The following is a 144179-nucleotide window of genomic DNA, read 5'->3' on the forward strand; positions in this document are numbered from 1 at the left end:
AAGAGTTGTAAAACCCACCAAACGACCTCGACCCACAAAGAACCCCCCAACTCCTCGTAGCATCTACCCAGGCATCAACCAGCCCCCAATTGCAGGTTATCAAACAAGGCCCCCTATTCCAATAATTTGCCCTGCTGGATGTATTTGCAATCTTCATATCAATGACCTGGGGCTAACGGTAAACTGTAAAGAGAAAAGCTTTCATAACATCTCAGAGCTTCTTCCACGGCCCCTCAATGCCAAGAAATTGTATCTCAGTGGAAACCTAATACAGAAGATCTATCGTTCTGATTTCTGGAACTTCTCAAGTTTGGATTTACTGCATTTAGGTAACAATCGGATATCTTATGTCCAGGAAGGCGCCTTTATCAACCTACCGAACTTGAAAAGTTTATATTTGAATGGGAATGACATTGAGAGACTCACCCCTGGGATGTTTCGGGGGCTTCATATGTTGAGTTATCTTTACTTTGAGTATAATGTCATTCGTGAAATACAGCCTCATTCCTTTTCCCTGATGCCAAATCTCCAGCTGGTTTTTCTCAATGACAACTTGTTGCGTTCCCTCCCCACTGATGCCTTTGCTGGAACCAACCTTGCACGTCTCAACCTCCGCAACAATTACTTCCTTTCCTTGCCCGTGCATGGTGTACTGGAGCATCTGACCTCGATTGTCCAGATTGATCTCCATCAGAACCCCTGGGACTGCTCCTGTGATATCATTCCCCTCAAACAGTGGTTGGAAAAGCTCTCCTCTGTTATTGTAGTTGGAGATGTCATCTGTAAGACACCAGAGTTTGCTTTTGGGAAGGATCTGCGTTCACTTGAGGTTGAAGTCATCTGTCCCGAGCTTAAATATTCTTCAGGCCCATCCCCAGCTCTGCCTGGTGGGAATGACTTCACCACAGGGAGCTCTGACATGGGGGTGGCAGGTGGGAGAGGTGCTGTCCCACTGTCTGTCCTCATCCTTAGCCTATTAATCCTCTTCATATCTGCTGTGTTTGTGGCCGCTGGGCTTTTTGCTTTTGTTCTTCGTCGCCGGAAAAAGTTGCCCTTCCGGAAACGTTCTGAGGTAGATCTGACAGGGATCCAAATGCAATGCAGAATTTTTGAGGACCCACCAAGGCAAAGCAGTTCCGGGAACACTGGCACACCAGAGAAACCTACGCAGAGTATGCACACACACACCCATGCTAGTCACACACATGCTCATGGCCACGTCTATGATTACATCCCTCATCCTGTGACTCAGATGTGTAACAACCCCATTTATAAACCTAGAGAAGGGGAGATAGCAGAGGAGGAGAGAGCACAGTTTTCTGAGAAGAAAGACAATGGGAGCAGTAGCAACAGTAACTACAGAACCTTATTAGAGAAAGAGAGAGAGTGGACCCTGGCTGTCTCCAACTCTCAGCTCAACACCATTGTTACAGCCAACCACACCACGGCTGACATGGCAGGATTTCATGAGAATGGAGGGCTCTGCCCAACAGTGATTGACAGTCAGAGGCCCACACCTACTGTTGGTTTTGTAGACTGTTTGTATGGGACAGTACCCAAATTAAAGGACATGCATGTGGCGCATGCACACCCACCAGGCATGCAGTACCCTGATTTGCAGCAGGATGCACGGCTAAAGGAGACGTTGCTTTTCACAGCGGGAAAAGGTTGCTACCCCGACCCGTCCCAAAGTGATTACCTTGAGTTGAGGGCCAAACTTCAAACCAAGCCGGATTACCTCGAAGTCTTGGAAAAGTCTTATCGGTTTTAACATCTCTAGTCCATGGACAAAAAAAAAAAAGACACAACGTCAACTTATTCACTTTGCCACCCTCAAAACAAACTCACCCAAAATCCATGTTAAAAAAATGAAACAAAACAAGCATAAAAAAACCAACTTGAAAATGCAGCATGATATAAAATAAAATATTATATTACAGTCACAATGTTTCCCCCCCAAATCACTTTGGAGGAGAGGCCATTCTCAGATAATTCAATTAAGTGCCTTTTTTTCAGAGTAGCCAGCAATGTCAACAGCCGTTATTTTTATAATATATAAATATCTCAATAAGTCCACGAGAGAGGAAAAGAGAAACAAGAGGGGCACTGGGGAATAAAACATACAAACCATCCTACATCTGTCACTAAAATCCATTTTTATGGAATTACACGATGCTGTACCAGATTCACTGAAGACGCACGGGAGCTGGACGTCTCCCTGATTTTGGGGTTTTTCTTTCTCTCTTTTTCCCCTGACTAGGATGTACAAACACCCGGAGGCCGTGCACATTAAGTTTGTAGGAAATGATCAAAAGAGAGAAAAAAAGAATATATATACATATATATATTAAAATGAACTGCAGTTTGCTGCATGCACTTGCTTCGGTGCAGGAAGTGAGAGGATTTTCTCAGAACTATCCAATGACATTATGAACAGAGATACTGCAACGCATTTACAGTTCAGTGTTCTATTTAATTTTTATATCTTATTAATATGGTTATTACTATTAATGAGGACTTCTGTCTATATCAGGGTGCTTCTCGTAAAAAGGATGCGCCGACGCACGGATGGCAAAAACATTTGTGAATATTACTATAAGACAATGCCGAAGGTTTTCTGGATATTTCCACACACTTTGTTAAGACCCAACCCTTCTCCCCCTTCTCCCCAACCCCCCACCCCACCCCTCCATTACTTCTGGATTCCCCATCGCCACCCACTAACGGCTTTGTAGGAGGCACTTTTAATGTTTTCTCTCTCACAAAGATTTGAAGAAAAATGTGCATATATTTATTCTGTAATTTCAGTGAAGAATTTAATTGTAAAGGTAATGTTAAATCAGTGTATAGTGATTATGCGTCTGGTATAGCCTTCTTAATAAAAACAAACTCTTCAATCAAATGATGAAAGGCTGAATTGGGCAGGGACGTGTGTGTGGAGCACTACTGACAGGGACTATATTGGGTGTCCTGTTACAAAAAGGCATGATGAAGCTCTGGTCAGCCATCATGAGAAAATGCTGCTAGAGTCAGAATAACAGTGTGCTAGACAAGAATGTAGCGGGAAAAAACATTTAAACTAAGTTCAGCTTAGTGATATTTTTCAGATTAGTACTAAATTTATATACGTTTTAAGTTAAGTGTTGGTAAGATAACCAGATTTATTTATTTTTCCTAAAAATTTTTATGTCTATTCATAGTATTCCCTATGGTCTTTACCTGCTGAATGTCTTAGTGTACCGTTTTTTTCACCTCTACATTGCTGGTCTCAGTTGGATAATACCTGGAGCAAAAATCAAGTGCAATGCCACAACACGTCACGTGAATGCTGCGGGGTTTGAAGTGGATATAGCAGTTGATACCAAATCAGTGAGGCATGCTGCGATTGTCATTATCTAAACGGGTATTGCTGATGTAGGCTAATAAAGAGTAATTGAGAGGGTGAATGAAAACGTGATTGGAAGATGCTCTTTGAATTTGCACATCTAATTTCTGTGACTCCCTCCACAGTAGCAGTGTGGATTTGCTCCACTGGAGGGCGATAAAAAGGTGTTCAGATTCAGTTGGGCATTTATTAGATTTGATGCAGTTATGAGGTGATGCACAAATTGTTCATCCTAAAAGGTCATACAATCTCATATTCAGATGAATGGTCATATGAATTATTTTTAAAGTATATATATATATATATAAAACAAAGAAATGTGAATAAAATGCAGTGACATAAATTTGATTAACTTCAGTTTCATAACCGCTTAATTTTTTTCACATTTGTTGCCCTTTTGCTCCACAAACATGTGCGTGTGTGTGCACATGCACATGCACATATACATATATATTTATTTGTTGTTGACAACTAATAAATGGTTTAAGGTAAATTAACCTCCATTATTCTGCTCCACAGGACTCAACGTTTGATTAATTTAATGTTTTGTAATAATTCAAATGTCCATGTTTAAGCCTCATTCATTTCTGGGCCCATGGCAGACAAAAAAGAAAAATTAAGAAATATATGGTTGAACCTGCTACATTTGGGTGAAGATGCTATAGAACAGATGCTGTCATAGGATCTTGTGAAATTCTAATTATTAAAAGAAGAAGTTCTGTGTTTTTGATACATTTGTGATCATCTATGGAAGGAAGCCGTGTTTACATTGTTTTGAAAATGGGGATGATATGTACTGGGTTTTGTAGGAATGGTGAGAGTTGGTTCATATGTGTCAGCCTACATTAAGTGAAAGAAAAGTAGCACACCTGATATTTTCCTGTTAAATAAGAATGCCCTTAGCTAGTCAAACAGTCATCTCCAATATCAGTGATCTGGTCTATAAACTCGCATAGTATGTAACATTTTACATTGTGTTGTATTCATTGTTTATTTTCAAATAATTATTGCTCAAATGTGTAGAAGCCACACTCACATAAAGCCTGTAGACGCATGGTTGCATAAAGTCAAGGGTCTTTGTTTTCTGCTTCAGAAAGCTTTTCACTGCTCCCTGATGAAATTTGCTCTTGCTTTAAATTGTATCACTTACACACATAAGCAGATACATTTATGCACAAATGCAACTACACACACACACACACACACACACACACACACACACACACACACACACACACGTATATATATATATATATATATATATATATATATATATATATATATATATATATATATCAACACACATAAAAGCTTCCTTTATCTGACTGACCCTAAGGTCAAAATATATGATCAGCATTTTTAGTGTGCACTCAATTTGATTAAAAATATAATGCATTACATTGTCGACTCGCAAGTCACACCATCATTTCTTTTTTAATGATTCATAAAAAAAATGGGATCACTAATAATTTTGCTTTACCCCAGTATCTTGGCTACCTTTTATCCTAACCCACCCACCATAGTATTTCACAAATGAGTGCTGGGCTTTGTCCCATTATCTCATGCTGAGTGGTTTTATCCCAATAAATCCTCTTGTTATCCTGCGCTAATATCTCCAAGTGATTTCATACTTTAGTGGAATGCTAGATAAAGGCGACCAATAGGAGAACAGGATTGATGCATGTTTCTTTTCCATGTGGAAAATTGCTTTTACCTATTGATGTTGAAATTGGCATTTGAGTTAACCTATTCCTTCTCTCAAGGTTTCTACACCAGCAAGGCTAATGTGGGGTTTTTTGGTGCTGTTTTGGTTTGTTCTTTGCTTTCACTGTGTTACCGTATCTCTGTTTTATGGATTCTTTTCTCTACTTATGTTTTACTGCCTGCCTAAATGCTTCATTGTGATTCTGGGCTTTGGCTCCATTGGGTATTGGGATCACTGAAAATTCTGAAGACTTCCATCTAATTATTTAAACAAATTCGAAATCATATTGAAGGAGAAGATCTGTGCTGATATTGCAAGAGCTTTTGTTTGTTTCCACCTTAATTTTATCAGGCTATTGATGAAAACTGATTGGTAGTTTACTGGTAATTTTAGACTGACTGCCTTTTTTCATCATGCAGTTATCACAAAAATGTATGAAGTCAAATCAAATCAAATCAAATCACTTTTTATTGTCACATCACATGTGCAGGCACACTGGCACAGCACATGCGAGTGAAATTCTTGTGTGCGAGCCCCACAAGCAACAGAGATGTGCAAACACAACAACACAAACGAGCAAAATACAAGAATGGCCAACCTGAAACTAATAAATATATGTACAATATATAATAGTGTATGCATTTCTGGATGTGTATACTAAATATTTTCCTACGTGTGTGTGTGTGTGTGTGTGTGTGTGTATACACATTTTTACAAATTAAATAGTAAAAAAATAAAATAAAATAATAATAATAATAATAATAATAATAATAAAATATATAAAATATACAGAGTTGAATATGTGCAAAACAAGTGGCATTTATATACAGTGTGGAGTGCATAATGTTGAAGTTCCAGTAGTGAAGCTGAGGTGTCTATGACGTGTTCAGCAGTCTGATGGCCTGATGGAAGTATAATATAATATAGGCAAATGCAAGCAAACGAACACAAATAACAGATAATTCTATTTTAATTGACTGATTTAATCCTTGACCATGGCCGTGCTGTTTCATATGAACTCATTTAAGCTATACCACAAGTTTATTAGATAAGCTTTTGTGGGCTCTCCAAACTACTGAGTTTATTCCAAGCATTTGATGTAAATGTAAGTGGAAAATCTTTATGTTGTATGGAATCAGTAACCCAAAAGTGACTGTGACATGCAGACTTTTATTTGATCTCAAATGGTGTTAGGTATGGTGTTATAGGTGGTATAGTTTGCCAGAGGAGAAGGCAGAGGACATAATGATAGGATGATGGAAGATAGATAGAAAGACACACAGTCAGCCTTGAAGAGCCTGAAATGAAAGAGTATAAAGTACAGAGACAGCGTGTTAGGAAGCAAGGGTTGTGACCATGTATATTTTGCATTTGTGTGTGTGTGTGTGTGTGTGTGTGTGTGTGTGTGTGTGTAATGCCTGATATGCTTTCTCCATTTGGGAAACAGAGAATTATCTCCAGTTTGCTGAAAAAGCCAATCTGTCTCTGACCATGGTGCTGAAGTTGCAGTCTATTGCAGGTGCTGTATACAAAGGCACGTTCTACTTTTTATGCATATGTGTGTTGGTGTGTGGTGGGAGACTTGGGTAACGCTCTCTCTAGCCTTTCTATATTTATTTTGTTTCTCAGAGCTTATCTAAGTTTTCTGTGATAATGCTGATGACTCAACTAACTTCTGGTTGTCTTTGTGGTGTCATGAAAGTGCTAAATTTAAATCTGCTGTAGGTTTGGCCATAGCACTAGCATCTGTGAACAGAAAGACTTTTCTTTTACATGATATAAGCACATTTCATTCAATAGTGATGAGCTTAAGTGATTTAAAATAAATCTGTTCTGTGTAGGAATAGAACCTTTAAATATTTATGCCCTCATTTAGAGCTTTGATGTCTGTAACGAAGCATGTTCTCTAATATATGAGCCCAAAATCTCCCATAAGCGTTCAAATGGGTGGAGCTCTGGTGATTGCAAAGCAAGTAGCATATCATTTTCATACTCACTGATGACCTCTTGTGCCTTGTGGATGTGGACATTATTGTCCTAGAAGACTACATTTTCATCTGCATAGAAACATTTCATCACAACAACTTTGTGATGATTTCCAGTGCCTCTGCAAATTAATATAAGCATTAATATAATTAATATAAGGTTTAAGATTGTCCTTTTTCATAAAAAGAGAATTTAAAAGCACAATGAAAAGCCCCCCCCCCCAAAAAAAAAAAAAAAAAGCTATAGTTTGCTTACTACTGAGATCATGAAAAACCCTTTAACACATCACTCATCTATGCTGCAGTGCAGGAGCTCAGCTGACCCAGTATGTTGGAGAGAAAGTGAGAGGTGGGGGAGAAAGAGAGAAGAAAGGGGTGCAGAAAATTGTACAGTGAGAGTGAGGGAGAGAAGGTGAATCTCAACCCTCTGCAAGTTCTGCTGCCTTTGCTCTAAAGCTCTGCATTCGTATTGTTTGCTAGTGAATTTCAGGTCCCCTGAGACCATGGCCCACTCTCCTTTCTGAAAATACTGCAAGTTTGGGAAAAGTTGCAGTCATTTGTGCTGCTCAGCAGTGTGCCACAGTTTTAGCTATTGTATGTAAGAAAGATTAACAAATCTGTGTCGTTGTCTCTTTTTTTTCAGAAAAGAGGAGGGGAGGACAAGAGGCATAATTTCATAAAATAAAATATGGAGCATGGTGTCCCTGGCTGGTGTTCTGAACAGTCCATCTCTCTCTCTCTGTTCCGCAGTGTGGGGCCTACTTTGTGCTTTAGCGTGGAGTAAATTTACTATGGACTGCTGCAGTTGCCTTCTCGTTATTCTGCTCCCTCTTTCCCTCCTCCTTCTAATGAGATGACATTTGCACAAAGTCACTCATCTGTTTCCTCCCATGAGTCCTGATTTCACATGGTTTTCATTTTCCTCTGCCTCACTTTCAACCTGTTTGTTTTTCCATCTAATATTCTACCCTTCTGCCCCCTGGTACAGCTACCCATCCATGTATGTGTTATTTAGTACATATCTACACAAACAGCAAACGGTTTACCTACCGACCTTGATGGTTGTCTGTATGTCTTGGATGGGCAATATTTGACCAATATAAAATGAGTTCAGTTGTAGAGTTGCTTTTCTTTGTCTGACATGGTGGAAATACGTTTTCTAGTAATCTCCAGGGATGAGGCTAGATTACTGAGTGTTTCTGTCTATACAGTGCTAGCCAGGTGCATTGCATTTTAGGGGTTTACAAGTGACCCAACAAAATAGGCAACAATGCTTGAAATGAGAGCCTGCTACCTGAGTAGTTTATTTTGGACATCAAATACATGACTCTCTGCTGGGCTGCTGTGTTTCTTGATGTTGCAGACAACAAAAAAAAGGTACATATGATTCCATGATGTTATTGGAACTTTAAATGGAATTCTTTCATCGACTATTTATACTTTTTTTAGAGAGAAATTAAGTTCAATATAAGGGAGACTAGTTTCTCTTGTGCTTCTGTGTAGTGGTTTGACATTCAGCTGCTCCACTCAGATCATGAATAGTTTAGTTGGCCAAGGTCACCCGCTGGTTGCTTGTTTAGCTGATGTGCCTGGTTGTTTAAGTGCATAATGTAAAAGCTGCCTTCAGGGGGTTGATTGCTGATGCAGATTTAGAGATGTTTGGCATTCAGAGATTTAGTGAAAGCAAAATGTAGCTGCTGATTTAAAGATAAAAGCATCAAAGCATGTGTTTAATTTCTGCCAGTACACCCAGCCTTGAATGGTGCAATGCCGACCTCTGTGCCAGCATACCGTGCTTATTTGAGTGACATTGCAATTGTGAATGAGGAGCAAAAGAAGTTAGAGGGAAGCAGAGATGATGACTGAAGAAGAAGCGAGAAATGGGAGAAAAAAGAGGGGAAGTAGAGATGAAGGGAGAGGGTCGGGTCTTTCTCTATCTGCTTTTTCCACAGTACAGATTATGGTGCACTTGCTGGCTGCTCAAGTTGTGTGACTATGGATGGAACATCCCACACTAATGCTTTAAATATGTACTGCAGAGTAAAGCAAATTAGATTTGCATGTGATATAAATGATTTATGTTTTTTCCAGGGTTACCGTCGAGCAAACCTGAATTTACGAGGTCAATTGATGTATACATTCAAATGTAATTATTCTACATGAATATTGCTTTTATACATATGAATAGAATTTATAGCTTATTTGTGTGTGTGTGTGTTTGTGTGTATGTTGTTGGCTTGGACTGTTCAATTGGCTTGCTTACTTCCATTAGTCTGAGGCTATGGCAATTGTACAGAGAGAGGGCAAGTGGTGGAGGAGGAGGCAAGTGAGCAGTAATAGGGGGAAAAGAGTGATGTAGGACATATGGCAGAAGACAGAAAGGGCAGAGGTATGCCTAACAGGCTGGCATAGAGGGAATAAATAACATGTGTGTTTTGATCTTTCACTGGAATATCTGGTATCTGTTATGTTTCCCCCATGAGGCACAGCACGTTGTTCATTTGCGTCTACTGCTAATGTCGTAATGTCTTAAGAAGCCTAATGGTAGTTAAGTTACTGTGTTACAGGTTGTGTTTTAGAGCCCCGGTAGAGCTGCAGATATTTTTATTTTATTTATTAATGTGGGTGTGTGTATGTGTTGATAGGGTGGGCTTGTCAGGGTGGGGGGTTCATTTGACTTACCAGTGAAGAAAACTGGTGTGTTCCCCACTGATCTAATGTTAGTCAAACATTTCTGCTTGGTTAGTGAGCATAATGATACTCATATATTATGTGTGTGTGAGTGTGTGTAATGATGTGGAGCTGTTATGCTTGTTAAAGTGCTCTGTAAAAACTACTACAGCAGAGAGAGAGAGGGGTTTGTGGAGAGTTTTGCCTAATGTGCAGGGATTGCTTGTGTTGTTAGTGTCATCTGAACAATGGAGGAGTTAGCTTAATTAAGGCCTGGCGGTTTGAGAGGATCAGCGCACCCTCACAAACACACTTCGATACACTTCAATAGGTTATAAGAGTAGTGTACCCCCTCCCCACCCCCCGCAATATCATCTTTGGAATTTATGGAGAAGCCTACAAGTGTGAACTCAGGAGAGCTTGTGTTTCGTATGGTCACTGTTAAGTGATTGTATCATTTCTGTGGTGGTGTAAATAGAGTCACACCAACAGGGTGAACTTGAAGGTAAGCGATTTTTTTTTTCATTTAAAGGCATCACAGATGACTCTTGGTGAGGTTTCTGCTGCTGCTGTGTGTTGCTGGTGTGTTGCTGGTGTGTGTGTGTGTGTGTGTGTGTGTGTGTGTGTGTGTGTGTGTGTGTGTGTGTGTGTGTGTGTGTGTGTTTCTTTGAGCAATGTCTAGAGATTGTGTGGGTTGTGGAGAGAATCCATAATGCAGCCCTATAATTCAGGCAGAATGCTGATTCACAGTAACAGGTAGGACAAAGGCAGTATGCTTGCATGGGATGGAGTGGGAGGGGTGCAAATGCCTGCATGGGCTGCATGTTCCTTTGCTTACAAATGTAGAGCGTGCGTTTTTACAGATATTTTTTGTCAGTGTACATTCCTGTGTTTCCCTGCAGGTTTTATGTGAACAGTTGTATATAGGCAGGTGCGCATTCAAGGTATCCATTGTGTGTGCGCATGTCTGTGTGTGTGTGTGTGTGTTAGAGAAGCCGAGGACCCTTAGACATACAGAACTCGACAGAAAAGACCCTTGGATTACGTGTGTGTGTGTGTGTGTGTGTGTGTGTGTGTGTGTGTGTGTGTGTGAGAGAGAAAGAGACAGTTGGATAGTCAGATAAAAAAAAAAAACACACATACACAGGAAAAAAGCCCCCATCCAATTCCCTGTAAGCTGCTGTCACTCTTCTTCCCACTATCTCTTCTTCCACCCTGGTCTGTTTTCCCTCTCCTTTCCTGCCTGGAGATGAGAGGGCAGGGTGTGATAAGAAACCAGGGGAAAAGAGGAAAGAGTGATGAGATGGAAGGAGGAGAGAAGAGAAGAAGGGAGATAAACAATGTAGACACTGCAGACAAGTGAAATTATCGACACCATACTAAAGGATGAAAGGGGAGATGGGGAGGGGGGTACTGTAAAGAGTATACAGTATTTCCCAATGTCCAATGTATATGCATGCTTAACTACTCTGAGTAATTTTTGGAGCTTCTTGGCTTCAAGAATGAGTGAACGGCGAAGAGAAGAGTTGAGCAGATGGACATGTAAATGAAGAGGTTGAACTGTAAAATGTAAGGCTGTATATTTTATCAATGCAATCTGAACTTGCACGGAAGGCAAAAGCTAGGGTAATTTATCACAATTTTCACTGGTCATTACACCAAATTATTTTGTTTTGAAAAAAAAAAACGAGAGAGAGCGAGAGAGACATCACTTGGGATTTGCAGAGAAAGATTGCTGCTTCATTTAATTGGAGCATTTAGCATTTTTGCTTGCATCAGTTTTCTGAAAGTGAAAAGAAATGGAGGCAAATTAGTAGTTAGGCAAAGGGGAACAGGAGGTGCGGTTATACCAAAAATAATGAAAAACAGGGATGGACATATAAACATTTGTCAGTTCCTCAGTGGCCTCAGGCCCCTTCTTTTGGTCAGCCAGTCCATTGTCTTCTTGTATCTCAGAAGTAGCTTTGAAAGTGGACTCCCTCTTTCTGACCAGAGTCTCTTCGTCCTCTCTCACATCCTTATCCTTCCCTCCATCTCTTGGAGCAGCAGAAGCAGCATTTGATGGATCGTTTGGGTCGGTAGGGTTGACAGGCAGGTTGATGTAAGTGACAGAGAGAAGGAAAGACATGGTGTGCATTTGTGTATGTGTGTGCTTCTAAAAGACAGAAAGAAAAAGGTGGTGAGGTGGCCGCCCTCTTTCTCCCCTTCACCTGTTTTTCTTTTTCTTTTCATCTCCCTTTGAGGGCCTCATACTTTATGTCACTTCTATCAGATGCTAATACTTTGACCCCAACAAGCTTCTGCCCCACCCTTCTTTGTCTTTCTGTATCAGATTATTGTTTTATAGGTGAGATGACTGCTGCTAACCTGTGGGAAACATAACTTCTAATATATTTACTCACTGAACAGAACAAAAATAATTACTCACAACAATGGCAGCATTATGATTAAGAAAACAGTGCTGATCATCACTTTACAAATCCAATGTTGTGTTGGGGAATTTTCAATTGTGACGGTCGTGGTGGCCCACCCACCACGACACTGTTGCAAACCAAACACAAGCCAGTGGCAGGATCTTTGGCCGTAAACAAAAAGCCCATGCAATCCTGATACTGCAGAACACCCCCACATAGGTCCTGTTTCTGAGATCCAGTGGTTCAGCCGTGTCCTGGCAGCTGGTTTTAATGTTGTGGCTTATCTGTATTAATCCTATTTTCTCCTAAAATGCGTATAGCTTCAAGCCATTGTATTATCGTTGTATTATATACCACCCATTTGCAATATGAAGTGCCAGCCAGGCGATATCTATCTAGCTTAATTTAAATGTGATTACACTAATCACATTATAGCGCTTTTCCTTAAAGAAATGCTTTTCACCTTTAATTTAATCCAAGAGCACCCTGCCTTGCACAATTAACCCTTTGACACATATAATTTAATGCATGAGATGGAAGTGTAGTAGTCTCAGCAGAGCACACGTTTACATGAAATGGCAGAGAGCTGTTGATAGTGCTTTTATGTTACGCTTATCTATGGTGAGCCAAAACTCAGAGCAGAAAACTATTGATTACAGTCATGGATACCTAAACTGTGCTTTGTGTCTAAGAGATAAAACAGCGCTTTAATGTCATATACTTCCCTTAATGTCTTATACAAGCTCTTACCTTCACTTTACTATCATGACTCTGTCTGTGTTGTAACACAACACCCAGACTGATCACATATTGTTCAATTGTTGAGTTTAGAGAGAAACAAGAGGACATGGATATACCATCTTTATTTTCTGCATTTTGAACTCTTAAATGGGTGAATGAATGCTCAAGTATGCATGAGTACACAGATCCAGGGTCTTTAAGAGCTTGAAGTGGACTGACACCGAGATTGTGGCCAGGAGCTGTTGGTTATCTATGTATGTCAGAGGGAACTATTATGCCTCAGTGGGCCTCAGTGGGTCTCAGTAGGATATAAAGGACTGAGAATGACTTGCAAATGTATTGCACTTGTATCTTCCACGTTAAGACAGAAACACACACACACACACACACACGCACGCACGCGCACACACACACACACACACACGCACGCACACACACACAGACACATATGACATTAGAGTCAGAGCGTATTGTTTTACATTCCTGAGAATGTTGTGTTCATGGGTTTATACTTTGACATCCTCAGCATCTTGTTCCTGTTTTGGTTGTTCAAAATACATGTGAAACACTCATGAAATGCGACTATCTATAGGTAAGCAGGTGAAGCTGTTTGCTGTTTTTTTGTTTTGTTTTGTTTGCCCAGATTTCGCTTAAAAATGTATGTGGGATCTTAAAGGTGACTATCACAGTGTAGGATGAGTTTCACTCATTTGTCTGACAGCACACACTTGAGAGAGCTAAATTTATGATTGAGTTCTCAAAAGACATTTAAAATTGAGAAGGGTGTTTTGTAATCTTTACCTTTACCACTATTGTCCTCTCCTATTTATATTCTGTGCTAACCCTGCTTAATTAGCTTTACTTCACTGTTTTTTTTAATGTCATTGTGAAAGAGTTACATGTCATCTATTCATGTGTTGTCACAATAACTAGCTTTTAAAAGTGTAGCCAAAAGTGAAAAGAAATAGTTCAGTCATTTGAACAAGATTCTTTTTTAAAAAATAGTAACAACAAGAGAAACAGAAAACTAATTTTGAGAAAAAGATGGAAAAAAATGTACTTTCTCATAACTTTGTGTCTGTGTTTGTGTTGATGTCTGTGTTTGTGTGTTTTCCTGTGTGTTCACATTGTAGATCTGAGTTTAGGCTGTTGCTTTGCAGACCTGATTGAATCACTCCCCTGGATTGGTCGACACATCAGTAAAGCCTGACATGGCAAAGGGCTGCTGCTGAGCTCGCACTGCTTTATTTATCACCCCAGTGTGTGTGTGTGTGTTTGCATGTGTGTGTGTGGGTGTGTGTTTGTGTGTGTGTGTGCGTTCTTGAATATCATGGTTTCTCACAAGGATATCTTTGGTATGGATGCATGTGTGTGTGAGAGAGGAGCTGGAGTAAGTTTGTGCGAATGTGAAAACATCCACATATATACACACGGGCATTCAGGACTTTGGACTCAGTTCAGCTTCTGTGTTCTTTGTTGTATATGTGATATTTATACCACAAGGACAATGGTGAAGTCAGGAACAAAATTCCAATGAAGTGTGCGTTTATTTGCATCTATGTGTGTGTCAGAGTGTGTGTGTGTATGTTTTTACAACACAAGGACAGTGATGTGGAGAGGAGCTGCATACTGATTAACTGAAGTCGAAGAGAGGGCCTTTGTGTTGGCAGGCAGATCCACACAGCAACAACAAGTCATTCACCTAATTTAGGACACACACACACACACACGCACACACACTTCTGAATCACAGATCTCACCCCTGAATCTTTCTCAAAATGCTGCAGAAGCTGCATGACGAGACACTTTGAGAGGAACATTTTTTGTCACCAGCTGCTGTGCTGTACTTATGCTGTTTATCTTTCAGTAGTCTAATAGTTTTTTTCAGCTAATTATCGTTACAGCTATATAGATATGCCATAACTCTTCATTGTCTCTGAATCAGCAAAGAGGTCATTAGAAAAGAAGGAGGGGGATAGAGTTGAATGAAGGGAGGATAATGGATAGAGGGAGACATGGGGTGAATGAGAGGGAGGACAGAAAAGATCAATGCAGTCTGTACTTTGAGAGAATCTGCATATCATGGAACAATGCAAGGCGGGAGTGTAGTTACAGAAATACAGGAAAGCACACAGCAAGTTTTCTTGTTTTACTTTCATGGAAGGAAACAGGAAGACACCGGCAGGAGAGGAGTTGAGAGCAGAAGAGGTGATGAGAACGTAAAGTCTCTTTATGTCAACTTCAGGGAGGGTGAAAGCATGTGGCAAGGGTGTATCTGAATGAAAGATAATCGAAGCTACGGAAAGTGTGGCTGAGAAAGAAAGAGAGTCACGCTGCTGGAGGAGTGAGAGTGACAGACCGAAGGGGGATTTGCAGTCTTCTTCAAAGATAAGCACACTGTTTTCTTTCACACATACTCATGGTGACACCATGTGCAAGTGTGCACGTACATTAAGACACACAGACACATGCACACACAACCAACACTTTCTGTTGGAGCAAGCTCTTGGCATCTGACAAAAGTTCACCCTCTCACGTTTCCATAGCAACGAGGACATCGTTGTTGCTGCACATACGGCCCAACAGCCAGCCTGACGAGAGAAAAAGAGTGAGAGAGCAAAAGGTAATTAAGGTTTAAATGAATATCCTAATTTGATTGGAAAAAAGAAATGATTGGAATGTCATGGAGGAAAAAGTGTGTGCTTTTTTAAAAACTGACATTTAACCAACATGTCATTTGGTAACAACAGAGATAGACAATAGAGATAGTGAAGTTAGCTGGGGTAAACCATCCAAAGCAAAGGTGCACAAGAGAAGTGAAGAAGAGAGTTTAGGTCAAAGTGGAGCAGGTGGAGACGAGTGTCACAGGTGATTTATGACAGAAGAATAGAAGCGAGGTTTAAATGGAAGGTTTGCAAGAAGGTGGGGGTTTGGAGACTGTGGCAATGACACAAAGACAGAAGGTGAAGCTGCAGGTGGCAGATTTGAAGATTTTTGTATGGAGTGACCAAGAGGGACAGGATTAGAATGAGTAGAAGCATAGTGGACATATTGGAGAAAACATGTTGAAGATGGAAAAGAAGAAACCCACAGAGAAAATTCATGAATGTAGTGAAGGAGGACATGAAAAGAGTTGGTGTGACAGAAGTGGATGCTGTGGATAGAACACAGTGGAAGCAGATGATGCACTGTGGTAACCTCAATGACTGTATAAAAGATGGACGACGCAACACCGCCTCCTCCCATTGTGCAAAAATGAAGCCAACATATCCCGCTTGTGGAGGCTGCCATCTTGCAAATTTGGAGCCAGAGTCTGTGCAGTAGTGACTTGAGGTGGAGCGACTGTGTAACGCTCCCGCTCACACACCCGCTGGACGTGACCGCAAACACGCCCCACTACACTTTTTACGTAGCCCGGCTCGAGTTTTTTGCTGGTTTACCGCGACTGACGACTCGTTTAATTAAGGTAAATACAACCATGTCACTGTTTTTAAAAAAAGACACACAGCTTATCGTCTTATAGTTCTGAAACATCTAAAATCATTCTGTTGTTAATTTGTTTGCTAGATTAGCCACTAGCATACGCATTGTGTTGGAGGCTTGTTGCTAGCTAGTTAGCGATGCTACACACCTGTTACTCTAATAGTCTGTGTTATTGAATGATTCAGCACTCCTTATGTTTTTTTTATCCATTTTTAGACAGCGATGAGATCAGCTGCACACTCCACAGATGCCCAGAGTTACTGTTAATATCAAAAATATAATGCTGTCCTTTGAGATTTTAACATAAGACTGTGAGTGTAATGGATCTAAAACTGTTTAAATCTTCAGAGCCCTCTACAGCCTGGTAAAAACATCAGCAGAACGTTTCAGTAGTGTAGTCTAATTTGTTTTTTTTTTCATTTAATAATAGAATCCATATTATATCAACAGCTACATTCACTCTGGGGCGAAACTAGTGAGGGAGACCATCAGGACCAAGCTGGGTTTCTAGGTCCAGAGGTTTGGAGAAACTTCTTCCCTTTCTTTCATCACAGCTGTCCTGTGCCATAAGTTCTGTTGACCCACTGTAAGAGGCATCATTTAAGAAACACCAGGACCACTGAAGCTCATCACACTGATTAAGCAGGACTCATGATCTTTACCAGCAGCTCCCTCACAGGGAAATCTTCAGCACTCCTCTGTAGGCCCGCCCCAGGAGATGGATGAACCCAGCATTTCATGAACACTGTGATGGAGACCTTTGGTTTGTGTAATATTATAAATACTCGGATACTCCCCAGAGGCTCCAGTCTTTTACATAAAGATATTATATTCAGTCCTGTAGAAAGTTATATATTTAAAAATATATTATTCTCTCTGGTTACTCTGGTATGAATAACTCTGAATCACTTTATGGTAAATAACACACCATCTGCAAAAAACTGTGAAAGAATTCCAGATGACAAGTTTGTAGTTCAACATACAAGTGACGACCTTTGACCTTCATCAGGTTTTATTTAATTGTGTCAGAGAAACTCAAACGTGCCCTTCATGCAGCTGAGTACATCAAGTGTTTAAAACAGAAGCTTTGCAGGTCTGAGATTAGCAGCTCTGTGAAACACCAAACTGAGGTCCTGTTAATGCTAGTGACACAGTTACATGGATGATTAATCCTTTTATTTTTTTGTCCTTAACTTTATCAATAAAACAGCTGCAGCTTTCACTACAGCACATGTGGTACTTTAACCTTTGTACTGTTTTCATCAGTTCATTTTGCAGTTAACATGTGAACATGTTGGATGATCTGTCTGCTGTCATTGGGTGGTGCTGAGGTCTGAATCTGAGGGCAGCCCTTGTAATCACAAAGAGAACAGAACCATCAAACTTAAATATAAATTTTATCCCTCAAAGTTGAAATAAAGCTGATTCTTCTGTCCTCACACACTCAGGATCTGAAGTTCTTTTACATTTTTTCAGTATTACAGTACACTACAGTACTTTAATCCATAGTTCCTGATTAATGAGTTACTGAAGTACAAGCTTTTAAAAAAATGTTACTGTCTTTACAGATGTGGCAAGAGACTGAAAACATGCCGTTTTTTGCACATCTTTAATATTCAGCTCTGCACAGGAACTGAAGCAGGGTGCAGCCTGTTGCTTTTACAGTATAACACTTGTAATAAAAGTACAGTAACAGTAATTAGTGACTGAGTAGCCCGGAGCGTTTCTCTTGATTTCTTTAGTCAGGGTAAATTCATTCACCTGCACGGGTTAGCTAAACGAACCACCACAGCCGAGTGCTCATTTTAGCTAGCTAGGTCTCAGGACCTAGCTAAGGACGGTAGTTACAGATTAGCTTACAAACACGTTTAACTTACCGAAAAAGTGCAGCGGGGCCTCGGGTCCTTCTGTCGGGTAGTCCAGTTTACTGAAGAACACCTCAGGCTGTCAGGTTAAAACACTCGGTCGTGTTTTCGTAGAGTAAATGCTGGCCCTCCTCTCAGAGCCTACGTTCTATCTGCTATTCCCGAACAGAGATACGCAAGTTTCTCCGTGACTGCAGCTGTCAGTCAAAGCTGTTATGATGACGTTTCACCCCAATTTAACATCACCGCGGTAGGAATTAGAATCAAACTTATGGGAAAGGAGACCCCTTTGGACATCAATCAGCATGATGAGAACTATTGAAAACAAAAGAAAGAATCTTTGGAAAAATATTATCTGAGGAGAATAAATTTATTTTAGTCGGACCCCGACTAACATGGAGGAGGCGGGGTTTATGACCTATACTGCAGCCAGACACCAGGGAGCGATAGAGACGTTTCAGCTTCATTTTTGGGGATATATACCAAGTATCAGACTGTTATAAAAATATTGTAAAATTGGACTGTTAACAAGGGAAACTTGCATTTGATTATTTTTTTTATTTTTATTTTTTACAAAAATCTATACAGGCTGAACTTTTGTAAAGCACATACAGAACCAGAAACACCTTGTCTCAGCAACATGTCAGCTAGTTTCTTGATGTTTAGATTTCCTTTGATCTCTTCTTCTTTGAGTTTGTTTGGCAGGCAGAGAAGATGAGTGAGTGAAGCTGTGGGTGTTTTATAAGGCTGAAGCTGCCAAAAGTAACTGTTCTACAAGTCTCTCTGTACTTGGCAAGATCACACACAAATATAGTATTACATGTATTATTACGTGCCGTATTACATCTTCTGAAGAAAACTGTATGCAAGAAAGCATAATTAGTTTTAACATATAAATATATTAGATAAAAGCAATTTACTGTATATGTAAAATTCCCTTTCTTCAGTTTAATCAAATATGTGTTTGTCCAAACCTACTTTCAAACTCTTTCATTTGCATTCCAACTACACACATGTAAAGTTTTGCTAATCTTTGCTTGTCTACCACATTAGCAAAATCATCCATAAAGGATTTCAAAAGTACTTCTCCCTACATTAGATGTCTTTAAGACCTGCATTTTGGCAGAATGACAGATTTCAGTCATAGAGTGAATACAATACCAGCCTTACAGTTGCAGTTAATGGTTATAACCATCATTCTCTATCACCAATGAAGATATGCTTTCATCTTTTTACAGGCGAGTTGAAGGACAGGATCAACAGCACAGCCACACCTCCAGATGAATGATTTTTACAGGGAGTCATGTATGTTATTCCAGTAAAGGTATCTCAAGTGAATGGTGGTCTTTTGTAACAACCACTATAGGCAATGTGCATTCTTCGTATTACGCTCATTTCAGATGTTTAAGTTTTGATTACACCAAATATTAACTCACACTGATTAACTGATTTCATGATGCATAAAACAAGCTTTATTTAAATTTAGCGTTATTTAATTTTGGGTGCCAAAATAGCGCTCTTTAGATATTATTGAAAACCTCATAGATGAAGAATTTTGATGTGAGATTAAGTATGCTAAGTATGCATGCTCAATTTAGGTTAGTATAACGATTATACTATCTTCTGGTATCTGACAACTAAACTGGGGAAACTGACAGAGCAGTCTAAGCCCTAAAGAGTATTTTATATGCACATACATAGGAGCCATAAATATACACAACACTTTCCTCCTCTCCTGAAGAAAACAGATATGAAATAATGAAACTCTGCTGATACTCCACAGAAGAGCAGTGTATCAGCAGTAAATAAATCTCAGCAGAGAACACAAACTTTTTCTGTATTTTTCAACTTTTCTAGTTTCTGTATAATATCCTTATATTCCACTGAACCTCAGGTCTCCTCAACTTTATAAAGTCACTAGCAGGTTTTATAGGACTGTATAAGACTTACAGGGAGAGGAAGGATATTCACACTTTGACCATTTTCATACTCGATACCAGCATCTGGTGATCTTTCCATCCAACCATCAGTCACACAAACATCCACACCAAGATAGCGGTTAATCATTATGCAGCAGTTAAAATAACTGTCACGCTGCACACTGACAGCTGCTGTCATACTCTTGTTTTATAAGCACGGGTGTCTACACGTGAACAAAACACCCCTGCTGTTTTAGAGAAATGGCACATATTAGCCTAAGATATGATGCAGCAGAAGCTTGGCTTGTGTGTGTGTGCATGTGCGTGTGCACACACTCATATATAGTTAAAGTCACACATATGGGTTGTTCTCCTCATTTACTTTGCTGTTTGTTCCCCCACAGGGGTGTAACATCTGTGCCATGCTTATGGGGGAAAACGGCATAATGGGAGCACTTAGATAGGCCACCTGCATATTACGGCTTGTGCGGCCATTTGTGGAATAACAGCTACAGACATATGCACGCCGACAATCACACAGTGAGAACAACCACAACACCACAGTCTAATTGCTTGATGACTTTGTCTCCCAGGAGGTTGAATAACTATATCAACATGGGCAGTTCTTTGTCATGCCACAATTTAGTGGGCCTGATTTCAGTGAGACAAACAAAACAAAACAATATAAAGATTTCTTTTCGATCACTAAAAACTAGAGATGGACCGATCCGATATTACGTATCGGTATCGGTCCGATACTGACCTAAATTACTGGATCGGATATCGGAGAAAAATAAAAAATGTAATCTGATCCATTAAATATCACGAAAGCACCTCACAAAACTTGCAACACGCCGTAACTCACCTCAGAACGTTAGCACGTCAGAGCAGTATGCATCACGTGATAGAGCAGCTGTGGCATGCAGGACCTGTCGGTGGTCTGGATAGCATTTGGAGCTTCGCTAGCAACCTGGCATTTCATCTCCGACAAAGTTATCCCCGAGAGAAGTAAAGCAAGTGTGTAAGTCCATCTCTGAATGTTTGTAAAGCATTCCCACGTTAAGCTTAACAAGCGACTGCCTCTCGCTCTCCGGTTGCTACTTCAATCGTGAAACTGCTTAAATCAGCTGATCGGCTTTTCTGTAGCGAGTCTGTCTCTCGTTTGTTTTTGGTCCACTTTGCGCCAGAAAGAGCAAACCAGCGGCTGAACAACAGCAGCACGTTTAAGCTTGATAAGCTGTTGTTAGAATTTATTTAATATTAATTTCTACACCAGGATCTTTTTCTACGTAGCTGACGCTGGTAACTGTGCAGGGGCGGATCTAGCAAAGTTTAGCCAGGGGGGCCGATAGGGCATTAACTGGGAAAAGGGGGCACAAAGACATACTTTTCTTTCTTATTCTCATTTAAAATGTCTAGCTTTTAATAAATAATTATCTGACACCCAAAGTTTTAATTTGATGTAAAATGAATAGAAGTCAATTACTGTACATAGTGACTATTAAGTCTAATATACCCTAGTAAGCTATAGTACTTTTTACTTTGGGAAGGTACCATCTGTGCAGTCTGCAATTTTGTTGAAGAAAGATGTTGAATCTATTTAATATTTCTTGAAAAATAATTGATTTCTGTGCATTTTTTTTCACACTGCATCAAATTAAGGTTGATTACGTCGATTAAGCATCATGAGGTGGCGCGTGAGGGGTGGTTACTATTTTTTATTTATTTATTTTTGTTGTTGCTGGGAGTTGGAACCCTATTAGTTAGGTTGCTTAATATTTACGCTAAGTACTCTTTAAAATACCAGAATAGGGAGGATGGTGTAGGTCTAAGTTTATTAGATTGATCAGTATTGCTGAACTATGAAATATTTTTTTTGTATACAGGTATAACAGAATAGCTTTAGTGTAGTTGTTGTTTTAAACTTGAGTATGAACTTGCAGACTTGCAAAATGCAGCAAGATATTTTAAAAAACAGTTTTGTTGATTAAAAAACACTATATCGGATTCATATCGGTATCGGCAGATATCCAAATTTATGATATCAGTATCGGTATCGGACATAAAAAAGTGGTATCGTGCCATCTCTACTAAAAACAAATGCGTTATCCCTTTGGCAAAGGAACACAACATAGTGTGGGTAAGGTAGATGTTTTGGGAAACACGGCACAGATTATCACAGTCAATTGCGTTTATTGTTTATTAGAAAAGTTTAGCTATTTTGACCAGGATTCATAATTTTTTCTATTTAATTAGCCTGTTGTAACTCAGCAGCACATGGGATCTATAAGACTGTTGCCACTATTTAACAAACAAGCTGAGTTGTATTGGAAAATTACATTATTGCTTTGTGCCATAGTTGACTTCAGCACCTTGGAGACATTCTAGTTATGCAACAGTGGGATTACTCAACAATGGAAAAAGACAGAGAAACTGTGGCACCAACAACATTATGAGTCCAATACATATAATTAGCTGTGTTGGTAAACTTTTATCTGCCTGCTATTGACACTTTTTTTCTTAAATGACAGTAGGGATAACATAACTACTGGAGTGAGTGTGACTCAGGAGGTAGCACAGGTCATCTAATAATCTGAAAGGTTGGTGGCTTGATGCCTGTCTGCTGCAGTGTGCATGCCAAATATCAAATGTAGGGCTAAGCAGAATAATAATGCACTATAATAATATTTTATTACAAAAAAGTAAAAATGGTACTTTGAAAGGTTTCTGTTGGGTTTTACCAACACTATCTTCCACCTGACTTAGGTATCACTAAGACTTTCATTTTAAATGCAAAAATCTAGGACAACAGGTTAATTATTGGTGCTGCTGTCTGAGTGCTCAGTACCATGTTTGCATGGACTGTGATTATATCGCACCTTTAAGCTACCAACTGAATGTAGGTACTTGTTAGGGAGGCAGACCCACATTAAAGTAAGCAAAGTGGTAAACTGTGGAGTCCTTAAGAGCTTCTGTGTCACAGGAGTTACGTTGAGTGTGAATGTATAAAGGTACTTGTTGAAAACATTAAAACAATGGTTATATTATAGTAAGCATAATGATGGTAAGTAGCAGGATCATAAAAAGGTGTTCACAAAGACCACTCTGCACTCAGTGGAATATTATTTTTACCACCTGGTATTAATAATACCCAACACTACAACAAGGTATTTTGCCAATTGTACATATGCGTGTAAGAGTATGTTGTAATAGCATATACAAAATGCAACTGGCTATGAAGACTGAGAAAATTCATGACTGTTTAGAAAATCTCTCAATCTAAGAAACTCCACAGAAGGATTTTGACAAATGGAACCCTGCTAAGAAGAATCAACAACCACATCCACTCTCACAACAAAACTTAACAACATTCAACCCATGTGCACATACTACATGACAATATTTGGAGAGAGCTCATTTGGTAGAAGCAGAGATACAGAATTCAGTTAAGCTATTTGGCAGAAAGAAATCCGAATTTGATAAGAATTAGGACATGACTCCCAGGAATCTAGATGTTGGTGGTGGTGAATATGAAGATGGAAGCTAGAATGGAGCTCTGAGTGACTGGGATCAGGCAGAGATGCAGGGGAGGCAGGCAACTTTATAAAGTCACTAGCAGGCTGCCTGAAAGGAAGAATTACAGAAGGGCACTGAGATTTAAACTACGCAGAATGAAGGCTGATTGGCTCAGGAGGTAAGAAAAAGATTAGACTAGAACAGGGGTCGGCAAACCTGGGCACGTGTACCACAGCTGGCACACGAAGGGTTAACTGGCACAACATTAGCTGGACTGGCTATCTGGGCCGATGGTGATTTTTCGTTTTTATGGGCCGAAGATTTTTATTTATTTATTTTAAATTTAGTAACGGTATAAACAATGAAAGGTGGTGGATTGGCCAGATGCTGGCAGATGTGTAAAAATAACTCTGTTGTTTGGTGGTGACTATGGCGGAGCTTCCACAGAGGCCAGCAGGTGGATGAGGGAAAGAGGAGGCAGGAGGCAGAGACCCGAGGCAGCTGTCAGTCCGAGTGTCAGGTGAACTGAACTTCAGGTAAGAAGTTATGACCTGCAGTCTATCTGGGTCAGATATAAACCAAGTTTAGGTGGAGTTTATTTTTGTTGTGCTGACTTTTTACAATCAGTTACAATAACTTGTCCTGCTTACTAGCTAGCATGACAGAGTTTCTATACAGCTGGGTGGGTGCTGTGATGTTACTGATAGTGAACTTTATTTTATTCATAAGCTTAGTTAGTAGAGTTGCCAACCGCCCCTTAAAAAATGGAATGGAATGGTCCCGTATTCAGAGAAAATATGTGTTTTGTTTTGAGCTGAAAAGGAAAGCAGTTTATCCCTTACTTCAGCTAGAATGGAAAAAGACACAAAGCTGGAGATATTGTGCATCTTAAGCTGCACAGCTGTCTCTTCTTCTCTCATTCTCTCCCCCTCCCTCTCCTGTTGCTAGAGGAGATCATAAAACTGATCAATGATCAGCTGATCGGCTTTTCTCTCTTGTTTGTTTATCGCCCACTTTGCGCCAGAAAGAGGAAATGCTAAACAACAGCAGCACGTTTAAGCTTAATTAGCTGTTTGAAAAAACAGCGGCCGACAGCGCTGTAAACAATGGTAGACTTGTGTGTAACAAGCAAGCGAATAATGCAGAAAACAGATTTTTAGACGAGAAACTGTTCTTGAAGTACACAGAGAATGCGAGAGAGAGAGAGAGAGCTGTGCATGAAGTGTGGTGGAAGCAAAACAGCAAAGTAAGAGGGAATTCGTGACGATGTTTTTGTGAAGCGTAGTTTGGATCTTCTTTTGCTGCTGGTTCGGTCAATAATGTTTGGAGAGAGATAAAACTAACAGCTTTAGAATCAGCGCAAAAAGGGCGTAAACACAAAGCGCAGACCGGTGAAACATCGGAATCAGCGAGCTGTCGGCTTTCAGCCCCGACCGTGTCCGTGCCGTCGGGTGAGAAAGGCGACATCTAACTGATTCTGATCCGTCGGTGGGTCTGAGCTTTGTGTTTACATCTTTGTGCAGAATCTGTGTATCTGCTCTCATTTACTGTTTTAGCTGTTTGGTGGTTCTTGAAATTTTCTAAGGTTTAACCTGAGATTCTGGCGTTTCCGGCAAAATAAATTAATATTAAAAAAATCGAGTCAGGATTTTAATGAATCGATATCATGTTATCCAAGCCAGAATCGATTTTAATCGATAAATCGATTATCAAAACCCACCCCTATTTTCGAAGTAGCTGAAAGCTGGTAACTGTGAAGGGGCGGGTCTAGCAAAGTTTTGCCAGGGGGCCAGGTAGGGCATTAACAGGGAAAGGGGGGCACAAAGAAATACCTTTCTTTCTTGTTCTCATTTAAAATGTCTAGCTTTTAATAAATAATTATCTGAAGCTTATAACCAAAGTTTTTATCTGATGTAAAATGTATAGAAATCATGCATATACCAACAAGACTGTACATCACTGTCACAACAGCATTTGTTTTCATTCAAAGGCTTTATGGCTTTTCCTATAATACCTGGTGGGCCGGTCCCTAGTCAAAATGCCCGGGTCGATTTTTTGTCCCAGTCCAGCTCTGGGCACGACACGCAGTGAATTAATCTAAGGAGGTGCATTAAAAAATAAATGGCCGGGCCAGCGGTGCACATCGCAAATTAGCTCGCATAGACACATTAGTTGTGCCGCTTCTTAATAACGGTTCAACTTGTAATTGGCTAAAAATCACTGAGAGGGATGTTGCTAGCTGGCAGTTTTTTCAAGTGATGTTGAAATTTCCACATTCCAACTCTTCAAATGCTTCAGGAGCTCTCCGCTCAGCGCAGCATCAGCACCGCGGAAATACACGGATACATCCATAGACTCGAGACAGAATTCACTATGCGTCTTCGGGACTTTCTGTCACGGTCCGCTGTGACGGACTGAGTGGAGAATGCGTGTAATGGACCCAGGTGCGTACACAAGTGAACAGACGGGAGTGAGCTTTAACAGAAGGCGAGCCTTTAATATAGCTGAAAACAAGGTGTGCAAATACAGCAGGGATGGCGTGGCTAAACAAAAACCTAAACTGGGAACAAACTATGGTGAGGCTATGGCTTGGAAGACACCAGACCAGGCATGGAAACACGGAGGGTGGGAACACAGACGACGCGACACAGACTGTAAGAAACACAGAGACTAAATACACATGAGGGATGATCAGGGGAAGTGGCCACACATGGGAACGCAGCTGACACACATGAACTTAACAACAGGACAGGAGGAGTGAGCTGAACACACTGACAGTGAATGCAGGCCTTCAAAGTAAAACAGGAAACATGAGACATGAACCGGGGAGACGTAGTACAGGGGGAGGTGACATAACTGACAGCATGAACTTGACAGTACAAGACACACAGACATAAACACACGAAGGGCAAGGGAGACGTAATGCAAGGGTAATATAATTACAAAAAGGACTGGACTACCTTAAAGAACCTAAGCAAACAATAAACATCAAAATAGGTTAAGCATAACACACTGGGTCACACGACCCAGGACCATGACACTTTCAGGTGTATGGACCAATGTATTCTTTTCTGATCAAACCAGAAAGCTTTAATGAGCAGCTGGATTTGTCTCGCATTAACTGGCTGGACACAGATGACATCGAAATGCAGCTGATTGAACTGAAAAGCTCGACTCTGTGGGGGTCAAAGTTTGCAGAACTATGAACGCAGCTGGAATCCACAGCTGTGCGTGTTCATGGAGCTTGCATTTTCACCTGCTGGACATCACTACCTGACAAGTTTAACTGCTTTCAGAACATTGCAGAGACCTTATTGACAGTTGGCTCTACATATCTGTGTGAGCAGATTTTCTCTCACACAAAGAGTGTCCTCAGGTAGCCGTCTGAATGCTGGACACTCGGAGACCTGTGTCTCTGAGTGGGAGACCAGAGATCACATTAACGTGTATCTCTGTATTAACAAACATGCCATATTGGCCCAGTTTATTTTTCTTATCATTGCTGTGAGGAGACAATAAATAGCATTTGGATTTTCTGTTGTACAGTTTATTTGCTGTTATGGAGTTCTTGTTATGAATAAAAAAATGTCTTTTTTTGTTTCAAAATAGCTGAAAACTATTCGCTGATAGCTGCCAACATCTGCGAACAAATATAATTCGATAAAGTTGTTCTATATAGTGTGTAACTGTTAATATAGAGCGTTATTAAATTTATTGCTAATGCAATCATATGGCACATTGACTTCTGATGAAATTTTAGATGGCACTCATCATCAGAAAGGTTGCCTACCCCTGGACTAGAGCAATGACATCATCATTGAGTTTGTCAGTGTTGTAAGGAGTAAGCAATGTAAAGAATACACTAATAGGTAATTAAGTAAAGTTACCTCCAAATGTGGTGCCATGATAACTAATAAAAATACACAATAATACACAATAAAATAAAGAGGTGGTTTAAAAAAAAAAATAAAACTATGCCACAGAGTCCACAGAGTCAGTTAAATGTAGTTGTAGTGGTAAACTGTTCCACAGCTTTGGTGCCACAGACCGACAGAGGTTCTGTCCCTCTTAGTCTTTAGTACAAGGAACAACTAACAAAAACAGCTTTCTTGGTGTATAAGAAAGTAAATACAAGAATTTAAAAATGAATCCTAAATCTGTTGGGAGTACCTGTTAAGAGTACAAAATTGAACTGATGAGAACTCACTTGCTAGCAGCCAAACAGCCCGGAAAACAGGCAGATGAGTGATTAAAGATCTTGCTTGATGAACTTGTGCGATCAGTGCATGAAAACTCCATACAGCTCCTCGTCTGCTTTGTACTTTTTATATTGTCAGTACTGCCGTTGTTTCACTGCATAACACAGCAGCATGTGAACACAGCCATGGTTAGCAAGTACAATACAGAAGAAAACATCAAAGGAATACTGAAATAAAAATGTATAAATAAGTTAGATAAGAAATGGCACATTGTGCACATGAAAAAATACAAAACTTTATCCTCATGAAAAAGTAAATTAAAAAAAAAGATGTAACACACCAGTTACAGGAGTTTTTACATTTCAGCAACAGTCCATATGGTGTCATGCAATATATGTAACAGACAGTTTCTGGTATATGAAAGTGTTCCAGTTCTTCTGTTGATCATTATGCTCCTGGGGATGAGTTGAGTCATTGTATTAGAACAGCAAAATCAAATCAAATGAAGACTATAACAGCACACATTAAACAGAGAAAACATATTAGTCTGAGTGGTATATTATTTCGGTCAATTAATTTTAACTGGAATTTATTGTTGGTGAGAATACCTTATTATAGAAACATTATCAGAGAACTGATGCCGTATCTGAAACCGTATTACTGTGTTTATAATATTGAGACCTTGAGTGTTTTATTGTGTCCTGAGAAAACAGGTTGGCTGCGAAATATCAACAGCAAAATGTACAAGCACACACGTTCATATCTACACACGCACACAAGGTCTTGGTCGTCAGATATGCTGTACAGGTTTCCTTTCTAGACCCACAAGCAAACAAAAAGAAACACAGGTATACATGAACCCCATATATAACTTGGTTGGTTGGCAGCTCTCAATGTTGAGTGCCTAGTTTTAAAGTGACTGGATCGATACAGGGGAGTGAATTGCCAATTTCAGTTTGTTCTATTGAAATTGGCTGGCAGTGCATTCTTGAGGGAGAGCACCAGATATTGGCAGTGACAGAGTGGAATTGGATTTGTAAGGAGAGAAAGACCAAGAGGGAGCATAATGATCAACAGAAGAACTTGAACACTTTCATCCCCCAGCATGTACTACATGCAAGCTAAATATGCTCTTATGTATTTGCTGGACAGTTAAATTATGGCGACAGGGATAGAAGCCTCTCCTGCTTGAATGATTACACACAGAATGGCTCATTGCATTGTTTATTACCATCGAGCTCTATGTTGGAAGACTACTGTGCCACTACGTGATAAATACCTCATGTTCTTCCTCACTATTCTGCTTTGCAATGGTATAGAATAAATTTACTACTAAAGTATAACATGAAATGGCATAGATTATGTCTTGGATGTCACGTTTGGGATGAGCTAAATCAAGCAGCACTTGATCATGGAATAACTTTTCTTGGTCTCATGAATACGAGACCAGGGAAACTTCATAGTCATGAAATTATGTGGAAAGGAAGCCCCCTGTCAAAAACGGGACTGCATCTTAACAAGGAAAATCATGAAACTCATCAACAAGGAGTGCATCATACAACTCCTTAGGATAATACTTAGGAAGTGCTTTTATAATGCCAAGATAAAAATGAGCAATGCTGGCAACATGTAGCTCTCTTATTTCAAGTAGAGCTCTGTAGTATGTTGACATAATTCAGAAATTCTCATCCTCGAATGTAAATATCCACTTGCAGCCAGCTGTGGGGGGTTCTCCAAATTGAATTATTGGATTTGTTGACCCTTTATTTGCTAAACTGATATAACCTGAGAGTAATGTCCTCACATTTACACAAACAATTATTTCCCAATAAATTAAAATTTTTTACATAATATTCTATGTTCTAAAAGTTCCTAAAAAGTTTCTTCTTCCTGGTATAAAAATTCAGTTTTCTACTACCAACTGAGTGAATTTGAATCTGTACATGTGTTGACTACTGCGTTGAAGTGCTACAGCAACAACGGTGTAAAGATTGCTCTCTCTAAGTCACATCTTACGTAAACCATTGAAAATGCACAGTAATCTTTAGTTAAACTATAACCATACAAGCATAAACATGCAGACACACCCATACAGACTCCGTGACTGTGGTAAATGAATGATTTTAACACCCAGATGAGGGGATTTTGGGTTTCACTTCTTCTCTCAAACAGTAGAGACACAGCCCTGCACACACACAACCATTCATGGAACAGTAAAGGGGGCTGAGCCTCCTTGTCCATGTGCAACACTTCCACATCCTGTGGATTGAAAAGCTGTTATCTCTCTTGAACGGGGCACACTTTGCTCCAATCTCCAAAGAGAGCCAAGGTAAGATTACAGAGGCAGGCAGTTTCAGTCAAAAACTAATAACAATACCTTACAGTGTATATTACAGTCTTTTGATTGTACTGCACGAATTATGATTTTGCTGAATAATGATATATAAACAGAAAAGACAATTTTACATTCAAAGATCTTTCTTGTTATGACTACATACCTACAAGAAGCTGATGTTCAGTGGGAATTTTCTTCATTTTTTAACATTTTGTAGATTGTAGGCGCTTAAATTATATAATTATACTCACATTAATGTGGACAAAGAAAGACTGCATTAATGATTATGTTGGTTATATGAAGCTCTTTGCCAGTGGCATAAAAGCATAGTGTAAACTATATTGCGGTTCCATTGAACAGATATCTTATGAGGGTTCTTTGATGCTGATTTTCTTTTCTTTTTTTTTGTTGTTGTTGTTACGATGCACATCACATATGCAATTTTTATGCTAGTCTTAAACTTAATTACAGGTAGCTAACTGCCTCCTGGTCTGTCATTGAGTTTAATAAAAGTTCTATTTAAATATAATATTTTAAACTTGCTGTACTCAGGGAACCTCAAAAGTGCAGCTGTAAAACAGTGTTAGTTTCAGGATTTCTGTGTGTTGGAAGATTTAGTGAAACCTACTTTTATGTATTCAGTGGAAGCCAAAAGGAGGAGTAGAGAGCCTAAAGAATTTGTACTTTAAACATACACTATGTTTGTGTATTTTTTTCTCTGTGCCTTACATTGCATGTTTGCAGGTGCTTTTCAGTGTTTCTCTATAATGTGCAGCTGATTGCTAACACACAGGGGCATGCAGACATTTGGCTCTCTGTCTCTCTCTACGCCCTCACCTGCTCTTCACAGCACATTAAACAGGATAGCTATAAGCTTCTCACACACCCAAACAGACACATAGCCACACACACACACACACACACACACACACACACACACACACACACACACATCCAGATATTCACCTTGTTTTTGTCTACAAGAGTAGACTATACTGGAGTGAAGCCTAATTGCTTGAGCTGTATGTTGGGTGCCTTTGCAAAGAGTAGGCTAAGCCTGTTGGACAGCTTTCCTTTCCAGATTCTTTTTCAGTCTCACTCCACTCTCCTTCTCGTTTATAGTTTTATTTTACTGAATTTAATACCTATCCCACCTTTGTAAGACTTGTTGCCAAAAAATCAAGGTTAATGGAAGGAAAATGTATGTGTGTGTTAAATATGTTTTTATTTATTTTTATTTTTTTGCACGTCTGTGAGTGTGCCTCCTGCCAATGGGCATCATTACGCAGCTAAAGGTTTTTGTACCTCTGAGACCTTGCCTGTAGTAAACTTGCTATCATTAACGAGTGTTAATGATGCTGGCCTTTGTAATCACTGTGTACGTATGAATATTTTGTTCTTGTGCATTTTTTCTCTGTTAGATGGCGAAAAAACGCTTCTCTAAGTTGGAGGTGATGTTAATGGTGATGTTTACGATTATGAGTGTTATATCAATCGCATTCATAGTTCTTTTTGCCACGGGACAATCTGGTGTGAAAGAAGGTAGGTGGACCACAGAGAAATACACATCTAAGTTTTAAGCAACATAAAATCACTTCCTCCTTTACTTTTCTTTTGCTCACATGATTATCATTTCTAAACCAGAGAATAATCTGCACACTAATGTCAGTTTGTAAAATTACAAGGTTTACCCTTTATAATTGTGACTTAGTTGTATTGTTCTTTTCTCAGAAATTACAGATACATTTGTGCCAACATGTCCCAGCATGCCTCTGGGTGAGAGAGTAGATTGCTTCCCTGATTCTGGAGCATCACAGGTAAACTAATTTCCTAAAGTGTAAAGTGTATGTATGGGGATTTTGTTTATTTATTAATTTATGAATAATTAAATAAATAAATATTATTTACACAATTTAAGCATTTGCTATTGTGACAAAAATCACTTCTAATAGTAACAGTAATGACACTACAAATAATTATATTGGCAACAATACTCTTAACAGGAGATATGTCAGGAACGTGGCTGTTGTTGGAGTCCACGGGATGAGAGTAATGTTCCCTGGTGTTTCTTCCCAACCAACTATGGATATACTGTGGAATCACAGGAGACACCAAATTCTTATGGTAAAACCTTAAACCCCCTCTGTATTCTTTAATTCAGAGTCATGTGCTCACTAACTGATAAAAATATGCACATAAATAGAAAGAAGTCTGTATGTGCTTGGACTCAGTAGAATATTCAAAAACAGTCATGAATATATATATATAAGCCCAGCCTGAGATTTGTATGTGTTGGGAATTGAACCAACACATAAAAATGAAAGCATTCCTTTTTTTTATCCATATCTAATTTAAAATGTAATACCATTTGGCAAATGTATTGCTTAAGGATACTATGCAAATTAGTACAACAGAGCCAACTAAGTACTCTGTAACCTTTTATCATGGAGGTAAAAGAAGTTGGCAATACATATTGTTTAAATAAAGTCCAGTCTAAGTTCACCTGAAGATTTTAATGTGGTGCTACACCTGAATTGAACGACTGACCCTGACGAATGTTTGCTCACACAGTTTCTCTTTATAATAAAATATAACAAAACTGAATTGTTGTTTTGTTTTCATTTTTTAAACTTATGTTTCTTATGTAACTGATTTCTACATTATGTAAATATATTGTATTATGTGGATGATATATTAAACTTCTTGCCATCTTACTGTCATCTGTTTATTTTTGCAGCTATAAAGGCAAAACTGACAAGAATGGAATCTCCACCTCTATTTGGTCAACACATAAAGGAACTGGCAATTGACGCAGAAATGCAGACAAAGAATCGACTCAGATTTAAGGTGAACATTGACACCATTCTGGGTTTATATTCTTGTATGCATGTTTGCAGGGCCAGATTTTACAGCAAAGTAATAAATTATGAGATACACTATTCATTTCAGAAGCAGTTTAATCAAAGTATCTTTAATATAAAAGATCGTGGCTCAAGAGTTGGCAGTTCATCTTGTAATCGGAAGGTTGCCGTTTCGAGCCCCGGCTCGGACAGTCTCGGTCGTTGTGTCCTTGGGCAAGACACTTCACCCGTTGCCTACTGGTGGTGGTCAGAGGGCCCGGTGGCGCCAGTGTCCGGCAGCCTCGCCTCTGTCAGTGCGCCCCAGGGCAGCCGTGGCTACAATGTAGCTTGCCATGACCAGTGTGTGAATGTGTGTGTGAATGGGTGAATGACTGAATGTAGTGTAAAGCGCTTTGGGGTCCTTAGGGACTAAGTACAGCGCTATACAAATACAGGCCATTTACCATTTACCATAAAAGCTGTTGAGAATGAAGAATAGAAATATACACAACTGAGTATTACTGAGACAGCGAGAGTTCTGTCTAACTGCCTAAAATGACTGTTTCCTTTCCCTCAGATTTATGATCCCAACAATAAGAGGTTTGAAGTCCCCCATGAGCACATCCTTAGCCTCAACCCTACACCATCCAGTCCCATCAACAACACACTGCAGATCACACAGAAACCCTTTGGCCTTACTGTACGCAGAGAGGAGAACCAAAACGTTGTGTAAGTGCTCATTGTGTGTATATACCATGTATATTTGCTGTTTCAGATTGGATATACAAAAGATATCAGACTATTCAAACTGTGTGTATTCATTAAAAAAAACACGATTCACATGAAGGTAATTGTTATTATAATTTCTTATGTACTTTATACATTTTTTTTATATACTATGGTTGCGCTAGTAAAGAGGGATGAGGGCATTTCTGAGTTAAAGCATGTATAGCAGCAGAGGATTGCGTAGTGTGGAGGAGATTTTCCATAATAATGCTAAGATGCCATGGTACTGAAATTTTAATATAAGATAAATTGACTTATTAAATATTTATTTAGAATTACAAGTATTACTTATCAGAACTGTCCCCTTAAACATTTGACACTGGAAATTCGGAACCACAGGTTATGTGCATCACTTGAAGCAGATGTGTAAGGAAGCCACAAAGGTGGTCTCAGCAGCACACCAACTCGCTGTCATGCAAAACTGGCAGGTGACACCATTCCATGTTACAAGACAGTTTCTCAAACAATAAGTCATTATTTTCGTGTTGATTCAGTGCATGCTTTGTTGGCCCTGTGTGACATTGCAGTGACAAACTCCTCCACAGAACACACAAACACAGATAAATAGAGCAAAACAACAATTGCATACATTAGTGCTAATGGTGTTTTGTACATCATTATTGGCTTTTATGGTGCATGACAAATTTCCCTACTAGGTAAATGTGGATTTATTTACAGGAAAAGTGAAAGCCAAAGCAACCTTTGAAAATGTTTAATTTATAGTAGGGGTGCAAATTGTGTGGATGTCATCGATATAGGTATCACTGCGGCTTATCAGTCTTCCTGGATGTAACGATAATGAAATTTACAACCAGGCGCCAGTCAATGCGCCCTTTGTAATAATAATTATTATTATCATTGGTGGGTAAAGGTTAAAAGGAGGTTTTTATCATTTCATTCAATGTAGGAAAATATATTTATTTTTAATAAATTCCATTGGTATAAAAAATAGCTTGTAGACAGAGGTCCACAATTATTTCATGAAAAAAATAGGATGTCCATTTTTCTGATTCAAACTCTCTACAGTGTACGGGGATTTCTTTGGTTGATTGCAAATGTTCAATACTTAGAATAATCTCTGTGCTCTAAAATACTGATAACGATAGTTTACACTCCTGTAGTTGATCTTTGCTCTTGGCAGAAAGTGGTGAAACAAAAGTTACACTGCCAATAGAGAATTCATATTGCTCAGACATGCCAACACATTTCAAAATGACAAAACATGTACAACAGTCATTTTATCTAATCCTTTGCTTTTAGTGTTTTGTCTTTTATTGGCTTTCTTTCATTGTTGAGTTATGTTTCTATAAGAAAAAAAAGAGTCAGTTAATTATTTTCTTCAACACTCTTTACTTACAAAAAACAAATAATGAAAGACAAAGTTAAAGTCACAGTTAAATAAAATGAAAGCTGTTGGTTTGACCTGCTTTTAAAAGTTGCATTTATCTTTCTCAACACTGCACACAACTTTTAGTCACAGGCCTTTAAAATTATTTTCAAGATAAATTTTAAGATAAGCAGATGAAGATTATTTGTGATTTAGCAACCAAACTGATCCTTTTTGGCACTGTGGGTGAAGCATAGCTACAGAGACAACCATTGTGGGATTTTTAAGCACATGAAATGTTTACCAAGATCTAAATTGTTATAATGTAATTATAGTTTGATAAGAATATGAGAATAAGCAGGCCATGAACTGTAAAAAGTCCATAAAATACAGTGATAACAATATTTACATATTTACTTTTAAATCATAAAAATTGCAGGAGGTTACCCCAGGTATTTATTATGGCATTAAATTCCACTGACATCTGTTATTTATTTACTATATAGATAAATGGACAATGTTGCTCATAATTCTATTAAGCCTGTGTACCTGTCATGTGGAAATGATCTTTTTGAACAGAATTAGGGTTAAGATGTTAAATGAAAATAATATCATATATTTACAGCATTTAAAACCTTTACTTGTAATATCTGACAGCTGTTTGAAAGTTCAGCAGGCTTGGTATTTCAGTAACCAGTGTATGTCTTGTTTTGAAGACTACAGAAATGTTACCCAGAGGGCTTATTACAGCTTGATGGGATGGCCTGTCTACTCGCTGTTTTTTTTTTCCTGCAACTCAATTTGTCAAAATGTCTCTGCTCCAGAAGCTAGGTGAGGCTAGACTCTGAGTAGGCAGGACTTGGGAGAGGGTTGGTAGAATTTTAGTTAATGGTTGTCTTGATACAACACATTTTATTTCGCCTGTTTTTGGTTGTGTAGTGAAGGTGTTGTGTGGCCCTTGAGTGGTTAGCTTGTGTTTTGCGGGCCGTTATGAGTTTCATGGCCACTTTTGATATTGCTGGATTTATGGCAAAGCCGTCGCTTGCCCTGCTGGATGTTTGTAGGAAGAGGGATATGCATGAGGTGGCAACATATTACGGGATCAGTGTCTCCACTGGTCTACGCAAAGCGGAGCTGAAGGCCGCTCTGGTGTCTGGGCTGTTGGAGAAGGGGGTGGTTGTAAAGCAAGAACCCCCGAGCACACCCAGTCTGGTTGGACTTAGTACCTACAGCGCCTCATGTTCCAGGCCAGGTCGTAGAACCTCCAGTGTCTACACCTGTGGGCCAATGACACTGCCCCATTTTGATCCGCTCTCCACCCAGTCATCGGAGGGTTCTAAGCAGGATGCTAGGCTCAGAGTCCGTCTGGCTCATCTCCAACTGGGAAAGGAGGAGCGTGAGTTCCAGCTGAAAAAGGAGTTAGAGCTTAGGCGTTTGGAGGCGGAGCTGGGTAGCGCTAGGGAGGTCGAGCTGAAGAAGGTGGAGTTGGAGGCGGAGACTAAGGTCAAGCTGCGACAGCTGGAACTCCAGCAGGCCTCCTCCCCTCCTGTGGCGGCCTTGCTGTCACAGACAGAGGTACAGTTTGATGTAGGCAGTAATAGTCATCTGGTCCCTGTGTTTCGTGACACTGAGGTGGAGGTTTACTTTGAATCATTTGAACGGATAGTGACAGCCTTGCGTTGGCCGCGGGATGCGTGGGCCATCCTGCTGCAGTGCAAGCTGGTGGGCAAGGCACAGGAAGTTTGTTCCTCGTTGTCCGCTGAGTGCAGTTTGGATTACGACAAACTGAAAAGTACTATCCTGTTAGCCTACGAACTAGTCCCCGAGGCTTATAGGCAGCGATTTCGGGGGTTGAAAAAGGTGCAGGGTCAATCCTTCCTGGATTTTGCGAGGGAAAAGAGTGTCCTCTTTGACCGATGGTGTATGGCCTGTAAAGCTGCAGACCTAGTTTCGGTATGGGAGTTAATTCTCATTGAGGAATTTAAAAACTGCATGTCCGAGCGGATGGCAGTACATCTGAACGAACAGAAGGTTTCCACGTTGCAGCAGGGCCGCGACACTGGCTGACGAGTTAAGCATGAGCGACGCGGCACCCTAGCGAAGGCTAGCGGTGCTAGTGGTGAGCAAGACACAAGGGGAGAGGTACCTGTGCCTCGTCCCAGGTAAGACCGGAAATGTTTTTACTGTTTTAAATCTGGCCATTTAATAGAGGACTGCGAGGCCTACAGACAGCCAGCCTCAACACCACGTAAGCCAAAAGGGATGGGGCTGTTTAAAATCGCTTCTCCTGTTAACAGGTGGACCTCAAAGCCAGGGGAGGACTAGAGTGTAGTCCAACAGATAGTGGTCCCGTCTAGTTTGCGTCAGCATGTGCTACAATTAGCCCATGATCATTCATGGTCAGGACATTTGGGGGTAACTAAAACGTATGACCGTATTCTGCAGCACTTCTTCTGGCCAGCAATGAAGGCAGATGTTACAAGGTATTGTAATACCTGTCGCTGGGTTTCGGGCAGGTTCACCCGGTAGAGGCAAAAGTCGAGGCTGTCCTCAGCTACCCAGCCCCAGCCACTAGGCGGGAGCTAAAGCGGTTCCTGGGCATGAGTGGATACTATCGCTGTTTTTGTAAGAACTTTGCGGTAGTTGTGGCCCCTTTGACAAAGCTATGTAGCCCCAAAATCGCTTTTGAGTGGTCAGGGGAATGCCAGCATGCATTTGAGTCTGCAAAATCTCTCCTTTGCAGCGCCCCGGTTCTGGCAGCCCCCAACTTCTCTCAGCCTTTCAAACTGGAAGTTGACGCCAGTGCCACCGGAGCTGGTGTGGTACTGTTACAGGACGACACAGAGGGTGTGTGTCACCCAGTCTGCTGCTATTCTACAAAGTTCAAGCGTCATCAGCTAAACAATTCCACCATAGAAAAAGAAGCTCTAGCGCTGCTGATGGCCTTGCAGCACTTCACTGTGTATGTGGGCTCTAGCTCCTTTCCAGTTACGTTGTATACAGATCACAATCCCCTTACATTCCTCCAACGTATGTACAACCACAACCAGCAACTAATGCGCTGGGCATTGCTGGTGCAGGATTATGATCTGGTTATCCAACACAAGAAAAGGACTGAGAATCTGGTGGCTGATGCACTCTCGCGCAGCGCATAGTGATGGGTTTGCTCTGTGTTTTGTATAGTGTGAATGTAAGGTCTAGGTGTGGAAAAGGCCTGCTGCGTGCGTGCGTGCGTGCAACTGGGCAGTGGTTTTGCTTAAATGACGGCAGCCTCCATTTCTTGGCCTGCCTGGTTATTCCTAATAGCAGCGTTGCTGTCTTATTCTATTGAAGCCTTATAGTTGTTTTCTTAGTTGAAGCGGTCGCCATCTCTTTGGGTTGGCCTGTCAGATTTGTCATTAAAGCAGCGTTGCTGTCTCTTTCTGTTGTTACTGCTTATATGATTATTGGGTTAATTAATTATAATAAAGATTTATTTTGTGTTAAACACCTCTGCCTGGCATCCTTTTCATTTCAACCCGGATCCAACTGTTACTGTCCCCCTCCCTCTTCATCTAGCTTTCATGTGGGGACGTAACAGTCTCTGTCTCATTCCCACTCTCTTCTTGCTCCATCTCATGCTCATTTTCTTTATTTTTGTGTCTCACACAAATTCACTCTTATCTGCTCTCCCTTATTCCACATCCCAGTGCATCAGTGTGTCTCTTCACTTCCTACTTAACTTTACTTTTTTTCTGGTTTGACATTCAGGTTTGACACTAGAATGGCTCCAATTGTGTTTGAAGACCAGTACATACAGCTGTCTGCTAAGCTCCCATCCCATAATATTTATGGCCTGGGGGAGCATGTCCATAGGCAATATCGGCATGACACAAACTGGAGAACCTGGCCAATTTTCACAAGAGATGCTTTTCCTAATGGGGTAAACACAGCACACACACACACACAAAGAGACATATGTGCTTAAAATAAGGCCTGCTCAAATCAGGCCTGCTTAGTTGTGCGTGTGTGGCATGTTTACATGTGTGTCTTACATGTGCATTTGCCTTCGCAAAAGGCTTATAATTGAATGCCTTGTAAGCTGATTATGCCGTGTAGGCACCCCCTCAGTTTCAGTAAGTCTCCCACATGGTGGTCTAACAAGGCACCAATGCCCTATATTCATTTGTCTCCTCCTTTCTTCTCTACAGGGAACACATAACCTCTATGGACACTATCCCTTTTTCCTCTGTCTGGAAGATAATAGTGGGAAGTCATTTGGGGTGTTTCTCCTGAACAGCAATGCTATGGGTAAAGTTACGCTAACACAAATGCAAGAACACTTGTGGGTACTTGGATAAAAGCAAATACACATGGGTTCGAGCACGCAAACAAATGCACACGTACGCATAAAAAAACATTTGAGCAGCACTGTGTTTAAAAACTACAGAATGTATGTGCACAAGCACTCTCATACATACTGCCAAAAAAGTACAAACATATCGTATGTTTACACTGATACATGTAACATCGGGACAAGAAAATCATCTCTAAACGGTTCAAGGGCATACGAACCGCCAGTTAATCCTCATCCCCCAACACAAAAGGAGCTACTGTTGCATCAATCAAAGAATTGTGCTGACAAATCAAAGAGAATATTTCATGACTGCTTTATTCTGAGAAGGAGATGACTGAAAGCATTAGTGATTCCCACTGACATGTTTCTGTCGCTTATGCTTACAGTTGCTTCATGTAAGTTTTTTTAATATATTGATTTCCATAGAAATTGACGGATACGTCCTCCTTATACAATTGTGTTTAGGTCTAAAGTAATAATTCTCTGAAGAATTAAAACAACAAGAAAGTTGGTTTATCAAAACAGAGGACCGGTGGTACACAATGGTTTACAATCAATTTGGGGTTGTAATTTATTTTTAAACATAATACTGATACTTATACGTTTTGTCTCTGTGTTTTCACCAGATGTGACACTGCAGCCCGCCCCAGCTGTGACCTACAGGACAATTGGAGGGGTGCTTGACTTCTACATTTTCTTTGGTGACACACCAGAACAAGTGGTGCATGAATTCCTCGAGGTGATTTTCTAAATTCAGAAATATGTCTGGCAGGTTTTCTGGTTAATACTGTTGGGTGAAGTGGGTTTTGTGTTGCCTTGACGTGGTAATTACATTAAAAGTATTTCCAATCATGCTATTCAGCTCATTGGCAAGCCTGTCATTCCTGCCTACTGGTCACTGGGATTCCAGCTTTCTCGGTGGAACTATGGCAACCTCAGTATAGTCAAGGAAACAGTGGAGAGGAACCGTGCTGTGGATCTTCCATATGTAAGATTCTGTCTGCTTGGTTTTTATTCCTTATTTGTCTTTCATAACATGCATATTTTAGAAAAACATTTTCTTCAGACTATCTAAAATTGCTGTCAGAGCTACTGCCGCCCCCTTAAACATCTGTGATTTTGTCCTTATGATATTTTGATAACATGTTGAACAACTTTGCTTACATATTTTACCTCCATTATATCACAATATCATGCATTGTATGTAATAAATGTAGGTTCCATTTACATACCACTGTTACTGACCATGTGGCCATGATGAACATTCTGGAAATGGAAAACATGTGACTTGGTGTCACTGACATCACCTAGCCTTTTACTTCTTCCTAGTTCTTTGTTTCTTCCTTAGAAAACATGCATTTTAAAACTCGAGTGTGTGAAATGTAGTGGCAATGCATGGTTTTTATAGAGAGGGAATCCTTTGACTACTACCACAATTGTAAAGCTTTCAGAGGTCGGGGAATGTGGGGAATCAATACTTCACCTTGTGCACCCCTTGTTAAATTTGAAGCACTCATGCACCACTGTGTGGTTCCGGAGGCAAGAGCCTTAACCACTACACTATCTGTGGAGACGTGATACGAAGGTGGAAACAGGAATTCGACAGACAGACACAATGATAGGGATGGCCTTTAACTTACACAGGGTAACCCAGCTTTCTGTCAAATAATGGCGAGTCTGCTGGGCTATATAGGTTCAATCCTGGGATCACTATTTTTCATACGTCACTGAATGTTAGTGGTGATCAAAGATCAATCAATCGACTTCCTTTCATTATCTCATTCACGCTGAACTGAATGCTAAAACTACTCCAGTGCCTATTCCTTTCTGAGACATTTGGTAAATATCAATTCTAGTTGGCATTTTCTTTGGAATGAGCCCTACTGCTTATCTTTGTCGAGCCATGAGAGGTAACTGCTAAGAGTCTTTTCGATACCGAGTCTTTTGCAATGCTGTACATTTTTGTCTTTAATTACTAAGGTAGACTCCTATCCATGTTCTTTATGTGTCCCAATAAAACATTTTAACTCTATCACAACTCAGCAGTGATGGCAACAGTCGAGGATGTCATTTGAACTCTGTTTTATCTAACGCTCAAATGCAAACAAATTTCCAACCCATCTCAATATTTCACTCTTATAATCTCCAATCTCTTTTTTCATATCCAAAGACATTAGGATGCAGCTGCTTTCTCTCCGGCTGTACTCAGGGACATGTTTGATAACCATTAGATAGACCACAGAGGGTATTATCACATTCTCCCTAATATGTCTGGAGCTGATTACCATTAGAGGAAGGATCTGGCAGAGCCTTCCAAACCATCTGCTCCATCGATATGAAGTAGATTTTGGCAGGCAACAGACAGAGAGCAAGCATAAAGTCACACCCTGGCAAAAAAGGAAGACTGTGTTAACATTGCTATTGTCCTCCCAAGGTTTAGCAGCACATTACAAAAGTTGTTTGCACTCACATTAGGTCTCCAAAAGTCCATCAGAGGTCTTTCTGTTAGTAAGACTCTATGCAAATGTTCAATATTTCTTTTGCTAGCTATGTTAAGATGAAAATATACAGTGTGAAAGACACATTTAAGTAATGCTGAAAATGATGATTCTTTTTAGCAGATGTGCCAAAATTAAGCACAAAAAGAAAAAAAAACACGAGTGGGTACATTTAGGAGGCATTATGAGACATTTGGAATCTATTACACTGCAATCCAAGATGCAAATTTAATTTTAATAAATAGAAGCCATGCCAAAAGTTTTGTATTTCAAAAGAAGCTTTGAATATCTAATGCCCATTTCTAAAACTCATTTGAAATTAACTCACAAGGGTCAATGCATATATAAAACTTGGTAAATTAACTTCATATGCTATTAGATTTAGAGCTTTTTTTGAAAGACAAAGATTTTGGCTATGCTAGCCTATATAATTTCTGAAGTAAAAAAATGCATGCACATCACATACCAATGCAGCATTTTTCTTTACCCTATGCAGGACATTCAATATACTGACATAGACTACATGGAGGATAAAAAGGATTTCACCTATGACAAGGTGAAGTTTGCAGAACTTCCACAGTTTGCTGAATTCCTCCATGAGAAGGGGCAGAAATATATCCTTATCCTGGTAAGAAATACTTTGCTGTTCACAAAATAATTTGTGTAATGGACATGTTAACAAATATTACTACATGAACTTATTCTTGTATTACAAGCAATTTTGTGATATGAGTTCTGTATATAATGTGTGATGATACAATAATACAGTACACAGTAACATCTTTGTAACATCAGATACAACAAATAACAATTGAAACTCATGCCAATGGTGCTGTGTAATTTTTATGTATTTACTGATTTGTTTTCAACTTATATTATTATGACAGGATCCAGCAATAGCCACCAGTAAGAGGGTTGGGGATGCTCTGTATGAGTCCTATGACCGTGGAACTGCGAAAAATGCTTGGGTCACTGAATCAGATGGAGTGACTCCTCTAATAGGAGAGGTGAGCCACATTTGTGCACAAACCTAATTTAAATAATTACATGCACACAACAAACAAGAGGAAACTCACTTAAAAAGAAAATTACTTAATTAACTTTGAAACTTCAGCTGTGCTTTCAATCAAACTTAAACACAGGAATGAATGGGAACTATTTTCAAACAGTTTAGAGTCCGCTACTTTTAAGGCTTATGAAATTAGAGGTTATATATTAGCATATTCTTTCAGTTATCAAATTTGGCTTTTTAAGATAAAGCCTTTCAAACCTTTTAGCTGCTTAACCCAAAACATAAAAAAGCATAACAGATTTTGATCAAATCAGACAGTCAAACAGTTTGACTGGCATCCAAATGACTCATCATGGTCTGTTATTTATTTAACCTTGGGGGACTCATAAAGGGTTAACTAATAATAAAATTAACAAAACTATGTGAACTATAACTATATAAACTTTTATTTTACTATATAAACTTTTATGAACAATTTAAAACAGTTGTAAAAAATAAAGGACTTTATGCAGCCATGTGAAAAACTAAATATAAGCATCAGTAGATATACCAGTAGGGTTGTGTGTGGTATGGTTCCCACTATATAGATTCAGTCTGGTTTAATTCCTGAAAGGCACGCAATGATGCAAAATAATCGATACCCCCCCTAGAGGTAATGAATCTTTTTTGAAAATGTAAGCAGTACAAATATCTTTACTTCATCTACAGTTTGTAGCTCTGTTGACTAGTAGCTCCTTCCTGCTACTTATCCTCTTAATTTCTATTGAAGCAATAATAGCACACATAGCTCTTTACAGGACTGCTTATATTACTGACACAATCAGCTGATATTTGATGCAAGGTCACAGGTTTGTTCTCATGGAAAATAATTTTCCATAGAACAATCATAGAACATAAATATATTCATTGAGAGATCTTTTTCCCCGTTGAGAACATTTTTTAAAAAAGAGAGTGGAAGTGCAGAGTAAAATGTCTTGCTCAATACTTTCTTTAGTGTTGCTTTTGATTATGCACACAGCGAGACCCTGCCCCACTGTTAATAGTTTTTCCATCCTGTTTATAACAGGTCAAACATATGCATTGATTCTGCATTAGTGCTTAATCTTAAAAAGTTCTGCATCACCACATCACACATTAGCCATGGGTCTGTGCGTGTGTGTGTGTGTGTAGGCCTGTGTGTGAATGTGTAATGGCGAGAAATACAGAGAAAGGTAGAAAGAAAAGACCCATAGTCCCCGCGTTCATTTATATGCATCCAGCTGTGTGGGTTAAAAAAAACTTTTTTGTAATTTGTGGTTTGTTTCTGCACACAAGTGTGGCCATACTTGTGTGCAGTTTATTTACATATGCAGTTCTATGTATTCTCATTGTGAACATTCAAGTGTCTCTGCCAACAACCTCTGCTGTTGCTGCCTCTGTAATCAGGTAGGCACTGAAACAGACCTGGTATATATTCTGCTTTTAAAATAGATAATAATTGCTGAGAAATATGTAGATAAAAGCTTTTCCTGGCACCCATGTTGGAGTGCCTGAGTAAAATCATAGCAGGACCTCATTCAAACAGGTGGACATTTCTGTTCATACCACAAAAGTAAAGCTAGATGAGAGTTAAAATAAAGGGCAGTGGGGAGAGCTAAAAGAAACCTATGTGGATTTAAAGGAAGGTTTAACTGTTGACAGAAACATGCACAGAGAAAGGGGTATGTGCAGACAGTCAGAGAAACACAAATAATGGATTAGATGAAAATGTAAAGGGAAACAGACTGGCTGTCTTACTGTGGCATGGTGACAGAGACATGCACAAGAAGCAAAGAGACAGAAGAGACAAAATAGATAGGTTATCAGATACAGACAAAAAAGGAGGGGGTAGACGATATGCGAGGTAGAAAGAGACTTTGGAAAGAAGGTAGGCAGAGGGACTGATACCGGTAGAAGAGAAGAGAGACAGGTGGATAACAACTTCGAGAGACAGACTGGCAGACAAAAGACCATAAAAACAGTAAAAGAAACAGTGAGATATGCAGCTACAAATGACAGCACATTCCATATCCTGTTGTCAGAATTACTACGCAGCTGGAGATGACAAAATCTGGCCTTGAAGGAAGGAAGGGCTCAAAAAAAGATGCAAGGGAAAGCATCTGCAAGGGACTATCAATGAGCTTTGACCTTGGATTTCTGACCATCTGCCAAAAACATCTGCCTATAAATCTTTGTGTTTGTGTGTGTGTGTGTGGGGGGGGGGTGTCTGTGTGCGTGTCTGCAAGCACATGAGCGTACATAAGTATGATTCATGTCTTTGCTGAAAACGAGGTTGTAATGTTATTGCCCATGGAAGTAAAGGTAAAAGATAGCTAGAGTGGAGCAACCTTGAGATTTAATATCTAGTGTGCTCTTCAAGAGTGTTCACATACAGAAATACAGCCACATACACACACACAAACATACACACACAAACGCACAAAAACTCTGTCTTTCTCAGTGGATTAATCATTTTTCTCAATACATGTCATTAAGGATGACTTCTAACACACAGTCACGTCTGGAGATTTCTATTGCATTATCGATTTCTCCTCTCCTTTCTACTCTTCCTCAACTCATTTGTCTCTTTATCCCTTTTCTCCTTAGCCATCTCTCTCTCATCAATCCCTCTTCTCCTGTATTTCATCTGTCCTCTATTTTCTGTCATTGCCACTTCCCTAAACTGGTCCTGCAACATCTACATAGGAACATTTATATTTTTCCTGCAGAGCTCATAATTTTGACTGATCGTGCCCTGTTATGTTGATTGGTGATGTTGTGTTATGTTGATATAGATTATTTTGCAGACTAAATTGCTGCTTTGTTTCAGACATGTTTCACATCCATATATGTTAAGTGCATAAAAAATGAGCACATAAATTAAAAAATTTGTACTTACACCTACACAGAACCAGAATTGTAAACTGTGAGTGATGATAACTAATGTAGACTAGTCAAGGTTTTTTTTCTCACATTCTCTCCCTCAAAGGTGTGGCCAGGAGAGGCTGTATTTCCAGATTACACCAGCCAAGCCTGCATAGATTGGTGGGTGGATGAGTATGAGCGATTCTACAGGGAGGTCAAACATGATGCACTGTGGATTGTAAGTCAGTTTTGAATACAGAAAACGGAGGTATGAATAGTTGTGGCCTGACCGAAAATTGTCAAAATGGCCAAGGGCCAAGAAAGAGCATTAATAATAAGAATTGTGTTAACTTAACAAACATGGAAAAAAATTTACTTCATAACCGTCTTTAAACAAAACAAGAGTCCTCTCACTGAAATCTACTGTATGTCCTTGCAGGACATGAATGAGGTCTCTAATTTCAAGCAAGGATCAGCAAAGGGCTGTGCTTCAAACAACCTCAACTACCCTCCATTCATTCCAAGTAAGAGGTTGTTTTTTATCTTCTGAGCCATGATCATGCTAATCATTTGACGTACATGGCTGTTCTTATAGCTGTAAATTGTGGCTTTTAGAAGAAAAAAAAGAAAAAAAGAAATCCAGAAAAAGCTGGGCAGTCATTTAAAATGCAAACTGAATATTATGCTACTAAAATACCAAAGAAGAGGCCCTGAACTATAGAAATTATATTTCAATAAAGAGTAGAAAATGATTTACTATGGCAACTACAGGGAGAACAGAATTATTAGGCAAGTTGTATTTTTGAGGAATAATTTTATTATTGAACAACAACCATGTTCTCAATGAACCCAAAAAACTCATTAATATCAAAGCTGAATGTTTCTGGAAGTAGTTTTTAGTTTGTTTTTAGTTTTAGCCATTTTAGGGGGATATCTGTGTGTGCAGGTGACTATTACTGTGCATAATTATTAGGCAACTTAACAAAAAACAAATATATACCCATTTCAATTATTTATTTTTACCAGTGACACCAATATAACATCTCCACATTCACAAATATACATTTCTGACATTCAAAAACAAAACAAAAACAAATCAGCGACCAATATAGCCACCTTTCTTTGCAAGGACACTCAAAAGCCTGCCATCCATGGATTCTGTCAGTGTTTTGATCTGTTCACCATCAACATTGCGTGCAGCAGCAACCACAGCCTCCCAGACACTGTTCAGAGAGGTGTACTGTTTTCCCTCCTTGTAAATCTCACATTTGATGATGGACCACAGGTTCTCAATGGGGTTCAGATCAGGTGAACAAGGTGGCCATGTCATTAGTTTTTCTTCTTTTATACCCTTTCTTGCCAGCCACGCTGTGGAGTACTTGGACGCGTGTCATGGAGCATTGTCCTGCATGAAAATCATGTTTTTCTTGAAGGATGCAGACTTTTTCCTGTACCACTGCTTGAAGAAGGTGTCTTCCAGAAACTGGCAGTAGGACTGGGAGTTGAGCTTGACTCCATCCTCAACCCGAAAAGGCCCCACAAGCTCATCTTTGATGATACCAGCCCAAACCAGTACTCCACCTCCACCTTGCTGGTGTCTGAGTCGGACTGGAGCTCTCTGCCCTTTACCAATCCAGCCACGGGCCCATCCATCTGGCCCATCAAGACTCACTCTCATTTCATCAGTCCATAAAACCTTAGAAAAACCAGTCTTGAGATATTTCTTGGCCCAGTCTTGACGTTTCAGCTTGTGTGTCTTGTTCAGTGGTGGTCGTCTTTCAGCCTTTCTTACCTTGGCCATGTCTCTGAGTATTGCACACCTTGTGCTTTTGGGCACTCCAGTGATGTTGCAGCTCTGAAATATGGCCAAACTGGTGGCAAGTGGCATCTTGGCAGCTGCACGCTTGACTTTTCTCAGTTCATGGGCAGTTATTTTGCGCCTTGGTTTTTCCACACGCTTCTTGCGACCCTGTTGACTATTTTGAATGAAACGCTTGATTGTTCGATGATCACGCTTCAGAAGCTTTGCAATTTTGAGACTGCTGCATCCCTCTGCAAGATATCTCACTATTTTTGACTTTTCTGAGCCTGTCAAGTCCTTCTTTTGACCCATTTTGCCAAAGGAAAGGAAGTTGCCTACTAATTATGCACACCTGATATAGGGTGTTGATGTCATTAGACCACACCCCTTCTCATTACAGAGATGCACATCACCTAATATGCTTAATTGGTAGTAGGCTTTCGAGCTTATACAGCTTGGAGTAAGACAACATGCATGAAGAGGATGATGTGGACAAAATACTCATTTGTCTAATAATTCTGCACTCCCTATAAACTCTGCAGTTATAATTAATTATAATAATTTTTAATTAGTAATCTATTAAATATTATTATTATTATTAATTAAGTTAATTATTTATTTATTTTGTGGCTACCTAATTCAAAATGGGCACCTGTCAGTAAAAGATGCAAGTTTTAATGATTTTCATTTTTTCCCCATTTTCTGCCTTTTCTGTGAAAACTAGTCATACTGGTATGCATTTAATACAAAGAAACAAAGGATACCATAGAAATGCAGGTCATCGCCCAAATATTGTACACAACTTGATAAATTAGCTACACTAGCACACATAATAATAGAAAAGCCCTTTATTGTCATCGTACATGCACAGTGTATCCTAGATGGTTTTCTAGAAAACTCATCTAGAATCATAGATCCCTTAAGAAGAATTTTGAAAATGACTCTTCTGCCATGTCTTTTATTCTGACTGTGTCCCAGATAGGATGATCATAACTGGAAAAGGCACGCTCCCCTGATGCCATCCTTGTTATTGCCCTCCTCCTTAGTCATCTTCCTGCATTGCTCTCTTTTCTGTCATTTCCTCATTGCTCTGACATCCTATAGGAGTATACATCAATGTCTATCTCATTCTTTCTGTCCTTTTACTTCATCGCAACACCATCACTGTTTTTTCGTATTCTCTTCATGCCTCCTCACCCCTTGTTCCAGCTCTTCACTCCTTTATCTTTTCTCTCCCTCAGACATTCTTGACAACTTGATGTACAGTAAGACTCTGTGTATGGATGCCAAGCAGTCTTGGGGAAACCATTATGATGTCCACAGTCTGTACGGGTACTCTATGGTGCTGGCTAGTGAAAAGTGAGTACATCAATAATCAATGACAGGAAGAGTTCAGGTTGTGCTACGAAGGCCAACTTTCTGCCACCCATTCAGTATATTGAGACTCTGGGAAACTCAAAATACACAATGTAATATACATACTGGTGGTGGTCAGAGGGCCCGGTGGCACCTGTGTCCGGCAGCCTCGCCTCTGTCAGTGCGCCCCAGGGTGGCTGTGGCTACAATGTAGCTTGCTATCGCCAGTGTGTGAATGTGTGTGTGAATGGGTGAATGACTGAATGTAGTGTAAAGCGCTTTGGGGTCCTTAAGGACTAGAAAAGCACTATACAAATGCAGGCCATTTACCATTTACATAATTTTCTAAATGAATAGTTGTAGAATCAGATGTTACTGACCCATTGTGCTAAAGTCCAGAGCAGTTGACTTGACTTCAATGTGTTAAATCCGAAAACTTGTTTTAATGAGTCTAGCTTCCAGTGTGTTTGAATGAATTTCTCATTGGAGTCTGGCGCTGAAACAGTTTAGTGACCCATTATATGCACAAACTTAGAAAGGAGTATTAAATATATTGTCGGTGCCAGCAATCTGTTGAGGAGGGATAAAAAAGTGCTTCACCATACTCAGGTTTATTATTATTAATGTTTTATACTTGCTAACCAGTTAGCATTGGTTCATCTTATTTCCTTATCTGAATGCTGTTGAAGGGCTCCAATTCCATTGTCTTGAACTACAGTAGTCCTTGTTCTCAGCAACCTTGCTGAATTTGGCATAGATGTGTATGAGCCATTTTTTGGCCTACTGCAATTTCTTATTACAGTGGCCTCTGAGCCCATTGCTGATCCTCCAGAGAGCATAACAAGGCCTACCATCACTACCTGCAGTCCAACGCAATGCAGTGGGAGTTCTTCTTAGAGACAACATACTCAGCAGACAGAAAAACACTGGGGAAAATAAAATAAAGTTCCCTAGCCAGCCAGCATTTAAAGAACCAAGAGACTAGGGATGGGTACCGGTTCTGACATAAACGGTAGTAACCAGACCGAAAAGCAGCGCACATTTCGGTGCTTACTTTCCTGAGATGTCATACACTTTGGATTCCAGCCAATCATTTTACCTTTGCAAGCGTAGTAGGCGGGCCCAAGTACGTACGTTCTTTTAGAGCAGAGCTACAGATTAAAAATGCCCAAGGCGAAGAGGTCGAAAGTCTGGCTGTACTTCACAGCAAAAGATGCAAACTCAGCAGCCTGCAACAAGTGCTTTAAGATGAACTTTTTAAAAGCCGAGAACTGCACCGTATTTGATAGCTTGCTGCGAGACCTCACATCGAGCACATCTACTGCTGGTGTGGTGCCTGTTATCGGTCCCGGAGTTAGCAACATCCCCCAAAAACCCGAAGAGGAGAGTCCTGGCTCCTAGCCCTGCCAGTGTAGCAGAAATGATGACGGATGATGATGGCAGCAGCAGCCGTTCTTCTCTGGGTCACTAGCTTAATGTTGTTCGTGTGTAATTTACGTTGAGTAGGCTAACCATGTTATTACATTAATGCATGTAAGGTGAACTAGCAAACACCATCGTAGTTACATGCGGCTGTCTTCTTGTTTGATGGCAGATACTCCCTTCACCCTGGCCAAAAAGGCTAAAATGACCAAAGAAAAAGTGGGAAACAGTTAAACATGAGAGGTTTTTGGACAAAGTTGGTGTCTCCCCCCCCCCTATTGATTAAGCACTTTTTCCAGCCAAGAGTGATAACATAAATCCCCTATAGCTGCAGAAAAGGCTAACATTGTTATCTTTTTACAAAAAAACAGCTGAACATGAGAGGTTTTTGGACAAAGTTTGTGTTCTTCATTCTTTAATCACCGGTTCGAGCACAGTTTAAGCACCGGCACCGTTTCAAAAGTACCGGTTTGGTACCGGTATCGGATAAAACCTAAACGATACCCATCCCTACAAGAGACATGATTCAAAGTTACAGTTTGACAGGTTGGTTTAATACAATTTGTAGACCTAAGACAGCACTGTGGATCCAGAATAATGGTGAAGAAAACTGTTGCTGCTGATCTGTATCAGAAACCTAGATGTCAAATTTTCCTAACAATGCAGCCAGTAATATAAAGTAATATAAAACTGTAATATTCTTCTGCTAGTGTATCCTGACTCATCAGTGCATAAGCTTTAAGAGCTAACTTGAATGCCAATAAAAATCATTAACAAAAAAATCTCATAAAACCATTTCGCAGCCTTGCATTTTCCTCAGTGTGGCAAATGTTTTATAACTTTTATTTAACCCTTTACAGCCGATCGGAGCGGGCACGCTCTGTTTTGCGTAACTATTTTTAAATCCCGGTAGCTCTGCAACCAAGTAAGCTAGCGCAATAATTTTTTTTGCATATGAAACTGGAGGAGTTGTACTTACATCTTATGCCATCAGCTTGTCCTAGGTCACAGTTTCCTTCCACATATAGCTTTGCAAAAACTGCATAAAAATCACTTGCAGCAACAAAAACATGATATTCCAGAAACACGCTTCGCCGATCCATCAGCTGTTTGTAACACTTCCTACGTCCATCAGCGCGAACTATCACATGACCGCATGACCTGCCCGAAACCGGAAGTGACGTCATTTTGCGGAAATGTAGTTTTTTACGATCGGGGCCTTATGAGCTTGTGTTTTACTTGTTATGTGTTTTAAAAAGTTATGTTTGACTTTATGACTTTCTGTGTCGTTTCTGGGATGCTTAAGACTCATATTGCACTGCTGGAAATAGTTTATTTTGATGCATATGCTGTTATTTTGCAAATTTGCACTATAATATTTATTTTCGTTTTTCCTGCAGTATATAAAAATTGGTGTATTTCAAAAATAAAACTATGAAGACACTCAAAATAAATTTCCTGTGGTGGGAAACTAGTTTGTGTAACTTTTTTGTATTTACAGTTTTGAGGGATAAGCCTCTTAAATTTCTCTAACTAGAAATATATGTTAAAAAAACAAAAACGATTTTCAATTTTTTTGTAGTTTATTGCACTTTTTTGCAATTTATGTAATTACTATGCACCTAATGCAGACATATTATTAAAGTTTGGGCTATAATGGTTGTATTGATGTATAGCAACTTGAAATGCTCCCAAAAATGGCTCCACAGCATGTAAAAATATAATATAAGCTCTGGCGAACTTGGTTCTATGGTAGGTCTTAAAGGGTTAATGTTTAAACTCTGCTCATGTCAATTCTCCGAAGTTACATCACTACCCTCGTAACCACATTTACACTCGAAAGAAACAATCTGCCTATATATGGTAACACACACATACACAGACACAGCCCACTCAAGACCATGAAATACAAGCTCCCTGAAGTGAGCTTGCTGACGCACTGTTTTGGTATTAAAGCTAGCTCATCATTCTTTTGTCAGCTTTCCTACTCATTTCTTTTCTTCTTTCTTAGTCTACTAATCAAAATGTATTACTGGCAGGAGACACATTTTGTAAACATCATCAGGGCTTTATATTGTCGTGGAGATTGATAATGCTTCGATTTTGTTTGAATAAAATATTAATGTGTAGTGGTAAATCAATTCAATCTTTCTCTCTGATCATTTGTGTTTGTGCATATGCATGCGATATCTGTTTCTCCCTTGTGCTCTCTCTGGCTCTCTTTTTTGTCCCATTGTCCTTTTATCTTAATGACCCTGTATCATCTGCTTGTCTTCTTGTTGAATTCTCTGCCACAGAGCTCTGCAGCGTGTTTTTGGAGCAAACCGTACCCTGTTGCTGACCCGCTCCTCCTTTCCAGGTGTGGGAAAATATTCAGGTCACTGGCTGGGGGACAATGGTGCCAACTGGAATGACATAAAATGGGCTATCCCTGGCATGCTAGAGTTTGGCCTCTTTGGAATACCCTATGTGAGTAGCAAACATTCAGAGAAGGTCATGTAATGGTCATATAATTTTTAGAGATGGCACGATACCACTTTTTTATGTCCGATACCGATACCGATATCATAAATTTGGATATCTGCCGATACCGATATGAATCCAATATAGTGTTTTTTAATCAATAAAACTGTTTTTTTAAATATCTTGCTGCATTTTGCAAGTCTGCAAGTTCATACTCAAGTTTAAAACAACAACTACACTAAAGCTATTCTGTTATACCTGTATGCAAAAAAAAATATTTCATAGTTCAGCAATACTGATCAATCTAATAAACTTAAACCTACACCATCCTCCCTATTCTGGTATTTTAAAGAGTACTTAGCATAAATATTAAGCAACCTAACTAATAGGGTTCCAACTCCCAGCAACAACAAAAATAAATAAATAAAAAATAGGGAACCACCCCTCACGCTCCACCTCATGATGCTTAATCGACGTAATCAACCTTAATTTGATGCAGTGTGAAAAAAAATGCACAGAAATCAATTATTTTTTTCAATATATTAAAATATTAAATAGATTCAACATCTTTCTTCAACAAAATTGCAGACTGCACAGATGGTACCTTCCCAAAGGAAAAAGTACTATAGCTTACTAGGGTATATTAGACTTAATAGTCACTATATACAGTAATTGACTTCTATTCATTTTACATCAAATTAAAACTTTGGGTGTCAGATAATTATTTATTAAAAGCTAGACATTTTAAATGAGAATAAGAAAGAAAAGTATGTCTTTGTGCCCCCTTTTCCCTGTTCATGCCCTATCGGCCCCCCTGGCTAAACTTTGCTAGATCCGCCCCTGCACAGTTACCAGCGTCAGCTACGTAGAAAAAGATCCTCGAGTAGAAAGTAATATTAAATAAATTCTAACAGCAGCTGATCAAGCTTAAACGTGCTGCTGTTGTTCAACCGCTGGTTTGCTCTTTCTGGTGCAAAGTGGGCCAAAAACAAACAAGAGACACGGACTCGCGACAGAAAAGCCGATCAGCCGATCGTTAAGCAGTTTCATGATTGAAGTAGCAGCAAGAGGAGGAAGTCGCTCCATATATCGCTTGTTAAGCTTAACGCAGGAATGCTTTACAAACATTCAGAGATGGACTTACACACTTGCTTTACTTCTCTCGGGGATAACTTTGTCAGAGATGAAATGCCGGGTTGCTAGCGAAGCTCCAAATGCTATCCAGACCACTGACAGGTCCCGCACGCCACAGCCGCTCTATCACGTGATGCATACTGCTCCGACGTGCTAACGTTCTGAGGTGAGTTACGGTGTGTTGCAAGTTTTGTGAGGTGCTTTCGTGATATTTAATGGATCGGATTACATTTTTTATTTTTCTCCGATATCCGATCCAGTAATTTAGGTCAGTATCGGACCGATACGATACGTAATATCGGATCGGTCCATCTCTAATAATTTTTAAAATAGCTAAAATCATTTGATAAGACAAATAAATATGACCATTCAAGTTTTTATTTTCACTTCAGCAAAGCATTGAAGAATGAAAACATATATATCTATATCTATATATATCTATATATAGATATATATATATATATATATATATATATATCATTTGTACTCTACAGAAAGCTCCAGAACCAGGCATAGAACTTAATCTGTTTGTTAGCGTGTGTTTCTGGCACTTGGATGGTTCTCTCTTTTGCTTTTTTTAAAGAAGATTTAGTTGTCATTGGGATGTATGCTCCGTCATAATTTCAAACAGCAGACAAGAAGAAGTGTGTCTTGAATAAGATCCATTAAAATGTCTGCACCAACAGCAGTTTTCTTTCCTGGAACAACACCACGTTCAGAAAACACACTCCTAGCCAGTAACCGAGTGGACCTTGTACTTGCTTGTGTGTATCGCTAGTTTGCAGATTTCAAACAGCAGTAAGAAAACGACAGGGAGTCCAGTGCACATGCAAACACACACATGCACACTCCTCCAGCTGTGCACAGCAGGTAGTCATATATACATGCCAACTTCTCCTGCTGGGACTGTGTCAAGCAGATTTTGGGTTCCTCAGTAGACACACGCTCACACGAACGCAGAGAGAAAGACGGAAAGAAAGCAGGAGAAATAGGATTTGGATCGATTCCCTCCCATTGAGGCTGTTGTAAAATGTGGCCGGTAGTAAACAATAGAAAGCAAACAGTCTCTGCAGACTGGCCTTTGACTGAAGTCTCTTTCTTGGACTCCATGAAAGCAATTAATGTAAATAAAGATTACAACCCACATCTACTGTTTGCCAGTAAATCCTCACTAAATGGAGCCAGCATGAAGAGAGGCATTTTAGAAGATAAATATAAAGGCAGTTATCACACTGGTGCTACAAGAGATTTGTTGACCTTACAGTTGGACCATTTTTTAACCAGGCCATAATGAAACATTAGTAATCTAGAGATCTTTTGTTTTCAAGTTCAAGTTTTCTCAGAGTTTGTCAAATGTTATTCCAGTTTGATTTTTCCGATATAACAATATTAGGATGTTGTTAGAATTGAACCTGTAGGTTTTGGCTAAATGTCATTGTAAATGTTTTTCAGATTGGAGCTGACATCTGCGGTTTCTTTGATGACTCCACTGAGGAGTTGTGTCGTCGCTGGATGCAGGTCGGGGCTTTCTACCCCTTCAGTCGGAACCACAACGCTGAGGGGTACAAGGTACTCCCAGATTTATTATATTAGATTGTCAATCTATATATTACAACTTTGCTGTTTGGTGCAAAGTACTGCAGGGTATACACATTATTCTATAACATTGTATAGGTGCTATGAAATCCGAGCAGTTAAAAACTTTTTGTAGCCGTGGAGATTATCACCTCACTGGTGCAAGTACAGCTGAATCTGTGTTTAACACTGAGGATGCAAGCTGCTGAAAAACACAACATTTGAGTCTGAAATAAAATATTACTCACAATCTCAATGGTGCAATGAAATTTAAAGGAATTGATATTAATATACATAAAGTTATTGCAATATGGTGGATTCTCCACATCAGCTGCAGTATTGCACTGACTGCCTTTCTTAACTTTCTGACTGGACAATCGCTCTTCAAGAAGAGAGTCAGTATTCATTTTCAGTGACAATGATTTTCAACAGGTGGTAATATTAACAGAGTAAAAATTATGTTTATATTTAACAAGCAGGCTAAAACGTTAAATGTCACAGGTCAGATCAGTGGCTTAATGTCACTGAGAAACACAGGGAAGGCGCCTGCTGAGCCTAGAAGAGTGCTTATATTGCCACTGAGCTATTTATACAGATGAACACAAATGGCTTATGCGAAAAATCATTCTACACTATTGAATCGCATGAAAACTGATGCTCCCACAACATTTTCCGTTTGGGGTGGGGGTTGGTGATAGTACTTGCTTGAAGACAGGGACACGATGATGATGAATCTGATGTACAATTTCCACTAAACAAGACAGCTAAAGTGTGACCTTTGCTTTGCCCTAATCATGGCGCTCATCACATCCCATACAGATAGTCCAAACACACACACAGACACAAATGAGTTTTCATCAGACTGTCAGAGTTGCTGGAGGCATAAATGATTAGCCAGATGAGAGGACCACGGCCTGTAAGCAGCTAATCACCCTCACACTTACCACACTTACCACTGTCATCAAATTAACATCATACCTCTGTTTCTTTCTCTCACTTTTTCATTTATTTTTTTCTTTTGCTCTTTGTCTTTATAAACTGTACTTTTAGATTGCTCCAATGTAAAGGTAATTTTGTGGTTATTCATTATGATTAAGGTTAATGTGTATTTGCTCATGGTAATTTTCCACTTTCTCATCCCTCCTCTTTACTGCTTTATCGTCACTCACTTCCTTTAATTTCAGCGATTTTCTTTCCTTCTCTTGCTCAAACATATTCCCTCGTTCCCATTGTTTTTCAGTAACTAATGGACAAATATGTGTTTTATTTTCTCTATTATTTCTTGTTCATTAACACCATTCCCTTACTCCATCTTTCTGTCTCCAGCCTCAGGATCCAGCTGTATATGGTGCTGACTCAGCACTGGTCCGGAGTTCCAAACATTACCTGAACATACGTTATACACTTCTGCCTTACCTCTACACGCTATTCTACAAAGCCCACACTGCAGGAGAGACTGTTGTACGTCCTGTTCTGCATGAGTAAGTCCCATCTACTATTGAGTTAAGTCATTATGCTACCAATTCAAACAGCGACACAAATAAACTGCAGTTGCTTCGATTCACCTGTGGACATAACTCACAAATATCTATTCCTAACCACCAAAACCTTAAATCTTCCAAAAGTATTTCTCATGTACTTCATACTGTGTATTGCTGGAGACCTCAGTAAGTGCAGTACTAAACCGGGGCGTTCTGAGGAGTGGATGTCTTTTCATCTCAGCTAGGTCACTTTGGCATCATCTGACAGATCACAGATGATATTACACTGCTGTGACCTCCTAATGACCAGATCACACAACATAGTTGATAAATCAACCTCCAACGATGGTGACATCCATATTTGTTGATGTCCTTGTGATTCCTGTGACAGTGGGCACTGTGCTAGTTGCATACAAGCAAAGTAATTTATTCAATAATAGGGCATTTGTCTTGGTCACTACCATCATTCTGATGCCACAGAAGAGTGTGACATTATCATCTGCAAGGTCATAGGTGATGTCACAGTACCTCTGAAGGTGTATCTAGGAGCAAAGAGAAGACTAGCATCATGTTGTTTGGATAACTCCCTGGTTATCCAAACAACCTGATGCTACTATACCATAACTCTGTCCACAAATACTCCCACCAAGACGGAAATAGACAGTATAAACAACTGTCAAGGCAGGCAAAAACAAAAATTCCTTGATTTCCTTTTTTTCCTAAAGAAAGAAAATGAGCAATTTTACATAGTGAAAAGCTCTGTTCCAAGTGCCTGAAAGCTAGTAGCTGAAACCTGGCAACCCTGGCCTATAAACTAAAAAGTGATGTCACTGGCAATGAATGAAAGGTCAACATGCCAACAGAAACTAAGACCTTGGCAAGACAGCAATTCCAAATCGAGTGAATACACTCCTGTTTGAGTGGTTTTATTTTTAAAAAGCACAAGAAAAATTAAATGTTTTGGCAATCAGACAACTAGCAAACCACATGATAAACAGATAGCGAGAAGCACAAGGACCGTGTTGCAGTACAACTGTTCATCCCTTTCACCATTCAAAAAGACACCAAGGGCATTAACAAAACATAATGGCATCCAAGTGACAAGTTGTAAAGTATATGCATGACTCTACGAAAGAAAGAAACGGATTGGAGATTAGTAGCCACACAGCTTAAATGAGCCAACCAGGGTAAAACATGGAAAATGTGATCTAGTAAGACATGAACTAATAAATTGGAAAAATCAAAGGGTGAACATTAATTTAATGTTAAGATAAAGTTTAGAATTGTAACAAAGCATAGACATCCTAAAGCTTTTCTAAACCATAAACTGGAAAATAAAATGTACGGTCTGTAGTTTAATTACATTTTGGCTGGACACAACATAATGACAAAGATGCCTAATTTAATATATATTCTTCCTTGCCCAAGGTTCTATTCTGACAGCGCAACCTGGACAGTAGATCGCCAGTTCCTCTGGGGAAAATACCTGCTCATCACACCTGTATTGGATCCAGTAAGTTAAAACACAGAGAGAGAGACATATCAGAAACAGAATACATATACATATGAAGATACTTTGGTCAAAATGACATCATACACATTACTTAAAGAAATGTACATAGAAAATGGAGAAACATGTCTTGCAGCTGAACAGCTACTCACTCACACAGTCACACACACGCACACAGCGTGACCTCCACTGGGAAAACATGACATGGGATTTTCTTTGTTGCCCTCCCCTACTCTCATCCCTCTTTCTTCTCTCTTCCATACCCTCCCTCTTTTCTCTGAGCTCTAATGAGAGCACTGACCTCATTACGAGCAGATTAGAAGTGTAGATAGAGTGTGTACTCTTGTGTTTGTTTCAGTGTGTGTGTGTGTGTGTGTGTGTGCGCTTGGGTTTTGGTGTGTGCGTGTGTGTGTGTGTGTGCATGCGTGCAGCTGCCTGCATATGTAAATGTGTGTGCCTGTAGGCACATATGTATGTGTGCATATGCAGTGATTGCGGTCATGTCAAAGTGGCCTGAATAATAAGCAATTTAGTGCGGCCTCTCGTGAATTACAGAATAGTGGAAAGCGAATTGGATTCATTGTCGGGCTGAGGATGAAGTAACTTCAATCAGTGTAATTGTGAAAAAAGTTTCTAATACAAGAACTGTGTGTGCGTGGGGGGGGGGGGGGGAGGGGGGGGCTTTGTGATGCTTTAGAGTTTACGTCTTACAGAGTATAGGGAAAGGAAAGGAAGAAGCATGAGGCAACTGTGCTGGATGTTATTTTTGTGAACCAAGACAAATGCACCTATTTGGGATGCCTTCACAGCCAGAGACACAATTCAACTGCTGTTGTGCAGTTGGAAACAGGATAGGATAAAAAGACATCCATTATCAGTGGGTGTGTTGGGGCATCAATTATGACTCACTGCTCATTTCCCTTCTCTTTAAAAGCAATGTGCTTTCCATCAAAGTGCCCTGATAATTGAACAGAGAGAAATGTTTAGAAGTCCTCCAAGGAGGGGAAAATATGACCTTCCTTGTGATGGTGAAGACATGCCCTTGAATAAATTTACAGTAGGTAAAGTTATTCAGGAGTTGGATTAAACATTTGCTTTACAATGTTGTCTTTGTCTGTAGGTGGCATTGGGAAGAACTGCAGGGTTACTTTGGGTAAATAGGGTCATCTTCCAGAGCCTGACCTATAGAGGTCATGCGTTTAAACGTACACGCTATACCAGCGGTCCCCAACCTTTTTTGCGCCACGGACCGGTTTATGCCCGACAATATTTTCATGGACCGGCCTTTAAGGTGTCGCGGATTAATACAAAAAAAAAACTATTACCGGTACCGAAAAAAAGAAAATTTATTCATAACATGCGTGAAAAGACCCAGGAAAACCGAGTAAACAATAAAAACGGCAACAAAATAACGCTGAAAACCGATAAAAACCCTGAAAACTATACATTTCACACCTGAGCCTCAACTGTGAGCCCGGTACCAAACGACTCACGGACCGGCACCGGTCCGAGGCCCGGGGGTTGGGGGCCACTGCTCTATACCCAAACGTATTTGCTTATCTGGCTTCATATGTATATGTATTTGAGTGATGTCGCATCTTAATCCATAGGGTTTAATATGATGTCGGCCCACCCTTTGCAGTTATAACAGCTTCAACTCTTCTGGGGGGGCTTTCCACAAGGTTTGAGAGCTTACCATTATTCCAGGAGAGCATTTGGGAGGTCAGACACTGATGTTGGAGGCCTGGTTCACAGTCTGTGCTCTAATTCATCCCAAAGGTGTTCTATTAGGTTGAGGTCAGGACTCTGTGGAGACCAGTCAAGATCTTCAACACCAAACCTGCTCATCTATGTCTTTATGGACCTTGCTTTGTGCAATGGTGAGCAATCATGTTGGCACAATGCAGTTAGACAAGTATTGGTCTCTGACAACCACCAAATCCAGACTCAGAAGTGTGACTCGTTACTCCAAAGAACACTTCTCAATGCGCCCTAGTCCAGTGGCAGCATGCTTTACACCACAGCATCTGATATGTTGCATGGCGCTTGGTGATATAAGGCTTGGCTGTAGCTGCTCAGCCATGGAAATCCATTCCACTGTTCTTTAGATCAGCGGTCCCCAACCTTTTTTGCGCCACGGACCGGTTTATGCCCGACAATATTTTCACAGACCGGCCTTTAAGGCGTTGCGGAAAAATACAACAAAATAAAACCAGTACCGGTAACGAAAAAAAGATTTATTCATAACACATGTGAAAAGACCCATGAAGACCGAGTTAAAGATAAAAACGATAACAAAATAACGCTGAAAACCGATAAACACCCTGAAAACCATACATTTCACACCTGAGCCTCAACTCTCGCGGCCCGGTACCAAATGACTCACGGACCGGTACCGGTCCGAGGCCCGGGAGTTGGGGACCGCTGCTTTAGATAATCTGAAGGCCACATGAAGTCTGGAGGTCGGTAGCGATTTACTCTACAGAAAGTTGGTGACCTCTGCACACTGTGCACCTCAGCATCTGTGATTCTACATGGCCTACCGCTTCATGGTTGAATTGCTGTAGTTCCCATTTGGTTCCACTTTGTTTTAAATCCATTAACAGTTGACTGTGTAATATTTTATAGTGAGTGAAATTTCACTACAGGACTTGCTGTACAGGTGGCATCCTTTCACAGTACGCTGGAATTTACTGAGCTTCTTAGAGCAACCCATCCTTTCACAAATATTTGTAGAGTTAGTCAGCATGCATAGGTGGCCACTTGTGGCCATGGAGGGGATTGGAGCACCTGAATTCAGTCATTTGGATGTGTAAGTGAAAACATTTGGCAATATAGTGTATGATCCTGACCAGTCTGCATAGTTATTTATGCATACATGGACATTAAAACTTTTGTACTATCATTTATGTAAGGTTATGACTTTTACAAAAGGGTCTAAATTTTCGTTTCACCATTTTGGAAAACAATGCCATGCAAATAATGTTCAGGTACAGAGCCCGGCGCCTTAATGGATGCCCCTGTTTCTGTCTGTTTAGACAAAAACAGTAAATTTTCTTTTACCATGAAAATTGTTTTCATGTGATTAATCAGCTTAAGAAGGGTTATATTGCAGTGTCGTCGAAGTGTTTTTGTCCTCTTGTATGCAATTTCAAAAGGATTCGGGTGGCAAGAGTATGCTCACTATATGTGACGGCTGTGTCATGCTCTGAAGGGCAATATAAAGAGATATCATCAAGGGTCAAAGGATGATCTTTAACAACCCTTGATATTCTACACTCACCTTTTTAACTATTCTCTACTATACTCTATCTGTTCTTTATTTATTCCTTTGTCTACTTGCCTATCCATTTCTCTAATGATGCTTTCTCCATCATGCAGATCAATCAATGCTTTAACCTTGATCTCTGTGATAAACTGAAGAGATCTCCTGCACTCTATCTCTGTCATCCCCTCTGGTCTTCATCCATACTTCTACTCTCATGCCCGTTTCTCCCTTTTTCTTTTCAGCTCATCCTTTCATCAAACGTTGGCTCCCTCGTCTCATCTGCATTCTCTTAATCAGCTGCTGTCTACTCACCCTTGTGATCCCATTTCATTTCATCCCACTTCTCTTTCACTCTGTGTGTCATACTCTCCCTCTCTTTCTCTCTCTCTCTCTGCTGCTCTCATTTAATTCAGCTGCCATCTGATCATTCTGCCAGCATGAATCTTTGGCTCACCTGATCAAATCTTACCTTATAGCTAACTGAGATTCAGTGCTCCAAATAAGGATACAGGCTTCGTGCTGTTTCCCTATCAAACGCAGTTAGCAACCATGCTAAGTCCTGCAGTCCCTTCCCGTTAGTCAGTGGTGTGAGTGATAGGAGCCGCGAGCAAATCCGACACCAGAAAACGAGGTATAGGGGGAGCATCCATTTCCCCAGGCTGTCATCCTACAGGCTGTGCAGCAGTTGTGGCTGGTGATTTACGTCAAAGTGTGAATCTGTGGCCCTTAAGGGGGTGTTAAGTCATTTAATTTGGTTAGCAGGCCATTATTTTTATATATTTGATCATATTTTAGTCTTTCTTCTTTTACTATGTCCTGTTTTTTTCTTTTACTTCTCAAATTTAATAATTTGGTGTTATTTGTCATTGTTTAAATATGCCTCGCCACTATTCTTCTTGTCCTCCTGAATCCCCTATTTCATGTTCCTAATGACAGACCTTAACAGTCCACAAAAAGGACAGCGTGAGAGAGACAGAGAGAGAGAGAGAGGAGGTGAGAGAGTAATTGGAAGGGAGATGCTTTTGCCATCAGTGCCTGTGACAGGCCTTGGCCTGTGCAGTTGTCACACTGTATTTCACAATATAGAATTTTTTTGAGAAGGACCTGTAGTTTGCGCTTTCTTTAGCTGTGCCCCCTGTGAATGTCTCTCTCTCTCTCCCTCTGTTCTGCACTGTCACAAAGAACAGGGAAGTGACAATGCTATCAAAGGCTTGGTGCTCGTCTATTGATTGCCCCCGTCTGTCCACCACCTTAAGCCATCAAAGGCTGTCACCTATCAGTTGTTGCTTGATGCCGTCTTTCCCATCGTCTCTTACATCATAGTATTGTAGACTGAAATGTCACAAGGCCTGTGTGGAAACTTTGTATTGGATGATAGGCAATTTAAGAACATGTTTACTTGATGGGGACATTTTATCTTCATTTTTACAATTAAGTTGCAGTTATATATAGCAGAAAGGGCTATCCTCACTTTATCCTCACTTTATTCGAGGCACTTTCTCTGGAGATGCAAATAGATAGTCATGCAAGTGTTGTGTTCTTGTGTTTTTTGTAGGGTGTGGATAAGGTGTCGGCATATCTACCTGATGCTCGGTGGTACGACTACGAGACGGTAAGGATATTTTTTCCTCATTGGAAATGTTTCCTCTAAAGTAGCACAACTATCTGTTAGATGTATGGGTCTGTAACTGTATTTGTAAAGTAGCACAACTACTGCCTTTAATGGAGTTGTATACATTAATTTACACACTTGTAGAAACCACAATTCTTTAAATTCTTGCTGAAATGTTCACTTTACTTAATAGCAAAGGTAACTACCAGAGGCTTACTGGAGGTTGTCCAAGTTAAGTGCAAATTCATAAATTGCACTCTTTTTATGGTTTGATGGTCATAAAACTGTGTATAACCCACAATGCAGGAAAGCTGGGTTTTAACTTCAGACATCACAGTATAGGCAGTTTTTAAATCCCATTTAGGGAAGCAAAATAATAGAGTATCTTCAATATAATACACTCTCAATCAAAAACAGCTTCCTTAAAAATCTCATTGAGCTGAATTAACATAATAAGCCTTGTAATCAAAATAAATCAGATAGATTTTGGGGGGGGGGGGGGGGGGCTTATCACTATCATGTTATATTTGTCACAAAAACATGTAAAGCACAACCTGTCACATGAAAGTTGATGCCTCAAGTTGTTGTTTGAGACTGAGAGACTAAAGTGATAAGACAGAGTAGGAATGAGGACAAAGAGTGAGAGAGGGGACAAGGAAGAAAAGAGAGAGACTATCTCCCTGACAGAGAGATAAAAGAGGTGTTAAGTTCCTTTGGGACCTTATTTAGCCGTCACAGTGGCGATGTAAAGCGCCCACTGATCAGATGAACGATTAGATTGGCTGTCTTACTGCCGGCCCCTTGTCCTGGTTGGTCCCCTGTGATTATCTGGGTAGGAGGATAGAAGGGTGGGGGAGCAATGATGTAGTGAAAATGACCATGAAAAACAAGTTACAGAGCAAAGAAATACTGGAGAAGCACTCGGATGAGAACAAAACAGATGGGATGGGAGTTGAATGAAAAGAAAGGGGAAAGGATGGCTAGCGCAATTACACAGAGATAGAGGAAAGCATAAACAATAGAGAGGATGAGAAAGAGGCAACAGAAATGAAAATTACAGTATGCAGAAAAGAGGAAGATTGCAAGACTAAGAGGAGAAAGAGAAGAGAGGGCTAGAGAAGACCTCCTTAAGGCAGACAGTGAGGGGGAGATAAGATCTGAAATTGCTTATAGATGCTCCACTAACTCTAGCCCACACACACGCCCATATTGTACTGCATAAAATGACACACACGCACACACAGAAACTGACACATGCACACCCGGACACACCCTCACATAGAGCTCAGTGGGAATGGAGGAAACAGGATAAAAAAAAAAGAATTAGAGCATCACAAGAGAAAAAACAGGACACGGTGAAGGAAGGAAGTAAAAAGGAGAAAAGGAAGAGATTTTTGTTGTTAAATAGTTTTAGGCTGCTCTGAGGATTTAGTCCTCAGGGGATCAAACAGCTGAGCTCTAACTGGACCAGAGATGAATGGAGGGACACGTTTAAAAAGAGAGAGACAGAGAGAAATGTGAAGTTTATCATTATAATATTTTGAAAGCCAGTTTAACATCCAGATTTCATAAGGCCTGTTGTCAAGGGTGAGACAGGAGAACACCCTCACAAAAGGCCCAGTGTTAGTTTGTTTCCAAATCAGTTGTCTTTTATAAATTACAGGGTGGTCACCTCATAATTGTTGCATGTGTTTACATACTCATTTGTGAATACCCCCCCCCCGCGCTCTGCTTATAGTATGAGACTAGAGTTTGATTAACAATTACTGATGATGACTAACTGATTTAAAAGATCGGTGAACTCTGATTAAATACGATGAAGTAAAAAGTGATTAAAATTACATACCCTACATATGTATGGTATAAAAATAATTATATTTTTTCAGTAAAAAGGAAAAACAGTCTGCATCGCATAGATTCTTTTGCCCACAAGAGGGAATTCAGTTAAATTAATATTTTATTCTGCTATCCTTCTGATCAGATGGAACAAGTGGGAGACCGCAAAAGGCATGTTGAAATGTACCTACCAGCAGAGAAGCTTGGATTACACATCAGGGGTGGAGCAATCCTCCCAACACAGAAGCCTAATGTCACCACAACATACAGGTACACACACACACACACACACACACACACACACACACACACACACAGAGATTATCACAAACATGTACATAATGGCAAACGTTGTATTCTTACATTTGGTGCATTTGTTTTATTCATGTGAACGCTATTTGTAATTTTATGTGTGTTTATGTATATTTAACTAGTCGGCGTAATCCCATGGGTTTGATCATTGCTCTTGATGACCATGACAGCGCAGCTGGAGAGCTATTTTGGGATGACGGTGATTCCCGAGGTATTGTCTCCTTTTTTCTTTTTTTCTTTTTTTTTTGTCTGTTTGCTAGTATGTTGTGTATTGCTATTACCACTGACTGGATTCTGGATACGTTTTTTTTTCATCAAATGAAAGTTATTATCTTTTTGAGTACAAAAAAAGGATATTAGCCAATCACTTTCAGTTAGCTCATACGTATCAACAAGCTGAAGCTGTTACACTTTGCTGTGTAACTATGCATCATTTGTGTTCAAGTGCTGTGACAAAGATAAAGCTCTGTGTGTGCTTCTCTTTACAGACACAGTTAAGAATAGCAACTACATCCACTACAAGTTCACTGTTACCCAGGTAACTTTCCCACACAAGTTCATACATCCTTTCTTTCAAATTGAGCCAAAATATTTCTTTCAATCTGAGCTTAAGTCTAAAGTTCAAAACCACCCAAGAATTTTGACTTTTTCATTCCACTTTACCACTCATGGTTGACCAATGTTGGGATGCTAAAGTATTGCTGGATCAAACGTTTTTTATGCTTTAAACTGCACTGAGGACTAAATTGGATGTTTAATGTATACATTACGTTACATTACATTACTCTGGGGTGCATGGCACTAAACTTAGTGTGTGTTTTCAATTTGCAAATCTGGGATCATTTTTAGAAGGTCAAATTATGTGACTGTGTCATAATCATAGTCTGCTGTCTTGTAGGGAACACTGACGATGCAGGTGACCAACAATGGTTACAATGACCCAAACAACCTTAAGTTTGACAACATTATTATCCTTGGGGTACCTACTGTCCCCGCATCCGTCTCTGTGACTGATGTTGATGCTACAAACACTACTACAATATTAGATAACAACAATATAGACTACGATGGAGCCAAGAAGGTAAATACAAGCATGTTTCTAGACATAATTATGCAAAAAAAGAAGCAACCTTTATTGTTTTTTTTCTTGTTTGTGTTTGTCACACAGTCTTTATTTATAACACACGTGAATGTAGATTTTGTCAGACTATAGGTGATCTGCAGCAGCAGAAACCATTTTTTGAGTAAAAAAATCAAATATAGGAATAATAAAAAGAAAATCTCTAATCTAATATCGACAAACAAGCAACATATATGACAGATATATTTAGTGAGTAGTTAATGGAAACAATCAATATCAATATTATCAATCAATGAATTAATATAATAATAATAAGAAGAAAGCACAGACTCTAGTATTGCATGACTGATGCAGAATGGATGACTTCTACAGCAGCCACACTTCTGTCATTTGTTTCAGTTTGACCAGGAATGAAACCATTATTGTTCACTTCAAGGTTAGCCTCTAAGTGTAACAAATGTTAACAATTTACATTGGGTGAAAATCATAAAAAAAAAAAAACATCTGTGAGAGTGTGTGGGGGCATGTCATTACGAGAAAGAGAAAAAAAGAGTGAAAATGAACAACTAAGAGCAATGATTCTACAATAAGTGCCCAGGATTAGGAGCAAAAAGGCAAGAGTCTGTAAAGTGTCGAGAGACGCTTTAAGCAGTACTTTTTAGATTTGTTGTGTGTGTGTGTGTGTGTGTGTGTGTGTGTGTGTGTGTGTGTGTGTGTGTGTGTGTGTGTGTGTGTGTGTGTGTAAGTAACTGCATGTACATACACTATGTTACGTTCCCCTGGGGGGGGGGTCTAGGCGTTAAGGGGGAAGCAACAAAAGTGACCGGGTCAGAAAAAGGAGTCAGGGAGGCAAAACAGTTAAATAAAACAGTTTTATTGAAGTTATTCAACTAAAAGAGACGGACAAGCCGTTATCACCATAAAACACCAACAAAACACAAACAAAACTCAGGCGTTGGTCAAATAAAGCAAAAAGTCAAAAGGAAAGCGCAGCTCACTAGCTGGAAACCACACTACACAGCTCACTAGCTGGACAACACACTACACAGCTCACTAGCTGGACAACACACTACACAGCTCACTAGCTGGACAACACACTACACAGCTCACTAGCTGGAAACTACCGCAGAAACACTCAGCTCACTAGCTGTACCCACACAAAATGGCACTATGGCCCAGAGCTCACCCTGCTCTGGGCTTAAATACCTTTAATTGCTGATGGGAGTCAGCTGTACAGGAGGGAAAGGTGGCATCTCAGGTAGGAGGTAGTGGGACACGCCCACACAGGCACCTTCAGGAGGAGGCCCTGCTAGGGCCGTAACAACTATCAAGTATATGTAGCTGTGGCAGTGTTTGTGTAAATCCTTGAGGTCTCCTTGGTCACGGGCACAACCTTACATTTATCACAAGACACTGAGTTGTAATAATTTTCTGCGTGTTAAAGGCATCTGTGCTGTTAAACCTAAATTCTGGTTTGTCATGTTCATCAGTCTCCTTTTGCCTAGTCTGACCAATGAACATAGCTCACAGCTGCTAAAGATCATTAGTTTCATACACACTAAAATATAAATCAATATTAAACAAGTCAGCCTGGAAGCTAAAATGTGTTTTATTTGATTACTTTATTTGATTTTTAAACAATTCATTCTTACTGTATGTTAGGGATGTTCTTGGTGACTAACTTGTTAGTGATGTAAAGAAGAGAAAAAAATAGACATAATAGACAAAAAATAGAAAAAAAAAAGTGTGGACACTTTGGCTAACCTTAGCAATGCTAGCAGCGGTGATGCTGTCCACATCCCGATGTGTCATAAAGATGACACAGTCACATCGCCAGGCAGATCTGGGCTTTGTTCTCAATGGCTTCTGTAATCCCTGCACAAACACTTTCCTTCCTTAAAATGTATCCAATCCACAGGTGCTGACCCTGCAGAACCTTGACTTGATCTTGGGGGAGACGTATGTGGTAGAGTGGAAAGTACTACGTATTAACTGTCATCCAGAGGACAATGCAGATCAGGCTAAGTGCGAGGCCAGAGGCTGTATCTGGGATGTAAGTAGCCTACTGAATTTCTCATGTCGTAGGCTAACATACACATATCATTTAATTTTTCTATCAAATAGTTGGAATTCTGTGTTAAAGGTAAATGATGAAAAGTGCAAATGCTTTCATTATATGGCAAATACTACTATGCAGACCAGCAGAAATCCAAATGAAGCATATTTGGATAAACATTTTGCTTTCAAAACTGCAGTAAATGAGCATCATCAATGCCCAAACACTTACACTTACCCAGCTTCTTTGAAACCTGTTGCTGGCATCAAATTCAAAGTTAGCACATATTAGAAATGCAATGACAATATCTCAGTTTGAACATTTGATTTGTTGCCTTCCTAACAATTGACACTTAAACATAGCCTTTTGGTGATTTGATGGTGTCAGTCTTGAAACTTTATTTCATAGTGCTCCGTTATGTTTTCTTTTTTCCCTACATAGCCAATTGCCATTGAAGGTGCCCCAAATTGCATCTATCCAGAAAACTATGGTTACAATGTCACATCATTAAGGGAAAGTAATGAGGGGATGACAATTGATATCATTCGGAACACAAAGTACAGGAGCAGTGGCCGTCCACAGTCCCGTGATATTGACACACTCCGTGTTGACATTAAATATCACAGCAGTGACATGCTGCAATTCAAGGTGTGTGCCTATTTTTTTGTTTTGTTCACGTAGTGGGGCAATAATTGATTCATGATTGATGTGCATAAATTGATGCAATAACAATTCCTCCACATGCAGATCTATGACCCAAATGATGATCGCTATGAGGTACCAGTGGAGTTGTCGGTTCCTACAACTCCTGAGACTGAAGAGAGCAATAGGCTTTACAGGGTCGCTATTGTCAAGTACCCATTCGGCATCCAGATTATTAGGAATAGCACCGGGACTATAATGTGAGTATCCAAAAGTTTTAGGTATGTTGAGGCTTTTCTTTAATGGAATTTTTTTTTCATGTGTTAAAATGGGTTTTCAACACTTGTATTTATTTGTTAAATAAAGCATAAATAGATAAAGCATAGATAGATAGATCGATATTCTCAGTTTTTCTTAAATAATACTAAATTGTCCCACCAAGTAATAAAGTCAAAAATAGGTTAAAATTTCCATTTCAACTATTTCAACTAGAAACTCTTTTATCCTAAAAGATTAAAGTAACAATGCTGAGTCAAACCCTCTGGTGCAGTTACGCAGTCACATGAGATATGCTCAGGAAAGTTTCTCAGTCCATCAGTGCCTGAAGTTGTTTCCGCTTGTTCAGCATTCATGATGATGTCACATGAAGCAGCACAGGTTTGGAGTCTATTCAAAGAATATTTCAAAGCAAGGGTGACATTATTTTGTAGTTAAACCTCCAATGGTTTTTTTTGGAACCGTCAGCTGAAATTTTACTAATTAAAATTTATGTTGAAGGGGTGCCTGCAGTTGCCCATGGGTCTTTATGCCTATTTATTTAAACATAATGTGAATTACTACCTTTGACTACTCCTTACCTCAACCACCACACGCCTTCTCTTTTCTTTCTCTCGTCTCTCATTGGTTTAATTCCCTGTCTTTTCTCCTAGTTGGGATTCATCTGTGCCAGGTTTTACCTTCTCAGACATGTTCATCCAAGTGACAACTAGACTGCCATCTCATTATGTTTATGGTTTTGGGGAAACAGAGCATAAAACTTTTAAGCACGATCTAAACTATCATACCTGGGGTATGTTCTCCAAGGACCAGCCTCCTGGTGTAAGTATACCATAAACACGTAATGTTTGTTTCATTGTTTCATTGAAACCATTTTTATGCTTGCTATGACATATGTAAAAGTTATGCAGTGAGTCTCTTTAACCTCCTAAGACCCCAAATCTTCCACGGCATGCATTTTTAATTTCTCTTTGATATTTGGGCACATTGGGGAGCGATGAATGTAAAAACAAAGAATTACCAGATTTTTTTTTACCTTATTTTTGTTTTTAAAAAAATAAGAGCCACATATGAGGATATTCGTTCAAAATTTTGATAGAACAGTAGCAGTATAATGTCCTCGTAAGTGGATATCAGGCCCTTGTAGAGCAAAATTGAGTATTTTGGTCTAAATAACCCAAAATGTGATGTCCACATATGTGGACGCCAGGTCCTAGGGGGTTATATGACTTGTAGAAATTGTGAAGAGTAAACCACTTTCTAGACTATGTAAAGTTCTCTCTTTTTCTTATTAATGATATTTGTGTTTCTATTGACATGACCATTTGTCATCAGGTTTGTCATCACAATTTCAAGGTCAGTTAGGATATAGTTCACATCACCATTATCAAGGGTAATTTTTTTTTTTTTTTTTGTTTTTTTGCCTGTCCCGTTTGGCTCTTTTGCCATCAGAATTGTTGTCTAAAGGCAAAGAAAGATGCCCAACGGATTTACTTTACCAAACTGACCATCCCAGCCTTGCCGTAATGGTCCATTTGATTCACCTTTTATTGTTTATTTTAGTTTCACTTACTGAATACGGGACAGACTTGACTGGGGGAAAGAAGGGGAGAAAGAAAGAGGGAAAGAGAAACAGCTGAGAAGAGGGACGGGGGAGAAGGGCAAAAGACAAAAACCAACAGAACAGGCAGAGAAAAAAAAAGCATATATCAATCACCTGGGTCACCTGCTGAGAAAGAAAAAAGAAAGCAAGCAGAAGAGAACAAGAGTAATAGAATAAACAACATCACAATGATATATGGGAATATGACAGTAAATACTAAATATTAAACATTATTGTGCAGCACATAAGATCAACAGAACACAGTGTGCTTTGAGGTAGGAGCCAAAAAGGGTGTAGTTTGTGGGTGTGATCACCCGTGTGTACACCTGTGAGCATGGACGCGCTTGTTTTTTGTTTTTTAAAAGGTTCCTTCATGTAATAATCTGCTAGAGGGTGTGGGGGGGGGGGGGGCACAGCCCCGTCCTCCAGGGCATGAAGCAGGTGTGGAGGAGATCAAAACTCCAGACATCCAGAGGCCCCCAGAACACAAGAGACCAAGGAAGACCAACAGAGGGGCAGCTGCGCCACTGTCCCGGAAAGAGCTGAGGAGAGTCCCAGATGAGGGCTCACTCAGCAGCCGCGGAGCAGAAGCCAGGGGGAGTTGCAGTGACGCGCCCGTGAGCTCCGCCGGCAGCCAGCTGCGCCTGAGTGACCGAGCCCCAGGCCGAGAGGCCGGGGGCACCCCACCTCCGAAGTGGCCCGAGCGAGCCCCAGGCTCCAGGCCCCGATAAGCGGCCGCCAAGGAGTGAGCCGGTGTGTACCTGGATGCCCATCCCCGGACACAAAGAACCACCAACGCACCGATGTCTGAGGGGGTCCGCCACTGGCAGGGGAAGTGGTGGTGGGGGGAGATAGAGATGTCCCCAGAGAGGTGGCGCCTGACACCCAACCTGACATATAGACACAGACATACAGGCACACACAGATACAAACATCCATTCCCACCCTCATGCTCTCATATGCACTTACTCCACACTCAACCAACGTGGAGACAGACATAAAGAGACGTTGTACACACGATCACACTCCCCAAGCGTACTCTACAAACCGGGTCTAGGTGCCCCCGCCCCTGGAGGGGGGAACTGCACCCAGACCCAGGTGGTGTTTCCCTTTTCCCTGCGGTGGGGGGAGGCAGACCGCCCCGACTCCGCAGCAGCAGGAAGGCTCCACACTCCAGACCGCAGTCGGACGGCCAACTCCTCCTCCTAGCCCCCCTGCTCCAGCAGGTCGCAGAGAATGGGGGTGAGAGAAGACTCCAAACCTCCCTCCACCCGCTCATTGTAGTGTTGATGCATGTGTGTTTTAAGGTGCATTTTAAAACAAACAACCATTATCAAGGGTAATTGCTGAGCTTTTAAGATTACACCACAGGGTTCAGATAACTGTTATGGGACTTCTTGGAGAGGAAGAAAATTTAAGTTGGGGAGGAGGCCAAATAATTTAAAGATGGATAATGAAACACTCAAAAAATAATAGCTGAATCCTTGGTATATCAGAGCTAAAATATACTGTGGAGAGGGCATCTTCAGTCATTAAGCATGTAGAAATCCAGAGTATTTGAAGGAAAGGTTTTGTAAGGCACCTGAAAAACTGGTTAACCCAAATTTTGCTTTATTTTGAAGAGTGTCCATGGTTGAACTATTAGAGTCCATGTAAATGTTTCCAGAATGAAAATCCGTGTCTGCACATTTGTTATGACAGAGTAGTCGAGAGAGACCACAAGGCTTCAACTCTGTTGTTAGTGAATTATCTAATGACCTTTCTCCCTCTTAAGCCACAGCCATCACACTATGTACCAGGGCCATAAGGACACACTCACACTTATCAAGAAGAGGCACACATCTAAACACAAGTGACACAAAGGCAGAGCAGGTCCTCAGCGACACTGTATTACAATTCAACAACTTCTTATGTACCAGAAGTGCAAGAGGCTGATAGAGTGTAACGTGCCCATGAGTCTCAGGATAGTGACATCTGAAAGTGGCAGATTCCCTGTCCCCCACCACCTTTCTGTCTGTCTTTGCCATGTCTGTTTGCCAAGCTACAGTCTTCTCATAATTAACTGGCTCCTTTACTTAGCATTCAAACTTTATATTTAAAACTTTTATTATGTGCACGTTAATTTACATAGAAGATAGCTGTAGGAATATGTTTCTCTTACTCACTCTGGGGAAAACTTCAGAATACAGAGAGTGCTGGGAGCAAGCCCATTATAGCTGGGTTGCTGTCATATCCATAAATAAAATTAGAAATGTACTGTCAGGTGAAAAGAAATGTGCTAAAAAAAACAAAGCTGTGCAGAACTCAACATTAGCACAAACCACACAGGGAAATTCCTTAACCAGCATTCACCCATTTCACACTGTGAACTTGATACTTACTTTTTTTGTCTCTCTCCTACAGTACAAGATGAATTGCTATGGAGTCCATCCCTTCTATATGGGTCTTGAGAATACAGCTGATGCTCACGGTGTGCTGCTGCTAAACAGCAATGCTATGGGTGAGAGAAGCACACACACACACAGAGTCCCACGGAACTTGCGCATGAACACTATTGCCAGGTCATGCGTATACACAGATTTAAGTGCATCCATTCACTTTCACATGTACACACAGTCATGCTCAATTATGTATGCAAGTAAGCATTTAATAATTAATGATGAATTGCATCTTATAAGGTTTGAGAACAATTGCTTTGATATTTGCATAATGTAGTAAGCGCATCGCTGCCTCTGTATATTGTATTCATCCCATGAAACACAAATGGACATGCATCACACAAACTGTCCTCACATTTCTCATGAGGATAGTTATGCCTTCTGTGACATCGTGCTTGTAACCTATTGGATTATTAGACTGAATATTGTAGTCTAAATGTCTTCACTAAAAGTTTTTGTCGGCATTACTGTACACTGCTATTTATGCTAGTACACACTGTACCAAAATGAAATAAAATGTTTCGTTTGTTACTTTTGCATCTTCTCCCTCCTTTCTTGAATGCATGCTTTAAACACTAAAATATATAGTGGAAACACACACACACATACACACACACACCTAGGCTTCATGTAAATTTCTAAGTAACATATAAATTTTTAAGTAACAAAAATCTCTTTTATGCTTTGTTTGCAGATGTGACTTTACTGCCTAGTCCAGCTTTAACCTACCGAACTCTGGGAGGCATCCTGGATTTCTACGTGTTCATGGGTCCGACGCCTGAGATGGTGGTGCAGGAGTACACTCAAGTAAGTCTTCTTGGACTTGTGGTTTGTTTGTGCCTGTGTGCGCCTGTGTGTTTTGTGTCTGGCCCTGGGCCGCTGTTGATGGACTGCAGCAGCTGTGACTTCTTCGCTTCATTGCGCTCTCTCATTTAGCCAATCTAAACACACATATGCACACACACACACAGTGATACACACACACAGACACAAATAGTCAAACAAACACTTTATGGACACTGTCCCGTTTTCCTGCAAAACAACTTTTGCCTGTGCTTAACTGTTTTGGTTTCCTTGTTTGCTTTCTTCTGAACAGTTGATTGGACGACCTGTTCTACCTGCCTATTGGTCCCTTGGGTTCCAGCTCTGTCGCTATGGTTACGCGAATGACAAGGAAATAGAAACGCTATACACAGAAATGAAGACAGCTGGTATCCCCTATGTAAGTTCCTGGTGAAAGATTTTTTTTTTTTCGAGATGTCTGAAATCACCATAAGAACAGCACCAAACCAGCAAACTAAATGCAGTTCAGAAAATATCATTCAAAGAAAGTTCGCACATGTATAGTTTTATATTTGTTTATATTAAACACTTTTTTTTATTTATTTAACATAACATGTGAGAAACAGAAAAAGTATGTTTGTAAGATCCTTCCAAAGGAACCAAGATAGGTTGACACGTAGAATTTTCCTCAGGAAATAAATTATGAAAATAATCTTATTATACACCAAAAAACACATACAAAATAATAACAAAAAAGCAGAAGAAGGAGAATAAATTAAGAAAGCTATTTAAAAAACTGATCTGTTCCAGATGTCCACTAAACAGTAGGCAAAATACCTACATCACTTGAATACTGCTAGCACTGTGGGTTTGCTACACCATAGTATCATTTTACCTCATTTTGGTCCCCTTACATACACTGATGTGGTTCTGTAATTTGGATTTATTGGTAAATATAACTTCTTTCCAATTACACAGTGCAACTTCAGTATGATTTAGTCCATCTTGAGTGTTTGACCTTTTTTCTCTCTTGAGAAATGGTTGGAGATTATTGCTACTTATCCTCTGAGACCATTACTAGACCGCGTTCGTTTGACAGTAGCGCTGCTGATTGAAGTTCTGCCTTCTTTATCTAGCAAATCCTTTATCTGTGGTGAAGATGCTTTTTTTGTTTCTTATAGAACAAACCTGCCTAATGCTTTGGATCCAAGTGATCCTGTTTCTTCAAAGAGTGCTTTGCCCCTTTCTCTACAGTCAAACTATTATGTTCTGACAATATTTGACATTATATTTTGAAATCTAAGACAATCCCATATTTATTTATTTAGATTGGTGAACAATAATTGTACGTTTCTTAACTTCTTTCTCTGATAAATTAAAAAATTCACCTGCCAACCAAACACCTCCTTCTGAGCAAGTGAAACAACTTAAGGAACTCTGTCTGCAGGACACAATGCTTATACTCTCTATAAAACATGTGGCTCAATTACATAGCAGTATATTTGTCTGCTTTTGTCTGATTTCATTCAGTCAGTGCAACTGCACAAGGAATTATTTCATTGGCTTCATCTGGACAAATGCAACCTGAAAGCTTATCCATTGTAGGTTGTATAGTGCAGAGCCATACACTCAGTGGAACAGACAGAACTAAACCCAACACAGTATCTATGTTTTTGCAGTATAATGATTGTATGTGGCCTGTAACTGAATTACATGAAATTGGGTTTTCGGGAGAAGAAAAATGGAGACGTGGACTTTGTGGATTACACTGGGTACATCCAGTTTAACCTAATCAAATGTGACCTATAATTTTATTTGAAATTCAATCAATTGTATGTTTCACAGCCTCTAGACATTTCCAGTTTGTACTACACATTTCCTCACAGTGAAAACTGAAGTGCATATTAGGGTAACATTTTGGCCAAAGATGTCCTATGAGGAAACAGGCCAGAACCGAATCCTCTTCATTATGCAGAACAGAACACAAGACTTTCCATCAATAATCAAGTGATCCCCAGAATATGCTTTCACAAAGCCCTAACCTGCAAGAAGCTGACACCAACCAAAAAGATTCCTGCATCATTAGGTGGAATGAAGGATTGCAGAAAATTCAGATACTTAAAAATGCTACACATCAGCTAGCTTTATACACGAGCCAGCTTTAATCTTCCACAGACATTTTAGGCAACCAAAGCAGATCAAGTGTTATTTTCATTGGAAGAAATGAGACCCAGAAACAAATAAACTCTCACGTCTCCTACATCCCATGTGTAGCATGCATTATAAGAATAGAGCAGCCGATTTGACATATTTATCCGCTACAGCCCAGCATATGACACCTGTGTATGAAAAGTTATCAGTTGTTATTATCATTATTTATTAATTAATTATACTTGAAATGTGCAATCCACTTGTATTTTAATTTTTATTCCTATTTTTTATTCTATTTATCCCCTTCGTATATTTTATTTTATTTATATATGTCTCTGCATTTGTGTGTGTGTGTGTATATATATATATATATATATATATATATATATATATATAATATTCTGTAACTCTGTAACTTCTGTCGGTGCTGTGCTTTTGGAGACCGAATTACCCAGAGGAACCCACCCGAGGGATTATCTTATCTTATCTTAATTATTATTATTATCATTTGTATCCAAAGTGTTTTAGCTGTTTAGAGGTTTAGTAAGAAATGTGTTTTTAAAAACAGCTTTAATTTAAACGTAATTGTATCTACTAACTCTGTACACAAAAATGAACTTGCAACAAAATGTTAGTTTAAATTTTCTTTTAAGCTTCAATTGGCATCTTTTGCAGGATGTGCAGTATGCAGACATTGACTACATGGAGCGTCAGCTTAACTTTGTCCTGGACAAAGACTTTCAAGGACTGCCTGCCCTGGTTGATCGCATGAGAGACGAGGGCATGAGGTTCATCTTCATTCTGGTAATAAGATATTGAGATCTTTACATTGAAGTAAAGCTTAATCATTAGCAAACACAAGGCAGATGTAAATATAATAAAATAAAATTGATTGACTCTAATGTCAAATGTAGTGTAATTTCCATTTTATAAAGGATACATCTTACTGAAAATCTGCATTCTCTCATGTACTGAATACACAACACTTGTGCATTTCCAATTCCAGGATCCCGCCATCTCAGGTAATGAGACTCAGCCCTATCCAGCTTTTGAGAGAGGGATAGCAGCAGATGTTTTCATCAAATGGCCCCAAACCATCAGTGATGGCATTGTGTGGGGGAAGGTAAGAAGGAATGAATGTTCACAAAAAGTTAAACAATATATACTTCAGGATTTGCTGTGTTGAAAAAGAGAGATTGTGCATGTTGTGTAGCAATCATTTGTGCTATCATTATTTTTATTATATTTATATTATAACTGTTACAGGTGTGGCCTGATTATCCCAATGTCACTGTAGATGAAAGTCTGGACTGGGATACTCAAGTAGAGGTACAATATTTTCTGTATTCCATATATATGTGTGTGTATATATTTGTGTGTATGTGTAGAGAGACAGAGAGAGAGACATTAATCATTACTGGGCTCTTTCAGTTTTCATAATTTCATTTTCTTCTAATCTCCAGCTCTATAGGTCATACACCGCATTTCCAGACTTTTTCCGGAACCAAACGGCAGATTGGTGGCACACAGAAATTAAAGATTTCTATGAGAATACCATGAAGTTTGATGGTATTTGGATCGTGAGTGTCCTGAAATAGAAAATCCAATAAAGGCACCTTGTTTCTGTTTACCACTGATTCTACCTGATTTTCTTTTCAGTTCCATCATCTATACTTTATGTTTTTTTGAAGGACATGAATGAGCCTGCAAGTTTTGTCCATGGCACAGTTGGAGGAAAGTGTCTTGGTGATCCAGTTCTGGAAAATCCGCCATATATGCCACGTAAGACAGACTACAGTATTCGTTTACCATGAGAAATAATTAGGTTATTTAACAATATCAACATAAGCTGTGTGTGTGTGTGTGTGTGTGTGTGTGTGTGTGTGTGTGTGTGTGTGTGTGTGTGTGTGCATTTTGCAGCCTTGGAGTCAAAACATCTTGGTTTAAACCATAAGACTCTGTGTATGAACAGTGAACAGATACTCAGTGATGGAAGAAGAGTCAGACACTATGATGTCCATAGCCTCTACGGCTGGTCCCACTCCAAGCCTACCTATGAGTAAGTATATATGCATTTGTATGTGTGCCGTATGTGCCTGTTTGTGTGTGTGGTTTTATGTGTATTTTATATATGTGCTTTTGTGTATTGCTGTTTTCTTTCCTGCCAGCTTCAGAAGCTGCTATACGGTATTGTTTTATATATAACAAGTGCATTTTTCGCCTACAAAAACACAGTTCTTTTCATTTTATTTTAACATGAAAGCATAAGCTATCCATGTAACTCAACAAATATGAGAGCTGCTCAAGTTTTATGACATAATAATCACAACATCCAGGCCATTTCACCCGAGAAATGTAAATCATCCCAAAGAAATGCTGATGTTGATGATGAATCTAAATCAGAAACCCAGACATGGAAGGTAAAACACTGATATCTTAAAGCTAGAAAAGTATTTAAAAAGACACTACTAATTTACATGTAAATACATATTAGTCACCCAGCTTAATCATTTCCAGCGATTAAGAACCCCGGAATATACTTTCTATGTGTTTGGTTCACGAGCGACTTTTTGTCTTTAAATATATTATCACCCCCTGCTGGTAATGCAGCTTCTGCAGAGGCAAAGTGTGAAATCGACATGCAGAATTGGTGTTTCTATGACACGTTTTGTGATATTGGGTTGTTTATTTCCATATCCATTTATTTCCAAATTTCTGTGTCCTTCTTCTTTCCACAGTGCCCTTCTGGATGTGACAGGTAAAAGAGGCATAGTGGTCACCAGGTCCACCTACCCCTCTAGTGGAAAATGGGTTGGACATTGGCTTGGAGACAACAATTCTGGTTGGGATCAGCTTTACAAATCCATTATAGGTACATACAGATATAATTGTTTTCTTTAAGATAAAACTTGTTATTCATAATTAATGGTATTCAACAATAATTATTTGGGTCTTTTTTACTTAGAGAAAAAAGTGACAAAAAACCCAAAACAAAAGAAAAAATACAAATCCACAACTTTCCATATTCCTTTCTTCTACAGGTATGATGGAGTTCAGTCTGTTTGGCATCTCTTACGTAAGTATCATCATCTGTCCGGCTTTTGACAAGATGTAATCTTATTGAGCGATCTTGCCCTCGCTAAATAGATTACAGTAGCTTGAATTATGTTATTTTGTTTGCTTGACCCATTTGATCAGAGGACATTGTGAAATACAACGCGAAGCATGCGACTAGAAGCCCCACCTCACTAAAATTCCCATGTATTACTCCGTCAGGACATGTTATTAAATTAGCAGTCCTGAATGAATCGTACATTTTATATTCTTGTCCTGGCTCTCTCTGTCTTTACTTGTTTGCTTTTTTCTCTTTGCGCCTCCTCTCCCCTCGCATATTGTCTTTCTGTCTTTTCTCCCTTCTGTCCGTCCAATAATAGTTATAAACTGACACCTTATTGATTCTTAATTGAAGACTCATTTGCATGTGTCCAGCCCAGCTGCAAGGTTATACGATGGAAAGACATCTCAGAAACACGATGATTGCAAAATAAATAAACTAAAATACCATGACCCCAGTTCCTGTAGATCAGAAGTTCTTTGTAGATACACCTGCTCTTTGATACACATGTTTCTTCTTTCTGTCTATCTCCATCTCCTCACACACACATTGATAAACTCAGACTCTTTGTCTCTTTCAGACCGGGGCAGACATATGCGGGTTCTTTAATCCAGCTGAATATGAGATGTGTCTTCGTTGGTCACAGCTGGGTGCCTTCTATCCATACTCACGCAACCACAATGGCAAGGGTAACCCGGTGAGTGAATTAAAAATAAACTTTTGTAGACTCAAGAGAATATATAAAAAATGTTTATATATGGACTTGGTGTCTTTCTTACGGAAGAGGATTAGGGTCACAGAAAAAAAAGTGTGTATGTTTTTTTTCCTTCTTTTCCAGAATTCTGAGGAAAAAAGTCAGAATTCTGACTTTAATCTCTGAATTTGGACTTTTTTTCTCAGAATTCTGGAAAAGAAGAAAAAGAAAGCCGTACCCACTGTTTTTTTTTTGGAAGGCGCCCTAATCCTCTTCCGTACTTTCTTCCTCACGGTCTTTGTTTTTTTTTTTTAATCATACTTTTCGTTTCGTAAAGTGAAGTTATGCCCAGGAGTCCAGGAACAATTTTTTTTAAACCACTGAATAAAAGCACATAAAATGTCCTTAAACACACTTCAGAAGATACAGCATCGGCTACTTACATGAGTATATAAGAGCAAAAACAAGATTAAATGTCACCAGTGCAGTGTATATGTAAAATATAATGTTGTTGTAATGATTTAAATATACATTAATACATTTTTGTTCAACTTTTAAATTGCATTTGTAAAAATTAAATATCAATCATCTGGGGGAAAAAATATCAGCAATTCCACGAAAACTATGACATTGTATATCCAAAAGTAGTCATGTTTTTATATTCATGAAATCTTGTAACTTGCATTTGCCTAAGATTAAACTTCACAACATTCAGCTCCGAATGTTGGATGAAGGGTATATGAGCTGCTTCTTCTGGCCTTAAATGACACAAATCAAGGTGCTCACTACATCTGAATTCTCCTATAGCCAGCATGTGTTTGTGTTCTGAAAATATGGGGTCAAATTCTACTGATATATTACGAACACATACCAGCTTTTGTGCAAACTAAGTTACTTCCTATTTCCTTTGCCATCTCTTTCTTAATCTCTGTTTGACATACGTGCACACCCACACAAACACACAGAAGGATAGACCTGTTCGGCGGTGTTGTGTTGGTGGCATTCATTCAAGCGCTGACCTTTAAAAGCGTTGGAACACATCTGAGAAATCCAATAACGCCCGTCCGGAGATCGATCCCACCAGGCGAAATTTCTCTGCTCTACAGTCTGCAATACTAGACAGGACACAGTTGTGTATGTATATGTGGGCGTGTGTTTGTGTGTGTGGGTCAGTGCCTGTGCTTTTTAACAACATGGAGTGGGGATATAATTGAATTCTCAAGGTGATCTGGGCACCACTGCACACCACCTAACCTCCACACACACATGCACGCCATGATACCAATTGTTTAATAATGGGTTGCAAATGGATGTTTAAACATGGGTAAAACTGGCAGAAAAAAAGTACTCACACGGCAGGAGAGGGTAGCTCAAAATGACAATTTCAGAGGAAGCTGTGAAGTCAGAGAGAGAAAAAGTCAGAGGTATTAGGAGAGAACTGATGAGCATGCACACTGTGTATTTATAGCAACCTGGAGAAAAAAAACACACAAAAAAACAGAAGACCTGTCAGGGAAAATACTGACATGCAAAAAAAAAGAGAAGGAAGAGCTGAGGAAGTCATATGCTTTGAGAGAAAGCAAGACAAACTACAGATAAATCAGTGGCGATGTACACAAGATGACAATTGAGTAAGTTAAATGGCCTTGACACAGGCTAGTAATAATGATGTGAGAGGTGGGAAAAGATAAAAAAAAGAAAAGAAACTATTTACCACTTTTGAAGCACAAATCTGAAAAGGAATGTATTGAATGAGAGTAAAATGTGGCTTTTATCTAGCACAGCCAGATAAAAGCTATGCAATCATCAGGCAGTTAGTGACTGCAACATCTAGTCTGCTTAACAAGCCATTTGACAACGAAGTATGTAACAGCACAAACCAGACTGGAGGGTATCCAAGGTCAGAAACAGGGGAGACGGAAAGAGAGAGGAGAGTTTTTGCAGAGTCATTCCCAGAGCTCCGTCACGCCTAGTGTCTCTTTGCCCTCAGACAACTTTCAGTGTTGACCTCTAGATAATTTTCACCGCACTAGCAATATACTGCCGTGTCCACAGTGATATCAGAACAAAATTAATTAAACAAGAGACCTTCTCGACCAAGCCTTGCTTCAGCAGGGCAGTTATATTGGAGTCATGTATATTGTTATTCACCCAAAGGGACATATTACTCTTCATCTAAATATATTTTCTTTTTCTGATATGAGCTATGCAAAACAGAAACTCAGATGTTTATTAGATAAGGTGAGGGGGTAGATTCGAGACAGATAAAATGAAAAGAATGACCATATACTGAGGAGGATATAAGAATGGGTAATGCAGCCAAACAGATGGCATCTTTATTTTCTTTGAAGGAGCGAATGTCTTGCCTTTTTCCTTTTGCATTTTGCCACTATAAATTATATGAATTCATAGCATATGGACCCCACTTTTCTTGCACATCTCCATCAATCCCATCTCTCGCTTTCTATGAATGAAAATTCTACCTTGAAGGTTTTGCAGAAAGTGGTATAACTGTCAGGCCATGCAATATATGTGTGGTGTTTTAGATTGTATGAAACAAGTTTGGGGATATTTTATGTTGGTTATTGTAATTCTTATGTGCTTTTGTTTAAAATTGTTTGGCCTTTTTTTTTTTTTTTTTTTTTTACGAATTGTGTTTCAATATTGGCATCCCCTAAATTCATTATCAGAGAGTTTGGGTGGCTTTAGGTACAAGTGTAAGAGCTTTAGAAAAAGATGACTGAACCATGTTTTTGAAATTGTTTCACCTTGCATCCTAGAGCCTTCTCCAGTTCTACAACCAAAAGGTGGAGAGTCCCAGGTATTTAAACCCAAACTAGGGTTTAAATATCTAGGACTGCTATTTGGTAACTGTTAACCTGAATATATTGTGATGATGTTTAGACAGATTAACACATGCTGATAAGCTTCTAAAGTACTTAGAGTAATATAATGTATACACATACATACACAGCACACTGTAACAGAGAGCAGGAAAACAGCATAAGAATCACCAACCAAACTAAGTTTCTTTATCTTTTTGAGTCTTCCAGTGCACGACCCAGACACACAGCCATATAAGCTTCTAGATAATCCAGACAGCAAAAATTCACACAACTGTGAAACACTGTAGCCAGTGATTGATGGGGTGCTGTGTCTCTTTGTCAATGTTTGCCAGTGGTTAACAACTCATTGCTGTACTAGATCAATAGGCTAATTCAACACTGCATTTGTGTTTTTAATTTCTTTCAAAAGGCGACGCATATCGACTTGCTAAGCGCAAAAACAATATATTTGTCTGTTTGCCGTAGACAAACATAGACACAGACAGTTACATTTAAGAAAATGAAAAAAAAAAATCAGATCAGATCCAACTTGATCCTAAAAGTTTATTAAAAAAGGGAAAAAAATCCCTTGAAAATTTGGTAAATGGTGATTGGTGTATTCATTCATGTGCTGTTAGGTTCTGTATTTAGTTACCACTGTCCAACAGTTTTTTTTAAAAAATACAAATTTTGTTAATATCATGTTTAATGGTTTGTTTGTTTTTCTTTTAGAGGCAAGATCCTGTTTCTTGGGATGCGGCATTCGCCACTGCAACCCGGGATGTTCTGAACATCCGTTACACCCTCCTGCCCTATCTATACACTCTGATGTTTGAGGCACATACGAAAGGAAGCACAGTGATCAGACCACTTTTACACGAGTAAGTGTAAACCGACAAAACACAAGGCTCTTATCTTTGATGATAATTTTTGGGGCGATTTAGCATTACATTTAGTCACTTTATCAAATAATTGAGCTATTACCAGCATGGATCTTTCATCCTGATCACTGGCAAGATGACCTGATTTTATACTACACTGCTTCTCATTAGAGAGCAGTGTGCAACGTAACATGAAGAAGTTTCTGAATTTAAAAAAAGGAAACTTTCTCTTTAGTGTACAACATGTTTTCAACCCCAGTATCTTTTAATGACTGATAACACAAGTTATATCATGTTTCTAAAAGAAGGCTTTCACAATTGGCTACAAATGCTAAGTTAAATGGGAGATAAAACTGACTTTAACTGAGTGTCCATGAATTTTGTAGTGAGGTAAGGTTGCTTTGAGAAATGGGCTCTTGAAAATAACTTGAACTGGTAAGAAAATTAGAGTTGTATTCCTTGCCACAACAGCTGCCTTTAAAAAACCCTCTGCACAAGGCAATGTGACTGTGTAGTGTAGAGGCCAAGCATAGATGACTGTGGCTGCAGAAGAAGAAGACATATTTATTCATTTTAAGAGACTCTTATAAAGTCACAGATGGTATTTAAGGAGCTGGCACGGTGAGTCTGCAGGGTTAATTGGCTTGCATCTGCAAACCGTTGAATTCTGAATGAGTACTTGAATAGTCATCTGGGTTGAGGATGCATAAGAGAGCAGTGGTAACATTTCTTTCAGTCATGTTTAATGGCCTCTGTGGTTGTATGTTGTAGGTTTGTGGATGATAAAACTACATGGGAAATCTACAGACAGTTCCTGTGGGGACCTGCCCTGCTCATCAGCCCTGCACTGGACCCAGTATGGTGCAACATGTGCACACGTTTTGTATTGTTTTTATTTTTTTTATAGCTTTAAGGTTGGCTCTGATTTTCTTTAACTGATTTTTTTGACAGGGAGTCACAACTGTAAGAGGATATATTCCTAAAGACCGCTGGTATGACTTTCACACTGTAAGTACTTGTTCGTAACAACAGTAAAGTATTTAGTGTCAAAGTTCTTGCAGAATGCTGAGAACTAAAAGGTGCCTCTGTTTTACTGACTTAACAATTTTAACAGGCTAAAATAAAAACTACAACAAACATTCACCTGACAGTAAATACAGTATGACAACACCATCACGGAGCTAGAGCTTAGCCACTACAGAGAGCACCTTAATAACAAAAACCTACTCTGTGGGGCTAAGGGAGTCCCATCTGTTAAACAGCATTACAACCCCTTGTCACTATGCACACATACTAACACATTTCCACATATGCTAGTCTGTGCTTTTAGTCTCTACCCTACCGATGCAAAGGACCTGTTGAATTAAATTAATCAAAGATAATAACCTGTAGTATTTCTAGTACTTTAATAGTATGTAATTATTTCTTTCATCAGGCCAAACCTGTTGGAGTGTATGGCACAATGGTTGACATGCCAACACCCTTGAATCATATTAACCTTCACGTCAGAGGAGGATATATCTTACCCTGGCAGAAACCAGAGAACACTACATATTACAGGTAAGTGAGCATACATTATGACTGATACATCTTGAGAGTTTGCAGCTACAGGTCAGCATCCTGTGTGTTGTATGACTTGTGTGTGCACGCGCGCGTGTGTGTATGTGGGGCTTAGTGCCTGTGCAGAAATGCAGAACGGAGCATATATCACTTGTGTGTTTGAATGAGAATGAAAGAGAGAGAGACAGTCAGAGGGCGATGACTGTTCCAGCAGGAAAGAGGTCAGATGGATCCCCTCAGCAGGAATATATTTGTTCTCAGCAGCAGGTATAAATAGACATTGTCCTCTATTACAACAAATCTATTACAACCCTTTCTGCCCCTTTTGTTTTAGTCGGAAGAATCCTTTAGGACTGATCGTTGCCCTGAGTGATGCTGGAACTGCCAAGGGATCATTCTTCTGGGACGATGGTGAAGGAATAGGTAAGCAAAAGGTTACTTTTGAACACGTACAGCCACCAAAACAGCAAATACTGTATGTGTTCATGGAGTCATTATTCCTGAATAGTAAAATGACTCACTAATTTCGTTGTTCTCATGACAATGACAATAAAGTTTCTGATTCTGACTAGAACTACATTTTTTTTCTCTCTCTTGTTTCCTTTTGTTTTTTGTGGAGTGGCCATTAATAATAGCCATAAATAAGAGTTAGCGTAAGAAATGCAATCACCAGACAGTTTTTTTCTAGGCATTAATAGCTTCACTGTCTAGTGAGGCTGTGCCAGGCCTGAAGTGGACCCAAATGCAGAAACTCGTGCACGAAAAAAGAAACTTTATTAGCAGCTTTTTCTAGCAAATAAAGCTGCTAAACTTTATTTAGTATAACTTACAGAAAACAAATTAAAAATCTAGAACATAAAACTATGAACAAAATTCTGGGACACTAGAAGCACGGAAAAACCAAAACCAGAAACACAGGGAGACTTACAACACATGAGGGGGTATGATACGACAAAGGAAAACACAGGGCTTAAATATACAAGGGACTAATGCAGGGATGAGAAACAGGAGGGAAATACAGCTAGGACTAATAAGACATAAGGAGACAACAGGGTGCAAAGGTAGATACACTGACATAGGACATGGGACTGTCAAAATAAAACAGGAAATGACATGAACATTGAACCAGGACACAAAACACAACACCAGGAACACAAGGCAGGCACAGAGACTAAAAATCACAGAGGTGCTAAAGAATAACTAAGGAACACGAAATACAAACGACTAAACCACAAAAAAGCCCACAAAATCCCAGAACATAGAATAAACAAAACCTGACTCCAGACCATGACATTCACATGAATATCATGGTACAGGAAGAGCAGTAGAACATTTTAGGTATTTGTATCACAGTTTCTAATCTTACTTACAACCCTGTAACCAGATACGTTTTCAAACAGGAAAATCCTTTTTTCATTCTTATCTTGAAATTTACATTTTCTGTTTTTTTTTATTTATGGGTTTAAATCACCTATTTCAAAAACTGATATCATTACCACAAAAGACAGAAGTGGATCAATGGCCAGAACTTGATGCTTTTTAGTGGACGAAAGCTGCTAAGTTGGTGTGCAAACAAAAGAGATCAAGCTTGTTGACGTTGTATGATAAGAATAACAGGCTTGCTGTTTAAATTACAAGATGTGCACTGATTAATGAAAGATACAGAACATTTTGGAAAATTAGAAAATCAGAATCCACTAATGGCTTTTCATCCCAGTGTGTGTTAAGCTCCTGCGCAGTTAGTTATTCAGTGAAAGTAATTCTGCTACTTTCACTGAATATGAAATTCAGTATGGATTTTATCAGAAAGACACAGTGAGCTACAACACGTCTATCTCTACTTCCTCGCTTATTCTCAGACATGCATATTTACACATACACGAACAGAATCAGTCTCAGAAGTGCTTCTGTGAGAAGATGCACTCGTCTGTGGACGGTCTGTTTGTGTTGGGACAAAGGAGAGAAAGGCAGATAGTAAGCAAGTGAGGAATGCATAGAAGGGGAGTGACAGAAACCATTACAGTAATTCCCTGTGTCACAGCCTAGAGATATGCTCTCCATCACTCCTCTTTTATCTGGTCCCTTGCTTCTCTCTTCTGCGTCTCCCTGTCTGTCTGCCATGTAGCCTTCCTATGTCTTGCTTGCTTGCTTTGCCTCTCAGCGTATCGCTTTCTTACCTGTACTATCTACTTTTCTGCTTGTTTCGGCTTCCGCATTTTTAAGTTTTACCTCAGAGGTTTTGCTATTCTCTCCGCTGTCTGTCAGGTCGGTCCAGCTGCAGCACTCATTGTGCTACTCTGTCATTCACTGGTGTTCTCTCGTGCATTCAACTGGTTTTACTTTCAAGCATTAATACCACCTATGTATATTTAAGTGGCATAGCCAACTGTTTATTTTACTTAATTGGGTTTTCTAAGGTGATTATTTACTTGCTCTTTAGGTAATATTAATATGAACTTAAACCTTGATCAACACAAATTTTTATGCATCCCTTATTTGTCGCTGCGTCGCTCATTGCATAGTCACATACTCCTTTGCATACCCTCCATGCCTCTGCTCTGAATGTAATTCACTCCTGTTTCTCTCCTCAGACACAGTGGAGAACAAAAAATATCTTCATGTCACATTTTCAGTGACGTCGGTGAGTTCAATGGCCAAATACAAGCCATACTTCTCCCCCCCCCCCCCCCCCCCCCCCCCATTATCATCATTATTACTATTAATGCAGCAAGACAAGCGGATCAGCTGATACCTTATCATTTAAAAAGGCTGTGGTGGTGTGTGTGGCTGTGGTCAACATAATTTTGATCAGGTGCAAAGCTTTTGTTGTGCATGAACCCTAATCAGAATTCTGTGGCCTAAAATTAACATGCTTAGACAGAAGAGCCTGAAGTTGAGTGGATATGTTAATGCAGATTTCGGTGTGTTTCTGGCATTACAAATGATTTAATAATCCTGCCTTTTTAAGGCAACCTCTAATGTAGAACAAAACATTTTTTAGGGATTTATGTGGAAAGAAACTAACTAACTAACAGAAACAAACAAAAAAAATCCCAAATAATCAGACAAATAGTTCCCAAAGGTATTATGACAAACCTATTATCTACCTTGTATAAAACCTCTAACCAGTAAGTACATTGTCTCCAGGCTCACAAATCAGAATTATGTTGAAATGCAAACCTTGTGACTCACCACTCAATCCAGTTTTGAAGTGCATTTTAAACAGGTTTTCTGACTCTCTATTAGCTCTCATGTTTCTTGAGACTTTCTGTTTTAAAGTCTATATGCTGATGAACATGAACAGCTATATGCTTTCTGTTTGATTTCCTCTTGCTGGTTTGGGGAAATCAGAAAGGAACATGCAATACTCCAGAAAGGTCACATACAGTCCTTTAGTTTATACACTTTAAATACTTTGTCTACCTAAAGTCCAGGATCAACCAGGATCATGAAGGATAACAGAGTAAAGTCATGCAGGTGCAGGAAGAGCGTGTAAGGACTTATTCCTTGAATTTTGGTCTGAGACAACAGTGCCAACCCTGGCAACACCATGCCACCATGCATAAACAACTATCAAGCTTATTGAGTGAAGTGGATGAACGAGTTTTGTCCACTGACATGAAGACATTCTTAAATCAAAACATAACCCTAAAGGATGTGTTATCTATAAGGAACAAGATAGTAAAGGATTCACTTGTGATTCTAATGAAGTTTTACAAAATTGAATTCAAATTTGGCACCAGCAACAGAGTTGCCTCATTGGTGTCTTTTGGGGTAAATTTTAAAATATTGCTACTACGTAAGGATCATATCCTTCTGCAAAAGGTATTTAAGTTCGTTGAAAAAAAGAAAGAAAGGTGGCCTATGTGTTATGGCAAAGTTTGTTTGGTAACAACTTGATAGTAGTTCAGGTCGGACATGTTAAAAACTCCCGAATAGCTAGGACCAGTGGGAATAACCCAGCCACATTTGCCTCTTTGCCAGGCAAAAACCCAAAGGCACACATTAATACACACATCTAAACCCAAACACACACATATATGCAAACCCCTACAACATACACTTAAAGCTACCGTGGCCAAACATCTGTGGCTGTCCTCTGCCTACAATCAGGCTCAATTCAAAGCAATTTCACACAGCGATAAAACAGGCACTGCCTGACAGCCAAAGAGGGAGAGAGAGGAAGTGTGTGTGTGTGTGTGTGTGTGTGTGTGTGTGTGTGTGTGTGTGTGTGTGTGTGTGTGTGCACGTATTTTGTGTGTGCACGCATGCGTATGTAAGTGACTGTGGGGATGTATGTATGTGCGAACAGGCAGATGTGAGAAGATGAGGATAAGTTGAGCAGAAGCAGCCTGGCAGATTAGCAGATCGTATGCCACTTTGGATGTCTATCTGAATGTAGGTGCGTATGTGTGTGTATTCGTATATGTGTGTTCTCTTAGCTCTGTATGAGTGTTGGACCTCAGTACAGCTAAAAGGAATCAGAGTAAACAACATTACCTGTTGGATATAAAACTATAGGACTAAAAATAGAACTATATAAGGAAGAGATTCAAATAGTAAATCTCACTCACTGAAAAGATGAACCAAAAAATAAACAATAATGCATGACTGGGTAAATTTCATGACTCAGCTTAAACATTTTTCCAGCAAAGTGAATATGAAGTTCATGATTGTTGTTATCTGTCCTGTCATGCAATTCCTATAACAATACATATATTCCCATAACACAACAAAATGACATTGTGTTTTGTACATATACATATATATGATTCCCCTTAACGCCTTCTCTTTGTCTTCATCACTTTCAATTTTAGAACACTTTGACCAATGATGTGGGAACATCTGGCCTGGATGCTGTAGATTATTTGAAGCTGGGTGTGGTGAGGATTTGGGGCGTGGGAACTGAGATCACAGAGGTTACCATAACTTTAAATGAAGGCCCTCAGCCACTAACCCCACAGCACAACCTTGAATCACAGGTCAGTACATTTCTGGAACACTTAATTCAATTATGGTTAATGCCAATGTCTAAATATTGTGTATATCCACATTAAAATAAAATTAATCAAGTATTATTCATTAAACTACAGATGACCGTATAAAACCTAAACTGCATATAGGAAATGGTCTATCACCACAAAAGCTCCTAACATAAATTAAATGTTGAAATGAATGTTGTGATGTTCAAAAATGAGCGTTGGTGCTCTGTAGGCAAGCCAGAGGTTCATGGTCAATAAAGTTCAGCCGCAGAAGGAGGGTGTGTACCAAAACATGACATGAAACACAGATTTTCTAAAGCCTTAAGATACTCAAAATAAAAGTATAAATAATAGCAATAAAATTCTCAGAATCCAAATACCCAAATTGTAAATAAGAAAGAAGAGTTTGGGTCATGTGTAAAGATCTAAAGCTGTTTTGCAGTGCTACATTGGTTTGAGGTGGGAAATGAAAAAAAGGAATTAACAGTCCAAGAGGATAGCATGTATTCCCTCTCCTCATTTGGCTTATGATAAAATATTCCTGTCAAGGTTGTGTACTGTACTCAGTGCACTTATCAGAAGCATGAAAATGATAGCAGCTCCATAAATAATGGTAGATGAAAAAGCTGTACATTTATACTGTTCTTGAGAAGATGGACAGGGAGAAGCCAGACGAGAGGGCAAGAATTGCAGATGAAGAAAGTCAGAATGACAGAGGACTCAGTGTTTGTGTGTGTTGGGGATGCAAGGATGGGTTACGAATACTGAAAAGACAGAAAGATGGTTCATCTGTAGAAAGAAGGGAAGGACAGGCAGTACTGGTGGAGAGAGGGAGAATGCATCACTGTAACTAGATGGAGGGAAAAAATAGAGGTGAAAGAGATAAACGTGAAGAATGAAGGATGTGTGGGGGTGGGGGAGAAAAAGGGCAGTGAGGAACAAGAGAAACGGAATAAGGATGACACAGTATGTGCATGGTAAGAAGTAGTTTTTCAGCATGAGACAATCCATTTATCTTCTTAAGTATTGTCTGATGGGGTAACAACTTGAAAGAAATAGTAAGCAGCTGGTGCTGTGTCAGTTAAATACAGTGAGGTGGGAGAGCTATTTCTGTCTGGCACAGGACGAGATGTTTCATCCTGAAGACGTATAGGCCTGCTCTTACTGTCATGCACAAAACACGTCTCAGCGTCAGCTTGTTTAACTTTACTGGAAAGATGTACTGTGTATATATTAGAAAAACTGAATTATTAGCCTTTAGATCAGATCCAATTTATAGAACAGAACAGAAGGCAAGTGCTGTACATTCAACTCTTAAGTCCTGGATGATGTTTATTTAAAAAATAGTAAACGTGAGCCACCAATGAAGAAGTAAAACTGATGTTTCCTCTTGCTTTTACAGGAGCTGACCATAGATATTACTGATCTGAATGTGAATGTGCAACAGACTTTTCAGTTAACATGGAAGACCAAGGCTTGAGTGCAGTATTTGTGTTCACTTGTAAAAAAAAAAAAAAGATATCTTAAAATAAGGGTTCATTAATTTAAACAAAGATGTGAAGAATACATTTTGTTTTTGAACATGAAATGTGAAACCTCAGTGCCTCCCATCAACCTATAAAACCGAATAATGTTTTCCTTTTTACCGTTAGACTGTGCCTTTAAAACAAATGTTTGATTTACTCTAAATAACTTCAGAACTTTATTGTCATTCAATATCCCAAAATGTGTGATACCGTAGACAAAATAATGACTGCCAATCATGTCTATGGTAGGAATATTTTTTCTTGCAATCATGTATACATGCTGATTACTTTTAAGAAAATGAGAATAAGGTAATGTTAGGATCCAACTGCAATGAACTCTGTGCATCATATGCATGTCGTTCCTGCAAATAAGATATGAATAAATCAGTGAACTAAAAACTGTGTTTGGTCTTCTTCTCCAGTTGGTGTGGCTGTAGCTCAGGTGGCATTGAGGTTTTGTAGGTACTAAGAATTTAGTAATAGTAAATTAAGTTTCATTAACTCCAGTTTGTACTTTGCGCTTGTGTTATTGTCATTTAGTGCTGTGCTTTTGCCACTTGTATTTTTCACAGTAGATATGCGCAGACTTGTGCATGTATGGGTGTTTGTGTGGGTGTGCCAGCATCTATTTATAGCTCTCACCTGCAGCAAGCTGTCTACCTGTGCTTTGTCTCATCCCATTATTTTCCCATATAATGATACAGCCATCCATTATTCAGCCTGCAGTAAACCTAATGATGTCAATTTAGCCATGGGCACCTCAAATTGATTTCCACTCTAATCGCCACTCCACGGGAAGCAATGTGTTTGGGGGTTGCTGTAGAACGTTGTGTTTATGCGCTCATGTCCAAAAAGTTTAGAACTGTGATGAATCATTCTAAGCCCTGTGTTCAGGTTAGCTATTGTTTTGAAAAGAGAATTTTTACACTTTGACTGTGAAAACATCCTTACCTTCAGTGCCTCTGGGACTAATTGAGCTGATGATCTGAAGAGGCATTCTTCCTGGATTCATACTGAAGTCATTACTGGTGTAAGAAAGAGATAAAGACTGTAGACTGTGAATGAATTCGAAGTTTTGTATTCTTCACATTCCTGGTGGTTACTGGTTCCTTTTTTTACACATATATATTTTCTCTCTCATTTTGTCAAAGAAAGAAAGTTAATAATGAATTACCCCTGACACTACCATGTTTTGAATTTGTTGTGAATGAGACTTAAATGCTTTCTTTCTGTCAAACATTTGTAAAAATTGTCAACAGCATTGGCTCAGATTTTTCTTTTCATCATTTCTGCTTTCCTGTAATTTCCAGCTCAATTTTGTTCTCATCATTCTGGTCAAATCTCTTGCCTGTCTTCTGTGAATCAATTAACCTCACTCCAGTTCCACATGGATGTAGCCCAAACTACATGTTTTGGAAGGGTGACTGGTTTGCAATTAGTTGGCCACCAAAGTTTTCTGCTCTGTACCACACAGAGGCTTGTCGAATCAGTGTAGGTTAGAAAGATTTGGGGTTTTTTGCTCAATGTTAAAATTTCTAATGCTCAGAAAAAATCACTGCTCTCGCTTTTCTTTTGTTTTAATATAATCCCCGTAGTCAACCCATGTCAAATACGGGTCTACTCAGTACTTTAAAGAAGTGTTCCTTAGGCTTGAACGTCTCTCTCTGGGCCTGACCCACTAGATAAACACGGCAGGTTTCCTGTTCTCAAATATGTCATCATGCCTCTGGCCCAGTCATTTTTACCCATCTTCTGTCTGCCAATCAGCCTCTGTTCTGTGCTCTTTAAATCTCAGTGCTTAGTGCTGTATTTATGCAAGATACAATATACTCCAATAAAATCCTATTAGAATGTTCCAGATTCCTGAAATTTGAAAAAAAAGGGGGAAATCTGATATAAATTCAAAATACCTAAATTTATCTTTAAAAAAAGCTATTGAAAGAGAGCTGTAACATAAGAAAATGTGCATAATCATGTTCATTTATTCCTCATTGTTGGAGATAGTCGATACAGCTAACCACGAGCCTGCTATAAGAGCAGTTAGTTATCAAGGTAACTGCCAGCCAAGATTAGGCTTAAGGGTCCTAAAAATTATAGTTTGCCTGTGATAAATAGTTGGATTACATTCACATTCAGACTCAAGTCAGTAAGTCTGACAATATTAGATGCCCTTCAGAGAAAGTTTAGGTAACACTGCCAAAACAGCGGTGCTTACACTGCCAACAGAAAACTTCAGGATATCTTTGACAACTCACCTGAATATCACTGCCATCAGTCATAAGTGAGCTTCACTGACTTATCGACCCGTATTGGAGCCCTTTCACAAATTTCTACATCTTCCTCTGGAGTAAATAGACAACGAATACTTCAGACACCCACCATTTTGAGAGCTGAGGTAAACAGTGGACTGACAAGCTACACTTACTACAGATGAAAAGTTGGAAGTGACTCAGATAAAAACACTAAATATTTATTTGACACATATCTGGGATTTTTGTTGTTGTTGTTTTTTTTTTTAATCCCTGAGTTATTTCTATATAAATATGGTGTGTAAAAAGTGTTTTCTTATTTTATACACAAACAGTAAAAGAAACTTGCTGGCTGTCTATGGGTGTATAGCAGGGCTCTCCAACTCCAGGCCTCGAGGGCCCGTGTCCTGCAGTTTTTAGATGTGTTCTTGATCCAACACAGCTGATTCAAAGGGCTAAATTACCTCCTCAGCATGTCTTGAAGTTCTGCAGAGGCCTGGTAATGAACTAATCTTTTGTGACCCAGGGCAAGATCTAAAACCTGCAGGACACCAGCCCTCGAGGCCTGGAGTTGGAGACCCCTGGTGTATAGGGTACAGAGGGCTAAATGTCAAGCAGATATTAGGTAAACAAAAAACTAGAGCTTATAGTATTTAATGAACCACGAGGATTTAAATTTAAGGATTTAGAAATTTAAAAAAAATCTACATACAAATAAATAAAATAATTAAAACGCACTGCAATAAAAATTAATCTTTAAAATGTATACAAAAAATATATACATAATATATATTTAGGATATTTTTAACAAAAAAAACATAAATAGCATTCTCCATCAGTGTTCAAATAATTCAATTCTAGTTCCAGATTGTCAAAACATGATTTTCGCATGATTTTTCTAAATTAATGAGGTCCAACGCTTCTTATGGATAGTTGTCTTTTTCTCTGACTTTCTAAAAGAGAAGCCATCTTAGCAGAAAGCATGCCTTCAAGTAAGTTGCAGTAACAGTAATGTGTCTTTGTTCCCGGGGTGAATGACAGATACAACAGAGGCACAGATGGGTGATGGGGGTGGGGAAATGAAACAACATAAAAGACAGAGAGAAAACACTGTGGCAAAATCAAAGTCTGTCAAATGTGACAGGCGCGTGGGTGCGTACACGTGTGCTATTAACATGTGAGCAAATGGTGTGAATTATATATTTCATATCTTTATGCATATGCCATATTTGAACTATTAAGAGCTCGGCAAAATCACCTGTGAGGTGTTACAAAACCAGTAATAATGAAAGTCAAATCCATGAGCACATTTCTGTGACAGTCACATCAGAAAAACAGCAAGGTACGTAAAATGTCACCTGTCACAATAAATTCATATGCTAATTTTTCAGGACAAGCTGAATCTTGAAAATATGCATCATTTTAAAATTAGAAATAGTTCATCTCTCATGGATTCGCAACGCCTTCCCCCCACAATCATATACACAGGCCTTAAAATGCAAATATAGAATATAGACTTGACCTCGTCTCCCTTTCTTTCTTTCTTTCTTTCTTTTTTTTTCTCCCACACGGTTTTTTCTGTCATATTTTCATCTGATGAAGACAAATAGTTTAGAGACAATGAAGCAGAACCCTACTGAACCAGGTCCTTACAGCCAGGCTCACCATTTGACACACACAAGCACTCTCACTTACACACAAACACATAAAAATGTCACCTGTTTGACATGAGTAGTTTCACCCCTCACATTTGCTGATCTGTTGCTCATTTAGGGAAGTCATCTGCCCAGTGAGAGCTAACAGTGCAACTTTTATAGACGCATGAATGGTTCCTGACCCTGTCTGAAACACACAAGAAAACGCTTTCACAAAACCTTCTGTTGTAAATAAATAAATAAATAAGAGGGGGAAAATCAAAAAAGCAACTCTGGATAACAAAAACTGAAAGGGAATGGGGAGGTGGGTTTTAAGGTTGGGATGCAGGGGGTTGTGAAAACATTAAAAACTAATAAACATAATGAAAAAATTAAGTAATTTATGGTATTTGTTAGTGTAACATAGCTTGATTTTTATGCATGTTCTTCTAATAATCTATTATTGAGAAATATCTGGCTAAAATGCCATTTTTGTCTGTGATAAAAACTTTTAAGCTGGCAGTTTTAAAACTGAATGAAGAACCTGCATCACTTTTTTCCCACTTTTTCCACTTCGCTGATCATTTGAATGTAGGTACAAGTCACATTGAGAATATTGATATTTCACATGGACAGCCTGCTAGCAAGTTGTTGTAGCACTTCTAACACGATTGTCTGTATAAACCAAGTGCAACCAAATACGAAACAAGCAGAAGAGCTGCGTATTAAATATAGCTAATGCTTCCTTTGATGTTGTGCAGACACAAAGTAAACATGTTTGTTTTCTTGCTAGAACTGATTTGATTCCATTCACTGATTCTGATTGGCTTGTCAGGGCAAAAATGAACTGTCCCATTTTATGGCACTGAAAGAGATTATGTTGAAGACAGACAAAAAAACAAGACCGAATGTGGAAACCTGTTTATATTTGCTGAAAAACCTGGTAGAAAATGTAATTCAGAGGCATTAGCGTTTCTTTTGTACTGGAATGTAAATTGTTTCGTTTTAGACCTACGAACAACATGGCCTGTCAGTCGCACTGTGCTGCAGACTGAAAAATCTGCTACAAAGCTACAACTGTTGAATTGGTTGTGACATTCATGGTATCCATAATGCTCTTCTGACATGTTTTTCCTCTGTTGAATCAGCATGTCAAACTTTGTATTTATTGTGAAACCATCTCCGACATGGATAGCCATAGAATTCCAGACAATGAATCCTTATGACTTTAAGCCTTTCTTAGATTCTGTCTTAGATTTTTTACATTCTTAGCCATAGAATTTAGCAACTAATGACATGCCTATCATTTCAGTAAACATGGAGGAAACACTATAGCATCAGCCAGCATCTCAAAATAATATTAATTCTGTAGCTGAATATTGTACATTGTACACGAGGAAAAATTATGTTGATTTAAACATATGTGTGACTAACTTTAATCAGTAAAGATAAAAATTTGATCCATAACATTGTTTGTTTTTTCCAACATAAAAACGAGGATTAATTTAAAAACATGACTGAAGGGACCTTTTCCTTCAAAAGGGACATTTAAAGATGAAGGATACAAACTGTGGAGAGCACTAGACAGCCATTTTGTTTAATATAAATAATAAATGTCATTAAAGCACATCTGTCCACACTTGTTCGCTTCCCCTTCAGGTATCATGGCAATCATAATTGCACCATTACCATCATCATCTTGATCACTATTGTCATTATTCTTAACATGTCTCATTCAAGAGAAAAAGCCCATTCCACTACCAAAAGACAAAGGACACTTTTCTTTAATTGTGGAATTTAATTAGGCATGAAACTAAGTATTAATATTATGTTGAATAAAATATGTGCATTATATAGTACTGTGCCACACCATTGCTATAAAAACATGTTGGGAAATATTGAATAATTTCTAGACAATGTTTTTTTTTTTTTTTACTCTCCTTGTGTGTCTGTTTGCTTAGAAAGAACCTACTGATCAGTGGTGCACAAAGATCACTTTAAACCTAAGGTGGACACAAGAGTTCACTGTGTTAAGCTGAGAGAAACTAGAAGGTTAATTATGAGTCAGTGCAAACTGGAACAAAAATATTTCTCTCTTTTACTGGATAGAGCACTGAGAAGAAAAAAAATATTTATTTCTGCAGATAGTGGATTAAGCACCAAAGGATGGCCACATGCATGCAAATTTATAAATCACATCAAATGGCACAACCGCACACCCACACACTTACACACTCATATAAACATCCCTTACAAATCAAATCAAAACAAGGCAAACACAGAGGGGGAACCATTTTTGAACTAGCCAAACCATCCATGCAGAAAAGGATTTAAATATCCTCGTGATTGCATCACTTCCGGTTCAACAGAGCTAGTCAAATGCCTCTGGTGGCCAAGTAATTCAGTGCAGTAAAGTGTGCACAAAAGCCTGCAAATTATCCAACTTGCATGATCACCAACAAACTCAAAGTGCAAGTTAAGATCACATGGTAGGGTATTCAAAGAAACAAAAGAAAAAAAAAACTCAATTGCCCTCAACACATGGGTATCATTCTATTTATCTATTTAGCAGCGCTTACGTAGCCATCGGCTAATAAAATAAGGACACCACAAAAGACGACCAATGAATGAATAAATAATCCATGTTCAAAATATACACTGTCAAGGCAGTGAAGTCTCCTCTAAGCTTATTCAGTTTATTCTGGGCGCTGCCATAGAGACGCAAGGACTGAAGAATCTAACTCTAGCTTCATTGTGGATTGCAATCACCAGCTTAAGGACACATACGTGAGTTACCTGCATACTTCACACACTTGTGTTGGCTCAATTAATGAATGTTTGTGGGAGAGACATGTTACATTCTCAGCACAAGAAGATGAATATAGCAAAAGATGGCAGTCATGCATGGTAGTAATTGCAAAGCTAAAAACAGGGATGTGTTTTTTTTAGATAGTTTACGAGTAAATGTTGCCATGACAACACGCATTGCCTGATTGACATTTAGAAAGGACATACTGGGATTACGCTCATCTTTGTGTGTGTGTGTGTGTGTGTGTGTGTGTTTGCATTTCAAAGCATCTGATTCTTTCAAATTTCAAGAAATCCAGAGCATTTCCATTTCTTAAAAAGCATACTTTTTTTGTAAATGTGATGCTTTTTGCATACAACTGATGACAGCAAACTTGAGAGTTCCTGAGAAAAAGAGATTACCATCACAGAACAATACAGCGGTTGATGACAAATTGAGAGTGATCACTAAAAGTGGATAGGGGAAGATGAAAAAGGAGAGTAGAACACAAGAGAGGGATGATGAGCGATGGAGAGCACTGGCATGGTGAGGGATCAGGTCAGGAAGAATAAAGGATGGTGGATGATAGTCATGGAAATACAGAGTAGAAGGGATAGATGGTAGGAAACAGAGAGGGGGGGTGTCCTCTTGGTAGAATAGTTCTGATTGAGGTCAGTTTTCCTACCAGATGAGATACCACTTTAATCACCCTCTGCCTGTCTCATCACCATTGAGGGGATGGCCTCATCAGGGAAAGAAGAAAGACACGGCTTAGAGACAGAAAGAGAGACAGACAGAGAGAACAAGACATATCAAGAGAAAGAGAAAATACAAACGGAGAAAAACATACAAAACATGAGTGAGATATGGAGAATAAGAGACTAGGGGCTGATTTCCAGAGAGAGAAGGGAAGTGAGAGAAAGAAAACATATACTGCATGAGTTACAATGCGAAAGTCGTTTCCAAAAGTTGAACTTACATTTAGTAGCTATTCACTAAATCGCTCAACATGAGGTTCAAAGAGATGTCGATGCAAGTGAACGAGGCCATTATTAAGCTGAAAAACCAAACAGGAGCAGTCTGGTACATAAAAGGCCCTGCACAGATCCAGAAAAAAGAAGGAAAAAAACACTCTTTGGACAGATAAAACTTGCTCTAGAAGGATGGGAAAATAAACACTGGAGAATGACAGGAACATGAGCTCTTCTTTTCATTTTCATACCACATGATCTGAGGCATGATGGAGTATATTTTATGACATTGGCATGTACTGGTATCATTGGTGTTTACTGATGATGTGTTTGCTGATAGAAGCAGTGGGATGAATTTTGAAGTGTACAGGGCTGTACTCTCTGCTCAGATTTAGCCAAAAATCTGTAAATCAGATTGAAAAGCACATCTCAGTGCACATGGACACTGATCTAAAGCATATTGCCTGAATTATACCAGAGTCAAACCTCTCTTTATTGCTTTAATTTAGATAGCTGGTCTGCAGTGTTGGCACATGGCATTTAATTTAGCACTTTCAGATAGATATCTACAGTAAGAACTTTTCCCTAGTGCTGTGTAGACCATTATGCTAAAATGGTCAAGCTAAAGAGAATTTTCAGGAAATATTGGTAAATGTTCAGTTTCTATGCCATATGTCAAGACAAGGTTGAGGGTGCCTTAACCGTTTTGGGTTTTTTTTCTCTTTTCCCCTGTCTCGGCCAAGTTTTGAGGATTGATTAGAAACATGAATGGGTTGGTGGTGTGTTGAGGGCTGCTTTGGATTATTATCCCCACAGTCACCCAGCTAGCTTGGCTTCCAGGCTGCTTGGGGATTTTTGCTGAGTTTTGAGACCCACGAGCTATGTCTATGTTTTAATAGTTTAGATCATGCCTATTCAACTACGAAGTTAGTTGGGCCAGATTTTCAAACCGAGGAATTTATCTGGGCCAGATATTTTTTTTGAAGCCAGTAAGCAGCAGATCATGATCAATTTCAAACCCACACAACTGTACTGAAAAACAAGTATTTTTTTTATTCCTATTCCCCTGTAAATCTGGTGACCTCTCACAAATGCACACCAAAAGGTCCATTTAAAAAAAAGGGAGCTATAACTAAACTATTTTTTGCACATTTGAAATAATAATAATAATAATAATAACAAAAAACATTTTGATAATTCCCTTTCAAATTAAAATAAATATTTCGCTGACCACTCACTTTTCCTGCCATGGATGGAGCCCCATCGTTCACAAGTATACAGACACGCTTCATATCCAGACCATTTTCCTCAAAAAGAGCTTAAATCTTCTCAAACATCATTTCGCCAGCTGTGTGTCCCTCTAACGGTAGTAAACCGAGCAATTTCCCATCCAAAAAACGGACATATACGCATAACTGTGCATTATCAGTTCTGTCTGTGATCTCCTGCTATAGACATTACATCAGTTTTCTTCAGGTCATCTAACAGCATTTCAAACTCGTCTGACGCCAGAACTTCAATTCTACAAATATTTGAACTGTCCTACAGGGGTAAGTTTTTAATAGCAGATGTCACACTCACTTTTCACCGCATCCACCACGGCCAGCATGCAGTATTTCATTGTTTCAGAATCTGTGAAAGGCCTTTTCTTCTTCGACAAGAAGCAAACACGAAGGGAAGATGCTGCAGCTCTCTCTTGGGCTGTACAGGACCCTCACCATGGTAGTACAACTCCGGTTGTAAGATTATTAAACTCGGTAAAATGAATAAGTATTTGTCAGTCCAGGCAGGGTTAAACCGACAGTTTTCATTGTCAATTTTGCGCTTTTGGAGTGAGAAAGACATGCTGTTGTCGCATCATATATTACGATGATTGTTTAATATGTTTACATCACGGTGCATTGTGGGTTAAATATTGCTAGGCTACTAGGAGTGTTGCATTCACAGTCTACACTACGCTGTAGGAATTTTAAATTTTTTTTAAATTAATTAATGAATTCATTTTTTGCGTTTTTCTGTGTTTCTGCCAGGACCACAGGCAGGGCCACTCGCAGGTTGCTTCTGGGCCGCATTTGGCCCGCGGGCCGCCATTTGAATAGGCTTGGTTTAGATAGAACTTAAATCAAGCTAGCAGACCTGAAAAGTTTGATGAATGAAAGCTATACCTACAATTTGCAAGTGATTAAACAGAATCAGTGCTTTGATAAGGCATGCATAGTTTATAATATAAAATTGATTGCTATGTAAGAGACTGCAAGTTATCAAGCTAGAGAGATCAGCTAGCAGAACACGACTCTTTGTTACAACAGACAGAACAGGAACAGGAAGTGACACAATAGCACATCAGAGCCAGCACCAAGTGGGAGAACCACCAAGTCTTACAGCCAGGCAGAATAATCAGCCTGTATGGAGACAAAGATAAAAATAAAGAAACAGGCAAACAGAGAGAGATCAGAGAAAAAGATGAATAGATAGGATTCTGGTTTCAGCATGAGGTTTCCCATCTGTCTGTAGCCAGAGTGACACCTGCTCAGCTTTGATTCAAAACTGCACACTGAGCTTTAACAGGAGGCACACATCATGAACAAAAAGAGCAGCGTGCACATATGTTTGTTCTCACATATGCCAACAAAAAAACTGAAAATCAGAGTTCACAAGGCCCTCAAAGATACAAAATTCTGAGAAAGCATAAAATATATGGAAACTATAAGAGAACAACACGTTTTCTTGGTGAGGATCTAATCCTATGGAAAGTAGAAACTTTAGAAACTATTGGGTAACTAGTAGTCTATGAATTATTTCCTTCCTTACTTAAAACGATGTAATGATTCCACCCAGCCTGTGGAAAGGGTTCGGAAGAAGGACAAAACATGTTTACAATCACAGGAGTCTTTCTTACACAATCACCCTCAAGGCGGAGAAATATATCACATTTGTTGAATAAATGAGGACTGATGGAAAACCTCTTTGCAATTCTCTTCATTTACAGCTTGTTTGGAATCAGCTTTCCTTTGGTATTAAGGGGATGATTATCTTGGGTGGGGAAAAAAAACCATCAGGAAAAGAGATCATCATGCCTGCTTATACACAAAAGACATGCATCCCTTAGTTTAGACATCATAAAGAAGTACTTGTCAAACAGAGGACTGTTCTACTTACTTGTTACACACATTTGCTTGGTCTGATCATCTCTTAGTTTCAATTGCTCTTCAGTAAGATTTATGCAATAAAACATGGATTCGAATAATCTGCACCATGCAGCTTCATTTTGTTATGATTCTGGCAATCATGTCAAAAAGACAGTTTTAAATGGACTCTGCACCTTTAAGAACACCCTTACTGCTTCCACAAGAATTAAGAGTCCAACAGCTAAAAGCTGACTGAAATTGGCTCATGGAACAGTAATTTTTTTGATACTAAGCACACCAAAAGATCTATAACACAATGGCTGATAAAGAACATGATGGCTGATAAAGAAAAGAAGTTGTTGCAATGACCCAGGTCCAGACCGCAACCCAATTCAATTTCTCTGGCAAGACCTTAAGAGAGCTACGCCTGTAAGGCGAGAGACTGATTTCTGAAAACACTTACCTACCTACGCTCCCATTCACATTCCTTGGCAAGTTTATTGGATATTGCTACAATATCCTACCTCATTATATATACCTCTGGTTGTTTGTAATAAATATTCTAAACGTATCATCTGTCTCTGGGTTTGCATCTGAGTCCATAAAACAGCAAATGGTGATTTTCTTTTTTCTCTTTTCTTTTTTTTTACACACAGGCAAGTTTTGTGTCAGTGACAGGGCCAGCAGAAAACATTTGGCTAGGGACCTACGGTGCCTTTTTAAGCAACCGAGGGACTCCTAGTGAAGTCTGGCAAGCTACCCTGCATGTTAAAAAATTATGCTAAAGGGTTACCTGGTGTGTTATAATGTGACGGTAATAGGTCCTGACCAAGTGTCTTTGGAAATGAGACAGCTCTCCTTTAAAAAAAAGACCAAAACCAACAATGTGTTAACCTCTCTCTCTGTGGCTCTTACCCCCAAGCCTATGAATTCTCACTGAAAAACATGCTTTAACTTTCAGTAAAGGCTAAGTTATTACTAAAGTTAAGTCCCGTATCCGTTAAAAATAATAGATTTGAATGTTTCCAGTCATGTGTTTCGTGCATTAGTGAGTAAATGTTAAATGGAATGGTACTAGAAAACTAGTTCATGCATTTATTACTTCTAGGCTGGAATACTGTAATTTGTTATTATCAGGATGTCCTAAAAACTCCCTGAAAAACCTTCAGTTAATCCAAAATGCAGCACCAAGAGTACTGACAGGGACTAGAAAGAGGGAGCATATTTATCCTAAATTTGCTTCGCTCTCAGACTGCAGGCCTACTTGTTGTTCCTACAGTATTTAAAAGTAGAATGGGAGGCAGAGCCTTCAGTTTTCAAGCCCCTCTTCTGTGGAACCAGCTTCCAGTTTGAATTCGGGAAACAGACACTATCTCTACTTTTTTTTGCTAAAGCATATAGTTAGGGCTGGATCAGGTGACCCTGAATCTTCCCTTAGTTATGCTGCGATAGGTGTAGGCTGGTGGGGGATGATTCGTTGAGCATTTCTTCCTCAGTCACCTTTCTCACTCACTATGTGTTGTACAAGTTTCAATCACACATTAATACAGTGCTTAAGCACTTTCTAACCTATCCGAACACATGGATAAACTAGGTAGAACTTGCCTGATATGTAGGAACATAGACTGGGTTTGTCAGAGTTCGATCCACTGCGTTTCCAACTAGGAGAAAGCCCACTCTGCTACTGGAGTCACAGTCACCCTATAGTGAGTATAAAGTCAGTTTATGAAGAATTGTGGCCAAATGTTTTGACAGAGTTTGTTTTTTCATGCATTTTGATGCTTCAGTTTTCATTTTGATTAATTTTTACACAATTCTATGATATAGTAAAAACAATGACAAAGATTCAAACACACACAAACAAAGAAAAAATGGGGCACAACTGCAAGGAACAAATCCACATGATGTTTTGACAGCTCATATTTGTTAGAATAATCCTTACTGTACTTAAGGTATCGCTAGTAGAACTTTGCTTTTACTCGGTTGGCTTTAAGACAAAGGATATCTCCATAAGTTAATGGATGACCACATGCATATCAATAACTTGATGAGTATGGAAAATGCTGTGTTTCTCTATATGACCGTTCATTCTGATTTAGAGTTTTTTCTTAGAGTATAAAACTTCATAAACCACTGAATGTCAAATATTTGTTTTAGTTTGATCCTAAAATCTCAAGGAAATATGTGTACCATTAAGTGAAATCAGTGCTATCAAAGAACTGGGAATACATGTGCACAGGTGTGTGCAGTGTGTGTAGTGTGAGCACTCTCAAGCTGTATACATGTACTGTATACAGCTTGAGTGTGACCCTGGTTTAATGCTTGTGTCTGATGTCATCCCAGAGATATATTGGTTTGGGAGTAATCTAAGCCTCAACACATTAAGGGAGTGTAGCTTCACTGAAGGATTACTCTGCACAGCAGGAGCCTGCCTTTAAATGTGTTAGCATAATGCTGGAGACAGCTAGGAGTAGAGGAAGGAGGCAGACAAAGGATATATAGAGCGAGAGAGTTTGTGAAAAGGAATAGAAAATCAGACAGGAACCCTACTGAACTGAAATGTTCAGTTCAGTAGGGTTCCTGTGTACTCACAAAATGTACTAAAGTCAGTTGTAATCTTGTCCATATAAAGAACAAGATTGTCATTGTAATACAGTGTAATATACAAAGTAGACATTTTGGGTGATTATTGCATTAGCCTTCTTGAGAAATACTGTCCAGCTTTAGCCTATAATTGTCTCACAATTAACCTAAGTAGAAAATTACATGGTGTGTCGTAATCTTGCTCTCTTTTAACTCTTCTGCACCTTCATTACTAAATTTTTGCAGTCATTATTTTTTGACTGGTGAGTACAAGTATTCATTCAGTTTATTGTGCTTGAAAAATTATTGTATTGGGAAAAATCTGAATGTTTTAAGATGTTTTTAACTGAAGCTGAATAACCATTGATAAGCATTTTGGAAACTTATTTCACCACTATCTACAGTATAAATAGCATTTATAAAATATCACAGCATTATGACACTGTGGTGTTTGAATCACCACAGTGTCATAATGTGTATTTTGTGTCTTTGGCTGACAATTTAGCATATCTGTTATATTTACATTAAAGCCTATTTTGCTTTATTTATGTGTCTGGCATTCATATGACTCATCATGCTTTCACCATCTGCCCAACATTTTTGATGTCTGCTTGCACAAATTAAGCTGGAAAATCTGGTGAACCCAGTTAGTGCTTTAGACTCGAGGAATGTCTATTGCTATATAAAGAATTAATTCGTTTTAGGGTAAAAAACGAACAAAAAAAATTATGACAAAGGGTTTTATATAATTGCGGATATCAAAGAAATTTTGAACATATATTACTGCACATTAAGATGGACAGGCTTCTGAATGTATGAATATGTCTTATTTGGATGAACCAGATAGGGTAAAATTCACTGGCAACAAGGTGGCAAATGTTCGTGTACATTAAGCATGAAGAATCACAGTGGATGTGACATATGTAATCTTATTTGAAATTTGGCCATGCATGCACCCGTGGTATATGCGAGAGAAAGCCTTATGTGTGAATGTTGCTGTGTGTGGGATGAAGGGTAAACAGCTAAAGCAAATGCCAGTTTAGATTATGCATGAATAAGAGATGAAAATATAAAGCTGCATGTGATGGAATCTGTGCTTAACATGCATGTTTAGATGGATACATGTAATACGAAGAGCATCCATGTTTATTGGTTGCAAAAAGCAAAATCAGTTCTGGGTTCACCATTTTTGATTTTGTGGTTAAGAAGACGCCAGAAAGTGAGGGTGGCGTATTTGGACTCGTGTTGCTTTTGGTTTACACATTTTTTGACCTTTGAAAGTCATTTGAAAAATGTGCTACTTTGTTGAAAATACAGCATAGATATAAACAGGGTATGTGGACAGTGATGTTGACAATAAAGACGTCAGTCAAATATCTATCTATTCATATATGTGTGTGTGTATAAAAAAAAAACACCCAGCACGCCCCTGCGGGCGGTTTTTTATCCTTCAAGCTCGGGTCCTCTACCAGAGGCCTGGGAGCTTGAGGGTCCTGCGCAGTATCTTAGCTGTTCCCAGGACTGCGCTCTTCTGGACAGAGATCTCTGATGTTGTTCCCGGGATCTGCTGGAGCCACTCGCCTAGCTTGGGAGTCACCGCACCTAGTGCTCCGATTACCACGGGGACCACTGTTACCTTCACCCTCCACATCCTCTCGAGCTCTTCTCTGAGCCCTTGGTATTTCTCCAGCTTCTCGTGTTCCTTCTTCCTGATGTTGCTGTCATTTGGAACCGCTACATCGATCACTACGGCCGTCTTCTTCTGTTTGTCTACCACCACTATGTCCGGTTGGTTAGCCACCACCATTTTGTCCGTCTGTATCTGGAAGTCCCACAGGATCTTAGCTCGGTCATTCTCCACCACCCTTGGGGGCATCTCCCATTTTGACCTCGGGACTTCCAGGTTATACTCGGCACAGATGTTCCTGTACACTATGCCGGCCACTTGGTTATGGCGTTCCATGTATGCCTTGCCTGTTAGCATCTTGCACCCTGCTGTTATGTGCTGGATTGTCTCTGGGGCATCTTTACACAGCCTGCACCTGGGGTCTTGCCTGGTGTGATAGACCCCAGCCTCTATGGATCTTGTACTCAGAGCTTGTTCTTGTGCTGCCATGATTAGTGCCTCTGTGCTGTCTTTCAGTCCAGCTTTGTCCAGCCACTGGTAGGATTTCTGGATATCAGCCACCCCCTCTATCTGCTGGTGGTACATACCGTGCAGGGGCCTGTCCTTCCATGATGGTTCCTCGTCTCCCTCCTCTTTCTTGGGTTTCTGCTGCCTGAGGTATTCACTGAGCACTCTGTCAGTTGGGGCCATCTTCCCAATGTATTCTTGGATGTTCGTTGTCTCATCCTGGACTGTGGTTCTGACACTCACCAGTCCCCGGCCCCCTTCCTTGCACTTAGCGTACAGCCTCAGGGTGCTGGACTTGGGGTGAAACCCTCCATGCATGGTAAGGAGCTTTCTTGTCTTTATGTCAGTGGCTTCTATCTCCTCCTTTGGCCAGCCTATTACCCCAGCAGGGTACCTGATCACGGGCAGGGCGTACGTGTTGATGGCCCGGATCTTGTTCTTACCATTCAGCTGACTCCTCAGGACTTGCATGACCCTCTGCAGGTACTTGGTGGTTGCAGCTTTTCTAGCGGCCTCTTCATGGTTCCCATTCGCCTGCGGGATCCCCAGGTACTTGTAACTGTCCTCTACGTCTGCAATGTTGCCTTCTGGTAGTTCAATCCCCTCAGTTCTGACTACCTTCCCTCTCTTTGTTACCATCCGACTACACTTCTCCAGTCCAAACTACATTCCAATGTCATTGCTGTATAGCCTGGTAGTGTGGATCAGTGAATCGATGTCTCGTTCATTCTTGGCATACAGCTTGATGTCATCCATGTACAGGAGGTGGCTGACAACTGCTCCGTTCTGTAGTCGGTATCCGTAGCCAGTCTTGTTAATGATCTCACTGAGGGGGTTCAGGCCTATGCAGAACAGCAGTGGGGACAGAGCATCTCCTTGGTAGATCCCGCACTTGATGGTGACTTGTGCTATGGGCTTGGAGTTGGCCTCTAGATTTGTGCGCCACATCCCCATTGAGTTCCTGATGAAGGCTCTTAGGGTCCCATTGATCTTGTACAATTCTAGGCATTCCAGTATCCAGCTGTGGGGCATTGAGTCATAGGCCTTCTTGTAATCAATCCAGGCAGTGCACAGGTTGGTCAGTCTGGTCTTGCAGTCTCGGCTGACTGTTCTGTCTACCAGTAGCTGGTGTTTTGCGCCTCTGGTATTCTTGCCAATTCCTTTCTGTGTCCCGCTCATGTATTGACCCATGTGCCTGTTCATCTTAGCCGATATGATGCCTGACAGGAGCTTCCATGTAGTACTGAGGCAGGTTATTGGTCGGTAGTTGGAGGGGACCGGTCCCTTCTTGGGGTCCTTGGGGATCAGGACCGTCCGACCTTCGGTTAGCCATTCCGGGTGTCTCTCGTTAACTAGCAGCTGGTTCATTTGTGCTGCCAGACGCTCGTGGAGTGCAGTCAGCTTCTTTAGCCAGTAGGCGTGAACCATGTCGGGCCCTGGTGCTGTCCAACTCTTCATACTGGAGACCCTTTCTTGGATATCTGCCACTGTGATGGTTACTGGACCCTGTTCAGGGAGGTCGCTGTGGTCTGCCCTCAGATCCTGTCAGAGATTTACAGTTAACAAACAGTCAGGTGAATAAACAACAATGAGACACTTGTGTAGGTTAACGTGCTGCACGGGTGAAAAGCTCAGAGCAAATCACACCGAACTGCAGTATTCGTTTATTTTTATAGGTTACATCGTCAATATGCAAATATAATCACATTTCCTGTCACGCAGGTCCTGATGTCTGTCTGCATGCAAGCTGTGTGTGTGTGTGTCACAGAGTATGTGTGTTGCAGGTCAATTTCTAAGAATAATATAATGCAAGTCAACTTCTGCGGATATGTATTTCTGTGCTGGTCTCTTGTCAGTGTCACAGGGTCAGCTTCCTGTTTCAACAGAAAACTGTCTGGTGAAATATGTATGACATAACTTTTGAAGCATAAGCAAATAAAACAATAAAAACTCCCTAACAGATCCACTAGCCACTGAGCATTGCCGTTATGGGTTGCGTCCTTCTCCCATATGCTCTTCCAGTATTGCTCCGTCTCCAGCCTTGGTGGTGCTGTTCTCTTATTATTATTGTTCCCTTGCCACTGAGAGTACACCTTTGCTGGTTCTGTGGAGAACAGCTGGTTTATTCTCCTGCCTTCGATCTCTCTGGTGTATCGAAGTGCTATATATATATATATATATATATATATATATATATATATATATATATATATATATATATATATATTAGGGGTGCAACGATATTCGTATCGATATTGAACCGTTCGATACAGTGCTTTCGGTTCGGTACGCATATGTATCGAACAATACAACATTTGTAATTTATTTGATCAATTTTCCTTCTGACGATGCTGTCTGTGTTGAGCGTTCAGTGAATCTGTGTTCGACTACTCCGCCTAGGCTGCACTGTCGAGCGCAGATCCACTGAGCGCTCAACACAGACAGCATAGTCAGAAGGAAGAGCGCAGGGCAAGCTAGCGAGACAGAAGTTAAGCTCTCCTTGCAACAGGCAAATTGAACGTCATTCAGATCTGGCGTTTGGAATTATTTTGGTTTTCATGTGACGTATGACCCTGAAGGTAAGCGAGTCATGGACTAAAGTAAAACAGTATGTTGAATGTGCCATGCAATGCTCAATTACATTGGTGTGAACTAGTGTGTTAGCGCAGTTAGCTCGTTAACGTGTTGGCCGTCTAGCCCCATGCACGGAGTGATCGGCGGTAGCTCGTTAACGGAGATTTGCCGTGTTGTGGCGTTAAGGTCATTTCAACGAGATTAACCTGAAAGCACTAGTGGGAACACAACGAATATGACTGCACATTTACGCCGACATCATCGTAGTGCAAAGACAAGTGGAAGTGGAAGTGGAAGACAAAAAAAAGCAAGCATGCTACTAACTTTAGCCGAGTCATTTAGACAGCTGTTAGCACATGATTCTCCCTATGCTGCTGAGAATATAGCCCAGAAGAAGCGGATAGTATAGCTTTTATTTTGGAAAGAGACATTTCTCTGTAATAAACTCTCTTTTCCAAAGATGAGTGATTCCTCAATCAGATACAGGGCTTGCAATATCGCTAGCCCGACGTCCCGGAGCTAGCGATTTTTTCAGTCGGGCTACCAAAATCTATTTCTTCCCTGCCCGTCGGGCTATTGTAGGAAAAATATATGTCAATGCTTTTGCATTCTTTCAGAAATGTAGCTGGGTAATTATGTCATTGGCATCGGTGAGCCACTGTCAATATGTGACATATTGAAGTCGCGTTTGAATTTGCGCTTGTTTTTTTGCTTTCACTTTGCAATCGTGCGAACTGTGTATAGAGAGCGACAGCACTGATCTGTGAGTGATGATAATTTGTGCACCAATTCCTCTGACATCGTCTTATTAATCGTTAGCTTACTATGCAAACATGACAAGTGAAATCTCCCGCAGCTTAAACATGTGAGAGGTTGATCGCGCAGAGAATCGCTGAGCTTATGTGAGTGCGTGTGTAAAAGCATTTCAGTTCTGCTGAGCCAAATAAGACAGGTCAGGGTGAAGAAGTGACAGCCAAAGAAAAGCTTACCACAAAACGGAGAAGTTATGACAAATCAGACTATGAGGCAAAAAGAAAGTGCAGCTTTATGGTTTCATGGACAAAATAATTTCTGTGGCTGCAATATGATGAGCTAAATAACCAGGGCTGCACATAAGTGGTCCGCAGGTGCGCATTCACTGTCAAAATAAAAAACACGCACAAGGGTTAGGGTTAAATTTAAAAACTGTACTTTTGAGTTAAAATATATATTTATAATTTTAATAAATGACAAATTAAAAATGCATGAACATTTTTTTGTATCGAAAAAATATCGAACCGTGACACCAAAGTATCGAACCGAACCGAACCGTGAATTTTGTGTATCGTTGCACCCCTAATATATATATATATATATACATACATATACTAGGGGTGCAACAATACTCGTGTTAATATTGAACCGTTCGATACAGTGCTTTTGGTTCAGTATGCATATGTATCGAACAATACAAAATTTTTAATTTATTTCATCAACTTTTCTTCTGACGATGCTGTCTGTGTTGAGAGCTCAGTGGATCTGCGCTCGACAGTGCCGCCTAGGCTGCACTGTCCAGCGCAGATCCACTGAGCGCAGCACAAGCTAGCAAGACAGAAGCTAAGCTCGTTGCAACATGGCAAATTGAACCTCCCCCACCCTCATTCAGATCTGGCATTTGGAACTATTTTGGTTTTCATGTGACGTATGACCCCGAAGGTAAGCGCGTCATGGACAAAAGTAAAACAGTATGTCGAATGTGCCACGCAAAGCTCAATTACATGGGTGGGAACTACTGAGTTAGCGCAGTTAGCTCGTTAACATGTTGGCCATCCAGCCCCACGCATGGGGCGATCCGCGGTAGCTCGTTAACGGAGATTTGCCGTGTTGTGGCTTTAACGTCATTTCAGATTAACGCTGACAGCACTAGTGGGAACAAAATGAATATGACTGCACATTTACGCCGACATCATCCTAGTGCAAAGACAAGTGGAAGCAGACAAAAACAACAAGCACGCATGCTACAAACTTTACCCGAGTCATTTAGACAGCCGTTAGCACATGATTCTCCTCATGGGGACCTGATATGTTTAATATGCTGCTGAGAATATAGCCCAGAAGAAGCGTATAGTATAGCTTTTATTTTGGAAAGAGCCATTTCTGTCATAAACTCTCTTTTCCAAAGATGAGTGTTTTCTCAATCAGATTAATTTTTTTATCCCCTTGTTGTTTCAGCAACGTTAAATTTAAAAACTGTACGTTTGAGTTAAAATATATATTTATAATTTTAATAAATGACAAATTAAAAAAGCCTGAACATTTTTTTGTATCGAAAAAATATCGAACCGTGACACCAAAGTATTGAACCGAACCGAACCGTGAATTTTGTAATGCATACTAATAGAGAATCACAGACATATTATTTTTAAATGGGAAGGGAAAAACAATACTAAGAAGTGCTTCATAGTTTGAAAAATGTGCCATAAAGCAGGGGACATCTGAATAGAAGTGTTTTCAAATAATTCAGCTCTGTCGAAAGTTTGAAGGGCATGATTCATAGAGAAGGCTGCTTTATTACAGAGTCTGTTATATTAACTAGAAATGTGTGCGTAACAGCTGACCTGTGGGATGTAGGATGCAGCTCTTTCTAATAACAGATTCAGTGTGTCATGTGCATTATATGTTTGTTACTGGCTTCCAAATAAGTCATCACTCATAGTGACAACTATGCATGCTTATGTTTGCTGTTACCTTATCCATGATGCTCTCAAAATGTTGCTCCTACAGTTATATGAATGTGCCCATGCTTTCAGTCGCAAAACTGACAACGTTCTACTTTGGTAAATACTGACAGTAGTCATTTTTTTGGCAAAAACAGCTCATGCTGAAAGACAGAACACTCTGTCAGAATAAGTGTCTCTTAAAATAAACCAAAAGTTACTTCTTATCATTAGCATTTCAGTGGGTGTTTTTGTCCGCACTTAATGGGAGACCATTCAAACAGCTCTCTCGGTTCCCATAGTCGGACCATGATTTTCAAACATCAGCACAAATATGTGTGTCATGGTAAATAAACTGAATGTTTTCTCTTGAAAAAAGTTCTGCGTTTGGGTCCACTTCATACCCACCCGCCTTGACAGTATGGTGTCATTTTTCACATGTCTGGTCCTCTTTGAAGTAATCATGGACAGAAAACTTTTTAGCATAATCAAAATGATTGTTTAAAATAATTTATTTTCCTGAACTGTAGGACAGTTACAGTGAGCGATTGTTGCTTTTTTACTCACAAATTTTACAATTCATTTTAAGATTATTAACAACACAGAAAGAAAGTGAAAGTGTCTTTTCAATTTTGTTTTCTTTATTGTTTTGTGAATGAAAATGTAATCATATCTTTTGCAAACTGAAGGTGGAGAAAAAAAAACTTTACGGCATCATGCTGACTTAAAATTAATTCCTGGATTATTTTACAAAAATCAATGGAATGATTGAAGAATGTCAAGTTAGACTATAGTTAGACAATCAGTTAAAGCAGACCAAGCCATGAGAGCATTTATGTTACCACTTACTGACAGGAATACTTGAGCCTCTGACACAAGATCCAGGTAATGGTTACAGTAAAGAGGTAGCAGATTGTCTAAAGCATTTAGAATGCGACAACAGCATTGACAAGTACAGATTATACTTCGTGAAGGCTTCATCAAATATATATTGTTGACCTAAGCTCTTTAAATAGGAAATACTTTGAATTATATATATATATCTCAATATTATCAGTTCTGTTATGTACAACATCTCCAGGTTTCTGGCTTTGGTCCACAACCCAATGGCAGAGGTAGCAAAAGTACAGGCATTCTGTACTTCAGTAGATGTACAGATACTTGTGTTAAAAACTCTTTCAAGGACATTTCTATCATTTATTTTTATGCACACGCCACTGAACATTTTGTTATATTAATATAGTACAAAAAATAATATTAGGATGTGAGAATACAAATGTTATTTGAATCTAAATTCTAATCCTAATACTTCAGATTCAATACGTGATAACTTAGACCACTGACAATGTCATTATCAATTTGTAAGACTTTAAGAAAACATGGTAGAATATTTAAATATGTTATTTACAGTTTTGGGTAAGTTACTTAGTACTTAAATTAGTAACTTAGTTACATTACTAGTTACTTCTATCAAAAGTAACTCAGTTACTTCAAGTTACTCGTTATTTTCAGAGTAACTAGTTACTAGGGAAAGTAACTTTGGTTTTACTCAGAATTCTCTTGTTAATGTGTTTCTTCCGTAACTGGATACCCAGCAAGATTGGCAGTCTTCTAGCTTGCTTACTTGCCACAAGTGCACTGTGCCACCTACCAATAGAAAGGAAAAAATAATGTGCACATTTCCACGAGAGAAATCCCACGCCTGATTCTATTCTAGCCTGCTTTTTACATCCAACACAAAAACTGCAGTCGTGGTGCTTTCGATTGTCCTCAGAACTCGGAAATTCTGCCTTCTGAATAGGAAGATGTAGGTAACACCAGACTGCAGCTGAGCTGCATACAGGGCTGGACTGGGACAAAAAAATCATCTCGGGCATTTTGACTAGAGACCGGCCCACCATTATAGGAAAAATCATAAAGCCTTTGAATGAAAATAAACACTGTTGTGACAGTGATGTACACTATTCTGATGGTATATATGTATCAATCTATCAATCGTTTGTTGCAAGACTCAGATAATTATTTTTTTTTAAAGTGAGACATTTTAAATGAGAATAAGAAAGTATTTCCTTGTGCCCCCCTTTCCCTTTTAATGCCCTACATGGACCCCTGGCAACACTTTCCTAGATCCACCCCTGCACAGTTACCAGCTGTCAGCTACTTAAAAAAGGATCCTGGTGTTATTTGTCTCTCAGAAACAGTTCATAACTTCCCTTCAACTCATTCATGTTAACTAAAAGGTAAACCTTTTTCTCCATCACAGCTCTGATGATTCAGTAAGGACATCTCCTGGTTTCATCTTCATGTTTCCCTCTCACCAGATAACCAAACCGATATCATGACCAGCAGGTTTACAGCTGTGGCTCCAGCGAACATCAGCTGATACTAGAAATTAATATTAAATAAATTCTAACAACAGCTGATCAAGCTTAAACGTGCTGCTGTTGTTTACCGCAACATCCGCTGGTTTCCTCTTTCTGGCGCCAAGTGGGCGATAAATAAACAAGAGAGAAAAGCCGATCAGCTGATCATTGATCAGTTTCATGATTGAAGTAGAAACAGGAGAGCGATGGTGAGAGAATGAGAGGAGAAGAGGCAGCTGTGCAGCGTAAACACAGAATAAATCCAGCTTTGTGTCTTTTTCATTGTAGCTGAAGTACGAGACAAACTGTGTTCCTTTTTACCTCAATACGAAACGCGCAGTATTTTCTCTGAATACGAGACGATTCTGTTTTTTACGGGACGGTTGGCAACTCTAATAATTAACCTTATGAACAAAATAAAGTTCAACATCAGTAACATAGCACCACCCAGCTGTATAGAAACTCCGTCATGCTAGCTAGCACGCAGTACGAAAAAGTCAGCATAACAAAAATAAACTCCACCTAAACTTGGTTCATATCTGACCCAGATAGACTGCAGGTTATAACTTCTTACCTGAAGTTCAGTTCACCTGACACTCTCGGACCAGTGGCTGCTTCGGGTCTCTCCTCTTGCCTCCCTTTTCCTTCATCCACCTGCTGGCTTCCACCACTTGCTAATGTTATTGAATCTGTGGAAGCTCCGCGATAGCCACCACACGAAGTAACGAATAACGAGCCTATCTAAATCCCAGTAACGAGTAACGCGTTCCCGGTTTTGGCATAATAACTAGTTACCGTGCTCGTTACCACAATAATAACGTAGTTACTGTAACGCGTTACTTAATAACGCGTTAGTCCCAACACTGGTTATTTATGACACAAGCACTACAAGCGTTTAAAAAAGCATAGGGAAAATACTAACAACTCACAAAAACTTCTAATGTGAGCTCCAGTAGACTTTCTTAGTGGACAAGCTGTGATCAGTTGGCCTGTTACTATTTGTGGATTTACACATAAAACAAGATGTAAGTAGCTGTTTCACAGCTATTTCAGTTGAGTTCAATTTCCTACACTAATATTATACTGTGCATAATACAGTATACTATTAGTAATACTATTATAGCATAATGATTGAATTAAATGAATGAATGAATCTAAGTCTCATCAACTTAAATGTAAATTAATCTCTGCTACACTTGATGTAACCTAAGACTGACCACAACAGCCATTGTGTAGAAGTCCAACGCAGTGCTTTACTGCTAATTCACCACATTAATGGAGCTGACCTGTTTATCCTGCACAAAGTTACCCAGAAATTTAATCTGAATAACACAAAATTGGTATACCTAGCTTGTTTTCCAAAATGAAAATGCATGATTTGTCAAAAAACATCATATACTAATCCAATATGTGATTACAAATTATGACATTGCGTGTAATTTTAAATCTGCAGTTTATCAAGCTTCACTGAGTAGTCTTACCTTTAAATATAATCTCTCTTCTTCCTTCCTTCTCCTGTCTTTTCTTACACATTTCTCCATCTCTCAGTGAAGTTAGCTCTCTTTCTTTCCTCTCAGCAGCTGGACCTTTTGCTAGTAACATACCAACTGCACATTAACAATTTGTGTGTTTGCTGATGTTTGTTGAGCTGAATGGCACCTATTTGTTGAGTAAAAATGTTACTCCTTTTTCGCTCATTCCTTTTCTGTAGAGCTAGCATGTCCGTATGCTATACGGACATCTGCAGAACAAGTATACTGGCCTATGTTTACCGCGTGTACAAATGCCATAAATGATACCACTGAACCTAAAGTCTGTTTTAAAATGTAGAAGAGTAATAAGATTAGAAAGTACATTTGTGTTAAAATGTAGCGAGTAAAATGTAATGCAGCACGGTGACACGGTGGTTAGCACTGTTGCCGCACAGCAAGAAGGTCCTGAGTTCAATTCCAACATCAGTCTGGAGTCTTTCTGTGTGGAGTTTGCATGTTCTCCCCGTGTTTGTGTGGGTTCCCTCCGGGTACTCCGGCTTCCTCCCACCGTCCAAAGGCATGCACCGACATGTGAGGATAGTTTAATTGGAAAATCCAAATTGCCATTAGGTGTGAATGTGCGAGTGAATGTGAGTGCGAATGGTTGTCTGTCCCTGTGTGTTGGCCCTGCGACAGACTGACCTGTCCAGGGTGTACCCCGCCTCTCGCCCTATGACAGCTGGGATAGGCTCCAGCGCCCCCCGCGACCCTGAAAAGGAGAAGCGGAAGCGAGTGGATGGATGTAGCGAGTAAAAGTCAAAAGATGTCAGAAGAAAAATAACTCAAGTAAACTATGGATACCTAAGAATTCTACTTAAGTACAGTAACAACTTATTTGTACTTAGTTATTTCCCGCCTCTTCCCGTTGGTAGTTAGCACAAAACATCACATGCATAACACTGGATTTTGTGGAAAAGGTGAGGGACGATGTCACACAGAAACAACATTACCAGTGAATTCGTGGCTGTCACATAATTATGTTACATCTCTCTTCAAGTGTTCCACGTACTGAAGCACTGGAAGTAATTACAAAAAATTACAGGATGACCCCACCCTTAACAACAGCAAGTGTTACTGACCAAGTGTGTCCTTTCACTCTAAATATTTCACATCTAAGGGGCAGTACTAGAGACAGAAACATGGATACACAATATTTTTCCCTGTCGCCCATTCTAACTTGTACATAGAGAAAGTGGAAAACAGGGTTGTCATATTCTATGCTAAAACACCACTGATCGATTGGTTCAGGTATGTGGATGTGTAGGGTTTTTTATGAGAGAGAAGACAAATATGCTTAAATTATGAGTTTTCACAATCTATTATTAAACGGTTAGAATTTAAAAGTTGTTTCACATTGCACCATGGACCTCCTCTCTGTGGCTCAGAGACAAAAGGCTGCTGCACCCAGGCAGTAAACACTTTTTTATTGCATGTCTCAAAAACACACTGTTAACACGGTGGGTTGAAACTGCTTAGGGTGGCCTTAGGTCTGATGTTGGCTCACATTTCTTCTGCAACTTTCTGGGCATCTCCTTATTTGGAGACGCCACTTCACCCATCACCATAGCAACCACCTCTTGCCCACCGACTTGCATAAAGAGGTTGGAGAAAGAGAGCTTCTCCAACCTCAGAAATTTACGACCATGTTTACCTTCTGGTGACTTCAATAGTGAGACAGACCCTTCCCCTCAAATTCCTTAGAGAAGGGGGCTCATCTCTGTTTATGTCTGTTAGTATTTGAGTACAGGAATCTACTTCTAATACTACTCTACAATGCTTAACTTTGTGCAGTAAAGTATAAAACACAAATATGTGTGCTAATTATGAGATATTAGCCTTAAAGATAAAAATTAATCCCAACAGATGATACCTGGGTGATTATCAAACCTCAGGATGTACCATAATTCATCAATTACATTAATTCAGTACACAAACACACTGGGAGGGAATATATGAAAAATGACATGCTAAGATTCTGAGACAGTGAAAGTATCATCAGGAATGAGGGGCATTTGAAAGTTGATGTATACTGTGATATATAAACTAACGAAGGTCAGATCAGTGTTTAAGGTTTGGCTTTCATCATCCAGTGGAGCCCAAATTAGCTGTCATAAGGATACTGCAACACAGAGCAAACACCATCCCTACAGACACAACGGCCAACAAAGCAGGGGAACATTATATCAAAGAGGCCCTGAGTAAATGCAGTTATCCCACCTGACAATTTCTCAAGCAGAGAAGATACCTGAGGAATGCTTCAGGTTATCCAAAAAAGAAGTAGGACAATTCATGTTTAAGCAAAAACCACTAGTGATTCCATATTTGTCAAGAATACTGGAACAGCTGATATGCATATTTTCATTATTTTCATCAAACATAGCTTTCAAACCCTAAAACACAAAATTGGTCCACCCGAAGGATCGTTGGGTGTTCACAGTTAAGTGCTAGGAAGATTGCCATGAATTATACATCGGGGTAATCAAAAAACAATTGGCTGAGTTGATGGCACAGAACAAAAAAGAGCAACTTCAGAGGCCAGGGCTCTGCAGTCTATTTGTACCTACAGGCCAGTGGCCACTCTCAGTGATACCAATGTACACATCCTGGACAGGGAGCATCTCACAATGCCGTGATTGCAGCCATTTCCCAATTCTGTGCGAATAGTGCTCATGGCCATCGACTAATGGTATGACAATTTGTATATCAATGACCATGAAACTAATCTTGTGGCTCATTGTTATGTGCTGGTACTGGGTGTGATCGTCATGCAACTGTACTGTTAATAAGGTTGGGGAAATCTGCAGTCAGTTGAGACTGAATGAGTCACTAGGATTTAAAGCTTCCCCACAAATAGTGCTGGGATCGAACAGAAGTTAGCAGATTTAATCGGCTACACCTACCTGTGTTAGCACACTTGTCAATCAAATTAGCCATCTAAATTTAAGGCTTACTAGTATTACCCCATTAATGTGCTCTCACACACACACACACACACACACACACACACACACACACACACACACACACACACACACACACATACATACATACATACATACATACATACATACATACATACATACATATATATATACTACTGTAAGATTGGGTGTTTTAATTTGGGAGTCACTAAGGGCTAATTTTCTTTTGGAAGCAGCCATCAGAAAAATGGAGTTTTTAACAGTTCACTGTGGCTGTCATTTATTTAAAGTCATTTTGAGATTCTTATTTTTTTAATCCCTTGCCTGACTTAAAGGGAATGACAGTTTATTATCTATTGTAGGATAAAGTTCTCACACAAGGATGCACCTGCCCACAAGCTGAGTGAGAGCTGTCCAAGGTCCTGAAAGTTAAGCTCCTTTCTTGGCATTGGCTGCATAATGAAGCTGCCGCTGGCCATGGTGCTAAAGTGGCTAGGTGCTCTGGTGATCTTGTGTTTGTTTAGTGTGTGTACTTTGCAGCTTTTGTAACAGGTATGTGGCATTCCAGTGAATCAGGTCCCAACTACATTGGATTCAGCACTGCCAATCCCAAACAGCTTATCTCTCAAAGAGACTAAGAATAGAAAAAGAATAATCTCTCTCAAAGTAGGACTTTCCAGACATTTTCAAGCAGCAAACTGTGGATCTAAAACATACACAAAAATCCCCCATCTTCTTCTTTATACACACTTTGTCAGTGGCCCTTGATGAATTGGAGTTCACCCTTTGCCTGGTTAAAAGCCGCGTAAGCCTAATGATGACAGGCATCTGGGGAAGAGAGATAAAGACAAGATGTCCTCAGACTTCATGACCCTAAGAATTTCTTTCCTTTCATATGCCCCCTCTAATCACTACAGTTCCACTCAATCACCTTGTATAGGCATCACTCAGATCTTTGACAATAAATCTGGATAAATGGCAGGCTTGGCCTGTCCATTCATTTTCCTTTGGTATCCTATAGACATCTTCAGCTAGTGGAGAGAGGAAAACAAAATAAAAGATTTGCATCTGAATAATGCAATAGCCTAGTGGGAGTTAGGAAGAAACAGTGTGGAGAGAAGTGGGAGGCAGATAGAGAGATGATTGACAGAGGGAGGAGAAAGATAAAAACAAAGAAAGAAGAGTAAGAGTTGAAAACAGGGTTGCAGGAAAGGGGGGTGGAAATAGATATAAGAGGGAATGTAGAAGAGGAATGAGGGGATATATAGGAGACAGTCGAAAACCAGGATCACAGAATTGAAAATGCTGCGTAAAGATGCAAGACAAATCAAAGAAATAAGAGCAGAATGAGAAAGCAAGACCAATAGTGGAAGTGGGAAACAGAAAGAATTTGGTAGACAACAACTCTGTGCCACTTTTGGAAACAAGAACTGCAGAGCAGAGAAAGAACAGAGTGCAGTGCTATTCTCTTCTCCGACTATGTTGTCTTCTTTCATCATCGTAGCGTATTGTCATTCTTGATGTGCCTTCTTTTTTTGTGGTTGTTCAATTGTTTGTGGCTTTTCAATCACACCTGTTTCAATACCTTGCTCTCCTGTAACATTCCTTACCTCTTGGGATGTCTTTGACCTTTCTCACTCCACATTTCTCCTCTGTTTCTATGACCCTCTTCTTATCCTGCATTCCTGTATTGCTAATCATTTGTTGCACTGTTTTGTTTGCCAACTACTGCAGTGGCACCTAATATGACAAACCTATCAATGATGTATGTTGTCGGATCAGGGTTTGATTAATGCATTTCTGTGTCAGATAGTTTCTTATTATCTGTGCCTTTCTATTTTTTGTGACTCCTACTATATTGCCTGTTGTGTTTCATATGTCATATATGAATAATAATAGCAAACTCATTGTCTGATAATTCATATGGCCTACTGAAGCCTACTTTAAAAAAAAAAGGAAAGAAATTAAAAAATTGTAACCTTACCTTGAGGAAGCTTTAAAAAAAAATGATTTCAGTGGCATTTCCACATTTACCATATATAAGACACAGAAGACATCTGCCTTCTATGGAGGCATCCTTAATGCTAAATCATATCTACAACCTTTGGAGCAACATGTGCTGCCATCCCCATGACGGATTCTTTAAAGGAAAAATCCTGCTCATTTCAACAACACAAAGTTAATCAAATCAGCTGTTCTACTTTCTATGACACTACATATGACAGGACGACACTGTACTACAAAAGTCCAGGTGCTACAATAGTCTCATTGCAGTCAAATATGCCATTATGTCAGTTTGCATTGGCTGATTTAAGTTATTCTCTGTAAGGTTGCAATTGTTAAATGTTGTCATTGTTTTACTTAAATTTGTAAACTGTGCCTTAAACTGCATGGTTAGATATTCTTCTGTTCCTCCCCTACACATCTATAATGCTGGAGGAGGTAAGTAGGTGTAGCTGTTTAACTGCAGACACATTCCATGTGAGATTCTGGTTTCCTTATCTTGTGAAGGATGTCCACTCCCAGCCATTTCGGGGCTCGCCTATGCTTGCATATGGTGAACCATTAAAGTTAAGCCATATACGGGTAATACAGGAAATGTGGTTAAACAGTTGTAAGCATATATTGTGTGGCAGGAAGTCATGTACACACACACATGACATGGCTGGTTCCGACCAGCCTCCCTTGCTAGTAAGTAAAACCCGGTTACGTTGTTGTCTTGCTTTCCTCATGGGTGATAAGGCTCTGAACTAGCGGGCCTACTGAAGTGCAGACCCAACATTCTCTCTAGGTGTGCGGGACTCCATTAACTTTAAACTTCATTTATTTATTTTTTAAAATTTACGGGATACCACTGAACAATTTTGAAAAGTCTGACAGTCTCTTTTTCTTTCAGTCCTGTTTTGTGTTATCATTCACTAAATTAAGAGTTTAAAATGTTTGAAGTGTTGATTTCTATGCTAAAATATGATAAAAAGAAAGATGGGAAACAACCGGGGGGATGTAGAGTGAGGGGACATCTCACTGAATAATGCAATAATAGACACCATGGGCTTCTCGTTATCATTACCTATTTATTTATTTTCTCAGAAGAACAGTACATCCACTCCTCCTCTCAAGCAATTACTTTTAATTGGATAACCTTTTCGTTTGCTGAAGAGCACTATTTTTAACTTAGAAAGCACAAGGTGTTGAAGCGCCATGCTTTCCCTTAGGAATAGTGACTACATAGAAGGGTAGAATGAAGTGGAGAAAGTCTGTTAATATGGAAAGGAGATGCAAAATTGGGAGGGAGACAGGAAGAAGCACACACATCAAAAAGATTGAGATGCCTTGTTTAGGACGATTTCACATAGAAGGAAAAGTAAAATAGACTTTTGAAGGAAAGCAATAACAAATAGATCTTACCTCTTAATACATATGGACATGCTGAATTAATTATATATGAAGTATATATTGTATAGGGGACTTTGTTTCCTTGACAAAAAAGGAACCAAATGGGAATCTGGAGTCTGATAGAGTATTTATTAGTAGTAAGTCTTAATTAGGATTTGTCACAGTACAAGCAGTTCTGGGTTTTCTTACCTTTTATTTTCTCTCTCTTTTCTATCTGTCTCCTCTCTTGCTTTCTTTTTCTCAGATGGAGATTGGCTCCGTGGTTGCCCTAACTGTGGGCGGAGCCTTTCAGTTCCCTGGCTCCAGCAGTCACAACTGTTGCCAATTTCCTCATTAACCACGTTGTTTAAGGACTAGACTGAGCAACTTTGCTCCATGCATTTATTGTTGCTCTATTGGTGGTAATCAGGGCTTCTTGCTTTTTGAGCCTGTACTTACCTTTTCTAATCCTGTTTTCCTGCCTACTCCCAGTGAAACTTTCTATTTAGAGATAGCTGGATTTCTCCAAAAAAACATGCAAAATTACCAAGACTTTCACACATGTAACTACTTACTTGACTTCTAACCTGGACTCCTTCCTCAAAAGGGAAAAACTGTAAAACTAAAAATATCAATCTATCTAAAATACAGGTAAAGTTCAAAATCTATATGCATTCTTCACATTTGTCTGGTGGGCTGCATTTGAGTCTTTGCCAGGCCGATTCTGGCCCCTGGGCCTTATGTTTGGCACCCCTACACTTACCTGCATTCCCCTTTCTGGATATTTCCATCACCAATCCAGGCTCACTAGCCTGTTGTTTGAACCCACAACTGAGATTCCACTCAAAAATTCTTTTACATATTTTAAAAATCAGTAAGTTGTCATCTGTCTCCAGATCTGCTATTTGAAGCTTGTCAGTATCTGATGTTTAGTAGTTATCACTGCTGTCAATGTAATATTTATAGAGTAATTTTGAGCTTCAACGAACTTTGTACTGTCACATGTAAGGTTCAGTTTAATTCGCTTTTATATTAACTGTATGTAAATCAGAGCAGCAGTCACCTCAAGGAGCTTTATCTAGTAAGACAAAGACCCTACAATAATACTGAGAAAATGCCAAGAATCAGATGACCCTCTTTGAGCACGTACTTTCGTTAAACTCCCTTTTAGTGCAAAAAAGCCTCTTGCAGAACTAAACTCATGGAGGGGTGGTCATCTGCCATGACTAGTTTAGTGTGAGGGGAGTAAGACAAGACAACAGACGAGATGTGGCTAAGAGCCAGAGATTACTAATAATTAATGATTAAATGCAGTGAAAACAGAAAAACAAATTTGCTATAGTAGATTCTACATGTCAGACTAAAAAATGATTCTCATTTGATAAGGGACTTCCTGTGGAGAGGTCATCTGTGGTTCAGCTCTCCTCTTTTACTGAGACTTGCAAGAGAATTGCAAGACAGTGGAGGAAGCAATCCTTTTCCATTTCTCTGAGTTGAACACTAGATCAGGTGACTGACTTGACCATTAAAGAATATCCTTGAGAAACACTCCAGTTGCTTTTGCAGTTTGTTTTATGTTATTATCCATTTGTGCCTGAATCTGAGCAGAGCGTACAGCCCTGTACATTTTAGAATTAATTCAGCTGCTTTGATCGGTAGTCACAACATCAATAAACCCTAAAGACCTAAATATCTATTGGCAGCCTTACCAGAACATTAGCTCTGTTTAACAGATTGCGTGGTATCCTTCGGATTATAAACCATTCCTGGCCTTCTCTATATTTTGATTAAATATTGGAATGATGAGAATCTTAGTTTCAAGACACTAAAGATTTTCTTTTTTCTTGATTGTAGGCCCTGACAATGACAAGCTTTATCACTTGACAATGGATCTGCTTTTCAGGATGTCAGTTTTACTTTTTGGTCCCTGAATGATTTTAACTGAATTAAAGGTGGAAATGTGATGGTAAATCACATCTTAATTGTTTGGTTGAAAATCCATATTGGTCCTGTACAGAAGCAACATAAATTTTATCATAATGGAATATTTTTAATTTGACAATCACATAGACTTTTTTTCTTTCTCATGTCACTACATGAGAGTCATGATATTATTGTTAAACCAAAACAAATCTCAAATAAATAAATACATACATAAATAATAAATACATCTCTCCCAGTTAAGATTACAAATCGCTTCCTACATTATGTAGATGTACATCTACAGTGGTATGAAAAAATCTTTGCCCCCTGCTTGATTTGCTATTTTTTTTGTGGTTTTGTTACACAAATGCAGTTTTTTAAATGCAGGTGTTTATTATTAAGGGGGGGGAATAATCCAAACCTACCTGGCCCTGTGTGAAAAAGGGCGATCTTGATGATCCCCAAGACTTTTGGGAGAATACTCTGTGAGCTGATGAGACAAAAACTGAACGTTTTGGAAGGTGTCTGTCCCATTACATCTGACATAAAACTAACACAGCGCTTCAGATAAGGAACATCATACCAACAATAAAATATGATAAAAGTGTTTTTCACACCAGTGCATGTTTGTTTAGCATGAAATGTCATGTTGCCTTTCATAATGTTTGATTAAAGATAACAGCATCATTATAGACTTCCCTGATTTCTATTGTGCTCATCAAGCCACTCACTCAGGTTCACAGAAAGACAATGAAAGAGAGTCTTCAGGTACGCAATTAAATGTCAGCATCACTTCTTAATTTAAACAATAAAATTGTGTATACTTGGAAGGTTACACACAATAAACAGGGAACGGGGATGTATATGGCAATGGTAAAAAATATGTTTGTTCAGATGTGGCTCATCATCACTGGGTGTTTGTTTGTTTGTTTGATTGTTTGTTTGTTTGTTTGTTTGGTGGGTTGGTGGGTGTTTTGTATTGTTTTGTTTCATTTTTGTTTGTTTTTTTATCGTGGCTTTTGGCCCCAATTTCAAAACTGTCCCAACTTTTTTAGACAAGTTACTTTCATCAAATTCAAAATGAGCTAATATTTTTCATGAAACAATAAAATGTAGCATTTGAAAACCAATTTTTGTTCTCTGGGTTTCAAATCAGAATGAATTCAGAGTACTTTAATTTGTTGTTTTTACTCAGGTTTTCTCATTTTATGTATTCCTTTCTTCAACTCTGGCATTTTATCCTATTTTTGTTAATTGATTATTTTAGAAATACAGCACTTGGCTTCACTAGCATGTCTCTATGTTCTACTGTGAATGAAATATGGGTTTGTCAGATTTGCAAATCATTGCAGTCTATTGTTATTTGCATTTTACACTGTCTCCTGACTATCTTAGCATTGAATTTGTAAAATCAAACAAAAATAAAATACACTGCCTTCTCAGTTAATTGCCCATAATGTAACAAATCTGTATGTTACAAAGCATCTTTTTCATGTGAGATCACTTTTTTATCTATTTATTTTTTGACTGTATGCCATGCTGTATGTGGATTAAAGACTTCCTGTCTGATCACTCCCAGTGGGTGAGAGTAAGCTGCTAGATCTCCTCAGTCCTCAGTCTCAGCACTGGCTCCCCACAGAGCTGTGTGCTGAGCCCCCTACTCTTCACCCTCTACACCCACAACTGCACCACCACTCACTCCAGCAACAACGTCATCTAATTTGCCAATAACACCACCATAGTGGGGCTCACCTTAGGGGGCGATGAGTCTGCTTATCAGGATGAGGTGGAGCAGTTTTTCTGGGCGATGCAGGGATAACAACTTGATCCTTAAGATCCCCAATACCAAGGAGCTGATTATTAACTACAGGAGGAAGAAAACAGACATTCACCTTTTCATCAGTGGTGACTGTGTGGAGAGGGAACTTCTGGGTCCTGAACACACATGAGGACCTGGCCTTGGATTTAAAAACAGCAGCACTGGTAAAGAACGCACAGCAGCATCTTTGTTTCCTGAGGGTTCTCGGGGAGAACTACCTCACCCAAAAGCTTCTTGTGTCCTTCTATCACTGCTCCTTAGAGAGCACATTGACATACTGCATCTGTGTCTGGTTTGCCAGCTGCACAGGAGCAGAGAGGAAAGCACTCCAGAGCATTGCTACCACCACCCAGAAGATCACTGGATGCCCTCTTCCACCCCTGGAAGATCTTTACATTTCCCGCTGCCTCAAAAAAGCCCAGAGCATCCCGAAAGATCCATCTCACCACGGACACTTTCTGTTTCAACTGCTGCCCTCAGGCAGATGTTTCAGGACATTAAAAACAAGGACAAACAGATAAAAAAAAATAGCTTTCATCCAAAAACAAAAACTGTACTAAATGCTGTTAGAACTGTGGAGTTTTGTTCAGGGAATGAATCATGGAGTGAATGCCTATTAACCTATTGCCTGTTGCTTCATTTATTTTATTGTATACCTGTACATATCATGATGGTTTTTAATAAGCACACATTTTCATGAACAGTTTTTCTAACAATCTTTGATTTGATTTGATCATGTTCATATCACAGTTATTTTAGTAAAAACACTGATACCTAGCTAGGGCTGCCACAAACGATTATTTTGATAGTCAACTAGTCACCGATTATTTTTGCGATTAGTCGATTAATCAGATCATCATCCATCGGACGTAAAACGTACAGCTTATTGCACCAGCAGCATCTGCTCTTATATAACTATCATTAGCTTACAGCTTTAAGTGTTTAAGGTCTGTGCTAACTAAAAATAAAGACAAGATGATAGTTTATTAAATTTTAATGAAATTTGCAGATTGTTTCGGTGGAGTTGAGTAAACAGATTTACTAAGGAACAAATAAAATACTTAAAAAAGCCAAACAATAACATTTTGAAGTTATCTAAGTGACTTATGTATCATGTTTAACCTGAGTAGCGAAAGACGGCGGTGGGTTTGAAAACGATTAGCCGGGAGTCCGGTGTTCTCACGGCTTTAGTGAGCCTAGCCCCCGGCTAGCTATCGAGCTAGTGGGTAACGGACGTCTCCGAAAACGTCGGAGCGCTTTTGAAAATATGTGGTGTCTTGATAAACTGAGCAGATATTTGAGGTTTACACAGCTACATTCTCGCCTGAAAATATGTTAAACGTTTATTTTGTGACCCAGAAAGAATAATAAGAGTAATATTAAAACTAACTAGCTGCCGCCATTGTTGGAAACTGAGCTGGGCTGCGCTATGAATTCTGGGACACAGCTTCTTCTTCGTCGGGGTTTAACGGCAGCTGGCATCCTTGTAAATGCAGTGCTGCCATCTTCTGTTTCAGTCGGTTATTACACTCTTAAATCCTGCGTCTTTTGTGATCTTACAAAGCTTCAAACGACGCGTCGACTATTAAATCAGTCGTCGACGTTTTTAACAGTCGACGTAATCGTGACTAGTCGACTAATCGTGGCAGCTCTATACCTAGCCTTAAGGCAGGCTGGTGAAGCAGTATGTTGAAATTCCAGTGGATGTGGTTGTATGATGTGGGACCCCATCTGTATGTTTTACCTGTTTCCAGGTAAAACATACATACATAACACTTTTATCATAATCAGAACACTACTACCATGATCATGTTTTAAAATGCACTGCATTTGTGCATTTTGAGCTCTTCCCATTGCTGTGTCTTTGGCACACTGTTGTACCTACATATTATTGTGCATGAAGTGTTTATATAGTTGGTAAATTATAATCTGGAGCTACAACAAGATGTATGATATATGCATTTAATTTGAAGAGTATTAAAATACTGTCATAATTTTCTTTCTACTAAACACTAAACGCTCACATAGCAATAAGTATCATGACCACTACATAATGGTTTCTTTAGACCTCTGTGTTCTTTCTCCCAAACAGGTTCAGATAACAAAACTTTTCCATAGCTAATATAACATAATGGGGTCATTGGTCTTCTCCTGTTGAGTTTCAGCAAGGCTAGATCGCATAAGAGGACTTGACCTCTCTTTAGATAACAACTTATGTTGTAATCAACCAAATATGAACTTATCTCTCGTCAGTTTTCTTCATTAAAAGCACACGAGTACAAAGCTGAAAATGAGTTTGTCTGGTGTGTGTATAAAGATTCTTTTATGTGCCTCAGTTCTTGACAGGCTGGCTTCCTAGGTTTAGCCAAGCTGTACTTTTTTGGCCTTTTTTCCAGTAATCTTCTCAAACTGCAAAACTGCATGCCATTGAATCAGACATACTACTTACTTTTCTGGACTGTGATGGTGAATTATGATATGAAAATTACCCCATCGCCATTTCCACTGTTTCCAAAAAGTCTGGCTTAAGCAATAAAAAAAAACTTTGCTGAAAACCTGGCAACATCTCTAAACAGGCACATTTCTGAGAGTTCATCTCATACCCTTGACTCTAGGGAATGATTTTAGGATGCTGCAGGGATCTAAAATTAGGCTCTCAGCCTAGTCAAATCAATCCTACTTTTTTTAAAAGCAAAACTCATCTTAACTGAGCCTAACATATGCCACCTGTCAGTAATACAAATACTGTGCTAATGATGCTAAATGGCCTGAAGCCAAAAAAGTAAACAAATATTAGCAGATCCATGTGTTCATAGACCTAGAATTTTCATACTAAAACACTATCAAAAACTTAAATTATTCCTTTTTACAGCAAGACATCACAAACCAACTCTACTAAACCAAAAGAAAAGAGGGTTTTTTGTTTGTTTGTTTTCTAAATGAAGTACTGTTCTCTTTACTTGCAAAGTACTCAAGTACTTTCAGTGATACTACCCGAGTCATACTTATGACATAAACTGTTGATAAAAATATAAATAAAATGTATTCAGACCTGTGACTTTAGTTTTGGCATCTGAAATATTTGAATGTTTAACACTGTTGCTTTTTAAAATATGTTTGAGATAGGATGTTAACGTAAGGTTATTGCAACTGATATAATCTACATAAATTTGTTCACACTAAATTTATCGAAAGATTTTTGGAATTCTTTTAAGCGATAGGGGAATATAGGTATATTATTTAAAAACAAGCAAGAAAAGGAAGGGAAAGGAGAGAAAAACTTAGCATTTTTGTAATAAATCACTGGCACACCATTCATCAATGAACAGATAAAATTAAGACATAACTTATCATGCATGCATAAATAGTGTTGATATATTTATCAGATGAATGTGTGTGAAAGTAGATGTGTGTTTAATTCGATTCTTTAAGACAGTTGTGTTTTATAAAGGTTGTGCACCTGACTTCTTAAATGCATTATCTTCAACTAAGTCAGCAAAGCAGGTCACAGTGACATACTGCATGGTTGCATCCCCCCCCATTTTTTTCAAAATAATGTTCAATTTCAATATGAAAGGTCAGGGTAAACACTTACAAAAAGCATTGCTAATTAATGTGAACTGAAAATGTAGTGCATTAGAAAGATTAAGCTGAATAGAGATTAGATGTGTGCGAAACACTGTGCTTGTGTTTGTGCGTGCATGGATGTATGTATGTAGGTGTGCTTTTAGTGGGAGAGGGATTTTATTTCTGTAGTAAGTGATTGCTTAGATGTGCAACTCTATAAGTGTCAGTGTGTTTATCCATTTGGGTGTCCATGCCTGTGTGTTTGCATGTCAGTGTGTGTAATTGGCCAAATTTGGTTTGCGCATTTCAACTCAGGGGAGGTAAGTTATTGGACTGACCTCTGTAGTGTGACAACAGTAGAGTCTGAGGCAGTCCAAAGGCCTGAACATCGGTAGCCACTGATGATCAAAGCACATTAAAGATTAAAGCAGTCGCTCATAACAAAGTCATTGGTATGTGGTTTGTGCATTGCTAGTTCCATTGAGGTTTATGGGGGTGCTGAATTGTTTGCTTATGGTCATGTTTGAGTGTGTGTGTCTTACTATTGTGTGATGTGTTATGTGTATGGAAATATGTAAGTGTAGCTGAATTCATAGTACCCACATTGAAAACCTCTTATGAAATTACTGTCATGTGTGAGTCTGTCTGTGCATGTTTTTAATATTTTTATTTTAACTTTGATTTTGCAGGACATTTGTGTACTAGGTATTGTTGTATGCTTTCAAAATAAGCTCTTAATATTTGTCAAAGTTTGGTGAGAGTGTTTGTTTTGTTCTTTTTCTTTCATTTTTATGATGAAAGTTTGAAGGCTGTGTCTGTATGATTGTGGATCATGAAGATGAGAATTTTGACAAACAGCACCCCTTTGTTAACTTAGAATTTGTCCCCTTGTCAACTTGTCAACCGCATCTTCACAGTTACTCGCGGCCTTTGTTAAAATTGAATCCAAAAGCTAATTTTGTGTATGAATGTGTGTTTTGTTAGCCAAGATGTGTGAGGTTTTATCCAAGTTTCTGTATTGTAAGCAAAATCTCTATGTGAGCAAGATATCTTAAGCAAATAACTAGAAAAGACCAAGTTTGCTGTGAGTAAAATATGAAAAGAAGGTAAAAGTCAAGATAAAATCTTTTTTTTTAAAAACCTACTTGACAATACATAAACAGTCATGGCCACTTTATTAGGGATACTTATTTGGCTCTGCATTAATACAAATGTCAAACCAGTCAATCACCTGACAGCATGTCAATACGTCTATGTATGCAAATGTGGTCAAGATGAAGTTCAAACCAAGCATGTGAATGGGGAAGGAAGGTGATTTAAGTGAGTATGGCATTGTTTTTGTGCCAGAGGGGCTGGTCTGATCTTCTGTTCTACTTGGATTTTCTACTACTACCAGACATCTGGGGGTTTGAGACTTCTGCCCAGTATCTTAGATGTTCCTAGGATTACATTTTTCTGGACAGGGAGCTCTGATGTTGTGCCTGAAATCTATTAGAGCAACTCTTCCGGTCTTGGGCTCCTAATGCTTCTGTTCTCACTAGAACCAATTTGGACTCCCCAGGATTGCTATATCTATCACAACTGTGGTCTTCTGCTCCTTGTCAGCCATAACTATGTTTGTGCTAGGATGTTCCAGATTATTTCAGCCACTTGTTTGTGACTCTCATTGTATGCAGTCCAGGCTTGCATCTTACATACTGCTACTTATTGGATAGTCTCCGGGGCACCTTTGCACAGATGCAACTTGGTTCTTGCTGGCCTGTGTTGCAACCAGTCAGCCACACTTATCCAGTCCAAATGATATGTCAATGTCATTGTTATAGATACGGGTGAAATGGATGAGTGAAATTATCTCTCGCACACTCCTGGCATATAGCTTGATGTCATCTAGGAGATAGGCGATGGTCACTCTACTTCTGAATTTATATCCTTATCCGCTATTAAGCTGGCTTAGGGGCTTTAGACATGTGCAGAACAGCAGCAGGGATAATGCATCTCTTTGGTATATTATGCACGATGGTGATTTTTGCCTTGGAGTTGGTGTTCACTGTGATCTTTCACAGTCCCATTGGTTCCTGATGAATGTTATTAGTATACTGTGAATTTTGGAAAGTGCCAAGCTCTCCATGCGTTCATGTGTGCATTTAAGTAGGTGTCCTTGTAGTCAATCCAACCGAGGCTCAGTTTGGTCTCCTGGTCTGGTGCTTTAGTCCTCTGGTATTACTTTCTGGGTTATATTCATGTATTGACTCATATGCGTATACAGCTTCGTCACTGCCATGGGTGAGATGAGCTTATATACAGACACACATACACATATGTAAATATTAAAAAATTAAAAATGATGGGGTTTTTTTTAATGAATATCAGTAAAGGTCAACTGGTATGAGAATGTAAGAGATAGACAAAAACTTATTTCAAGAAACTATAAATTTAATTGAAAATTGGATCCCATTCATCAGGTTTAAATTTGTTGCTTCATTGATCTGACAGTACTTTTGACCTTAGTTAAGTTATGTTTGTCTGAAATACAATCACACAAATGATTTTATCAATGAACTATCCTGGGAGAAGTGTAAAAGAAAAAACATTATCTGCTTGGAGAGGCCAGTTTTGATTGGTTTCATGTACCATTCATATTAGAACTAGGCAGTTGAGCATGCTCATGTGTTTTTCTCAGTCTTTTTGTGTGCAACAGAGCATGAGAGAGAGGAAGATGCAGGCAGAAAAACTGACTCAGAGGATTGATTTCTATATGAATGCAGAGGATTGATTTGCATGCTTGTCTTTAAAATGGCTTTGTGTAAAGTGTTTTGGCAAATCCATATCAAATCCATATCAGAGACCAAGATATTCCAGACTTAATTGTGCCTTATGTGTGGTCAGGTGTTTGAGATGTGTGTGTGTTTGTGTGGGTACTGAACTTCCTTTGGTCTCATTAGCCACCTGTCCTGACTAGACGCATTTTCAGCTTTGCCTTTCTCTTTCTTTGCTTTTCTCCCTCCACACTCCTTTCTGAGCCCCTGATTGCAGGATTAAACATACACACACACATACAGACACACACACACACACATGAAAAAAACAAAAAACCCAACTGATAGCACACACAAAGTCTCCAGAGTTCTATGCCAACAGACCTGTAACCGTCGGCAACTGCTCTTGTTTACGCTGGAGATGAATGTGACAGATCGTAGCTCAACTTGCCTAAATAGTTCCCCATACCCCCAGACAGGTGGTGTGCATATATTTGTGGTGTGTGTGTGTGTGTGTGTGTGTGTGTGTGTGTGTGTGTGTGTGTGTATGAGGGTAGTAGGTGGTTGTGGAGCATGTGTGGTGGCAAATATGTTTCAGCGATCCAGTGGCAGGTGGCACCATTTCATTTGTTTGTTTTTGCTCCCTCTATGCTCACCTCTATTCCCACTTGTTAATTGTCATCTCTCATTTCAGCTCCCTTTTGACTTCCCTTTGCCTCTTTCCCTTCTTCCACTGTTCCTTGTATCCGAGGAGGTGCTTTCCTTAATTTAAAAACAAAAATTGAGCTATGCAATTTTTAGAAAGCCAATATGTTTTTCTGGCACATGTTTAGAATTCATTTTGAGCAAAAATGTAAAGCTGGCCCCGATCCAGTCAATTTAATTGCTTAAAATTTCACAGGTGCTCATATGCAGGGGACGCCAGCGTTCATTTAGTCCAGTGAGAAAAGTAGAACATGTTTTTATTTCCTCAAGCAAATAAAAAATTTACTAAGGAGGGAAGCAAATGTGGAAAAATGCCCACTCTTTCCCTGCTGCTAAAAGAAATGCTGGTTGGAAAATACAGCCTAATAAAACAACAAAACAAACAAAACCAGAAAAGAACCAATCTGTGGAGAATGTGGGAAAAAAAAGATGGCAAGATGTGAAATGAAGGAGAAAGCTGTGTTTAACAACTGATCAATATGTTTGACTGGGGAAGGACCACCATAGACTTAACCTTGCTAAAGGAAAAAGTTAAAGTAAAATTTTCTGAGTCAAAGCAAATAGATCTCCAAGGAATTAGAACACTTTAAATGGAAAGGAAATGCAGCCTTAAAAGTCATAATTGCCTTCTCTTTTCCTAGACAGATAACATTTTTAGCCTTTAGTTGTTCTGCCCGAGAATGCACTTCAACCAGATCTCCGGACCACACACTCTCTCACCACTTTTAAATCACGTCTCAAAAGCCATCTATTCAGAATTGCATACATCTGATCTGTCTTAGTCCATTTTTGCCTTGCTCAGCTTTTATACTTGCTTTTTTACTTTTATGCTTGTGGTTTTTCTTGTTTTGTTTTTTTTTACCCTATGTCTAAATTTTATTTTGCCATGTTTATATTTTATTGTTACTATTGTTCTTGTGTTATTGTACGGTGACCTTGAGGGTCTTAAAGGCGCCTATAAATAAAATGTATTATTTTTATTTTTTTTAGACGACCTTGTCATAGACTGTATCACCCTGTGAAACTTTGTTTTTGTCTTGTTCGTTTTGTTTAATTTGAGCATCCAGCAAATGGAATAAATGGACCAAACCATGGAAAACCATATGTGTGAATTAACAACAGAAATTAGATCAGCTATTAGAGAATGATTCAATGTAATTGTTTTCAGAGAGATACAGACACATCTCTCATATTTCTTTTTTTTTTTTTATCGTATTACGTTGATCATCCTTGCACTGTTTCTTCCATGTATTTACATGCGTTTCCTGAGAGAAACACATGTAAAACCCATACGGCACTGATTTGCAAATTTGCAAAAGGCTTTGCCTGTGTTTTTTATTAGCCTACTCACCACTTTTGCTTGTATGTGACCTGCTAATTTGTTTTTGCTAGTTTGTGTTTGTCATTATAGAAATTAAATGAGTGGGTCTCTTCATAAATGTATGCATGGTTAGCAGAAGATTAACTTTTTTATTCCCAACAGCACTTTTGCTCATCATTTTAAATTGCTCTGCTTCATAAATATGGCCCTTGGCCTGACTACATTGGAAAAACAAAACTTATTTATATAGGCCTAGCACAAAGAGTTGCCAGGCATTGTGTAGAGGCGAGGAAGAAGGAACCCAAACGCAGGACTGACAGGTAGGTGAGGTTTATTATAAGGAGTGGGTGAACGGACACTGACTGGCTGGACAACTGAATGGCGGACTGAACTGAGGGAACACACGGGAAGGACAACATAACATCAATGACACGACAGTGAACGAGTAGAAACAGAGGGCTTAAATACACAGACTGATGAGGATGATAATGAGAGACCGGTGAGTACACAGCTGAACATAATCTGGCTAATGACACAAGACGAACTGACACAGGAAAAGCAGGAAGTGAGCACATGGAAGTGGCAAAATAAACTGAACATGAACAAAACTGAAAACACTGGGTCACCGACGGCGGTCGAGATGAGACTGTTTCAGTGGGCGGCCGCGAGGAAGGCGGCGGCGGCCACTGAGCAGGTCCGGTGGGCCGCCGCGAGGAAGACCAGATGACGTCCAGAACATGGCTGGCGCGACGACACGGCAGCCGCAGGACCAGGCGAAGCAGAAGCTGAGGCCAAGGCCTGACCAGGCGAGGCAGCAGCTGAGGCTGATGCCGGACCAGGCGGCGCGGAAGCCTCTGGCTGGAGACAGGCAGGGCCGGTAGGCGCGGAAGCCTCCCCATATGGAAAAGATATATATAAATCTTATACAGTTTTTATCTGTCTTGTATGAAACTTGTATGAAAAGCATACAAGAGTGAAAACACATATAAGATCCCTTGAAAAATTATATAATGAAACTTGTATGTTTTGTATACTTACTAAAAAAATATATGAAAGTAATGAGAAAGTGGCTACTTTCATGAGTAAATCATATATGTTTTTACTATTTTTCCATATGGGTCTGGCTGGAGACAGGCAGGGCCGGTAGGCGCGGAAGCCTCTGGCTGGAGACAGGCAGGGCCGGTAGGCGCGGAAGCCTCTGGCTGAGGAGCAGCCGGGCCAGCGGGTGCGGAAACCCCTGGCTGAGGAGCAGGAGAGCTCACAGCTGGCTCTGGGTGCTGTGGCTGCAGGTCCGGGAACTAAACGGGATGGTGGACGGGCGACTGGGAGACAGGAGGCGACTGGACTACAGACTGGACAGGGGCAGACTGGAGGACAGGAGGAGACCAAACTAGAGTAGACTGGAGGGCAGGAGGAGACTGAACTACAGGGGACTGGAGGGCAGGTGAGTGAACTGACTGGACTGAGGAGACTAACGGATAAACAGAGGTCGGTGAGGCTAATGGCTGAGCTGAGGTTGGTACAGCTGATGGCTGAGCTATAGACTGAGCTAATGAGGGAGATAAAGCTACAGCCTGGGCTAGTAAAGCTGGTGCCTGAGCAGGGGACACTTCAGCCAGCCTAACCAGGGATAAAGCTAGTGCGTGAAAGGCTGGATCAGGTGGTGGATGAAGTGGTGGGCTGATGAGTAAGCAGGCTAGCTCTTCCGAGCCCCCGACGCATGAGGGCACTGGCTGGAGAGCCTCGGCTGGGCCTCTGGGATGGTCAGGTTGGATTCGGGCTGTCCTCAGCCTGGGTGCTGGGACAGGCACGGGAGGTGGCTGGACACCAGTCACCCCCACCTGAGAAACAGAAGCGAGTGTGGAGGTAGACTGGGTCGCAGCTGCCCTCCTCCTGGGAGCTGGCACTGGTGTGGGTGTAGACTGGGCCCTAGCCATCAGAGGAGGTGAAACGGCTGAAGGGGAAGGCCGAATCTGGGCCGCCGTGCTGGTGGGAAATGGCTGAGTAACGGGTGTGGAAATAGTGACTGTGTGTGTGTGTGTGTGTGTTTGTTTTACTGGCAGGTTTATTGGGGATTGTTCTGGTTTTTCTGCCACCACTATTTACAGTCTTTGGAGCAGAGCAGAAAAACTCTTCCCAGTCCATGTCCTCATCTAGGAGGGAGACCATGAATCAGAAGTGAGTCTATTGTGCGTTTTAAGTGAATAATCAGATGGTGAGTGCGAAAAACAGTCACTGGAGCTCACCATCGGGAGTGGCTGAAAGTAGTCAGTTTTATGGCGGCGTGTGCGCCGCTTTCTCCGGGAAGAGGAAGCGGCCGGGGTAAACAGCAGAGCCTCTGGCGCGGTAGCCTCCGTTGAGCCGAGGTGGGAGGCGTAGCCGCTGTGCCGTGGCGATGGTGGAGGTCCGGCGAATGAGGCGGCGGGTGTGTGAGCGAGGAGCGGAGTGGCGAGAGAGGGAGCGGCCGAAGCGCGGCGTGAAACTCCCACACTCCGCGGCAGATGCTCCGGTGCATGGGAGGTAGCAGGTGGGTGAACGCGGCGTCTCCGAGGCCCGCCCAGAGCCAAGCGAGTACCCTCGAAGACGTGCTCTCGCTCCGCGAAGAGCCGCTGTCTCTCCTTGAGCTTTTCCGCCCACAAGGAGAGCGCTACCTCCTGCCGCTCGTAGAGGTCCGAGTCCGCTGGGTTCCAATCGTGTCTTCGTGGCACGGGTCGTGTCATTCTGTCAGGCGTTGTGTGGAGGCGAGGAAGAAGGAACCCAAACGCAGGACTGGCAGGTAGGTGAGGTTTATTATAAGGAGTGGGTGAACGGACACTGACTGGCTGGACAACTGAATGGCGGACTGAACTGAGGGAACACACACTGAGGGAAGGACAACATAACATCAATGACACGACAGTGAACGAGTAGAAACAGAGGGCTTAAATACACAGACTGATGAGGATGATAATGAGAGACCGGTGAGTACACAGCTGAACATAATCTGGCTAATGACACAAGACGAACTGACACAGGAAAAGCAGGAAGTGAGCACATGGAAGTGGCAAAATAAACTGAACATGAACAAAACTGAAAACACTGGGTCACCGACCCAGGAACCCTGACAAGAGTAAAGAAATTTGTGTTTGTTTGTCTATTATTACTTTGTTGTAACAATGCTTTTAAGCAATAAATCTTAAACCATTGGAAAACATGTTTATCCACCTTAAATTGCTACACATTTGTAAGAAAAATGCATTTGTGGGATGAGAAATAAAACGGGGCAACCAAATGCCTAGAAAAACTAAGTGGTACTAAAAAGAAACAGCTGAAGAAATTAGGTTAATTGGTCAGAAACACGATGGGGTATAACAAGCGCATCTTAGAGAGTTTGAGTTTCTCAGAAGTAAAGATGAGCAGAGGTTCACCGGTGTGTAAGACACTGCATATCCAAATTGTGGAACAATTTCTGAATAAAATGTTAGCGAGGCTCAATGTTAAATTGCAAAGAATGCCTCCTCATCCACAGTGTGAGAGTGTATTTTTTAAAAATTTCTTTCAGAGAAGAAAAGGGATTTTTTCGTTAAGACGACGCAAAACCTTAAAGTGCAGCTATTACAGCATCGTGGCTGCATAGTAGAGTGTAATGACATGTCTGCAGTCCAGACCTTTCACCAATTAAAATCTATTGGTGCATCATGAAACAAAAGAAAAATGCAACAATGAAAAAGAGTGTGGAAAGCTAAAACTCTTTGTGAGACAAGCCCCAAAGGTTACGCAGTGCTACACCAAATTACTTTTTTTTCTTTTTTCTATGCAATTTCTACAACTTTACTGGGAGCAGATACAAATATCTAAAGGAAAAAATATATATTCATCTGAAATACACTGAGAAAAAAAATCAAAGAATTTTTTTATTCAAAACCTTGGATACTTTAAAATCTTTATTGTATCATTATTTCAGAGTCACATATACAAAATAGAATAACGTTCTATAAATAAACATAACAAAAAATACAAGACTTTTATCAGGATGGTTTTGATATATTTAGTATTTATTATACTTAAAATATTTCACTGGGGGTAATTTCATCTGTTTCTGTGCCAGTATATCAAAGAGACATTGGCATTACAAAGATCAAGTAAAAGTTTGTATGTTTACGGGCAAGTTTCGGTTTGTATGTGTGTGCAAGGCTGAAGGAGCAGGTTGTTTTCCAAGTTGTCAGTCCCAGATTCTCTGCATCTATTCTACCTATGAAATATTTACACCAATTACAATGAGACCTCATCAAGAATTTACAGGAAACCTTCAGATATCCGAGACTACTAGCAGCTGCAATAAATGAATAAGTATAGTATTACCAAATCATCATTTTTGAAGCATAAATAATGGAGGGGTTTTTATTATTATTTTATATTAAAAACTGCTTGGAAAATGTTGAAAAAAATCGATTCTCAATATGTGTCAAGAAAAAAGCCTACACATTTTAGGAATAAATCTGACAGCTCCAGACCCCCTACAAGTGTTCTTAAAAGCATAGTGCTATGTGCTTACCATTCATAATATGTAGCACACAATAAATTCAACATTTTTGCTACAGTCATGTAAAAAAGTGGATCTCATAGAGCAATATTTTGGACATATTTAGATAAGGATACACACTATTTCTTACTTAAAATGAGAAATAGTGCATTGCTGATAAAAGTGACAATGTGCATATAAAGTTTATACTCCCATATCTATACATTTAAGGGTTATCTGCCAGTGAACAGTAAACCTGTCTTATTTAAATCACTGAGATCTCAGATCTACTGTTTTATTTGCTATCAATGTGTGATGTTTCATCATGCTAAAAACTAAAAAATGTGTTTAAAGCCTTATGAACAAGGTTATTGCAAGTTATTTAAAATAAATCACTTTCCTCTCATCCTTCCTCTTTTGGCTCTTCCCATTAGGGGCCACAACAGAGTGTAATCTACTTCCATTTCACCCTGTGCCTAGTATAATATTCTGTCACACCACCCCTCTCCATGACCTCCTTCACTACATCCGTGAATCTTTTTTGTGGTCTTCCTCTTTTCCTTCTCTCTGGTAGCTCCACCTTCAACATCCTGTATTCAGTAAGTTCCCTATCCCTCCTCTGCACATGTCCAGACCTTCTCAACCTTGCCTCTTGAACTTTGTCTTCAAAACATACACAACCTGAGCTTTCCCTTTGATGTGCTCATTTCTAATCTTGTCCTTTCTGGTCACTCCAATGAAAACCTTAGCATGCTCAGCTCTGCCACCTCAGGCTCATCCAAACACATCCAGCTTCACCTTCTCTGCTTCTTGAACCTTCCTTCTGCTTACTCTTATTACTCTTATTCTCCAAAGCATGCCTCCACCTCTCCAGGTTGGTGCGGGGGTATCACCAGGTTCCCGTGCGCCCCGAAGACGTTCCTAAAACCGCTGTCATTACCCCCTGTTCGAGTTTTTGCGCATGCCGTTTGGCCTGAAAGGTGCCGCCCAGACCTTTCAGCGGCTGATGGACTCCGTTTTGCGTGGGCTGCCGTTCGTTTTTGTTTATCTGGACGATATATTGGTGGCCAGCTGCTCAGCGAGCCAGCACGAGTCCCGTCTGCGCCAGGTTTTCCAGCGTTTGGAAGCGCACGGCCTGATCATCAACCCTTCCAAGTGCCAGTTTGGGTTGCCTGTTCTGGATTTCCTCGGGCACCGCATTTCCGCTGAAGGTGTGGTTCCGTTGCCCGACAGAGTCCAGGCCGTTTCGGCTTTCCCGCGTCCCACGTCGGTTAAAGCGTTGCAGGAGTTCTTGGGGATGATAAATTTTTACAACCGCTTTCTCCCCAGAGCTGCCCACCTGCTACAGCCACTCTATGCTGCCTTAAAAGGTAAAACAGCCAAAGATCCGGTTGACTGGCTGCCTGAACGTTTTCCGCGCGTTTTCCGCAGCCAAGTCTGCGCTGGCTGACACCGCCCTGCTGGCCCACCCGCTTCCGTCGGCGGAGATCGCGTTGACCACCGACGCCTCGGACGTGGCAGTGGGCGGAGTGTTGGAACAGCGGGTTTCAGGTCTCTGGCAACCGCTAGCCTTTTTCAGTCATGCGCTCCGGGATGCTGAACGCAAGTACAGTGTTTTTGACAGGGAGTTGCTGGCCCTGCACCTCGCGACACGGCATTTTCGTTTTTTCCTCGAGGGTCGCAACTTTACTGCGTACGTTGACCACAAACCTTTGACGTTTGCGATGTCCAAGGTCTCTGACCCATGGAGCGCACGCCAGCAGCGCCAGTTGGCGGCCATTTCTGAGTTTACCACAGACATTCAGCATGTGGCTGGTAAGTCCAATCACGTCGCTGACTGTCTCTCACGTGTGTTGGTTTCTCCGGTGTATGTCGGCATCGACTACGCTGCCATGGCCGCCGAGCAACGTGCTGACCCGGACGTCCTTGCCCTTCAGTCAACAAAAACGGGCCTCGTGCTGGAGGACACCCCGGTGTGGGACGGCGGTCTGCACCTTCTTTGCGACGTTTCCACCGGCCGCCCCCGCCCGGTGGTTCCCCTTTCGTGGCGTCGTCGTGTTTTTGACTCGGTGCATGCCCTCTCTCATCCCGGCGTCCGGGCCTCGGTCAAGCTGGTCAGCGCCAGGTTTGTTTGGCCGGGCCTTCGCAAGACGGTGAAAGAATGGGCGGCAGTTTGTATCCCATGCCAACGCTCGAAAATCCACCGGCACACACAGGCACCCCTCGAACCTTTCCGTGTCCCGGGTAGGCGTTTCGATCACGTTCATGTGGACCTGGTTGGTCCCTTGCCGCAGTCACAGGGTTTCACGCACCTTTTGACTGTGGTGGACCGCACAACCAGGTGGCCGGAGGCGGTACCCCTGGCGTCCACGACAGCGGCGACGGTGGCCAGGGCATTTTTGTCAACGTGGGTTTCACGTTTCGGCCCCCCTGCTGACATTACCTCGGACAGGGGCCCCCAGTTTGTTTCCGAGCTTTGGTCTGCTATGGCTGACGGCCTGGGAGTCAAGGTCCACCGCACCACAGCATACCACCCACAAGCTAATGGGATGTGCGAACGGTTTCACCGGTCACTTAAGGCCGCGCTCCGTGCTTCCTTGACAAGTGGCGACTGGGTCGACCGTCTTCCGTGGGTTTTGCTGGGTTTGCGTAGCGCGGTTAAAGAAGACCTCGGGGTTTCCCCGGCTGAACTGGTCCTCGGCCAGCCTCTCCGGGTCCCCGGGGAATTCTTACCTGAGAGCCCTCCCCCATGTTTCGATACCTCTTTGTTGCCTTTTCGCCCCCCAAGAAACTCATTTCCTGTTCCTGGTCCTGTGCACCACTGCCTGCCTGACACCTTTGTTCCGAGTTCATTGGACTCTGCTCGTTTCGTTTTCGTCAGGCACGATGCCCATAGGACTCCGCTGCGTCCACCATATGACGGGCCATACAGGGTTCTTAAACCAGGCAACAAACATTTCGTTTTGGACTTTGGCGGTCGGCTGGAAGTTGTCTCTGTTGACAGACTTAAGCCTGCACATGTAATGCAAGAGGATCAGGTGGTCCCGGCCCAGGCCCCTCGCCGCGGCCGCCCACCTGCCACCGGGCTGATGGATTCTGTTTTTTCCCCCAGGAGCGACCCAAAATCAACGGAGTCCGAGTCGTCTTCAGCTTTTTCTGACCGCCAGTGCCAGCCTCGCTCCCGGGCTGGGTTGCCCTCTGTCAGTTCCCCACCCCCCCAGTTCAGCCGCTCCGGCCGTTTGCTTAAGCCCCGGGTCCTGGACTAGTTCTGCTGGGTGTTCGGGGGGGGCATGTGTGGTGGACCACTAGAGGGCTCCACTCACACCCAGTGTATAGGAAGTGTGTTCCTGTGTTTTGTGGCGCGATATGCGCAGTTGATGTTGGAGACGAATAAAGAAGGAGTGAGAACTGAGAGCTGTGTCGTTGATGCTTACCTCCACAACGTTACCTCAGTGTTCTGTTCAAATAAATGAAGTTTAACTTCATGGCTGGCACTGTTGGTCATGTTTTGTTTCACATGACTTTATTTAAACAGTATTATTTTAGCCACTGAGAGATGGTTGTTGTAACAAGACCTCTGTCAGGCTCTGTCAACCTCAATGCCGACATCAGTACTCTAGTCCAATAATCTTCTTGCCCACCTTCTCTGATCCAATCAGCCTCCACTCTGCATGGTATAAATCTGTGCTCACTGTGCTTCTTCCCTTCAGACATTCTCATTCTTGCAACCCACCTCTTCCTTCTCTCCACCTCACAGACACCTCAGTTAGTGCTCCATCCAAGCTTCAGATTTCATCTTTACCACTATGAGTGTCCAGACTCCAGAGAGCCTGTCCTAAATCGTTCTTCTGCTGGTATTTCTTTTTGAAATATATATATATATATATATAAAGGAAAATTAGGAAAATGAGTATGAGAGCTGAATTTATTAGAGCTGAAAATCTAATAAATTCCGATTGAAAAAAAGTGCCAGTTTGCAAAAGCAGATTCAAGGACTTGTTTTGTGGTTACATTGAGGAAAAACATGCTCTTTGCCAATAGTTTTTGTTTGACTACTCAGAGAAGGGAAGAGAAGTCAGTTTTCTATATGCCCTCTGGCAGAATGGTACAAATTACAAAAAACAACAACAGCAGTGGCGTCTTTTAAACTTGGAAGCAAAACTAGGCGGTAGACAAATATATATATATATATATATATATATATATATATATATATATATATATATATATATATATATATATATATATATATATATATATTAAAAACCACCCAGCACGCCCCTGCGGGCGGTTTATCCTTCAAGCTCGGGTCCTCTACCAGAGGCCTGGGAGCTTGAGGGTCCTGCGCAGTATCTTA

At 39.8% G+C, this 144179-nt stretch overlaps 2 protein-coding genes across 3 annotated transcripts in view; both read left to right on the forward strand.

The window, feature by feature from the left end:
* slitrk3a (SLIT and NTRK-like family, member 3a) overlaps positions 1–1808 on the forward strand; it is a 6487-nt gene extending 4679 nt beyond the window's left edge. For both annotated transcript variants that reach the window (XM_085429588.1, XM_085429589.1), the window contains one exon: positions 1–1808. This exon is cut by the window's left edge and continues 1002 nt beyond it. In XM_085429588.1, coding sequence (XP_085285714.1) covers positions 1–1771 — 1771 coding nt within the window. In that variant the 3' untranslated portion in view covers positions 1772–1808.
* A 29830-nt stretch (positions 1809–31638) lies between these two features.
* si (sucrase-isomaltase) lies at positions 31639–92669 on the forward strand. The gene is made up of 47 exons (XM_085429590.1): positions 31639–31759; positions 31949–32034; positions 32221–32341; positions 32955–33064; positions 33635–33786; positions 38921–39092; positions 39361–39460; positions 40133–40245; positions 40369–40494; positions 42501–42632; positions 42892–43011; positions 46024–46137; positions 46339–46423; positions 48942–49059; positions 52776–52947; positions 55528–55644; positions 56977–57131; positions 58560–58644; positions 63465–63521; positions 65503–65627; positions 65792–65880; positions 66158–66207; positions 66568–66750; positions 68669–68803; positions 69248–69454; positions 69554–69708; positions 70378–70546; positions 73731–73827; positions 74460–74572; positions 74862–74987; positions 77375–77503; positions 77706–77822; positions 77966–78028; positions 78163–78279; positions 78391–78481; positions 78620–78758; positions 79438–79571; positions 79741–79775; positions 80395–80511; positions 84066–84214; positions 84986–85070; positions 85166–85222; positions 85650–85774; positions 86109–86197; positions 88366–88415; positions 90592–90756; positions 92159–92669. Exons 1-47 carry the CDS (start codon positions 31639–31641, stop codon positions 92234–92236), a joined length of 5445 nt encoding a protein of 1814 aa, XP_085285716.1. The 3' UTR covers positions 92237–92669.
* Positions 92670–144179: the final 51510 nt, after the last annotated feature.

Source organism: Copadichromis virginalis, linkage group LG14 (assembly GCF_057382275.1).
Source record: "Copadichromis virginalis isolate Kocher_CV1m ecotype Utaka linkage group LG14, C_Virginalis_male_GT1.1, whole genome shotgun sequence".
Taxonomy (NCBI): Eukaryota; Metazoa; Chordata; class Actinopteri; order Cichliformes; family Cichlidae; genus Copadichromis; species Copadichromis virginalis.

Coding starts and splice junctions, on each gene's coding strand:
- si (XM_085429590.1), top strand. CDS start 31,639: ATGGCGAAAAAACGCTTCTCTAAGTTGGAGGTGATGTTAATGGTGATG. Junction 68,804..69,247: donor CCAGAGGCTGTATCTGGGAT/GTAAGTAGCCTA, acceptor TTCCCTACATAG/CCAATTGCCATTGAAGGTGC. Junction 70,547..73,730: donor CCAAGGACCAGCCTCCTGGT/GTAAGTATACCA, acceptor TCTCTCCTACAG/TACAAGATGAATTGCTATGG.